This window comes from Oncorhynchus tshawytscha, unplaced genomic scaffold (genome assembly GCF_018296145.1).
Source record: "Oncorhynchus tshawytscha isolate Ot180627B unplaced genomic scaffold, Otsh_v2.0 Un_contig_2238_pilon_pilon, whole genome shotgun sequence".
Lineage (NCBI taxonomy): Eukaryota > Metazoa > Chordata > Actinopteri > Salmoniformes > Salmonidae > Oncorhynchus > Oncorhynchus tshawytscha.
This window is the reverse complement of record NW_024609462.1, coordinates 157-144,335: the sequence shown is the minus strand read 5'-3', so window position 1 is coordinate 144,335 and position 144,179 is coordinate 157. Positions and strand designations below refer to the sequence as shown.

The 144,179-nt window shown below is 44.7% G+C and overlaps 2 protein-coding genes across 2 annotated transcripts in view; one reads left to right on the top strand and one right to left on the bottom strand.

The window, feature by feature from the left end:
• Nucleotides 1-24,577, bottom strand: part of LOC112235825 (WASH complex subunit 5-like) — a 51,681-nt gene extending 27,104 nt beyond the window's left edge. The window contains 14 exon segments of the mRNA XM_042315432.1: nt 177-343; nt 2,243-2,355; nt 6,488-6,617; nt 6,868-6,995; nt 10,397-10,568; nt 10,965-11,078; nt 11,683-11,835; nt 12,777-12,969; nt 18,050-18,150; nt 19,380-19,464; nt 22,830-22,975; nt 23,930-24,054; nt 24,057-24,173; nt 24,445-24,577. Of these exon segments, the coding sequence (XP_042171366.1) occupies nt 177-343; nt 2,243-2,355; nt 6,488-6,617; nt 6,868-6,995; nt 10,397-10,568; nt 10,965-11,078; nt 11,683-11,835; nt 12,777-12,969; nt 18,050-18,150; nt 19,380-19,464; nt 22,830-22,975; nt 23,930-24,054; nt 24,057-24,114 (1,685 nt within the window). The 5' untranslated portion in view covers nt 24,115-24,173; nt 24,445-24,577.
• A 37,172-nt stretch (nt 24,578-61,749) lies between these two features.
• On the top strand, nt 61,750-142,634 carry LOC121844920 (exostosin-1a-like; the record flags this gene model as incomplete). The annotated part of the gene is given in 5 exon segments (XM_042315434.1): nt 61,750-63,516; nt 134,595-134,688; nt 141,313-141,420; nt 141,884-142,003; nt 142,502-142,634. Coding segments are annotated over 5 exon segments (1,405 nt in total), but the record flags the coding sequence as incomplete, so codon positions are not given.
• Between the last annotated feature and the right edge of the window lie 1,545 nt (nt 142,635-144,179).

Genomic DNA, 144,179 nt, shown 5'->3' with positions numbered 1-144,179 from the left:
GACCAGGTTAGTCTCACTGAGATCATATTTGCAAGAGAGACCTGACTATGTTATCATGAAACTGGTAATTTGTAGTTGGTCAGTGTGTACCTGTCTATGATCTGCCATGCGTAGGACAGGTCTCCTACTATCTGCATGGTGATCAGGACCATTCATAACCCATACATAACCCCTACCTGTCTATGATCTGCCATGCGTAAGACAGGTCTCCTACTATCTGCATGGTGATCAGAACCTCCTCCTTGATGTTGATAGTCCTGATCATCTGGTGAAGGAACTTCCTGGTGTCAGCCAGGAACTGACACACCTGCAGGTTGGACTCCAACTGGTGGAACTCTTGAACCTGAGCACAGGTAAGGAGAGGACAGGAAGTCAGGGTTTATTGGTAAGGACAGGAAGTCAGGGTTTATAGGTAAGGAGAGGACAGGAAGTCATGGTTTATAGGTAAGCAGAGGAAGTCAGGGTTTATTGGTAAGAAGAGGACAGTAAGTCAAGGTTTATAGGTAAGGAGAGGACAGGAAGTCAGGGTTTATAGGTAAGGAGAGGACAGGAAGTCAGGGTTTATAGGTAAGGAGAGGACAGGAAGTCAGGCTATATAGGTAAGGAGAGGACGGAAATCAGGGTTAATTGGTAAGGAGAGGACGGGAAGTCAGGGTTTATATAGTCTCCTGTTTCCACACTTCCAAGTCTCTTATCCACTCGGCTGGTAGAATGAACATGAGAAAAGTTGAGCTTTTCACTGAAAAGTTACAACAAATTTTTACAACATATTTTTGGACAAAGCAGCATCATTGTATATCAAATCGAAGGGATACAAATGTCGAAGAGTGTTCCAATGTAATCACTGATTACACTAAGAGTGTTACCATGTAATATAGTGATCATGTAATGGTCACTAAGAGTGTTACCATGTAACGGTCACTAAGAGTGTTACCATGTAACGGTCACTAAGAGTGTTACCATGTAATATAGTGACCATGTAACGGTCACTAAGAGTGTTACCATGTAACGGTCACTAAGAGTGTTACCATGTAACGGTCACTAAGAGTGTTACCATGTAACGGTCACTAAGAGTGTTACCATGTAATATAGTGACCATGTAACGGTCACTAAGAGTGTTACCATGTAACGGTCACTAAGAGTGTTACCATGTAACGGTCACTAAGAGGGTTACCATGTAACGGTCACTAAGAGTGTTACCATGTAACGGTCACTAAGAGTGTTACCATGTTATGGTCACTAAGAGTGTTACCATGTAACGGTCACTAAGAGTGTTACCATGTAATATAGTGATCATGTAACGGTCACTAAGAGTGTTACCATGTAACGGTCACTAAGAGTGTTACCATGTAACGGTCACTAAGAGTGTTACCATGTAACGGTCACTAAGAGTGTTACCATGTAACGGTCACTAAGAGTGTTACCATGTAACGGTCACTAAGAGTGTTACCATGTAACGGTCACTAAGAGTGTTACCGTGTAACGGTCACTAAGAGTGTTACCGTGTAACGGTCACTAAGAGGGTTACCATGTAACGGTCACTAAGAGTGTTACCGTGTAACGGTCACTAAGAGTGTTACCATGTAACAGTCACTAAGAGTGTTACCATGTAACGGTCACTAAGAGTGTTACCATGTAATATAGTGATCATGTAATGGTCACTAAGAGTGTTACCGTGTAACGGTCACTAAGAGTGTTACCATGTAACGGTCACTAAGAGTGTTACCATGTAATACAGTGATCATGTAATGGTCACTAAGAGTGTTACCATGTAATGGTCACTAAGAGTGTTACCATGTAATGGTCACTAAGAGTGTTACTATGTAACATAATGATCATGTAATGGTCACTAAGAGTGTTACCATGTAATATAGTGATCATATAACGGTCACTAAGAGTGTTACCATGTAATATAGTGATCATATAACGGTCACTAAGAGTGTAACCATGTAACGGTCACTAAGAGTGTTACCATGTAACGGTCACTAAGAGTGTTACCATGTAACGGTCACTAAGAGTGCTACCATGTAATATAGTGATCATGTAACGGTCACTAAGAGTGTTACCATGTAACGGTCACTAAGAGTGTTACCATGTAACGGTCACTAAGAGTGTTACCATGTAACGGTCACTAAGAGTGTTACCATGTAACGGTCACTAAGAGTGTAACCCAGAGATAAAATAACTGTACTCTTGTTCACGTTCTAGTCGTTGTTGTTTGTGGTGAATTTCCCAGCCTCACCTCTACGAGGGCCTGTATCAGCTGAACGGTCTTCCTGCCTGCAGCGGTGGAGTCCTCGTAGTTCAGAGACTCGATCTGCTTCGAGATCTCCCTGAACCATGCCTGCAGGTTCTCTGTCCAACACAACAACAACCACGTCAACAACACACAACATCTAACACATTTAGAATGGAAGTATGGTACAGTGAGCCTGCAACAGGAATAAGCATGGTACAGTGAGCCCGCAACAGGAATAAGTACGGTACAGTGAGCCTGCAACAGGAATAAGTACGGTACAGTGAGCCAGCAACAGGAATAAGTACGGTACAGTGAGCCATCAACAGGAATAAGTATGGTTCAGTGAGCCATCAACAGGAATAAGTATGGTTCAGTGAGCCATCAACAGGAATAAGTATGGCTCAGAGAGCCATCAACAGGAATAAGTATGGTACAGTGAGCCTGCAACAGGAATAAGTATGGTTCAGTGAGCCTGCAACAGGAATAAGTATGGTTCAGTGAGCCTGCAACAGGAATAAGCATGGTACAGTGAGCCTGCAACAGGAATAAGTACGGTACAGTGAGCCATCAACAGGAATAAGCATGGTACAGTGAGCCCGCAACAGGAATAAGTACGGTACAGTGAGCCTGCAACAGGAATAAGCATGGTACAGTGAGCCCGCAACAGGAATAAGTATGGTACAGTGAGCCTGCAACAGGAATAAGCATGGTACACTGAGCCCGCAACAGGAATAAGTACGGTACAGTGAGCCTGCAACAGGAATAAGTACGGTACAGTGAGCCAGCAACAGGAATAAGTACGGTACAGTGAGCCATCAACAGGAATAAGTATGGTTCAGTGAGCCATCAACAGGAATAAGTATGGTTCAGTGAGCCATCAACAGGAATAAGTATGGCTCAGAGAGCCATCAACAGGAATAAGTATGGTACAGTGAGCCTGCAACAGGAATAAGTATGGTTCAGTGAGCCTGCAACAGGAATAAGTATGGTTCATTGAGCCTGCAACAGGAATAAGCATGGTACAGTGAGCCTGCAACAGGAATAAGTACGGTACAGTGAGCCATCAACAGGAATAAGCATGGTACAGTGAGCCCGCAACAGGAATAAGTACGGTACAGTGAGCCTGCAACAGGAATAAGCATGGTACAGTGAGCCCGCAACAGGAATAAGTATGGTACAGTGAGCCTGCAACAGGAATAAGCATGGTACAGTGAGCCCGCAACAGGAATAAGTACGGTACAGTGAGCCTGCAACAGGAATAAGTACGGTACAGTGAGCCAGCAACAGGAATAAGTACGGTACAGTGAGCCATCAACAGGAATAAGTATGGTTCAGTGAGCCATCAACAGGAATAAGTATGGTTCAGTGAGCCATCAACAGGAATAAGTATGGTTCAGTGAGCCATCAACAGGAATAAGTATGGCTCAGAGAGCCATCAACAGGAATAAGTATGGTTCAGTGAGCCATCAACAGGAATAAGTATGGTTCAGTGAGCCATCAACAGGAATAAGTACGGTTCAGTGAGCCATCAACAGGAATAAGTACGGTTCAGTGAGCCATCAACAGGAATAAGTACGGTACAGTGAGCCTGCAACAGGAATAAGTATGGTACAGTGAGCCTGCAACAGGAATAAGTATGGTACAGTGAGCCTGCAACAGGAATAAGTACGGTACAGTGAGCCTGCAACAGGAATAAGTACGGTACAGTGAGCCAGCAACAGGAATAAGTACGGTACAGTGAGCCATCAACAGGAATAAGTATGGTTCAGAGAGCCATCAACAGGAATAAGTATGGTTCAGTGAGCCATCAACAGGAATAAGTATGGTTCAGTGAGCCATCAACAGGAATAAGTATGGTTCAGTGAGCCATCAACAGGAATAAGTACGGTTCAGTGAGCCATCAACAGGAATAAGTACGGTTCAGTGAGCCATCAACAGGAATAAGTACGGTACAGTGAGCCTGCAACAGGAATAAATATGGTACAGTGAGCCATCAACAGGAATAAGTATGGTACAGTGAGCCTGCAACAGGAATAAGTATGGTACAGTGAGCCACAAGCTTTTAAGAGCATGTACACTGACTACACAAAACATTAGGAACACCTTCCTAATATTGAGTTGCACCCCCTTTTCCCCTCAGAACAGCCTCAGTTTGCCGGGGCCGTGGACTCCACAAGGTGTCGAAGGCGTTCAAATGGGATGTTGGACCATGTTGACTCCAATGTTTCCCACAGATTGGGTGGTGGACCAGTCTTGATACACACGGGAAACTGTTGAGTGTGGAAAAACCCAGCAGCGTTGCAGTTCTTGACACAAACCGGGGGCGCCTGTCACCTACTACCATACCTCGTTCAAAGGCACTTAAATCTTCTGTCTTACCCATTCACCCTCTGCATGGTACACAATCCATGTCTCAATTGTCTCAAGGCTTAAACAAATAATTCTTTAACCTGTCTCCTCCCCTTCATTTACACTGATTGAAGTGGATTTAACAAGTGACATCAATAAGGGATCATATCTTTCACCTGGTGAGTCGATGTCATGGAAAGAGCAGGTGTTCCTAATGCTTTGTCCAGTCAGTGTACAGTATACCTCACACATATCAACAGTTTCAGTGATTGACTCCAACCAGAAGTCACAATAAGAGTACGGAGTCCAGATTGTGAACTACCAGCTGTGGTAATTATGTGTGTTTTAATGTCGAACTACCAGCTGTGGTAATTATGTGTGTTTTAATGTCGAACTACCAGCTGTGGTAATTATGTGTGTTTTAATGTCGAACTACCAGCTGTGGTAATTATGTGTGTTTTAATGTCGAACTACCAGCTGTGGTAATTATGTGTGTTTTAATGTCGAACTACCAGCTGTGGTAATTATGTGTGTTTTAATGTCGAACTACCAGCTGTGGTAATTATGTGTGTTTTAATGTCGAACTACCAGCTGTGGTAATTATGTGTGTTTTAATGTCGAACTACCAGCTGTGGTAATTATGTGTGTTTTAATGTCGAACTACCAGCTGTGGTAATTATGTGTTTTTAATGTCGAACTACCAGCTGTGGTAATTATGTGTGTTTTAATGTCGAACTACCAGCTGTGGTAATTATGTGTGTTTTAATGTCGAACTACCAGCTGTGGTAATTATAATGTACCAGCTGTGTTTATGTGTGTTTTAATGTCGAACTACCAGCTGTGGTAATTATGTGTGTTTTAATGTCGAACTACCAGCTGTGGTAATTATGTGTGTTTTAATGTCGAACTACCAGCTGTGGTAATTATGTGTGTTTTAATGTCGAACTACCAGCTGTGGTAATTATGTGTGTTTTAATGTCGAACTACCAGCTGTGGTAATTATGTGTTTTAATGTCGAACTACCAGCTGTGGTAATTATGTGTTTTAATGTCGAACTACCAGCTGTGGTAATTATGTGTTTTAATGTCGAACTACCAGCTGTGGTAATTATGTGTTTTAATGTCGAACTATCAGCTGTGGTAATTATGTGTGTTTTAATGTCGAACTACCAGCTGTGGTAATTATGTGTGTTTTAATGTCGAACTACCAGCTGTGGTAATTATGTGTGTTTTAATGTCGAACTACCAGCTGTGGTAATTATGTGTGTTTTAATGTCGAACTACCAGCTGTGGTAATTATGTGTTTTAATGTCAAACTATCAGCTGTGGTAATTATGTGTGTTTTAATGTCGAACTATCAGCTGTGGTAATTATGTGTTTTAATGTCGAACTACCAGCTGTGGTAATTATGTGTTTTAATGTCGAACTATCAGCTGTGGTAATTATGTGTTTTAATGTCGAACTACCAGCTGTGGTAATTATGTGTGTTTTAATGTCGAACTACCAGCTGTGGTAATTATGTGTGTTTTAATGTCGAACTACCAGCTGTGGTAATTATGTGTGTTTTAATGTCGAACTACCAGCTGTGGTAATTATGTGTGTTTTAATGTCGAACTACCAGCTGTGGTAATTATGTGTGTTTTAATGTCGAACTACCAGCTGTGGTAATTATGTGTGTTTTAATGTCGAACTACCAGCTGTGGTAATTATGTGTGTTTTAATGTCGAACTACCAGCTGTGGTAATTATGTGTTTTAATGTCGAACTACCAGCTGTGGTAATTATGTGTTTTAATGTCGAACTACCAGCTGTGGTAATTATGTGTTTTAATGTCGAACTACCAGCTGTGGTAATTATGTGTGTTTCGATGTCGTAGCTAGTTCCGCTATCATCCATCTCACCATTCTTCTCCACTCTGGTTAGAGGCTTGACCCCAGAGAAGACCTCAGCCAGCTCGGTCATCCTCTCAGATCCCTCAGTTCGATAACTCTCCCATTTCAGCTGCTTCTCTGACAGCATCTTCTTGAACATCTGAGAGGGAAAATCAACAGGGGGGGACAGATGGTGAATTCACCATAAATATTCAGAGACCCGACACGTCAGGGGGGGACACAGATGGTGTATTCACCATAAATATTCAGAGACCCGACACGTCAGGGGGGGGACACAGATGGTGTATTCACCATTTATATTCAGAGACCCGACACGTGTTTGTTTTTTAAAATTGTGTAATTACAACATGACTTGGCATCAAATCACATATGATACTGTTCAGACTCACCTCTTTGAGGGTGAACTCAAACTGGGCGGTGTCTAGGAGTACCTGGAACAGGATCTTGGGGTTGTACTTGGAGTCGTTGATCACCTGGTCTTTGATCTGGCGCAGACGCTTGTTGTTGGGATCATAGGCTGAAAGAAAAAAAGACAACACAGTTTAGGAATATAGTATCGCCTGGCGTGATATAGGAGCACCGCCTGGCGTGATATAGTATCACCTGGCGTGACACAGCGCCGCCTGGCGTGATATAGGAGCACCTGGCGTGATATAGTATCGCCTGGCGTGACACAGCGCCGCCTGGCGTGATATAGGAGCACCGCCTGGCGTGATATAGTATCACCTGGCGTGATATAGTATCGCCTGGCGTGATATAGGAGCGCCGCCTGGCGTGATATAGGAGCGCCGCCTGGCGTGATATAGTATCGCCTGGCGTGACACAGCGCCGCCTGGCATGATATAGGAGCACCTGGCGTGATATAGTATCGCCTGGCGTGATATAGTGTCGCCTGGCGTGATATAGTGTCGCCTGGCGTGATATAGTATCGCCTGGCGTGATATAGGAGCGCCGCCTGGCGTGATATAGTATCGCCTGGCGTGATATAGTATCGCCTGGCGTGATATAGGAGCGCCGCCTGGCGTGATATAGTATTGCCTGTCGTGACACAGCGCCGCCTGGCGTGATATAGTAGCGCCTGGTGTGATATAGGAGCGCCGCCTGGTGTGATATAGGAGCGCCGCCTGGCGTGATATAGTATCGCCTAGCGTGACAGCGCCGCCTGGCGTGATATAGTATCGCCTGGCGTGACACAGCGCAGCCTGGCGTGATATAGGAGCGCCGCCTGGCGTGATATAATATCGCCTGGCGTGACACAGCGCCGCCTGGCGTGATATAGGAGCACCTGGCGTGATATAGTATCGCCTGGTGTGATATAGGAGCGCCGCCTGGCGTGATATAGTAACGCCTGGCGTGACACAGCGCCGCCTGGCGTGATATAGGAGCACCTGGCGTGATATAGTATCGCCTGGCGTGATATAGGAGCGCCGCCTGGCGTGATATAGTATCGCCTGGCGTGATATAGGAGCGCCTGGCGTGATATAGTATCGCCTGGCGTGATATAGTGTCGCCTGGCGTGATATAGTGTCGTCTGGCGTGATATAGTGTCGCCTGGCGTGATATAGTGTCGCCTGGCGTGATATAGGAGCACCTGGCGTGATATAGTATCGCCTGGCGTGATATAGTGTCGCCTGGCGTGATATAGTGTCGCCTGGCGTGATATAGTGTCGCCTGGCGTGATATAGTGTCGCCTGGCGTGATATAGGAGCACCTGGCGTGATATAGTATCGCCTGGCGTGATATAGTGTCGCCTGGCGTGATATAGTGTCGCCTGGCGTGATATAGTATCGCCTGGCGTGATATAGGAGCGCCGCCTGGCGTGATATAGTATCGCCTGGCGTGATATAGTATCGCCTGGCGTGATATAGGAGCGCCGCCTGGCGTGATATAGTATTGCCTGTCGTGACACAGCGCCGCCTGGCGTGATATAGTAGCGCCTGGTGTGATATAGGAGCGCCGCCTGGTGTGATATAGGAGCGCCGCCTGGCGTGATATAGGAGCGCCGCCTGGCGTGATATAGTATCGCCTAGCGTGACAGCGCCGCCTGGCGTGATATAGTATCGCCTGGCGTGACACAGCGCCGCCTGGCGTGATATAGGAGCGCCGCCTGGCGTGATATAATATCGCCTGGCGTGACACAGCGCCGCCTGGCGTGATATAGGAGCACCTGGCGTGATATAGTATCGCCTGGTGTGATATAGGAGCGCCGCCTGGCGTGATATAGTAACGCCTGGCGTGACACAGCGCCGCCTGGCGTGATATAGGAGCACCTGGCGTGATATAGTATCGCCTGGCGTGATATAGGAGCGCCTGGCGTGATATAGGAGCGCCGCCTGGCGTGATATAGGAGCGCCGCCTGGCGTGATATAGTATCGCCGCCTGGCGTGATATAGTATCGCCTGGCGTGACACAGCGCCGCCTGGCGTGATATAGTATCGCCTGGCGTGATATAGTGTCGCCTGGCGTGATATAGTGTCGTCTGGCGTGATATAGTGTCGCCTGGCGTGATATAGTGTCGCCTGGCGTGATAGTGTCGCCTGGCGTGATATAGTATCGCCTGGCGTGATATAGTATCGCCTGGCGTGATATAGTATCGCCTGGCGTGACATAGTATCGCCTGGCGTGACACAGCATCACCTGGCGTAATATAGGAGCGCCTGGCGTGATATAGGAGCGCCTGGCGTGATATAGGAGCGCCTGGCGTGATATAGGAGCACCTGGCGTGATATAGGAGCGCCTAGCGTGATATAGGAGCGCCTGTGGCATGATATAGGAGCACCTGGCGTGATATAGTATCGCCTGGCATGATATAGGAGCACCTGGCGTGACACAGCGCCGCCTGGCGTGACACAGCGCCGCCTGACGTGACACAGCGCCGCCTGACGTGACACAGCGCCGCCTGACGTGACACAGCGCCGCCTGGCGTGACATAGGAGCGCCTGGCGTGACATAGGAGCGCCTGGCGTGATATAGGAGCGCCTGGCGTGATATAGGAGCACCTGGCATGATATAGTATCGCCTGGCGTGATATAGGAGCACCTGGCATGACACAGCGCCGCCTGACGTGACACAGCGCCGCCTGACGTGACACAGCGCCGCCTGAAGTGACACAGGAGCGCCTGGCGTGATATAGTATCGCCTGGCGTGATATAGTATCGCCTGGCGTGATATAGGAGCGCCTGGCGTGATATAGGAGCGCCTGGCGTGATATAGGAGCACCTGGCGTGATATAGGAGCACCTGGCGTGACACAGCGCCGCCTGGCGTGATATAGGAGCGCCTGGCGTGATATAGGAGCACCTGGCGTGATATAGTATCGCCTGGCGTGATATAGTATCGCCTGGCGTGACACAGCGTCACCTTTATAAGGCCTTTATGGATGCTTCCTGAACCCTTTATGGATGCTTCATGAACCCTTTATGGATGCTTCATGAACCCTTTATGGATGCTTCATGAACCCTTTATGGATGCTTCATGAACCCTTTATGGATGCTTCCTGAACCCTTTATGGATGCTTCCTGAACCCTTTATGGATGCTTCCTGAACCCTTTATGGATGCTTCCTGAACCCTTTATGGATGCTTCATGAACCCTTCATAAGGCCTTTATGGATGCTTCCTGAACCCTTCATGGATACTTCCTGAACCCTTTATGGATGCTTCCTGAAACCTTCATAAGGCCTTTATGGATACTTCCTGAACCCTTTATGGATGCTTCCTGAACCCTTTATGGATGCTTCATGAACCCTTTATGGATACTTCCTGAACCCTTCATAAGGCCTTTATGGATGCTTCCTGAACCCTCCATAAGGCCTTTATGGATACTTCCTGAACCCTTCATAAGGCCTTTATAGATGCTTCCATAAATCAGTTGTAAGCCCATTTGATGCATGGACCTAGACGTCAACAGAAAGGCCCTACCGGAGTCTGCAGTGTGTAGCATCAGCCAGCGTATGGAAACGTTACAGTCCCGGAGACAGTTGAGCAGCTTAGGGACGTTATCCAGGACGATCTCCTCTCTCAGGAACCCTTCCTTCAGCAGCTGCTGGATCTGTGGCCTCAGGCCCTCCATGCTGACTGAATAACGACTGGCCTAGAGGAGGGTTGACGTACGGTTAGTTATAGGGTGTTATAAAAGGTGTTATAACATGGCAGTCATAAGCATGGCATAAGCAGGCCCTCGAACCTTCCACATTTTACACAACAACTTGTGAAGGATATGATGGGAGAGTCACGTCTGTAACAAGGCCTGATGGGAAACCGAGTGAAAACCATTTCACGTTAGTAGATGTTTTGTCAGTAAGCCCGTTAGCCTCTGTACCTGCTCTCTGATATTGGCTGAGTCGTACCTGCTCTCTGATATTGGCTGAGTCGTACCTGCTCTCTGATATTGGCTGAGTCGTACCTGCTCTCTGATATTGGCTGAGTCGTACCTGCTCTCTGATATTGGCTGAGTCGTACCTGCTCTCTGATATTGGCTGAGTCGTACCTGCTCTCTGATATTGGCTGAGTCCAGGGTGTAGTTGAGGGCGATCTTGGCAGCTTTATACGGTTCCCAAGCCTCCACCAGATTCACAGTGATTCCCATGTAGACACTGATGACCTGCAACGGGAGACATTGTCAATACTTGAAACCAGCGTAACGGCTGGAGGCCTAGGGAAATATACCGCATCAAGATAAACAAGTACTCCTAATGTTTTTCCTAGTATTCAGGGAAGTAGAGTTTAGATGGCGTCTCTCACCCAGTTATCAGGGAAGTAGAGTCAGTCTCTCACCCAGTTATCAGGGAAGTAGAGTTTAGATACAGTCTCTCACCCCAGTTATCAGGGAAGTAGAGTTTAGATACAGTCTCTCACCCAGTTATCAGGGAAGTAGAGTTTAGATACAGTCTCCCACCCAGTTATCAGGGAAGTAGAGTCAGTCTCTCACCCAGTTATCAGGGAAGTAGAGTTTAGATGGCGTCTCTCACCCAGTTATCAGGGAAGTAGAGTCAGTCTCTCACCCAGTTATCAGGGAAGTAGTGTTTAGATACAGTCTCTCACCCCAGTTATCAGGGAAGTAGAGTTTAGATACAGTCTCTCACCCCAGTTATCAGGGAAGTAGAGTTTAGATACAGTCTCTCACCCCAGTTATCAGGGAAGTAGAGTTTAGATACAGTCTCTCACCCCAGTTATCAGGGAAGTAGAGTTTAGATACAGTCTCTCACCCAGTTATCAGGGAAGTACTTGTCCACTATCTCCCTCATCTTGGCCTGTTGAGTCTGAAGTATGGAGGGAATGAAGTAGAGACAGACATACAGCATGGCAGCCTGGTTAGCCAACGCTGTGCTGCGATGCTCAGGCAGAGGGTACGCAGACACCTGGGGGAGACACAGGACAGCTTTAGAGACACAGGACAGCTTTAGAGACACAGGACAGCTTTAGAGACACAGGACAGCTTTAGGAGACACAGGACAGCTTTAGAGACACAGGACAGCTTTAGAGACACAGGACAGCTTTAGAGACACAGGACAGCTTTAGAGACACAGGACAGCTTTAGAGACACAGGACAGCTTTAGGAGACACAGGACAGCTTTAGGAGACACAGGACAGCTTTAGAGACACAGGACAGCTTTAGGAGACACAGAACAGCTTTAGAGACACAGGACAGCTTTAGGAGACACAGAACAGCTTTAGAGACACAGGACAGCTTTAGAGACACAGGACAGCTTTAGGAGACACAGGACAGCTTTAGAGACACAGGACAGCTTTAGAGACACAGGACAGCTTTAGAGACACAGGACAGCTTTAGAGACACAGAACAGCTTTAGAGACACAGGACAGCTTTAGAGACACAGGACAGCTTTAGAGACACAGGACAGCTTTAGGAGACACAGGACAGCTTTAGGAGACACAGGACAGCTTTAGGAGACACAGGACAGCTTTAGGAGACACAGGACAGCTTTAGGAGACACAGGACAGCTTTAGGGGACACAGGACAGCTTTAGGAGACACAGGACAGCTTTAGAGACAGGACGAAACATGGATCTGAGAATCAGACGATTTCATGATCATAACATACAAATAGATTGAATAAAACATTCAAGACAACGTAATATTGTAGCATTAGTGAGTGTGTAAGAAATGTCATTCAGTTCTAGGTTACTAACCACCTAAAGGGAGCCAATGGAGTGTTTACATTACTAACTAGGAAAACAGTGGGTTAGTATGACGCGAGTAACTCCTTTTAAAAAGGTAAGAAAACGAATGGTTTAAATTAATATTATTATTATTTTTAAATCAAGGAATCTTTGAGTCTTACCTGGTTATAGATGTCATCAGAGCGCAGCCTCCCGATCACCATGCTGATGAAGGTAGAACTGATAGGTACTCTCTGGAAGTAGCTCTCGGGGTAGTTAGCTGGCCGCTTGGCCCCTGATTGGCTGGAGTAGCCAGTACTCCGCAGCAGCTTACAGATGTCATCCAGGTTAGAGTCCGCTGAGGAGCGGGCAGCACTGGACACACAAACAGGACATGGTATGGGCACTGGACACACAAACAGGACATGGTATGGGTACTGGACACACAAACAGGACACGGTATGGGTACTGGACACACAAACAGGACATGGTATGGGCACTGGACACACAAACAGGACATGGTATGGGCACTGGACACACAAACAGGACATGGTATGGGCACTGGACACACAAACAGGACATGGTATGGGCACTGGACACACAAACAGGACATGGTATGGGCACTGGACACACAAACAGGACATGGTATGGGCACTGGACACACAAACAGGACATGGTATGGGCACTGGACACACAAACAGGACATGGTATGGGCACTGGACACACAAACAGGACATGGTATGGGCACTGGACACACAAACAGGACATGGTATGGGCACTGGACACACAAACAGGACATGGTATGGGCACTGGACACACAAACAGGACATGGTATGGGCACTGGACACACAAACAGGACATGGTATGGGCACTGGACACACAAACAGGACATGGTATGGGCACTGGACACACAAACAGGACATGGTATGGGCACTGGACACACAAACAGGACATGGTATGGGCACTGGACACACAAACAGGACATGGTATGGGCACTGGACACACAAACAGGACATGGTATGGGCACTGGACACACAAACAGGACATGGTATGGGTAGTGGGCACACAAACAGGACATGGTATGGGTAGTGGACACACAAACAGGACATGGTATGGGTAGTGGACACACAAACAGGACATGGTATGGGTAGTGGACACACAAACAGGACATGGTATGGGTAGTGGACACACAAACAGGACATGGTATGGGTAGAGGACACACAAACAGGACATGGTATGGGTAGTGGACACACAAACAGGACATGGTATGGGTAGTAACACGGTATGGGTAGTAACACAGTTCGGGTAGTAACACGGTACGGGTAGTAACACGGTACGGGTAGTAACACGGTATGGGTAGTAACACGCTCCAATCAAATGTTTGTTTTTCTTTCAATCAAATGATAGACAATGATATAATACTATACTAATATAATACCATAGTATTATAGATAGTACTACAGTAATATAGATAGTATTATAGATAGCAGTATAGATAGTAGTATAGATAGTAGTATAGATAGTAGTATAGTATTATAGATAGTAGTATAGATAGTAGTATAGATAGTAGTATAGTAGTATAGATAGTAGTATAGATAGCAGTATAGTAGTATAGATAGAAGTATAGATAGTAGTATGGATAGTAGTATAGATAGGAGTATAGATAGTAGTATAGATAGTAGTGTAGTATTATAGATAGTAGTATAGATAGTAGTATAGTAGTATAGATAGTAGTATAGATAGTATTACAGTATTATAGATAGTACTACAGTAATATAGATAGTATTATAGATAGTAGTATAGTAGTATAGATAGTAGTATAGATAGTAGTATAGATAGTAGTATAGATAGTAGTACAGTATTATAGATAGTAGTATAGATAGTAGTATAGATAGTAGTATAGTATTATAGATAGTAGTATAGATAGTAGTATAGTAGTATAGATAGTAGTATAGATAGTAGTATAGATAGTAGTATAGTATTATAGATAGTAGTATAGATAGTAGTACAGTATTATAGATAGTAGTATAGATAGTAGTATAGATAGTAGTATAGTATTATAGATAGTAGTATAGATAGTAGTATAGATAGTAGTACAGTATTATAGATAGTAGTATAGATAGTAGTATAGATAGTCTTATAGATAGTAGTATAGATAGTACTACAGTAATATAGATAGTATTATAGATAGTAGTATAGATAGTAGTATAGTATTATAGATAGTAGTATAGATAGTAGTACAGTATTATAGATAGTAGTATAGATAGTAGTATGGATAGTAGTATAGATAGGAGTATAGATAGTAGTATAGTAGTATAGATAGTAGTATAGATAGTAGTATAGATAGTATTACAGTATTATAGATAGTACTACAGTAATATAGATAGTATTATAGATAGTAGTATAGATAGTAGTATAGTAGTATAGATAGTAGTATAGATAGTAGTATAGATAGTAGTATAGATAGTAGTACAGTATTATAGATAGTAGTATAGATAGTAGTATAGATAGTAGTATAGATAGTAGTATAGATAGTAGTACAGTATTATAGATAGCAGTATAGATAGTAGTATAGATAGTAGTATAGATAGTAGTATAGTATTATAGATAGTAGTATAGATAGTAGTATAGATAGTAGTATAGTAGTATAGATAGTAGTATAGATAGCAGTATAGTAGTATAGATAGAAGTATAGATAGTAGTATGGATAGTAGTATAGATAGGAGTATAGATAGTAGTATAGATAGTAGTGTAGTATTATAGATAGTAGTATAGATAGTAGTATAGTAGTATAGATAGTAGTATAGATAGTAGTATAGTAGTATAGATAGTAGTATAGATAGTATTGCAGTATTATAGATAGTACTACAGTAATATAGATAGTATTATAGATAGTAGTATAGTAGTATAGATAGTAGTATAGATAGTAGTATAGATAGTAGTATAGATAGTAGTACAGTATTATAGATAGTAGTATAGATAGTAGTATAGATAGTAGTATAGTATTATAGATAGTAGTATAGATAGTAGTATAGTAGTATAGATAGTAGTATAGATAGTAGTATAGATAGTAGTATAGTATTATAGATAGTAGTATAGATAGTAGTACAGTATTATAGATAGTAGTATAGATAGTAGTATAGATAGTAGTATAGTATTATAGATAGTAGTATAGATAGTAGTATAGATAGTAGTACAGTATTATAGATAGTAGTATAGATAGTAGTATAGATAGTCTTATAGATAGTAGTATAGATAGTACTACAGTAATATAGATAGTATTATAGATAGTAGTATAGATAGTAGTATAGTATTATAGATAGTAGTATAGATAGTAGTACAGTATTATAGATAGTAGTATAGATAGTAGTATGGATAGTAGTATAGATAGGAGTATAGATAGTAGTATAGTAGTATAGATAGTAGTATAGATAGTAGTATAGATAGTATTACAGTATTATAGATAGTACTACAGTAATATAGATAGTATTATAGATAGTAGTATAGATAGTAGTATAGTAGTATAGATAGTAGTATAGATAGTAGTATAGATAGTAGTATAGATAGTAGTACAGTATTATAGATAGTAGTATAGATAGTAGTATAGTATTATAGATAGTAGTATAGATAGTAGTATAGATAGTAGTATAGTATTATAGATAGTAGTATAGATAGTAGTACAGTATTATAGATAGTAGTATAGATAGTAGTATAGTATTATAGATAGTAGTATAGATAGTAGTATAGTATTATAGATAGTAGTATAGATAGTAGTATGGATAGTAGTATAGATAGGAGTATAGATAGTAGTATAGATAGTAGTGTAGTATTATAGATAGTAGTATAGATAGTAGTATAGATAGTATTACAGTATTATAGATAGTACTACAGTAATATAGATAGTATTATAGATAGTAGTATAGATAGTAGTATAGTAGTATAGATAGTAGTATAGATAGTAGTATAGATAGTAGTATAGACAGTAGTATAGATAGTAGTATAGATAGTAGTATAGTATTATAGATAGTAGTATAGATAGTAGTATAGTAGTATAGATAGTAGTATAGATAGTAGTATAGATAGTAGTATAGTATTATAGATAGTAGTATAGATAGTAGTACAGTATTATAGATAGTAGTATAGATAGTAGTATAGATAGTAGTATAGTATTATAGATAGTAGTATAGATAGTAGTATAGATAGTAGTACAGTATTATAGATAGTAGTATAGATAGTAGTATAGATAGTACTACAGTAATATAGATAGTATTATAGATAGTAGTATAGATAGTAGTATAGTATTATAGATAGTAGTATAGATAGTAGTACAGTATTATAGATAGTATTATAGATAGTAGTGTAGATAGTAGTATAGATAGTCTTATAGATAGTAGTATAGATAGTAGTATAGTATTATAGATAGTAGTATAGATGGTAGTATAGATAGTAGTATAGTATTATAGATAGTAGTATAGACAGTAGTATAGATAGTAGTATAGATAGTAGTATAGTATTATAGATAGTAGTATAGATAGTAGTACAGTATTATAGATAGTAGTATAGATAGTATTACAGTATTATAGATAGTAGTATAGATAGTCTTATAGATAGTAGTATAGATAGTAGTATAGATAGTAGTATTATAGATAGTAGTATAGATGGTAGTATAGATAGTAGTATAGTATTATATATAGTAGTATAGATGGTAGTATAGATAGCAGTATAGTATTATAGATAGTAGTATAGATAGTAGTATAGATAGTAGTATAGGTAGTAGTATAGATAGTAGTATAGATAGTAGTATAGACAGTAGTATAGTATTATAGATAGCAGTATAGATAGTAGTATAGCTAGTCTTATAGATAGTAGTATAGATAGTAGTATAGTATTATAGATAGTAGTATAGATAGTAGTATAGTAGTATAGATAGTAGTATAGATAGTAGTATAGATAGTAGTACAGTATTATAGATAGTAGTATAGATAGTCTTATAGATAGAAGTATAGATAGTAGTATGGATAGTAGTATAGATAGTAGTATAGATAGTAGTATAGTATTATAGATAGTAGTATAGATAGTAGTATGGATAGTAGTATAGGCAGTAGTATAGTATTATAGATAGCAGTATAGATAGTAGTATAGCTAGTCTTATAGATAGTAGTATAGATAGTAGTATAGATAGTAGTATAGTATTATAGATAGTAGTATAGATAGTAGTATAGTAGTATAGATAGTAGTATAGATAGTATTACAGTATTATAGATAGTATTACAGTATTACAGTAGTATAGATAGTATTACAGTATTATAGATAGTATTACAGTAGTATAGATAGTATTACTGGCAGCATTAAAGGGTCCCTGACAAAATAACAAGAGGATTGATTTTTAAAAGGGTTGAAATGTATAAAGGATGTAGAAGCCATTCCCCCCCAAAAACAGCAGCAAAGGTCTCACCTGTATCTATAGTAGGACACCAGCATCCTCTCTCTGACCTCCCCCTCCATCTTCTGGTCAATAACCAACAGCATGACTCCATAGAGATACAGCGCCTCACACTGGTTAACAAGGAGACAAACAGCACATCGTAGGACTCTCATATACCTTCAGGACATACAGCGCCTCACACTGGTTAACAAGGAGACAAACAACACATCGTAGGACTCTCACATACCTTCTGGACATCGCCAAACATACAGGGACGATTTTCCTAAATATATATAAGTTGATCTTAGAGCTACAAAGCTTCCAGGGAACACGCGCCCCCCCCGCCGGGGCCCTTCTACAAAATCTAAGTAATTACAAGAGATTGGGGCGGCAGGGTAGCCTAGTGGTTAGAGGGGGGAGGCAGGTGGTTGGACTAGTAACCGAAAGGTTGCAAGATCGAATCTCCCGAGCTGACAAGGTAAAAATCTGTCGTTCTGCCCCTGAACAAGACAGTTTAACCCCACTGTTCCCCTGAACAAGGCAGTTTAACCCCACTGTTCCCCTGAACAAGGCAGTTTAACCCCACTGTTCCCCTGAACAAGGCAGTTTAACCCCACTGTTCCCCTGAACAAGGCAGTTTAACCCCACTGTTCCCCTGAACAAGGCAGTTTAACCCCACTGTTCCCCTGAACAAGGCAGTTTAACCCCACTGTTCCCCTGAACAAGGCAGTTTAACCCCACTGTTCCCCTGAACAAGGCAGTTTAACCCCACTGTTCCCCTGAACAAGGCAGTTTAACCCCACTGTTCCCTGAACAAGGCAGTTTAACCCCACTGTTCCCCTGAACAAGGCAGTTTAACCCCACTGTTCCCTGAACAAGGCAGTTTAACCCCACTGTTCCCCTGAACAAGGCAGTTTAACCCCACTGTTCCCCTGAACAAGGCAGTTTAACCCCACTGTTCCCCTGAACAAGGCAGTTTAACCCACTGTTCCCCTGAACAAGGCAGTTTAACCCCACTGTTCCCCTGAACAAGGCAGTTTAACCCCACTGTTCCCTGAACAAGGCAGTTTAACCCCACTGTTCCCCTGAACAAGGCAGTTTAACCCCACTGTTCCCCTGAACAAGGCAGTTTAACCCCACTGTTCCCCTGAACAAGGCAGTTTAACCCCACTGTTCCCCTGAACAAGGCAGTTTAACCCCACTGTTCCCCTGAACAAGGCAGTTAACCCACTGTTCCCCTGAACAAGGCAGTTTAACCCACTGTTCCCCTGAACAAGGCAGTTCACCGTCATTGAAAATACCAATTTGTTCTTAACTGACTTGACGAGTAAAATAAAAATAAATGTTGTTGTTGTTTTACCAGGAGCTGTTTTCCATCCTCATTCAGCAGCACCGTCTCCAGGGTCTGTTGAATGTAAACTCCTTCATACAGATCATCCAGATACCTGTAGAGAAGAACAGCTGATTAGATAAAGCATGGTGAGGAGACAGAGACAGAACAGCTGATTAGATAAAGCATGGTGAGGAGACAGAGACAGAACAGCTGATTAGATAAAGCATGGTGAGGAGACAGAGACAGAACAGCTGATTAGATAAAGCATGGTGAGGAGACAGAGACAGAACAGCTGATTAGATAAAGCATGGTGAGGAGACAGAACAGCTGATTAGATAAAGCATGGTGAGGAGACAGAGACAGAACAGCTGATTAGATAAAGCATGGTGAGGAGACAGAGACAGAACAGCTGATTAGATAAAGCATGGTGAGGAGACAGAGACAGCTGATTAGATAAAGCATGGTGAGGAGACAGACAGAACAGCTGATTAGATAAAGCATGGTGAGGGGACAGAGACAGAACAGCTGATTAGATAAAGCATGGTGAGGAGACAGAGGCAGAACAGCTGATTAGATAAAGCATGGTGAGGAGACAGAGACAGAACAGCTGATTAGATAAAGCATGGTGAGGAGACAGAGACAGAACAGCTGATTAGATAAAGCATGGTGAGGAGACAGAGACAGAACAGCTGATTAGATAAAGCATGGTGAGGAGACAGAACAGCTGATTAGATAAAGCATGGTGAGGAGACAGAGACAGAACAGCTGATTAGATAAAGCATGGTGAGGAGACAGAGACAGCTGATTAGATAAAGCATGGTGAGGAGACAGAGACAGAACAGCTGATTAGATAAAGCATGGTGAGGAGACAGACAGAACAGCTGATTAGATAAAGCATGGTGAGGAGACAGACAGAACAGCTGATTAGATAAAGCATGGTGAGGGGACAGAGACAGAACAGCTGATTAGATAAAGCATGGTGAGGAGACAGAGACAGAACAGCTGATTAGATAAAGCATGGTGAGGAGACAGAACAGCTGATTAGATAAAGCATGGTGAGGGGACAGAGACAGAACAGCTGATTAGATAAAGCATGGTGAGGAGACAGAGACAGAACAGCTGATTAGATAAAGCATGGTGAGGAGACAGAGACAGAACAGCTGATTAGATAAAGCATGGTGAGGAGACAGAGACAGAACAGCTGATTAGATAAAGCATGGTGAGAGACAGAGACAGAACAGCTGATTAGATAAAGCATGGTGAGGAGACAGAACAGCTGATTAGATAAAGCATGGTGAGGAGACAGAGACAGAACAGCTGATTAGATAAAGCATGGTGAGGAGACAGAGACAGAACAGCTGATTAGATAAAGCATGGTGAGGAGACAGAGACAGAACAGCTGATTAGATAAAGCATGGTGAGGAGACAGAGACAGAACAGCTGATTAGATAAAGCATGGTGAGGAGACAGAGACAGAACAGCTGATTAGATAAAGCATGGTGAGGAGACAGAGACAGAACAGCTGATTAGATAAAGCATGGTGAGGAGACAGAGACAGAACAGCTGATTAGATAAAGCATGGTGAGGAGACAGAGACAGCTGATTAGATAAAGCATGGTGAGGAGACAGAGACAGCTGATTAGATAAAGCATGGTGAGGAGACAGAGACAGAACAGCTGATTAGATAAAGCATGGTGAGGAGACAGAGACAGCTGATTAGATAAAGCATGGTGAGGAGACAGAGACAGAACGGCTGATTAGATAAAGCATGGTGAGGAGACAGAAACAGCTGATTAGATAAAGCATGGTGAGGAGACAGAGACAGAACAGCTGATTAGATAAAGCATGGTGAGGAGACAGAGACAGAACAGCTGATTAGATAAAGCATGGTGAGGAGACAGAGACAGAACAGCTGATTAGATAAAGCATGGTGAGGAGACAGAGACAGAACAGCTGATTAGATAAAGCATGGTGAGGAGACAGAGACAGCTGATTAGATAAAGCATGGTGAGGAGACAGAGACAGCTGATTAGATAAAGCATGGTGAGGAGACAGAGACAGAACAGCTGATTAGATAAAGCATGGTGAGGAGACAGAGACAGCTGATTAGATAAAGCATGGTGAGGAGACAGAGACAGAACAGCTGATTAGATAAAGCATGGTGAGGAGACAGAAACAGCTGATTAGATAAAGCATGGTGAGGAGACAGAGACAGAACAGCTGATTAGATAAAGCATGGTGAGGAGACAGAGACAGAACAGCTGATTAGATAAAGCATGGTGAGGAGACAGAACAGCTGATTAGATAAAGCATGGTGAGGAGACAGAGACAGAACAGCTGATTAGATAAAGCATGGTGAGGAGACAGAGACAGAACAGCTGATTAGATAAAGCATGGTGAGGAGACAGAGACAGAACAGCTGATTAGATAAAGCATGGTGAGGAGACAGAGACAGAACAGCTGATTAGATAAAGCATGGTGAGGAGACAGAGACAGAACAGCTGATTAGATAAAGCATGGTGAGGAGACAGAGACAGAACAGCTGATTAGATAAAGCATGGTGAGGAGACAGAGACAGAACAGCTGATTAGATAAAGCATGGTGAGGAGACAGAGACAGAACAGCTGATTAGATAAAGCATGGTGAGGAGACAGAGACAGCTGATTAGATAAAGCATGGTGAGGAGACAGAGACAGCTGATTAGATAAAGCATGGTGAGGAGACAGAGACAGAACAGCTGATTAGATAAAGCATGGTGAGGAGACAGAGACAGCTGATTAGATAAAGCATGGTGAGGAGACAGAGACAGAACGGCTGATTAGATAAAGCATGGTGAGGAGACAGAAACAGCTGATTAGATAAAGCATGGTGAGGAGACAGAGACAGAACAGCTGATTAGATAAAGCATGGTGAGGAGACAGAGACAGAACAGCTGATTAGATAAAGCATGGTGAGGAGACAGAGACAGAACAGCTGATTAGATAAAGCATGGTGAGGAGACAGAGACAGAACAGCTGATTAGATAAAGCATGGTGAGGAGACAGAGACAGAACAGCTGATTAGGATAAAGCATGGTGAGGAGACAGAACAGCTGATTAGATAAAGCATGGTGAGGAGACAGAGACAGAACAGCTGATTAGGTAAAGCATGGTGAGGAGACAGAACAGCTGATTAGATAAAGCATGGTGAGGAGACAGAGACAGAACAGCTGATTAGATAAAGCATGGTGAGGAGACAGAGACAGAACAGCTGATTAGATAAAGCATGGTGAGGAGACAGAGACAGAACAGCTGATTAGATAAAGCATGGTGAGGAGACAGAGACAGCTGATTAGATAAAGCATGGTGAGGAGACAGAGACAGACTACTTGACACAACACACAGTAAAGACTTCAACTCAATGACTGAACAGACCAAAAATATGTAAATACAAAACAGACACCCTGGTCGATATCGTAAGGAGGTAATTCTGTATGACCTGATTAGATCAACGATGTACTTGTGGACACTTTCAAACGCCAGGTAGAATCGTGAGAGTATCTCCAGGTTATTCTCACGGAACTCATCGTCCAGATCCTGCAGATCTGGTTTGGCTTCTAGCTTACTGTCGTAGTACTCTGGACCCTGGAAGGCAACAGGAGAATATAAAGGGTTACTCATGGATCGATAACTGGAAAGACTTATCCCTGGACCCTGGAAGGCTTCATCATCATCATCATCATCATCATGATAACTGGAAAGACTGTCGTAGTACTCTGGACCCTGGAAGGCAACAGGAGAATATAAAGGGTTACTCATGGACGTAACATTATCCCTGTTCTTCCTCATCATCATCATCATCATCATGATAACTGGAAAGACTGTCGTAACTCTGGAAATATAAAGGGTTACTAATGGACATACTGTCGATAACTGGAAAGACTGTCGTAGTACTCTGGACCCTGGAAGGCAACAGGAGAATATAAAGGGTTACTAATGGACATAATATTATCCCTGTTCTTCATCATCATCATCATCATGATAACTGGAAAGACTGGACCCTGGAAGGCAACAGGAGAATATAAAGGGTAACTCTTCATGGACATCATCATCATGATAACATTATCCCTGTATAAAGGGTTCAATGGACATCATCGTCATCATCATCATGCCTATGCCGTTCTGTACCATCTCTCATTCATATATTTTTATGTACATATTCTTTATCCCTTTACACTTGTGTGTCTATAAGGTAGTAGTTGTGGGATTGTTAGTTAGATTACTCGTTGGTTATTACTGCATTGTCGGAACTAGAAGCACAAGCATTTCGCTACACTCGCATTAACATCTGCTAACCATGTGTATGTGACCAAATAACATTAGATTTGATTTGTACTTCATCATCATGCCATAACACATTCTAAACAATCTAGTTCATAGATGACATAACTTAACATAACTTCACATAACTTGAAAGACCTAACCATGACACTGGCGGTGTGTGTCCATTACCTAAGGAGGTGCACCCCAAACAATGTCCTTTCACTGTGATCTCATCTCACACTCATTCAACAAGACAACCCCCCTCTCCCATCTCACCTTGAAGTAGCTGAAGTCACAGATGATGTCTCCGTATTTCTGCTGGTCGCTCTTGTCTTTGAGTCTGAAGACAGCAGGGATGAACTCCGAGAGGCGGAGGAGCTCGGCTATGATCGCGTTTCCCGGGACACGATCCTCAGCACCGCCTGACCACACAGGTTGTTTTCCGCCAGGAAATCCACCATGGCGGCGGTCTCAGGTCGACAAGGCGCCTCTGCAATTCGGGCTCTGGCCCACTTCTACTCTAGTATTGTATAAACAAAAAGAGACACAGCTGCCACAGGTTAAACCAGGGACTAAAACTGCATCTCTAAATAGTATTCATTTGTATAATGTTAACGAGTTCAGATAGCTACATGAAACAATTGTATATGTAGTTATCACCAGCAGGCTAGTTTGAAGCTAGTGGCCGGAAATATATTTTTGCAACAAGCGGTGAATTCTACCGACCGGAGCGATGACTAGTTTTCAACTTTCTAAATATTTGACATGCATCATTTCACAACCGTACTCACCTTAAGGTAATACACCTATAGGATAAGTGTAGTTGCTCGTTTCAAGTTTTTCAATTCACTTCCTGTTTACCATCACATGACAAACCACATGATTCATCTTCCCTGCAGAGTGTTTGTGGACCACTAGGTGGCGACGAAGTCAAGACGAAGAGCAGGGGGCTTTTCTTCTTCGTGGGAATTTTCTGCCGCTTCTTCTTCTTCGTTGCTATTATGGCGGTCCGCAAACAAATATCATAGGTGCATGTCGCCACCTACTGTATTGGCTGTGTATCAGCCTACTATTCTGTGGTATGAATTCATTACCTTGTGAAAAAAATTGGCCTACTAACTAACCCTACACCCATTAAAACCTCACCAATATGCACTATCTAACCCTGTACCTATACACTATCTAACTTTGTACCTATACACTATCTAACCCTGTACCTATACACTATCTAACCCTGTACCTATACACTATCTACTATCTAACCCTGTACCTATACACTATCTAACCCTGTACCTATACACTATCTAACCCTGTATCTATACACTATCTACTATCTAACCCTGTACCTTTACACTATCTAACCCTGTACCTATACACTATCTACTATCTAACCCTGTACCTATACACTATCTACCATCTAACCCTGTACCTGTACACCCTCCCACTACTTCGTCCCTCAACATCAGCCTGGGAGGATGTAACCTCTCTTCTCTAAACTCCTTGCAGATCTTCTACACTAAAATCTCTCTGCTGCTGCAACTACCTCATCTATCTTCTGTGGTTTCTGTTCCATCATCGCAGTACAGTTGATCACCATGGCTACAAACGCAAGAAATCCAACCTTACTTCTGTCCTACTCAGTGGGGGGGGCTTCCAGTCAAATCACTCACCCTTGGGCTATTCGCTACTCTCTTCACTGCCTCAGCATAGGAAACGTTCTACCCCATGCAAACTCTGGCAATCTGAACCTGTCTCTCTCTCTGTCTCTCTCTCTCTGTCTCTCTCTCTCTGTCTCTGTCTCTCTCTCTGTCTCTCTGTCTCTCTCTCTCTCTCTCTTTCAGGGCACTTTGTATCCCCAGCTGCATTGGCAACCCCACAGTGCTTTCTCTATCCCAGCTTTACACTCCTATCCTGCACAGTTCTCACATCTTGGGATCTCCCTTCTTCACACTGCTGCAACACCTCTGAATCCTTGGCACCTAAAGCACCGTAACGGGTTTGGAACATACTGTAGGCCCTCACAGAATAGCAACTCTAACCTTACGTCACCTTATCCAACCTGGACTTAAGGGGTAAACGTAACATAGTAAATGTAACTACAGGACGTTCCAATTAGTGTGACATGTTTAAGTTTCGCATGGTATGTATTAACTTGTGGATGTACATTTTACATTTCGACTGATATGTTATGAATCACAATTCGTACGATATGTTACAAATTGCAATTCATATACTATGTTAAAAATTTGTAAAAAACATATTTAACGAATTCCTATTTTTTGTAACTAATGTTATATAGGTGGCTAAGTAGCTATCGTTAATGTTAGCTTGGTGGCTAAGGTTAGATAAGATATGGGATTAGGGGTTAAGGCTAGGGTTCATGTTAGGGTTACAGTTGTGGCTGCTTCACATGATGTATTGTTGTCTCTACCTTGCCTTTTGTGCTGTTGTCTGTGCCCAATAATGTTTGTACCATGTTTTGTGCTGCTACCATGTTGTGTTGCTACCATGTTGTTGTCATGTTGTATCGCTACCATGCTATGTTGTTGTCTTAGGTCTCTCTTTATGTAGTGTTGTGGTGTCTCTCTTGTCGTGATGTGTTTTGTCCTATTTTTTAAAAATGTATCCTTCGTTCCCGCAGGAGGCCTTTTGGTAAGAATTTGTTCTTAACTGACATGCCTAGTTAAATAAAATTAAAATTAAAACAAAGGGTTAAGGTTAGGAGTTAGTTTAAAAGGTTAAGGTTAGGAGTTAGTTTAAAAGGTTAAGGTTAGGAGTTAGTTTAAAAGGTTAAGGTTAGGAGTTAGTTTAAAGGGTTAAGGTTAGGAGTTAGTTTAAAAGGTTAAGGTTAGGAGTTAGTTTAAAAGGTTAAGGTTAGGAGTTTGTTTAAAGGGTTAAGGTTAGAGTTAGGGTTAGCTAACATGCAAAGAAGCTAAAAAGTAGTAAGTGGTTGCAAAGTTGCTAATTAGCTTAAATGCTAAAGTTGTCCGTGATGAGATTTGAACACCTAAACGTTCGCATTGTACGCCCACCCATCCACGCCGACCAACCAACCTACTTTAGTCTTTGCCTTAAGTCACTTTTCGTCTTACGTAACCACACCAAACATATAATGCACATTTTTGTATATCGGATTTTCATTTACTATGTTACGTCTAGTCTATGTGACCAGGCTGCCTTGTCAGTAGAAACTGTGTCGAAGCTCAACAAGACAGACGGGTTATTCTCAGACTCGCCATTGCCACTGGGTCTACGTCTCACCAAACGGTGGGCGTCACAAACGCCAAGAATATTATTTTTCATTTGATCCAACTCTATACTCAATACTTCCCCACTGATCACTCCTTTGTGCAGCGCCCTGATCCGAGTAGTGATGGGATTTCGGGGCGGCAGGGTAGTCTAGTCGTTAGAGCGTTGGACAAGTAACCGAAAGGTACAAATCTGTCGTTCCCTGAACAGGCAGTTACTGTCCCCAGGCCGTCATTGAAAATAATCATTTGTTCTGAACTAACTTGCCTGGTTAAATCAAATTGAAATAGTACGTCTCTTTTTACGGGTCTGAATGGGTCTGAATGAATAACTGCTATAGTCTACCACCATCGTCCGTTCTCTCTTCTCTCTAACTCTTTGTGAGTCCTATTAGCTGCTCTATTCAACATGCAGCAAACCAGAGCAATGCTCCTGTGTGTGTGTGTGTGTGTGTGTGTGTGTGTGTGTGTGTGTGTGTGTGTGTGTGTGTGTGGGGGTGTGTGGTAATCATTATATACTCCTATTAGCTGCTCTATTCAACATGCAGCAAACCAGAGCAATGCTCCTGTGTGTGTGTGTGGGTGGGGGGGGGTGTAGTAATCATTATATACTAGTGGCAGAGCCAAAAAGTCCTTGACCTCTTTGAACCCCTAACAGAACCACTGTCTCCTCTGACCCGGTCTGTCCCACTTCCCAGGGAACATGGGATTCATTACTAGTTTACCACGAGGCCATTCCAGGGTCACATGCTCTGTGTAACCAACATACACACACACACACACACAACCGCTCAGCCTGGAGGACTTCCGGGGTACGTCCCAAAAGCTACCCTATTCCCTATTTAGTGCACTACTTTTGACCAGAGCTCATAGGAAGTAATGCACTCTTTAGGGAATAGGGTGCCATTTGGGATGCAAACCTTGAGCATGAGTTATGAAATGGCAGGGAGAGAGAGAGAGAGGGAGAGAGGGGGAGAGAGGGAGAGATAGGGAGAGATAGAGAGGGAGAGAGAGAGGGAGAGATAGAGAGGGAGAGAGAGAGGGAGAGAAGGGGAGAGAGAGAGACAGAGAGAGAGACAGACAGACAGACAGACCATTCCTCTGTATCAAATCACAGATCACAGCTAAGCTAAAAGACGACCCCCAATGAATGTCTTTAATAATCACCTCTCCTGAACAGATCAGCGTGAGAGAGAGCTCCCACCATGGAAATAGATTTGTTATAGTTGAATCACCAACCCCAGGTGATGAGAGACAGCTCTCTGTCTCTTTGACAGACATTAAATAGAGATAATTTAACACAAAAGGGTGATACTGTGGAAGGGGAACATAGTATGTACACATTCAGTGTACATGCAGTCTACCCCCCCACCCAAGCCATAAGACTGTTAAATCGTTTGTAAAACAGTTAACCAATAGCAACCCAGACTATCTGCATTGACCCCTACCCCTTTTTCACTCAACTCTTTTGACTCATCACATATGATATGCTGCTGTTTAATGTCTATTATCTATCCAGTTGCTGTTTAATGTCTATTATCTATCTATTATCTATCCAGTTGCTGTTTAATGTCTATTATCTATCTATTATCTATCCAGTTGCTGTTTAATGTCTATTATCTATCCAGTTGCTGTTTAATGTCTATTATCTATCCAGTTGCTGTTTAACGTCTATGATCTATCTATTATCTATCCAGTTGCTGTTTAATGTCTATTATCTATCTATTATCTATCCAGTTGCTGTTTAATGTCTATTATCTATCTATTATCTATCCAGTTGCTGTTTAATGTCTATTATCTATCCAGTTGCTGTTTAACGTCTATTATCTATCTATTATCTATCCAGTTGCTGTTTAATGTCTATTATCTATCCAGTTGCTGTTTAATGTCTATTATCTATCTATTATCTATCCAGTTGCTGTTTAATGTCTATTATCTATCCAGTTGCTGTTTAACGTCTATTATCTATCTATTATCTATCCAGTTGCTGTTTAATGTCTATTATCTATCCAGTTGCTGTTTAACGTCTATTATCTATCTATTATCTATCCAGTTGCTGTTTAATGTCTATTATCTATCCAGTTGCTGTTTAATGTCTATTATCTATCTATTATCTATCCAGTTGCTGTTTAATGTCTATTATCTATCTATTATCTATCCAGTTGCTGTTTAATGTCTATTATCTATCTATTATCTATCCAGTTGCTGTTTAATGTCTATTATCTATCTATTATCTATCCAGTTGCTGTTTAATGTCTATTATCTATCTATTATCTATCCAGTTGCTGTTTAATGTCTATTATCTATCTATTATCTATCCAGTTGCTGTTTAATGTCTATTATCTATCTATTATCTATCCAGTTGCTGTTTAATGTCTATTATCTATCTATTATCTATCCAGTTGCTGTTTAATGTCTATTCTATCTAATCTATGATCAGTTGCTGTTTAATGTCTATTATCTATCTATTATCTATCCAGTTGCTGTTTAATGTCTATGATCTATCTATTATCTATCCAGTTGCTGTTTAATGTCTATTATCTATCTATTATCTATCCAGTTGCTGTTTAATGTCTATTATCTATCTATTATCTATCCAGTTGCTGTTTAATGTCTATTATCTATCCAGTTGCTGTTTAATGTCTATTATCTATCTATTATCTATCCAGTTGCTGTTTAATGTCTATTATCTATCTATTATCTATCCAGTTGCAGAGGCACTTTATTCCTTGTGTTATTATCCTGTACATGTTTTCTATTTTTTGATCTGTATAGTTGGGAAGGACCCGTCTGTAAGCACTTCACTGTTGTTTCTCTCTCCCTCTGTTTCACTGTTAGTCTACACCTGTTGTTTCTCTCTCTCTCTCTCTCTCTCTCTCTCTCTCTCTCTGCCATTTCACTGTTAGTCTCCACCTGTTGTTTCTCTCTCTCTCTCTCTCTCTCTCTCCCTGCCGTTCCACTGTTAGTGACGGGCGGCTCTGGCAGCTCCTGACTGACGGGCGGCTCTGGCAGCTCCTGACTGACAGGCGGCTCTGGCAGCTCCTGAATGACGGGCGGCTCTGGCAGCTCCTGACTGACGGGCGGCTCTGGCAGCTCCTGACTGACGGGCGGCTCTGGCAGCTCCTGACTGACGGGCGGCTCTGGCAGCTCCTGACTGACCGGCGGCTCTGGCAGCTCAGGACAGACGGGCGGCTCTGGCAGCTCAGGACAGACGGGCGGCTCTGGCAGCTCAGGACAGACGGGAGACTCTGGCAGCTCAGGACAGACGGGAGCACCTGTAGGGAGGAGACAGAGAGACAGCCCGGTGCGGGGGCTGCCACCGGAGGCCTGGTGCGTGGAGGAGGCACCGGATAGACCGGACCGTGGAGTCGCACTGGAGGTCTCGAGCACCAAGCCTGCACAACCCTACCTGGCTAGATGCTTCCCGTAGCCAGGCCAGTGCGGTGAGGTGGAATCGACCGCACTGGGCTGTGCTGGCGAACAGGGGACACCATGTGTAGGGCTGGTGCCATGTACCCCGGCCCGAGGAGACGCACTGGAGAGCAGATGCGCTGAGCCGTCTTCATGGCACCTGACTCGATGCCCACTCTAGCCTGGCCGATACGAGGCGCTGCTATGTACTGCACCGGGCTATGCCTGCGCACCGGGGACACAGTGCACCTCACGGCATAACACAGTGCCTGCCCGGTCCCCCTCTCTCCATGGTAAGCACGGGGAGTTGGCTCAGGTCTCCTACCTGACAGCCACACTCCCCGTGTGCCCCCCCCAATACATTTTTGGGGTTGCCTCTCGTCCCAGCCGCGCTGCTGTGCTGCCTCCTCATACCACCGCCTCTCAGCTTTTGCTGCCTCCAGCTTTGCCTTGGGGCGGCGATATTCTCCCGGCTGTACCCAGGGTCCCTTGCCATTCAAGATCTCCTCCCAAGTCCAGGAGTCTTGAACCCGCTGCTCCTATGTACCACACTGCTTGGTCCGGTATTCATTACCCTGTATTCATTACCCTGTATTCATTACCCTGTATTCATGACCCTGTATTCATGACCCTGTATTCATGACCCTGTATTCATTACTCTGTATTCATTACTCTGTATTCATTACCCTGTATTCATTACTCTGTATTCATGACCCTGTATTCATTACCCTGTATTCATTACTCTGTATTAGTGACTGTATTCATTACCCTGTATTCATTACCCTGTATTCATTACTCTGTATTAGTTACTGTATTCATTACCCTGTATTCATTACCCTGTATTCATTACTCTGTATTAGTTACTGTATTCATTACCCTGTATTCATTACCCTGTATTCATTACTCTGTATTCATTACCTTGTATTCATTACTCTGTATTCATTACTCTGTATTCATTACCCTGTATTCATTACCCTGTATTAGTTACTGTATTCATTACCCTGTATTCATTACTCTGTATTAGTTACTGTATTCATTACCCTGTATTCATTACTCTGTATTAGTTACTGTATTCATTACTCTGTATTAGTTACTGTATTCATTACCCTGTATTAGTTACTGTATTCATTACCCTGTATTCATTACCCTGTATTCATTACTCTGTATTCATTACCCTGTATTCATTACTCTGTATTCATTACTCTGTATTCATTACCCTGTATTCATTACTCTGTATTAGTGACTGTATTCATTACCCTGTATTCATTACCCTGTATTCATTACTCTGTATTAGTTACTGTATTCATTACCCTGTATTCATTACCCTGTATTCATTACCCTGTATTCATTACTCTGTATTAGTTACTGTATTCATTACTCTGTATTAGTTACTGTATTCATTACCCTGTATTCATTACCCTGTATTCATTACTCTGTATTCATTACCTTGTATTCATTACTCTGTATTCATTACCCTGTATTCATTACTCTGTATTCATTACCCTGTATTCATTACCCTGTATTCATTACCCTGTATTCATTACCCTGCATTCATTACCCTGTATTCATTACTCTGTATTAGTTACTGTATTCATGACCCTGTATTCATTACTCTGTATTAGTTACTGTATTCATTACCCTGTATTAGTTACTGTATTCATTACTCTGTATTCATTACTCTGTAATACTTATTCTGTATTCATTACCCTGTATTCATTACTCTGTAATACTTATTCTGTATTCATTACCCTGTATTCATTACCCTGTAACCATTACTCTGTATTAGTACTGTATTAATTACTGTGTAAAGTGGGGGTACGTCAGATTAAGGTTGAACCAAAAGATTACATGTAACAAATATGAAATGAAATACGAAATTATGATGTGAAATTAAATGAAACAATAATGTCTGTTGATGCTAACATGATGTACAATATTCCATGATGTTTCTATACGATAACAATATCGTAATATATTTAATATGTCTTAATAAATATGTATACTATTTATTAACAGTTTCACTCATTACATTTGATTGAACTTAATCGTTATGACACGCCCCCTCTCTATTGTCATTGGTTGCACTAATTACACTGTAACCTGGTTCAAGTCTTCATGACACACCCCCTCTCTATTGTCATTGGTGTCACTAATCACACTGTAACCTGGTTCAAGTCTTCATGACACACCCCCTCTCTATTGTCATTGGTTGCACTAATTACACTGTAACCTGGTTCAAGTCTTCATGACACACCCCCTCTCTATTGTCATTGGTTGCACTAATTACACTGTAACCTGGTTCAAGTCTTCATGACACACCCCCTCTCTATTTTCATTGGTTGCACTAATTACACTGTAACCTGGTTCAAGTCTTCATGACACACCCCCTCTCTATTGTCATTGGTTGCACTAATTACACTGTAACCTGGTTCAAGTCTTCATGACACACCCCTCTCTATTGTCATTGGTGGCACTAATCACACTGTAACCTGGTTCAAGTCTTCATGACACACCCCTCTCTATTGTCATTGGTTGCACTAATTACACTGTAACCTGGTTCAAGTCTTCATGACACACCCCCTCTCTATTGTCATTGGTTGCACTAATTACACTGTAACCTGGTTCAAGTCTTCATGACACACCCCCTCTCTATTGTCATTGGTTGCACTAATTACACTGTAACCTGGTTCAAGTCTTCATGACATCACCCTGAGGAAGGCACAGCGATGCCGAAGCACTGGTAAATACCCATTCAAATTAGTTTATACATGAAGAGTGGGACTTTCTTTATTTTGATAGTTTATAGTTGATATAATATAGGAAATATGATTTCATTATATAACATATTAAATATAATGACATTTCCTCCGTGGTTTGTATTCAAAGGAACAGCTCTGGCTATCAACAGCTTGTTATCTCAATGTGAGAATCAAAAATGTTGGAAAGAGAGAGAGAGAGATTGATAAAAACTAGTCCAAGTCATTGTTATTCCTCTCAGACCTGGGTTCAATGGAGAGTCTGAACTTTTGTACCGACCTGATGGAAACAGCTATCTGTGAGCATGTCTATAGATACCCTGTGATACAGAAGCCACAGAGAAGGGACAATGAATGCGAATCTCTCTTCTCAGAGTGGAAATGAGTTATTCTTTCTTACTGGCTTGGGCTTTTCACCTGTTTCACTGTGTCACTATTGACCCAAGGTGTGTTCCAAATAGCACCCTAATTCCCTCGGTCGTGCCCTACGTTTGACCAGAGTCCTATGAGCCCTGGTGAAAAGTAGTGCACTACATATGGAATATGGAGCCATTTGGGATACACAGTGTGCTCATGGCATAACATCTGTATTGGCCAGCAGACAGACACGTCGAAAGCCTCCGTTCTCTAAATGTCAGGAGAATAAGAAGCACACACACAGGTTGCGTCCCATAAGTGGTACCCTATTCCCTATGTAGTGTACCCTATTCCCTGTGTAGTGTACCCTATTCCCTATGTAGTGTACCTTATTCCCTATGTAGTATACCCTATTCCCTGTGTAGTGTACCTTATTCCCTATGTAGTGTACCTTATTCCTTATGTAGTGTACCCTATTCCCTATGTAGTGTACCTTATTCCCTATGTAGTGTACACTTTTCCCTATGTAGTGTACCTTATTCCCTATGTAGTGTACCTTATTCCCTATGTAGTGTATCCTATTCCCTATGTAGTGTATCCTATTCCCTATGTAGTGTACCCTATTCCCTATGTAGTGTACCCTATTCCCTATGTAGTGTATCCTATTCCCTATGTAGTGTACCTTATTCCCTATGTAGTGTATCCTATTCCCTATGTAGTGTACCCTATTCCCTATGTAGGGCACTATAGTCCCTATGTAGGGCACTATATTCCCAATGTAGGGCACTATAGTCCCTATGTAGGGCACTATATTCCCTATGTAGGGCACTATATTCCCTATGTATATTGCCTATGTAGGGCACTATAGTCCCTATGAAGGTCACTATATTCCCAATGTAGGGCACTATAGTCCCTATGTGGGCACTATATTCCCTATGTAGGGCACTATATTCCCTATGTAGGGCACTATATTTCCTATGTAGGCCACCATATTCCATATGTAGGGCACTATATTCCCTATGTAGGGCACTATATTCCCTATGTAGGGCACTATATTCCCTATGTAGGGCACTATGGTCCCTATGTAGGTCACTATATTCCCAATTTAGGGCACTATAGTCCCAATGTAGGGCACTATAGTCCCTATGTAGGGCACTATGGTCCCTATGTAGGGCACTATATTCCCTATGTAGGGCACTATATTCCCTATGTAGGTCACCATATTTCCTATGTAGGGAACTATATTCCCTAAAATCAAATCAAATCAAATTTTATTTGTCACATACACATGGTTAGCAGATGTTAATGCGAGTGTAGCGAAATGCTTGTGCTTCTAGTTCCGACAATGCAGTAATAAAAAGCAAGTAATCTAACTAACAATTCCAAAAAAAACTACTGTCTTATACACAGTGTAAGGGGATAAAGAATATGTACATAAGGATATATGAATGAGTGATGGTGTAGAGCAGCATAGGCAAGATAGAGTAGATGATATCGAGTACAGTATATACATATGAGATAAGTATGTAAACCAAGTGGCATAGTTAAAGTGGCTAGTGATACATGTATTACATATGTAGTGTACCCTATTCCTATTCCTATGTAGTGTACCCTATTCCCTATGTAGTGTACCCTATTCCCTATGTAGGTCACCATATTCCCTATTTAGGGCACCATATTCCCTATGTAGGGCACCATATTCCCTATGTAGGGCACCATATTCCCTATTTAGGGCACCATATTCCCTATTTAGGGCACCATATTCCCTATGTAGGGCACTATATTCAATCAATCAAATATATTTATAAAGCCCTTTTTACATCAGCTGATATCTCAAAGTGCTGTACAGAAACCCAGCCTAAAACCCCAAACAGCAAGCAATGCAGGTGTAGAAGCACGGTGGCTAGGAAAAACTCCCTAGAAAGACCAAAACCTAGGAAGAAACCTAGAGAGGAACCAGGCTCTGAGGGGTGGCCAGTCCTCTTCTGGCTGTGCCGGGTGGAGATTATAACAGAACATGGCCAAGATGTTCAAATGTTCATCAATGACCAGCAGGGTCAGATAATAATCATCACAGTGGTTGTCGAGGGTGCAACAGGTCAGCACCTCAGGAGTAAATGTCAGTTGGCTTTTCATAGCCGATCATTCGGAGTTAGAGACAACAGGTGCGGCAGAGAGAGAGAGAGAGTTGAAAACAGCAGGTCTGGGACAGGTAGCACGTCTGGTGAACAGGTCAGGGTTCCATAGCCGCAGGCATAACAGTTGAAACTGGAGCAGCAGCACGGCCAGGTGGACTGGAGACAGCAAGGAGTCATCATGTCAGGTAGTCCTGAGGCATGGTTCCAGGGCTCAGGTCCTCAGGGAGGGGAGGGAGAGAGAATTAGAGGGAGCTTAAATTCATACAGGACACCGGATAAGACAGGAAAATTACAACAGATATAACAGATTGACCCTAGCCCCACGACACATAAACTATTGTAGCATAGATACTGGAGGATGAGACAGGCGGGATCGGGAGACGCTGTGGCCCTGTCCGATATCCCCGGACAGGGCCAACCTGTGCCAAAGCACAGCCCCCACACTACAAGAGGAATATCTTCAACCACCAACTTACTACCCTGAGACAAGGCTGAGTAGTATAACCCACAAAGATCTTCCCCACGGCACAAACCCTGAAGATCACATCAGTGACTCAACCCACTCAAGTGACACACCCCTCCTAGGGAAGGCATGGAAGATCTACCGCTCCTGCTGTTTCTAGAGAGTTGAAAACAGCAGGTCTGGGACAGGTAGCACGTCCGGTGAACAGGTCAGGGTTCCATAGCAGAACAGTTGAAGAACGTCCGGTGAACAGGTCAGGGTTCCATAGCAGAACAGTTGAAGAACAGCGTTTCCGTTCGCCTTCACACCCCTGGGCCAGACTACACTCAATCATAGGACCGAGTGAAGACATGAGTCTTCAGTAAAGACTTGTATGTTCGTGACAGAGTCTGCGTCTCTCACATCAAATCAAAATCAAATCAAATGTATTTATAAAGCCCTTCGTACATCAGCTGATGTCTCAAAGTGCTGTACAGAAACCCAGCCTAAAACCCCAAATAGCAAGCAATGCAGGTGTGGAAGCACGGTGGCTAGGAAAAACTTCCTAAGAAAGGGCATGGATAGGCAGACCATTCCATAAAAATGGAGCTCTATGGGAGAAAGCCCTGCCTCCAGCTGTTTGCTTAGAAATTCTAGGGACAATAAGGAGGCCTGCGTCTTGTGACCGTAGCGTACGTGTAGGTATGTACGGCAGGACCAAATCGGAAGGATAGGTAGGAGCAAGCCCATGTAATGCTTTGTAGGTTAGCAGTAAAACCTTGAAATCAGCCCTTGCCTTAACAGGAAGCCAGTGTAGGGAGGCTAGCACTGGAGTAATATGATCACATGTTTGGGTTCTAGTCAAGATTCTAGCCACCGTATTTAGCACTAACTGAAGTTTATTTAGTGCTTTATCTGGGTATCCAGAAAGTAGAGCATTGCAGTAGTCTAATCTAGAAGTGACAAAAGCATGGATACATTTTTCTGCATCGTTTTTGGACAGAAAGTTTCTGATTTTTTGCAACGTTACGTAGATGGTAAAAAGCTGTCCTATCAAGATGAATTGTCAGATCCAACAGAAGATCTCTTTGTTTCTTGGGACCTTAGAACAAGCATCTCTGTTTTGTCCGAGTTTAAAAGTAGAAAGTTTGCAGCCATCCACTTCCTTATGTCTGAAACACAGGCTTCTAGCGAGAGCAATTTTGGGGCTTCACCATGTTTCATTGAAATGTACAGCTGTGTGTCATCTGCATAGCAGTGAAAGTTAACATTATGTTTCCGAATGACATCACCAATATATAGTGAAAACAATAGTGGTCCTAAAACGGAGCCTTGAGGAACACCGGAGTTTACAGTTGATTTGTCAGAAGACAAACCATCCACAGAGACAAACTGATATCTTTCCGACAGATAAGATCTAAACCAGGCCAGAACTTGTCCGTGTAGACCAATTTGGGTTTCCAATCTCTCCAAAAGAATGTGGTGATCGATGGTATCAAAAGCAGCACTAAGGTCTAGGAGCGCGAGGACAGATGCAGAGCCTCGGTCTGATGCCATTAAAAGGTAATTTACCACCTTCACAAGTGCAGTCTCAGTGCTATGATGGGGTCTAAAACCAGACTGAAGCATTTCGTATATATTGTTAGTCTTCAGGAAGGCAGTGAGTTGCTGGGCAACAGCTTGTCAAAATATTTTGAGAGGAATGGCAGATTCGATTTGGGCCGATAGTTTTTTATTCCCTGTGTAGGGCACTATATTCCCTATGTGTGCACTATATTCCCTATGTAGGGCACTATATTCCCTGTGTAGTGCACTATATTCCGCATGTAGGGCACTATATTCCCTATGTGTGCACTATATTCCCTATGTGTGCACTATATTCCCTATGTAGGGCACTATATTCCCTATGTGTGCACTATATTCCCTATGTAGGGCACTATATTCCCTATGTAGGGCACTATATTCCCTATGTGTGCACTATATTCCCTATGTGTGCACTATATTCCCTATGTAGGGCACTATATTCCCTGTGTAGTGCACTATATTCCGCATGTAGGGCACTATATTCCCTATGTAGGGCACTATATTTCCTATGTAGTGCACTATATTCCCTATGTAGGGCACTATATTCCCTATGTAGGGCACTATATTCCCTATGTAGTGCACTATATTCCCTATGTAGGCCACCATATTCCCTATGTAGTGTACCCTATTCTTCATGTAGGGCACTATATTCCCTATGTAGTGTACCCTATTCCCCATGTAGGGCACTATATTCCCTATGTAGGGCACTATATTTCCTATGTAGTGCACTATATTCCCTATGTAGTGTACCCTATTCCTCATGTAGTGCACTATATTCCCTATGTAGTGCACTATATTCCCTATGTAGGGCACTATATTCCCTATGTAGTGCACTCTATTCCCTATGTAGTGAACTATATTCCATATGTAGGGCACTATATTTGTCTGTGTAGGGCACTATAGTGTCTGTGTAGGGCACTATATTGTCTGTGTAGGGCACTATATTGTCTGTGTAGGGCACTATAGTGTCTGTGTAGGGCACTATATTGTCTGTGTAGGGCACTATATAAAGTGAAAAACAACAAAAATTAACAGTAAACATTACACATACAGACGTTTCAAAACAGTAAAGACATTACAAATGTCATATTATATATATATACAGTGTTCTAACAATGTACAAATGGCTAAAGGACACAAGATAAAATAAATAAGCATAAATATGGGTTGTATTTACAATGGTGTTTGTTCTTCACTGGTTGCCCTTTTCTCGTGGCAACAGGTCACAAATCTTGCTGCTGTGATGGCACACTGTGGAATTTCACCCAGTAGATATGGGAGTTTTTCAAAATTGGATTTGTTTTCAAATTCTTTGTGGATCTGTGTAATCTGAGGGAAATATGTCTCTCTAATATGGTCATACATTGGGCAGGAGGTTAGGAAGTGCAGCTCAGTTTCCACCTCATTTTGTGGGCAGTGAGCACATAGCCTGTCTTCTCTTGAGAGCCATGTCTGCCTACGGCGGCCTTTCTCAATAGCAAGGCTATGCTCACTGAGTCTGTACATAGTCAAGGCTTTCCTTAATTTTGGGTCAGTCACAGTGGTCAGGTATTCTGCCGCTGTGTACTCTCTGTGTAGGGCCAAATAGCATTCTAGTTTGCTCTGTTTTTTTGTTAATTCTTTCCAATGTGTTAAGTAGTTATCTTTTTGTTTTCTCATAATTTGGTTGGGTCTAATTGTGCTGCTGTCCTGGGGCTCTGTAGTGTGTGTTTGTGTTTGTGAACAGAGCCCCAGGACCAGCTTGCTTAGGGGACTCTTCTCCAGGTTCATCTCTCTGTAGGTGATGGCTTTGTTATGGAAGGTTTGTGAATCGCTTCCTTTTAGGTGGTTGTAGAATTTAACAGCTCTTTTCTGGATTTTGATAATTAGTGGGTATCGGCCTAATTCTGCTCTGCATGCATTATTTGGTGTTCTACGTTGTACACGGAGGATATTTTTGCAGAATTCTGCGTGCAGAGTCTCAATTTGGTGTTTGTCCCATTTTGTGAAGTCTTGGTTGGTGAGCGGACCCCAGACCTCACAACCATAAAGGGCAATGGGCTCTATGACTGATTCAAGTATTTTTAGCCAGATCCTAATTGGTATGTTGAAATTTATGTTTCTTTTGATGGCATAGAATGCCCTTCTTGCCTTGTCTCTCAGATCGTTCACAGCTTTGTGGAAGTTACCTGTGGTGCTGATGTTTAGGCCAAGGTATGTATAGTTTTTGTGTGCTCTAGGGCAACAGTGTCTAGATGGAATTTGTATTTGTGGTCCTGGTGACTGGACCTTTTTTGGAACACCATTATTTTGGTCTTACTGAGATTTACTGTCAGGGCCCAGGTCTGACAGAATCTGTGCATAAGATCTAGGTGCTGCTGTAGGCCCTCCTTGGTTGGTGACAGAAGCACCAGATCATCAGCAAACAGCAGACATTTGACTTCGGATTCTAGCAGGGGAGGCCGGGTGCTGCAGACTTTTCTAGTGCCCTCGCCAATTCGTTGATATATATGTTGAAGAGGGTGGGGCTTAAGCTGCATCCCTGTCTAACCCCACGACCCTGTGTGAAGAAATGTGTGTGTTTTTTGCCAATTTTAACCGCACACTTGTTGTTTGTGTACATGGATTTTATAATGTCGTATGTTTTACCCCCAACACCACTTTCCATCAGTTTGTATAGCAGACCCTCATGCCAGATTGAGTCGAAGGCTTTTTTGAAATCAACAAAGCATGAGAAGACTTTGCCTTTGTTTTGGTTTGTTTGATTGTCAATTAGGGTGTGCAGGGTGAATACATGGTCTGTTGTACGGTAATTTGGTAAAAAGCCAATTTGACATTTGCTCAGTACATTGTTTTCATTGAGGAAATGTACGAGTCTGCTGTTAATAATAATGCAGAGGATTTTCCCAAGGTTACTGTTGACACATATTCCACGGTAGTTATTGGGGTCAAATTTGTCTCCACTTTTGTGGATTGGGGTGATCAGTCCTTGGTTCCAAATATTGGGGAAGATGCCAGAGCTAAGTATGATGTTAAAGAGTTTTAGTATAGCCAATTGGAATTTGTTGTCTGTATATTTGATCATTTCATTGAGGATACCATCAACACCACAGGCCTTTTTGGGTTGGAGGGTTTTTATTTTGTCCTGTAACTCGTTCAAGGTAATTGGAGAATCCAGTGGGTTCTGGTAGTCTTTAATAGTTGATTCTAAGATCTGTATTTGATCATGTATATGTTTTTGCTCTTTATTCTTTGTTATAGAGCCAAAGAGATTGGAGAAGTGGTTTACCCATACATCTCCATTTTGGATAGATAATTCTTCGTGTTGTTGTTTGTTTAGTGTTTTCCAATTTTCCCAGAAGTGGTTAGAGTCTATGGATTCTTCAATTGCATTGAGCTGATTTCTGACATGCTGTTCCTTCTTTTTCCGTAGTGTATTTCTGTATTGTTTTAGTGATTCACCATAGTGAAGGCGTAGACTCAGGTTTTCCGGGTCTCTATGTTTTTGGTTGGACAGGTTTCTCAATTTCTTTCTTAGATTTTTGCATTCTTCATCAAACCATTTGTCATTATTGTTAATTTTCTTCGGTTTTCTATTTGAGATTTTTAGATTTGATAGGGAAGCTGAGAGGTCAAATATACTGTTAAGATTTTCTACTGCCAAGTTTACACCTTCACTATTACAGTGGAACGTTTTACCCAGGAAATTGTCTAAGAGGGATTGAATTTGTTGTTGCCTAATTGTTTTTTGGTAGGTTTCCAAACTGCATTCCTTCCATCTATAGCATTTCTTAATGTTACTCAGTTCCTTTGGCTTTGATGCCTCATGATTGAGTATTGCTCTGTTTAAGTAGACTGTGATTTTGCTGTGGTCTGATAGGGGTGTCAGTGGGCTGACTGTGAACGCTCTAAGAGACTCTGGGTTGAGGTCAGTGATAAAGTAGTCTACAGTACTACTGCCAAGAGATGAGCTATAGGTGTACCTACCATAGGAGTCCCCTCGAAGCCTACCGTTGACTATGTACATACCCAGCGTGCGACAGAGCTGCAGGAGTTGTGACCCGTTTTTGTTGGTTATGTTGTCATAGTTGTGCCTAGGGGGGCATATGGGGGAGGGAATGCTGTCACCTCCAGGCAGGTGTTTGTCCCCCTGTGTGCTGAGGGTGTCAGGTTCTTGTCCGGTTCTGGCATTTAGGTCACCACAGACTAGTACATGTCCCTGGGCCTGGAAATTATTGATTTCCCCCTCCAGGATGGAGAAGCTGTCTTCATTAAAATATGGGGATTCTAGTGGGGGATATAGGTAGCACACAGGAGGACATTTTTCTCTGTTAGGATAATTTCTTTTTGAATTTCTAGCCAAATGTAGAATGTTCCTGTTTTGATTAATTTAATGGAGTGAGTTAGGTCTGCTCTATACCAAATTAGCATACCCCCTGAGTCCCTTCCCTGTTTCACACCTGGTAGTTTGGTGGATGGGACTACCAGCTCTCTGTAACCTAGAGGGCAACCAGTGGGTCCATCTCCTCTATACCAGGTTTCTTGCAGGATGACAATGTCTGTATTACCGATTTCTTTGGTGAAGTCCGGGTTTCTGCTCTTTAGGCCAAAGGCAGATGACCTCAGGCCTTGGATATTCCAGGATAATATAGTGAAGGCTTTTTGTTCCATAGAGTGTCCAATGTTGTTGGTCGTGGTTTAGCCTCAGGCCAGTAAGTGTGAGCAGAGCCTGCTGAGCATCTGGTACATGCCATTGGCTTGGGCGAGTGTGAGAGTGGGGGTTGGGACTGTTTGCCCGCTCACTACCTGGGCGTATGTGTGGCTTCCATGTTGAGGCCCTCTTTGCGGGGGTGGGGTGCATGGGGTGGGCAGGAGTGGCATAGGTCTGATCTGAGGGGGCCTAAATGGAGTGTGGGCATGGTTGACGTGGGGGGGTGTTGATTGGTTGGGGTGGGGGTGTGGATGTGTCTGGGTGTACTGTGGTCTGGATGTAATTCCTCTTGGCGTGGGTCCTCTATGTGTAGGTCCAGGGGGAGGTCCTGCAGATCTGGGAGGGTGTCTCGCTGGTCTGGGTGGGGTGTCTATTGATCTGTTGCTCCTGTGTAGAGTGTTGGGGATACGTTTGAGAGCGATGTCCTTTAGAGTCCGGGCAAAGGTGGGCACTGCTGCCTTGTAGAGGTGGACCTGGTCATAGAGGCTGTTCAAGTCCAGGGTGGAGTGGTGGGCCAGGAAAACGTTTGGTTTTGAGGCACAGTCACGGGAAATACTTGCATTTACCCGCTGTATTGTGGCGGGGTGGAAGTCTTTTCGTGGTAGCAGGGTGGAGATAACCACTTGTGCGTTGGGGAAAGTAGAAGAAGCCTTTTCAATCACTCCCTTCAGTGCTGTGGCCACTCTTTCCTGCTGTGCTCTCAGGTCGTTTGTGCCTGTGTGTATTATTATGTGGCTGGGTGAGCCTAGTTTGGCCTCAGACAGAAGGTCTAGGGCGCGCTGGGTGTTTGGACACCAGAGTTTAGACACACTGTGTTTGGGAAAAAGTTTTTTTCTTCGATATATTTCCCATTTGAGTCCATAAGTAGTACAATCTGTGTCTTGTGTTTGTCCTCAGTGGGTGTGGGGGGTTGTCAGAAGGGCTATCAGGGTGGCTGACAGGGGGGGTGCTCAGAGGGGGTGAGAGCCTCTGGGCTTGGGGTTCTTCATTTGTCTGTTGTGCTGTGATGTCGACTCTATGGTCAGGGTCTGGTGTGGACTGTTCTGCTGTGGTGTCGAGACTTTTGTTGGGTGCTGAGGTGGGCTGTTCTGCTGGCTTCTCTGTGGGGGTGGCCACCTCTCTAGTGGGTTGTTCTCTGTCACACTCCGTCCCCCTCAACTTCTCCTCCATCCCCCTCACCCTCTCCTCCATCCCCCTCAACCTCTCCTCCACCAGCAGTCTGATACTCTCCTCTAGTGCTCTGTTCTGCTCCTCTTTCTCCTGTTGTATTTGTCTCACCACTGTCCAAAGTGCAGATATGTCTCTGTCCACCTCCAGCTCTCCGGGTCTGGTTAAGGGGCTGTTGTTGTGCTGGACTGTTGTCTGGGTCTGTGCTGACTGAAGTGTAATCACCTGCTGTTCCAGCTCCACCTGCCTTATCTCCAGCTGGGTGAATTTGTCCTTCATTTCAATGAGGGAGTGGTAATCTGTGCTGGGAGGTTGACCCTCCGCTGGGGGTTGCTCATCTGTGGGGTTACATAATGAAGAGGTCTGGTCTGATCCTCTCGGGGTGGGGGTATCTTTATCAAGGGAGAGTTTCTCCTGCTGAGCTAATTCTTTGATTAGGTGAAAGTCCAGCTGAAACTGTTTGTGGTTACCTTGTAACATTACTGTTCCGGACTTATAGATATTTATATTACTTAACTCAGAGTCCTCGTTGTCAAGTATTCTGAGTTTCCACCCCTCGTTAATCCCCCTCTCGTAACAGAGGGGTAGTGTGCTAATATAGCACTGTGCCATGCCAGGGGATGGTTTGTGTGGAAGATAAGGTTGCTGATGTTCCCATTTTTGTAATAGTCAGCAAAAAGTGTCTCTTGATTTTCCATAAGGAGCTTCATTTTGTACTCTTTTCTTGACTTATCATTCTTTACATACACAGGGTACTGTATTTTAATTACCTCTGAACAGCGGGAGGGAGCTTCTAAGGCCTCTCCATTTGGTTGGGGTAGACTGTGTGACTCTCCTGCCATTGTTGGGCTAATGAGCTTTGACACCTCTCACTTGACACGTCAGTGCTATTTGAAGCTGTATCAAGCTTGGCAGAATTATGTTAGAATTAGAGTTAGAAATCCTTATAAAGTAATGTTGTGTATTTTTCTTCTTGGCTTCTGGAAAAAATATATACAGTTTCAGACTAAGCATTACTCACTCAGTTCCAGGTTGGATGGTGTTTTCAGGTTTCTGTTGTTTTCCAGAGAATTTACTGTATAGAGAAACAAATCTTGGTAGTTGTGAACCTTCCAGGTGATTCCGTAATTCCGTCCAAAATCAGGTTGTAGGTTTTAAGTTTTGATTTGAAGTAGGGGTTATGTTGTAGAGGGTAGAATCCAGTATGTGTTCCTGACAAAAAATCTAAGTTTATCTAACTCCTAATCTATCTTTTTTAAAGAAAATGCTGAAAAATGCAGGAGCTCATCTGATTGTTACTTCACTCTCTCTATACAGAAATGGATAATCCATCACATAAATATGGAGAGGGTTTCTGGATACGGGGTCGGGAGTCTTCCTCTGTTGCCTTGTCACTTTAAGACACATTCAGACTATAATTCAACAGACATATTTAGACTGTATTTCAACAGACACATTTAGACTGTATTTCAACAGACACATTTAGACTGTATTTCAACAGACACATTCAGACTGTATTTCAACAGACACATTCAGACTGTATTTCAACAGACACATTCAGACTGTATTTCAACAGACACATTCAGACTGTATTTCAACAGACACATTCAGACTGTATTTCAACAGACACATTCAGACTGTAATTCAACAGACACAGACTGTAATTCAACAGACACATTCAGACTGTAATTCAACAGACACATTCAGACTGTATTTCAATGGTCTAATGTAGTGCACTACATAGGGAGTAGGGTTCTGGTCTAAAGTAGTGCACTACATAGGTAGTAGGGTTCTGGTCTAAAGTAGTGCACTACATAGGTAGTAGGGTTCTGGTCTAATGTAGTGTACTACATAGGGAGTAGGGTTCTGGTCTAATGTAGTGTACTATGTAGGGAGTAGGGTTCTGGTCTAATGTAGTGTACTACATAGGGAGTAGGGTTCTGGTCTCATGTAGTGTTCTACATAGGGAGTAGGGTTCTGGTCTAAAGTAGTGCACTATATAGTGAGTAGGGTTCTGGTCTAAAGTAGTGCACTACATAGGTAGTAGGGTTCTGGTCTAAAGTAGTGCACTACATAGGTAGTAGGGTTCTGGTCTAATGTAGTGTACTACATAGGGAGTAGGGTTCTGGTCTAATGTAGTGTACTATGTAGGGAGTAGGGTTCTGGTCTAATGTAGTGTACTACATAGGGAGTAGGGTTCTGGTCTCATGTAGTGTTCTACATAGGGAGTAGGGTTCTGGTCTAAAGTAGTGCACTATATAGTGAGTAGGGTTCTGGTCTAAAGTAGTGCACTATATAGTGAGTAGGGTTCTGGTCTAAAGTAGTGCACTATATAGGGAGTAGGGTTCTGGTCTAAAGTAGTGCACTATATAGGGAGTAGGGTTCTGGTCTAAAGTAGTGCACTATGTAGGGAATAGGGCCCTGGTCTAAAGTAGTGCACTATATAGTGAGTAGGGTTCTGGTCTAAAGTAGTGCACTATATAGTGAGTAGGGTTCTGATCTAAAGTAGTGCACTATATAGTGAGTAGGGTCCTGGTCTAAAGTAGTGCATTATATAGGAAATAGGGTTCTGGTCTAAAGTAGTGCACTATATAGGGAATAGGGCTCTGGTCTAAAGTAGTGCACTATATAGTGAGTAGGGTTCTGGTCTAAAGTAGTGCACTATATAGTGAGTAGGGTTCTGGTCTAAAGTAGTGCACTATATAGTGAGTAGGGTTCTGGTCTAAAGTAGTGCACTATATAGTGAATAGGGTTCTGGTCTAAAGTAGTGCACTATATAGTGAGTAGGGTTCTGGTCTAAAGTAGTGCACTATATAGTGAGTAGGGTTCTGGTCTAAAGTAGTGCACTATATAGTGAGTAGGGTTCTGGTCTAAAGTAGTGCACTATATAGTGAGTAGGGTTCTGGTCTAAAGTAGTGCACTATATAGTGAGTAGGGTTCTGGTCTAAAGTAGTGCACTATATAGTGAGTAGGGTTCTGGTCTAAAGTAGTGCACTATATAGTGAGTAGGGTTCTGGTCTAAAGTAGTGCACTATATAGTGAGTAGGGTTCTGGTCTAAAGTAGTGCACTATATAGTGAGTAGGGTTCTGGTCTAAAGTAGTGCACTATATTTCATGTATTTTAATGTATGAATGGCGAATTCTTATTTTCGATGACGGCTTAGGAACAGTGGAACAGTGGGTTAACTAGTCTAGGAACAGAGGGTTAACTAGTCTAGGAACAGTGGGTTAACTGGTCTAGGAACAGAGGGTTAACTAGTCTAGGAACAGAGGGTTAACTAGTCTAGGTACAGAGGGTTAACTGGTCTAGGAACAGAGGGTTAACTAGTCTAGGAACAGAGGGTTAACTAGTCTAGGTACAGAGGGTTAACTGGTCTAGGAACAGAGGGTTAACTGGTCTAGGAACAGTGGGTTAACTGGTCTAGGAACAGAGGGTTAACTGGTCTAGGAACAGAGGGTTAACTAGTCTAGGTACAGAGGGTTAACTGGTCTAGGAACAGAGGGTTAACTAGTCTAGGTACAGAGGGTTAACTGGTCTAGGAACAGAGGGTTAACTGGTCTAGGAACAGAGGGTTAACTAGTCTAGGTACAGAGGGTTAACTGGTCTAGGAACAGAGGGTTAACTGGTCTAGGAACAGAGGGTTAACTGGTCTAGGAACAGAGGGTTAATTGGTCTAGGAACAGTGGGTTAACTGGTCTAGGAACAGTGGGTTAACTGGTCTAGGAACAGTGGGTTAACTGGTCTAGGAACAGTGGGTTAACTGGTCTAGGAACAGTGGGTTAACTGGTCTAGGAACAGAGGGTTAACTGGTCTAGGAACAGAGGGTTAACTGGTCTAGGAACAGAGGGTTAACTGGTCTAGGAACAGAGGGTTAACTGGTCTAGGAACAGTGGGTTAACTGGTCTAGGAACAATGGGTTAACTGGTCTAGGAACAGTGGGTTAACTGGTCTAGGAACAGTGGGTTAACTGTATTTCAACAGACACATTCAGACTGTAATTCAACAGACACAGACTGTAATTCAACAGACACATTCAGACTGTAATTCAACAGACACATTCAGACTGTAATTCAACAGACACATTCAGACTGTATTTCAATGGTCTAATGTAGTGCACTACATAGGGAGTAGGGTTCTGGTCTAAAGTAGTGCACTACATAGGTAGTAGGGTTCTGGTCTAAAGTAGTGTACTACATAGGGAGTAGGGTTCTGGTCTAATGTAGTGTACTATGTAGGGAGTAGGGTTCTGGTCTAATGTAGTGTACTACATAGGGAGTAGGGTTCTGGTCTCATGTAGTGTACTACATAGGGAGTAGGGTTCTGGTCTCATGTAGTGCACTATATAGTGAGTAGGGTTCTGGTCTAAAGTAGTGCACTATATAGTGAGTAGGGTTCTGGTCTAAAGTAGTGCACTATGTAGGGAATAGGGCCCTGGTCTAAAGTAGTGCACTATATAGTGAGTAGGGTTCTGGTCTAAAGTAGTGCACTATATAGTGAGTAGGGTTCTGATCTAAAGTAGTGCACTATATAGTGTTTAGGGTTCTGGTCTAAAGTAGTGCACTATATAGTGAGTAGGGTTCTGGTCTAAAGTAGTGCACTATATAGTGAGTAGGGTTCTGGTCTAAAGTAGTGCACTATATAGTGAGTAGGGTTCTGGTCTAAAGTAGTGCACTATATAGTGAGTAGGGTTCTGGTCTAAAGTAGTGCACTATATAGTGAGTAGGGTTCTGGTCTAAAGTAGTGCACTATATTTCATGTATTTTAATGTATGAATGGCGAATTCTTATTTTCGATGACGGCTTAGGAACAGTGGAACAGTGGGTTAACTAGTCTAGGTACAGAGGGTTAACTGGTCTAGGAACAGAGGGTTAACTGGTCTAGGAACAGTGGGTTAACTGGTCTAGGAACAGAGGGTTAACTGGTCTAGGAACAGAGGGTTAACTGGTCTAGGAACAGTGGGTTAACTGGTCTAGGAACAGTGGGTTAACTGGTCTAGGAACAGTGGGTTAACTGGTCTAGGAACAGTGGGTTAACTGGTCTAGGAACAGTGGGTTAACTGGTCTAGGAACAGTGGGTTAACTGGTCTAGGAACAGTGGGTTAACTGGTCTAGGAACAGTGGGTTAACTGGTCTAGGAACAGTGGGTTAACTGGTCTAGGAACAGAGGGTTAACTGGTCTAGGAACAGTGGGTTAACTGGTCTAGGAACAGTGGGTTAACTGGTCTAGGAACAGAGGGTTAACTGGTCTAGGAACAGAGGGTTAACTGGTCTAGGAACAGTGGGTTAACTGCCTGTTCAGGGGCAGAACAACAGATTTGTACCTTGTCAGCTCAGGGGTTTGAACTTGCAACCTTCCGGTTACTAGTCCAACGCTCTAACCACTAGGCTACCTGCCTCCCCCCTCTAACCACTAGGCTACCCTGCCGCCAGGATGGACGGCGATGGCTGCTCCCCCTGACTGTCGTTCTCCGTCAACAACCTGCTTCATCGCAGCCAAGACCGTGTCGCAGCCAAGACCGTGTCGCAGACAAGACCGTGTTGCTGACAAGACCGTGCCGCAGACAAGACCGTGCCGCAGACAAGACCGTGTCGCAGACAAGACCGTGCCGCAGACAAGACCGTGTCGCAGACAAGACCGTGTCGCAGACAAGACCGTGCCGCAGACAAGACCGTGTTGCTGACAAGACCGTGCCGCTGACAAGACCGTGCCGCAGACAAGACCGTGTCGCAGACAAGACCGTGCCGCAGACAAGACCGTGTCGCTGACAAGACCGTGCCGCAGACAAGACCGTGCCGCAGACAAGACCGTGTCGCAGACAAGACCGTGCCGCAGACAAGACCGTGTCGCAGACAAGACCGTGCCGCAGACAAGACCGTGTTGCTGACAAGACCGTGCCGCAGACAAGACCGTGCCGCAGACAAGACCGTGTCGCAGACAAGACCGTGTCGCAGACAAGACCGTGCCGCTGCAATGGCAAGCCTCATGGTCTAACGGTCACAGGATGCAAATCAACGTCGCCTAGAAGATGGTTTTGAGACCCTCTTTGTCATCCTGATGTCTTTGGAGAGAGTAGCATGGGGTAGGTGTCATAGGCCTGCTGAGAATACATTTGGAATCCCCAACACACGTTCTGTATTCCATATATTTCTAAGCCTCGAACAACCATCCTGATCTCGTCAGCTTGCGCTCTGTTTCTCTGAGTGAAAGGATATGAGAGAGCAGCTGGTCAGGATGGTGGATCAGGCTGTATGTTTCCTGCCTTTTGGTGTGAACCATATCAGTTCACATAGCATACCTCATGGTGCGCTGCATCCCTGGTTTCTACACAAGCATGGCTGTGCTTGCTAATGCTAATCGTGATGCTAACGCGTCGATAGCGGTAAGCAGCTTGCTCTACCGGAGACCTCAGAAAATCTATTGTATTTCACAGCCTTTCAGGACACAATACTGTCCACTAATGTCACTGTCTCTTATCAGGACAACTTGGCCTCATCCCTAATGGCACCCTATTCCCTATGTAGTGCACTACTTCTGACCAGAGCCCTAAAGTAGTGCCCTATAAAGGGAATAGGGTGGAAAATGACCCATTTTGTAACCATCACATTCTGCATTGATTCTACATTCAAAACCCATTCATAATTGAGCCTGTTGCAATCAATATTACCTCCCCCTACATTTGGTTAAATGTCCCATCAGTACTAACACAACAACATGTACATTTCAAATGTGTGCAGAACTACAAATTACCCTCAATCCGACCCAGCAGCTGACAATTAAGCCCCATTTGGAAGCTCTGATAAGGGAAGGGTGGCGCTGACCCTGGCAGCTCTGATAAGGGAAGGGTGGCGTTGACCCTGGCAGCTCTGATAAGGGAAGGGTGACCCTGGCAGCTCTGATGAAGGGTGGCCCTGGCAGCTCTGATAAGGGAAGGGTGGCGTTGACCCTGGCAGCTCTGATAAGGGAAGGGTGGCGTTGAAGCTCTGGTAAGGGGAAGGGTGGCGTTGACCCTGGCAGCTCTGATAAGGGGAAGGGTGGCGGGTTGACCCTGGCAGCTCTGATAAGGGAAGGGTGGCGTTGACGCTGGCAGCTCTGATAAGGGAAGGGTGGCGTTGACCCTGGCAGCATCTGAATTACATTTTGGCTTCTGCATGTATTACCAGCCTGGTCTCATAGACTAGACGTAACATAGTAAATGTAAAACCAAGACACTCCAATTACTATGATATGTTACCTTTGGTGTGGTTATATAAGTGGAGGCAGGCAGCCTAGTGGTTAGATCGATGGGTCAGTAACCGAAAGGTTGCTGAATCGAATCCCCGAGCTGACATGGTAAAATTATGTTGTTCTGCCCCCAGAACAAGGCAGTTAACCCACTGTTCCCCAATAGGCCGTCATTGTAAATAAGAATTTGTTCTGAACTGACTTTCCTAGATAAATAAAGGTTACTTTTTCATTTATTTAAATAAGACACAAGGTCACTTATTTAAAAAGCACAAACAAAAGGAGGGTGGGTGGAGGGGTATGCATACATCTAGCAGCCAAAAGGTTAATTTGAATCTCATCACGGACAACATTAGTATTTCAGCTAATCAGCAACGACTTACTACTTTTTAGCTTCTTAGCATGTTAGCTAACCCTTACCCTAACCATAAAACATAACTCCCAACCATAACCCTACACCCTAGCCTAGCTAATGTTAGCCACCTAGCTAACATTAAATTGGAATTCGTAACATATTGTACGTTTTGTGCAAAATCATAAAATAATTCAATTGTAATTCGTAACATATCATACAAAATGGATGATGAACATCTACAAATGAATACATACCATACGAAACGAAACTTAACATATCATACTAAATGGATTATCTCGGGATTTATGCACAGAATAAAAGGAAATGCTCTGAGACCAGGTTGGCATGAATTAAACAGTGGGGAGACTAGCTATGACTTAGCATCCCCGCTGATCCAAATATAGAGATAACGGGCAACGAGACAGAAAATCATTGGCCATCTAACTGTTTCCTGTGCCACGTGTTTTCCCAGAAACCCATCCATTGTATTGGGTTGGATTCTACACCACTGCTTATTCTGTAAACATCATCTCTGAGAACGTTTAGTCGTTAAGGGGCTGGTTTCCTGGAGACGGATGAAGCCGAGTCCTGACTTGGACTGAAAACACATGGTCATTGGGAAAATGTTCATTGAATAGCTTTTCAGTCCAGTACGAACTCCCCTGTGTGTCAACAGAATTAGCTGAACTGGTGCCGTGGGTCAGCTGTTTGTTCACCTGCACCCAGCAATTGCTAATAACCCATCCGCAACCGCCTGACTATATATGATTAAGTGAAAATCTAAGGTCCACACCCGACCCCTAACCCGCTAATATAGAAAATACGCTGTAGGCTACAGTCAGCGACAGGTGTGTTGACAGGGGGTGGGATTTTATTTAGCCAGGTTTAGAGGTTTCTACTTATCCTCTCTTATAAAGACTATTAGTTAGTCAACTTGTCTATAGTTAGATACATGTAGCTTCTCTTCTGTCATTATACGTTGCCCTAGAAGACTAAAGAAACAATTGCTCACCGGAATAATGTAATAAGTTATTGAATGAATGCTTCAGTCTAGCTGACATCGGGTAAAGACGTTCAGGGACCGGGGAGAAAATGCATTACCTAAAAAATTAAGTGAAAGATTTTCAAATCAAATCAAATCAAATCAAATTTGATTTGTCACATACACATGGTTAGCAGATGTTAATGCGAGTGTAGCGAAATGCTTGTGCTTCTAGTTCCGACAATGCAGTAATAACGAACAAGTAATCTAACTAACAATTCCAAAAAAACTACTGTCTTATACACAGTGTAAGGGGATAAAGAATATGTACATAAGGATATATGAATGAGTGATGGTACAGAGCAGCATAGGCAAGATACAGTAGATGATATCGAGTACAGTATATACATATGAGATGAGTATGTAAACCAAGTGGCATAGTTAAGTGGCTAGTGATACATGTATTACATAAGGATGCAGTCGATGATATAGAGTACAGTATCTACGTATGCATATGAGATGAATAATGTAGGGTAAGTAACATTATATAAGGTAGCATTGTTTAAAGTGGCTAGTGATATATTTACATCATTTCCCATCAATTCCCATTATTAAAGTGGCTGGAGTAGAGTCAGTGTCATTGACAGTGTGTTGGCAGTAGCCACTCAATGTTAGTGGTGGCTGTTTAACAGTCTGATGGCCTTGAGATAGAAGCTGTTTTTCAGTCTCTCGGTCCCAGCTTTGATGCACCTGTACTGACCTCGCCTTCTGGATGACAGCGGGGTGAACAGGCAGTGGCTCGGGTGGTTGATGTCCTTGATGATCTTTATGGCCTTCCTGTAGCATCGGGTGGTGTAGGTGTCCTGGAGGGCAGGTAGTTTGCCCCGGTGATGCGTTGTGCAGACCTCACTACCCTCTGGAGAGCCTTACGGTTGAGGGCGGTGCAGTTGCCATACCAGGCGGTGATACAGCCCGCCAGGATGCTCTCGATTGTGCATCTGTAGAAGTTTGTGAGTGCTTTTGGTGACAAGCCAATTTCTTCAGCCTCCTGAGGTTGAAGAGGCGCTGCTGCGCCTTCCTCACGATGCTGTCTGTGTGAGTGGACCAATTCAGTTTGTCTGTGATGTGTATGCCGAGGAACTTAAAACTTGCTACCCTCTCCACTACTGTTCCATCGATGTGGATGGGGGTGTTCCCTCTGCTGTTTCCTGAAGTCCACAATCATCTCCTTAGTTTTGTTGACGTTGAGTGTGAGGTTATTTTCCTGACACCACACTCCGAGGGCCCTCACCTCCTCCCTGTAGGCCGTCTCGTCGTTGTTGGTAATCAAGCCTACCACTGTTGTGTCGTCCGCAAACTTGATGATTGAGTTGGAGGCGTGCATGGCCACGCAGTCGTGGGTGAACAGGGAGTACAGGAGAGGGCTCAGAACGCACCCTTGTGGGGCCCCAGTGTTGAGGATCAGCGGGGAGGAGATGTTGTTGCCTACCCTCACCACCTGGGGGCGGCCCGTCAGGAAGTCCAGAACCCAGTTGCACAGGGCGGGGTCGAGACCCAGGGTCTCGAGCTTGATGACGAGCTTGGAGGGTACTATGGTGTTGAATGCCGAGCTGTAGTCGATGAACAGCATTCTCACATAGGTATTCCTCTTGTCCAGATGGGTTAGGGCAGTGTGCAGTGTGGTTGAGATTGCATCGTCTGTGGACCTATTTGGGCGGTAAGCAAATTGGAGTGGGTCAAGGGTGTCAGGTAGGGTGGAGGTGATATGGTCCTTGACTAGTCTCTCAAAGCACTTCATGATGACAGATGTGAGTGCTACGGGCGGTAGTCGTTTAGCTCAGTTACCTTAGCTTTCTTGGGAACAGGAACAATGGTGGCCCTCTTGAAGCATGTGGGAACAGCAGACTGGTATAGGGATTGATTGAATATGTCCGTAAACACACCGGCCAGCTGGTCTGCGCATGCTCTGAGGGCGCGGCTGGGGATGCCGTCTGGGCCTGCAGCCTTGCGAGGGTTAACACGTTTAAATGTCTTACTCACTTCGGCTGCAGTGAAGTAGAGACCGCATGTTTTCGTTGCAGGCCGTGTCAGTGGCACTGTATTGTCCTCAAAGCGGGCAAAAAAGTTATTTAGTCTGCCTGGGAGCAAGACATCCTGGTCCGTGACTGGGCTGGGTTTCTTCCTGTAGTCCGTGATTGACTGTAGACCCTGCCACATGCCTCTTGTGTCTGAGCCGTTGAATTGAGATTCTACTTTGTCTCTGTACTGGCGCTTAGATTGTTTGATAGCCTTGCGGAGGGAATAGCTGCACTGTTTGTATTCAGTCATGTTACCAGACACCTTGCCCTGATTAAAAGCAGTGGTTCGTGCCTTCAGTTTCACACGAATGCTGCCATCAATCCAAGGTTTCTGGTTAGGGAATGTTTTAATCGTTGCTATGGGAACGACATCTTCAACGCACGTTCTAATGAACTCGCACACCGAATCAGCGTATTCGTCAATGTTGTTGTCTGACGCAATACGAAACATCTCCCAGTCCACGTGATGGAAGCAGTCTTGGAGTGTGGAGTCAGCTTGGTCGGACCAGCGTTGGACAGACCTCAGCGTGGGAGCTTCTTGTTTTAGTTTCTGTCTGTAGGCAGGGATCAACAAAATGGAGTCCTGGTCAGCTTTTCCGAAAGGGGGGCGGGGCAGGGCCTTATATGCGTCGCGGAAGTTAGAATAGCAGTGATCCAGGGTCTTTCCACCCCTGGTTGCGCAATCGATATGCTGATAAAATTTAGGGAGTCTTGTTTTCAGATTAGCCTTGTTAAAATCCCCAGCTACAATGAATGCAGCCTCCGGATAAATCATTTCCAGTTTGCAGAGAGTTAAATAAAGTTCGTTCAGAGCCATCGATGTGTCTGCTTGGGGGGGGATATATACGGCTGTGATTATAATCGAAGAGAATTCTCTTGGTAGATAAAGCGGTCTACATTTGATTGTGAGGAATTCTAAATCAGGTGAACAGAAGGATTTCAGTTCCTGTATGTTTCTGTCATCACACCATGTCACGTTGGCCATAAGGCATACGCCCCCGCCCCTCTTCTTACCAGAAAGATGTTTGTTTCTGTCCGCGTGATGCGTGGAGAAACCCGCTGGCTGCACCGCTTCGGATTGCGTCTCTCCAGTTAGCCATGTTTCCGTGAAGCAGAGAACGTTGCAGTCTCTGATGTCCCTCTGGAATGCTACCCTTGCTCGGATTTCATCAACCTTGTTGTCAAGAGACTGGACATTGGCAAGAAGAATGCTAGGGAGTGGTGCACGATGTGCCCGTCTCCGGAGTCTGACCAGAAGACCGCTTCGTTTCCCTCTTTTTCTGAGTCGTTTTTTTGGGTCGCTGCATGTAATCCACTCCGTTACACTGGTTGTAAAGCAGAACACAGGATCCGCATTGCGAAAAACATATTCTTGGTCGTACTGATGGTGAGTTGACGCTGATCTTATATTCAGTAGTTCTTCTCGGCTGTATGTAATGAAACCTAAGATGACCTGGGGTACTAGTGTAAGAAATAACACGTAAAAAAACAAAAAACTGCATAGTTTCCTAGGAACGCGAAGCGAGGCGGCCATCTCTGTCGGCGCCGGAAGGTGTTTTTTTTTCTGTGTAAAGTTTCCAAATTAAATCAGTTTGACCGGTGGTAAGGAAATAGAAAGCTGTGAAAACAACCAGCCAACATGTTCCTGATCAGGTTTCAGTTCTGCTTGGATGTATATATTATGTAGTTGAAATACTATCAGCTTTTATGATGCTGAATAAAGATGGCACCTTTACAGACGGTCCCTAACTGTGGTTGAAATACTATCAGCTTTTATGACGCTGAAAAAAGAATGCACCTTTACAGACGGTCCCTAACTGTGGTTGAAATACTATCAGCTTTTATGACGCTGAATAAAGATGGCACCTTTACAGACGGTCCCTAACTGTGGTTGAAATACTATCAGCTTTTATGACGCTGAATAAAGATGGCACCTGTGATGTCAATTAAAGCAGCGCCCCGCATCTGTCACGACTTCTACCTGTCACGGGGACCAGGTGTGTGAGGGAAAAATCAGGCGCAGAGAGCAGAGAGTTCCACAGGGAGAAGTACACTTTAATATGGCACCAAAAGCAATGCCCAAAACACAGGGCGCGAAAAATGTGGACCAACCCAAAAACACAGGGTACCAGGTCCGGAGCACAAACACACCTAACAACAAGGGCGGGTCTACTAGCTTTAAATAAGGAAGTCCATCCGGCAAACGCAAATAGACACAGGTGCAACTAATAAGACAAAACAAATAGAAAACGAAGAAGGGATCGGTGGCGGCTAGTAGGCCGGTGATGACGACTGCCGAGCACTGCCCGAACAGGAAGCGGAGCCAACTTTGGCGGAAGTCGTGACACAACCGAAGTTGGTTCCTCTCCTTGTTCGGGCGGTCGACGTCACCGGTCTTCTAGCCATTGCCAATCCATTTTTCATTTGTTCCATTTGTTTTGTCTTGTTTTCACACCTTGTTTCAATTCCCTAAATAACATGTTGTATATTTTCCCTCTGGTTTTCTCCCGTGTCCTTGTCGGGAATTGTTCGTTGTATGTATTGGTGCCAAGTGTGTTATGGTTTGTTCGTTGTATGTTTTGGTGCGACAGGTTTTTACCCACTTTCTTTATTTTATATATTGGTTTTCAGAGTTTGTAAGATAAGATAAGTTTATTAAATAACTTAAATAACTTAACTTTAAACCAATTTCGTTCTCCTGACCTCCCTCCTGTGCCTGACCTCCCTCCTGCGCCTGACTTCCCTCCTGCGCCTGACTACCCTCCTGCGCCTGACTACCCTCATGCGCCTGACTACCCTCCTGCACCTGACTTCCCTCCTGCGCCTCACATCCCTCCTGCGCCTGACCGCCCTCCTGCGCCTGACTACCCTCCTGCGCCTGACTGCCCTCCTGCGCCTGACTCCCTCCTGCGCCTGACTCCCCTCCTGCGCCTGACTACCCTCCTGCGCCTGACTGCCCTCCTGCGCCTGACTACCCTCCTGCGCCTGACTTCCCTGCCACCAACACGCACCCCATTACAGCACCTCTCTGATTCAGAGGGGTTAAATGAGGAAGACACATTTCAGTTGATTGCATTCAGTTGTACTACTGACTAGCTACCCCTCTTTCTCTTGAACTTTCCTCTACAGAAGTAGGCTATCTAACCTACACATTCACATTATCTCAAGATGCTGAAAGAAAGAAATCATATTTCTCCACTCCTGTTCCCAAGTCAAAATGTAGCCTACATTTGGTGGATCAATTTTACTGCAATAATTTTTTTATTCTGCAGGTGTTAATATGAAGGCTCTGTGAGAGGTTGTTCTACTACTCTACTGTTCTGTTCTGGAATCCAACAGAGGAGAATTCCACATTCTACATTCTACATTCTACAGTCAGTGTCCAGATGCCAGCCATTTATCCCATCTCAACATTTATCCCATCTCAACCCCGTCTTGTGACTGTAGGCTACAGGTCCCTGTGACGTTCCATAGGCCTGTCTGAAGTCCCCGTCTTGTGACTGTTGAATTTGTAAGGCTACAGGTCCCTGTGACGTTCCATAGGCCTGTTTGAAGTCCCGGTCTTGTGACTGTTGAATTTGTAAGGCTACAGGTCCCTGTGACGTTCCATAGGCCTGTCTGAAGTCCCCCGTCTTGTGAATGTTGAATTTGTAAGGCTACAGGTCCCTTTGACGTTCCATAGGCCTGTTTGAAGTCCCCCGTCTTGTGAATGTTGAATTTGTAAGGCTACAGGTCCCTTTGACGTTCCATAGGCCTGTTTGAAGTCCCCCGTCTTGTGAATGTTGAATTTGTAAGGCTACAGGTCCCTGTGACGTTCCATAGGCCTGTTTGAAGTCCTGGTCTTGTGACTGTTGAATTTGTAAGGCTACAGGTCCCTTTGACGTTCCATAGGCCTGTTTGAAGTCCCGGTCTTGTGACTGTTGAATTTGTAAGGCTACAGGTCCCTGTGACGTTCCATAGGCCTGTCTGAAGTCCCCGTCCTGTGACTGTTGAATTTGTAAGGCTACAGGTCCCTCCTTGTTTGAAGTCCCCGTCTTGTGACTGTTGAATTTGTAAGGCTACAGGTTCCTTTGAGGGCCTGTCTGAAGTCCCCGTCCTGTGACTGTTGAATTTGTAAGGCTACAGCGTCTCACAATCATCACATCATAACACAGCTGCTATGATCCTCTTCTTCTACTTCACCTAATCTAATCTAATGAAAGAGAGAGGAATGGAAGGAAGGGTGGGCCGAGGAGGAATGGGGAGGAAAGGAAGGAGGAGGAATGGGGAGGGGAGGAGGAATAGGGAGGAAAGGAAGGAGGAGGATTAGGGAGGGGAGGAGGAATAGGGAGGAAAGGAAGGAGGAGGAATAGGGAGGGGAGGAAGGAAGGTTGGGCCGAGGAGGAATGGGGAGGGGAGGAGGAATAGGGAGGAAAGGAAGGAGGAGGAATGGGGAGGGGAGGAGGAATAGGGAGGAAAGGAAGGAGGAGGAATAGGGAGGGGAGGAGGAATGGGAGGAAAGGAAGGAGGAGGAATAGGGAGGGAGGAAGGAAGGTTGGGCTGAGGAGGAATGGGGAGGGGAGAAGGAATAGGGAGGAAAGGAAGGAGGAGGAATGGGGAGGGGAGGAGGAATAGGGAGGAAAGGAAGGAGGAGGAATAGGGAGGGGAGGAGGAATAGGGAGGAAAGGAAGGAGGAGGAATAGGGAGGAAAGGAAGGAAGGTTGAGCCGAGGAGGAATAGGGAGGGGAGGAGGAATAGGGAGGACAGGAAGGAGGAGGAATGGGGAGGGGAGGAGGAATAGGGAGGAAAGGAAGGAGGAGAGGAAGACAGGAAGGAGAAGAGGAATAGGGAGGAGAGGAAGGATGAGAGGAGGAGGAGGACTTGTCTTTAATCAGTGGACCATAGGAGCAGCACCGGCTTTCCACCGAACACAGACCCTGCTCCACAGCTCCTGAAGAACGCAGGTCAAATTCCTCTTTCGCTCACTCCCTGGCTGTGTCCCAACTGACACCCTATTCCCTATATAGTGCACTACTTCGAACCAGAGCCCTATTCCCTATATAGTGCACTACTTTAGACCAGGGCCCTATTCCCTATATAGTGCACTACTTTGGACCAGAGCCCTATTCCCTATATAGTGCACTACTTTGGACCAGAGCCCTATTCCCTATATAGTGCACTACTTTGGACCAGAGCCCTATTCCCTATATAGTGCACTACTTTGGACCAGAACACTATTCCCTATATAGTGCACTACTTTGGACCAGAGCCCTATTCCCTATATAGTGCACTACTTTGGACCAGAGCCCTGGTCTAAAACCTTATGGGCTCTAGTCAAAAGTAGTGCACTATATAGGGAATAGGGTGCCATTTGGGACTCAAACACCTCCTGTCCCTCCCCTCTGCAGAAACACTTCTAGTCTTTCCGACCTCTTTCAGACGACGGCAGCTGTGAAAACAGATCAGGCCAGGGGACATGCCTCAAGACTACAAGCCCGAAAGATTTATAAGCAACATAACTAAAGCTGATATATGAAGTAGTCAGCCATCTCCTGAAAACAACACGAGTGTTGGTAATATCATCCTGCGGATGGACGTATATAACAGCATAAATATGCCATCACAGTGTGCTGGTGGGGGCTAGTGGTATCCTGCACCGTCCATTCACAGTGTGCTGGTGGGGGCTAGTGGTATCCTGCACCGTCCAATCACAGTGTGCTGGTGGGGGCTAGTGGTATCCTGCACCGTCCATTCACAGTGTGCTGGTGGGGGCTAGTGGTATCCTGCACCTTTGCAGAACGCTGCCAACCAATTCAGCCGTAGTGTCTGGTGCTCTGCTGTGACATGGCTCATCCTGTCTTCATGGCAGAGCTAGCTGAATGGCTCCGGTAGCTTGCTGAATGGCTCCGGTAGCTAGCTGAATGGCTCCGGTAGCTAGCTGAATGGCTCCGGTAGCTAGCTGAATGGCTCCGGTAGCTAGCTGAATGGCTCCGGTAGCTTGCTGAATGGCTCCGGTAGCTAGCTGAATGGCTTCGGTAGCTAGCTGAATGGCTCCGGTAGCTAGCTGAATGGTTCCGGTAGCTAGCTGAATGGCTCCGGTAGCTAGCTGAATGGCTCCGGTAGCTAGCTGAATGGTTCCGGTAGCTAGCTGAATGGCTCCGGTAGCTAGCTGAATGGCTCCGGTAGCTAGCTGAATGGCTCCGGTAGCTAGCTGAATGGTTCCGGTAGCTAGCTGAATGGTTCCGGTAGCTAGCTGGCTCCGGTATGGCTCCGGTAGCTAGCTGAATGGTTCCGGTAGCTAGCTGAATGGTTCCGGTAGCTAGCTGAATGGCTCCGGTAGCTAGCTGAATGGCTCCGGTAGCTAGCTGAATGGTTCCGGTAGCTAGCTGAATGGTTCCGGTAGCTAGCTGAATGGCTTCCGGTAGCTAGCTGAATGGCTCCGGTAGCTAGCTGAATGGCTCCGGTAGCTAGCTGAATGGTTCCGGTAGCTAGCTGAATGGCTCCGGTAGCTAATGCTGAATGGCTCCGGTAGCTTGCTGAATGGCTCCGGTAGCTAGCTGAATGGCTTCCGGTAGCTAGCTGAATGGCTAGCTGAATGGCTCCGGTAGCTAGCTGAATGGCTCCGCTGAATAGCTAGCTGAATGGTTCCGGTAGCTAGCTGAATGGTTCCGGTAGCTAGCTGAATGGTTCCGGTAGCTAGCTGAATGGCTCCTAGCTGAATGGCTCCGGTAGCTAGCTGAATGGTTCCGGTAGCTAGCTGAATGGCTCCTAGCTGAATGGTTCCGGTAGCTAGCTGAATGGCTCCGGTAGCTAGCTGAATGGCTCCGGTAGCTGAATGGCTCCGGTAGCTAGCTGAATGGCTCCGGTAGCTAGCTGAATGGCTCCGGTAGCTAGCTGAATGGCTCCGGTAGCTAGCTGAATGGCTCCGGTAGCTAGCTGAATGGCTCCGGTAGCTAGCTGAATGGCTCCGGTAGCTCTACACTCTAACCACTAGGCTACCCTGCCACCTCTACACTCTAACCACTAGGCTACCCTGCCGCCCCGTCCTAGACTATCATCAAGAGGATGAATGAAAATGAGTTATAAATGTGTGTTTGTTTTTATTTCACCTTTATTTAACCAGGTAGACTAGTTGAGAACAAGTTCTCATTTGCGACTGCGACCTGGCCAAGGTAAAGCAAAGCAATTCGACACAAACAATAACACAGAGTTACACATGGAATAAACAAAACATACAGTCAATAACACAGTAGAAAAAAAGAAAGTAAAAAGTTTATATACAGCGTGTGCAAATGAGGTAAGATAAGGGAGTTAAGGCAATAAATAGGCCATGGTGGCGAAGTAATTACAATATAGCAATTAAACATTGGAATGGTAGATGTGCAGAAGATACATGTGCAAGTAGAGATACTGGGGTGCAAAGGAGCAAGATGAATAAATAAATAACAGTTTATTATTTAACAGGAGAGGTCGAACCAAAATGTGCTGTTAAAATTAGATATATTTAAAATAAAAGCAATGCTATAGAGAAACCCTGCCATGCATCTCTAACCTCTAGGGTTAGGTTACTCTTGGCGGGTCTCCAGTTGTGAATGGGATGCGGAAGCCCCGCCTGTTTCGGGATATGACGCGAACCAATGAAAAAGCCCAGTGCGTTATGGAAGAACGTCATATCGTCATCAGACGCCGTAGGGTTGGAATGCCTCTGTGTGAGATCCAGAACAACTCACCAAACATTTTTACAATTGGGATATGTGACGGATATGTTTCTTTAAAATGTTCCAAAAATGTAAAAACAATAATTTCCCGACGCTTCAAGAGACTGAGTTGTCTTTCCTTGGACTAGGAGAGTAAAATCAGAGAGAAAGAGTGTTGTGAATGCTGCTAAGTCGAATTGCTTTCAACTTATTTATTGAATTGTAGAAATTCATATAGCGAGATAGCAGGCTTGGTGCATTATGTTATATCGTTCGTTTGGACCATGGAGTAGTCCAACACGGACCGTTATAATGTGAGTCCTGAATCTCTGGATGTTTGGGCAAGCTAGCCAAGTTGGCTACATTCTTGTCGCCCTGTGTAGCTGGCTAGAAAATTGTGATTGTGTGCTGCTGGAGCGTTAGGCTACAAAGCAAGAAAGTGTCAGTGAAAATACCTGCTTCTTTTACATACAGGCAGATGAAACACTGAAGATGAATCCGCTATTAACATAAATAAATGTAAGGTCCGGGTGCATTTTCAATCCCCAATTTACCAGGAAGGTAGTCTACTCTTAAGTGCTGGAAGATAGCCACTGTTTGCCATAACTATTAACAAGGGGAGAAGTAAATGATCATTATAAATCGCCCACATGCGCTGGATCAATCGTCGGCAATCGTTGAGCGCTAAACCCTTCCTGGCTGGAGGAAGATGGCGCAGCCGTTCAATTGGAAGTAGTGGCGAGAGGAGTGAAACTTCATCGGGGCTCGTTGGATTTACTAGACATCTCGACCCTGATCGAAGGACACATGCAGGCCAAAAAACGCTACTTAATTCTGTTCTCCGCCGGTGCGTGTCTCATTCTGTTGTTGTACTTTGGAGGGATGCAAACCGCGCTATCCAGAAGCAACAACCGGCGTGATGACCGCAGCCTCGATGGACACCACGGGAGTCCCCAGTGGCACCACTTCTCGGGGTCCCTCCAACCGTTCAGCCCCTGGGACCAAATGGAGACCGAGGAGTACAACGTTCACATATCGCCACGACAGAAGAGGGATGTCATTTCGGGAGTTTATAACGGGAAACGTTGCCGGATGGACTCCTGCTTTGATTTTTCCTTGTGCAAAACCAACGGATTTAAAGTTTACGTTTACCCGCAACAGAAAGGAGAGAAGATGTCCGAGAGTTATCAGAATATTTTATCTTCCATTGAGGCTTCCAGGTTCTATACGTCTGACCCGGGACAGGCTTGTCTATTTGTCCTGAGTTTGGACACTCTAGACAGGGACATTCTGTCTCCGCAGTATGTCCACAACCTCAGAACTAAAGTCCAGAACTTGCATCTGTGGAATAACGGAAAGAATCACCTCATCTTCAACCTCTATTCGGGAACTTGGCCCGACTACACGGAAGATCTGGGCTTCGACTTTGGACAGGCCATGCTAGCCAAGGCAAGCATCGGCACAGAGAACTTCAGACCCAATTTCGATGTCTCCATCCCTCTTTTTGGGAAAGACCACCGCAGCGCCGGAGAGGAGAGGGGTTATTTAAAACACAACTCTATCCCACCGTACAGGAAATACATGCTTGTGTTCAAAGGGAAACGATACCTCACTGGAATCGGATCAGACACGAGGAATGCATTATATCACGTCCATAACTCCGAGGACGTGGTGCTGCTCACCACATGTAAACACGGGAAAGACTGGCAGAAGCACAAGGATGCCCGCTGTGACCTCGACAACGCCGAATATGACAAGTAAGTACATGACTATTGTCATGGTCCTGTATAGAGAGAGGTCTGTCGATTGATATTTTTCAGGTACTTGTGAGGGTGGCAGTGTGACGTCACTCACCAGCCTTGATGTGTGGCTGGCGTGGGACACATCAATGGATCAGTGTTGTCTGAGTTTGTTCGCACCCAAGGGAATTCATTAACTCAGTCGATATTGAAACAAACCTCATTAATATAATGGAATAACAGTGATGCTGCACAGTGTGTTTATAGCAGTGGTACTGCCCAGTGTGTTTATAACAGTGGTACTGCCCAGTGTGTTTATAACAGTGGTACTGCCCAGTGTGTTTATAGCAGTGGTACTGCCCAGTGTGTTTATAACAGTGATACTGCCCAGTGTGTTTATAGCAGTGGTACTGCCCAGTGTGTTTATAACAGTGATACTGCCCAGTGTGTTTATAACAGTGATACTGCCCAGTGTGTTTATAACAGTGATACTGCCCAGTGTGTTTATAACAGTGGTACTGCCCAGTGTGTTTATAACAGTGGTACTGCCCAGTGTGTTTATAACAGTGATACTGCCCAGTGTGTTTATAACAGTGATACTGCCCAGTGTGTTTATAACAGTGATACTGCCCAGTGTGTTTATAACAGTGATACTGCCCAGTGTGTTTATAACAGTGGTACTGCCCAGTGTGTTTATAGCAGTGATACTGCCCAGTGTGTTTACAACAGTGATACTGCCCAGCGTGTTTATAACAGTGATACTGCCCAGCGTGTTTATAACAGTGATACTGCCCAGTGTGTTTATAACAGTGATACTGCCCAGCGTGTTTATAACAGTGGTACTGCCCAGTGTGTTTATAACAGTGTGTTTATAACAGTGGTACTGCCCAGTGTGTTTATAACAGTGTGTTTATAACAGTGGTACTGCCCAGTGTGTTTATAACAGTGTGTTTATAAGTGGTACTGCCCAGTGTGTTTATAACAGTGGTACTGCCCAGTGTGTTTATAGCAGTGATACTGCCCAGTGTGTTTATAACAGTGGTACTGCCCAGTGTGTTTATAACAGTGGTACTGCCCAGTGTGTTTATAACAGTGGTACTGCCCAGTGTGTTTATAACAGTGATACTGCCAAGTGTGTTTATAACAGTGGTACTGCCCAGTGTGTTTATAACAGTGGTACTGCCCAGTGTGTTTATAACAGTGGTACTGCCCAGTGTGTTTATAACGTGTCTATAACAGTGGTACTGCCCAGTGTGTTTATAACAGTGGTACTGCCCAGTGTGTTTATAGCAGTGGTACTGCCCAGTGTGTTTATAACAGTGATACTGCCCAGTGTGTTTATAACAGTGATACTGCCCAGCGTACTGATACTGCCCAGTGTGTTTATAACAGTGATACTGCCCAGTGTGTTTATACAGTGATACTGCCCAGTGTGTTTATAAGTGTGTTTATAACAGTGTGTTTATAACAGTGGTACTGCCCAGTGTGTTTATAACAGTGGTACTGCCCAGTGTGTTTATAACAGTGGTACTGCCCAGTGTGTTTATAACAGTGATACTGCCCAGTGTGTTTATAACAGTGGTACTGCCCAGTGTGTTTATAACAGTGGTACTGCCCAGTGTGTTTATAGCAGTGATACTGCCCAGTGTGTTTATAGCAGTGGTACTGCCCAGTGTGTTTATAGCAGTGGTACTGCCCAGTGTGTTTATAGTGGTACTGCCCAGCAGTGGTACTGCCCAGTGTGTTTATAGCAGTGGTACTGCCCAGTGTGTTTATAGCAGTGGTACTGCCCAGTGTGTTTATAGCAGTGGTACTGCCCAGTGTGTTTATAGCAGTGATACTGCCCAGTGTGTTTATAGCAGTGGTACTGCCCAGTGTGTTTATAACAGTGATACTGCCCAGCGTGTTTATAACAGTGATACTGCCCAGTGTGTTTATAACAGTGGTACTGCCCAGTGTGTTTATAGCAGTGGTACTGCCCAGTGTGTTTATAGCAGTGACACTGCCCAGTGTGTTTATAACAGTGATACTGCCCAGTGTGTTTATAGCAGTGGTACTGCCCAGTGTGTTTATAGCAGTGGTACTGCCCAGTGTGTTTATAGCAGTGGTACTGCCCAGTGTGTTTATAACAGTGGTACTGCCCAGTGTGTTTATAACAGTGTGTTTATAACAGTGGTACTGCCCAGTGTGTTTATAACAGTGTGTTTATAAGTGATACTGTCCAGTGTGTTTATAGCAGTGATACTGCCCAGTGTGTTTATAACTGTGGTACTGCCCAGTGTGTCAATAGCAGTGGTACTGCCCAGCGTTTCTATAACAGTGATACTGCCCAGTGTGTTTATAGCAGTGATACTGCCCAGTGTGTTTATAGCAGTGGTACTGCCCAGTGTGCTTATAGCAGTGATACTGCTCAGTGTGTTTATAGCAGTGACACTGCCCAGTGTGTTTATAACAGTGGTACTGCCCAGTGTGTTTATAACAGTGATACTGCCCAGTGTGTTTATAACAGGTACTGCCCAGCGTGTCTATAACAGTGATACTGCCCCGTGTGTTTATAGCAGTGATACTGCCCCGTGTGTTTATAGCAGTGATACTGCCCAGTGTGTTTATAACAGTGATACTGCCCAGTGTGTTTATAACAGTGTGTTTATAACAGTGATACTGCCCAGTGTGTTTATAACAGTGATACTGCCCAGTGTGTTTATATATAACAGTGTGTTTATAACAGTGACACTGCCCAGTGTTTATAACAGGTACTGCCCAGTGTGTTTATAACAGTGGTACTGCCCAGTGTGTTTATAACAGTGGTACTGCCTAGTGTGTTTATAACAGTGATACTGCCCAGTGTGTTTATAGCAGTGATACTGCCCAGTGTGTTTATAGCAGTGATACTGCCCAGTGTGTTTATAGCAGTGATACTGCCCAGTGTGTTTGTTTTATAGAGGTGAGACTCTCCCTGTTTGTTTCAGGTCGTATTGACAAGAACAATGTAGTGTTTGAAAGCCAGTTGAAGGCCCACCACTGTGAAACCATTGAAAGCCAGTTGAAGGCCCACCACTCGGAAACCATTGAAAGCCAGTTGAAGGCCCACCACTCTGAAACCAGGAGGCAAAGTATGTTGAATCTTTTCATCCAAGTTTGTCCTCCCTTTTTATTGAACCAGATGGGTCTAATCTCCAGTCAACGTCTAGAATTACCACTGCTGGTCTGATGGTGCTGCTAATATCAGTCACAGTCTACGATCAGTCACAGTCTACAATCAGTCACAGTCTACGATCAGGCAGCCAGTCACAGTCAGTCAGTCACAGTCTGTCAGCCAGACAGTCCAGTATCAGTAAGTCAGTCACAGACAGTCCAGTATCTATCAGTCTATCAGTCAGTCAGTCACAGAGCTACTGCAGTGTTGTTCCTGCTGCTCTGAGGTCAAACCCTTCTGAATGACCATGTTCAGGAAGCCCAGGTCCCTTCCCTGGCATTAAAACCGTGTGAATAAACTGACCCGGTCTCTGTTTAGTCAGTGGGCTCCCTGTCCTCCAGACCCTACAGTACTGTTGTTACTCTGACTGTGGCTCAGCTGGCACACGTTCATCAGGGCACAACGCTTCGAAACCTCTCCACTTTAAAACAAAACAAGCTCTTCTCATTGGACAATGTCCTCTTAGTCTGCAAAACAAGCTCTTCTCATTGGACAATGTCCTCTTAGTCCCCCCGGCCTGTTTTGAGTCTTGTTTTCATTGCGTTTTATGCCTAATAAACTCAACCCTGCGTGTGAAGTGTGTTGGACTGAGCTCATTGATGGGTTAGTGGGGTAGTCTGGGTACACTGCCCGGTGACAGCAGGAAAGCCTACCTCCCACTGTTGACTCAGTCTCTTCCCAGCAGCAGGACCCCACTTTTTGCATCCCAGATTGGCTCCCTATTCCCAGTTAGTGCACTAGTTTTGACCAGGGCTGATAGGTCTCTGGCCAAAAGTAGTGCACTATATAGGGAGCCATTTGGGATGCAGGCAATGGCCCCTGGAATGTGTCCTGTTTAAACTTCCTGACTCTGGGTCTTTAATCAGTAACTAAGGTACGGGCCAGGCCTGTTTTCTTTCATCAGTAACTAGGGGCCAGGCCTGTTTTCTTTCATCAGTAACTAGGGGCCTGTTTACTTTAATCAGTAACTAGGGACCTGTTTTCTTTCATCAGTAACTAGGGGCCTGGCCTGTTTTCTTTCATCAGTAACTAGGGGCCTGTTTTCTTTCATCAGTAACTAGGGGCCTGTTTTCTTTCATCAGTAACTAGGGGCCTGTTTTCTTTCATCAGTAACTAAGGGCCTGGCCTGTTTTCTTTCATCAGTAACTAGGGGCCTGGCCTGTTTTCTTCATCAGTAACTAGGGGCCTGGCCTGTTTTCTTTAATCAAACTAAACCTGGCCTGTTTTCTTTCATCAGTAACTGGGGCCTGTTTACTTTAATCAGTAACTAGGGACCTGTTTTCTTTCATCAGTAACTAGGGGCCTGGCCTGTTTTGAGTCTTTCATCAGTAACTAGGGGCCTGTTTTCTTTCATCAGTAACTAGGGGCCTGTTTTCTTTCATCAGTAACTCATTGCCTGGCCTGTTTTCTTTCATCAGTAACTAGGGGCCTGGCCTGTTTTCTTTCATCAGTAACTAGGGCCTGGCCTGTTTTCTTTCATCAGTAACTAGGGGCCTGGCCTGTTTTCTTTCATCAGTAACTAGGGGCCTGGCCTGTTTTCTTTCATCAGTAACTAGGGGCCTGGGCTGATAGCCTGTTTTCTTTCATCAGTAACTAGGGGCCTGGCCTGTTTTCTTTCATCAGTAACTAAGGGCCTGGCCTGTTTAAACTTTCATCAGTAACTAGGGGCCTGGCCTGTTTTCTTTCATCAGTAACTAGGGGCCTGGCCTGTTTACTTTCATCAGTAACTAGGGGCCTGTTTTTCTTTCATCAGTAACTAGGGGCCTGTTTTCTTTCATCAGTAACTAGGGCCAGGCCTGTTTCTTTCATCAGTAACTAGGGGCCAGGCCTGTTTTCTTTCATCAGTAACTAGGGGCCTGTTTTCTTTCATCAGTAACTAGGGGCCTGTTTTCTTTCATCAGTAACTAGGGGCCTGTTTTCTTTCATCAGTAACTAGGGGCCTGGCCTGTTTTCTTTCATCAGTAACTAGGGGCCTGTTTTTCTTTCATCAGTAACTAGGGGCCTGGCCTGTTTTCTTTCATCAGTAACTAGGGGCCTGGCCTGTTTTCTTTCATCAGTAACTAGGGGCCTGGCCTGTTTTCTTTCATCAGTAACTAGGGGCCGGGCCTGTTTTCTTTCATCAGTAACTAGGGGCCTGGCCTGTTTTCTTTCATCAGTAACTAGGGGGCCTGTTTTCTTTCATCAGTAACTAGGGGCCTGGCCTGTTTTCTTTCATCAGTAACTAGGGGCCTGGCCTGTTTTCTTTCATCAGTAACTAGGGGCCTGGCCTGTTTTCTTTCATCAGTAACTAGGGCCTGCCTGTTTTCTTTCATCAGTAACTAGGGGCCTGGCCTGTTTTCTTTCATCAGTAACTAGGGGCCTGTTTTTCTTTCATCAGTAACTAGGGGCCTGGCCTGTTTTCTTTCATCAGTAACTAGGGGCCTGGCTTGGGAACCCGAACATTTCTTTAAGCTGAGACATTTCTGGTCCCGTCATGCCGGACTGAGATCATAACGTGGTGTCAGAAGTCCTTCAACCTCGTCAAATATAAAACACCACAGATTTTTATTTCACACCAACTAATAATGTTCCTCGAGTTTTGTCAGAGTTTTTTTCATTGAGCAGAGCCGTTGCTATGGATACTCAGATGCGCCATGAGCAGAGTGCATGCAGAGCAGGCGCGCAGGAGCAGAGTCACAGACTGACAGAAGCAGCTCATGGATTTACTGACAGAAGGAACTTATTTCGGACAGGGCCGGGGGTTTAAATTTGGCAGAAGTAATCGGGCCTGGGTAGTGTAGGGCTTTGAACGTCGCGGGCATGGGTAGGATTCGGGCTTAAAATACATGCAGGGCTCTACTGTGGCTGTTTCTGTGTGGTGTGGGGCTGTGTGTGTGGTGTGGGGCTCTGTGTGTGGAGCTGTGTGTGTGGTGTGGGGCTGTGTGTGTGGTGTGGGGCTCTGTGTGTGGTGTGGGGCTGTGTGTGTGGTGTGGGGCTCTGTGTGTGGGGCTGTGTGTGTGGTGTGGGGCTCTGTGTGTGGTGTGGGGCTGTGTGTGTGGTGTGGGGCTGTGTGTGTGGTGGGGCTCTGTGTGTGGTGTGGGGCTGTGTGTGTGGTGTGGGGCTCTGTGTGTGGTGTGGGGCTGTGTGTGTATGGTGTGGGGCTGTGTGTGTGTGGTGTGGGGCTGTGTGTGTGGTGTGGGGCTCTGTGTGTGGGGCTGTGTGTGTGGTGTGGGGCTCTGTGTGTGGTGTGGGGCTGTGTGTGGGGCTGTGTGTGTGGTGTGGGGCTGTGTGTGTGGTGTGGGTCTGTGTGTGTATGGTGTGGGGCTGTGTGTGTGTGGTGGGGCTGTGTGTGTGTGTGTGTGGTGGGGCTGTGTGTGTGTGTGTGGTGTGGGGCTGTGTGTGTGTGTGTGTGTGTGGGGGGCTGTGTGTGTGTGGTATCAACCCTTCCTTCACAGGAAGGAACGTTGTCTGCCCTTTATGGATCAGCTGAGGACCTACTATGCCTTCTGTCCACACAGATGAGCCGACAACAAGAACACCTACCCTGTAGACACTGGCCCACGTACACTACCAGTCAAAAGTTTAGACAGACCTAATCAAGGGGTTTTCTACATGGTTTAATAATAGTGAAGCCATCAACACTATGAAATAACACATATGGAGTCATGTAGTAACCCAAAAAGTTTTGAGATTCTTTGAGGTAGCCACCCTTTGCCTTGACAGGTTTGCACACTCTTGGCATTCTCTCAACCAGCTTCATGAGGTAGTCACCTGGAATGTATCTCAATTAACAGGTGTGCCTGGTTCAAAGTTCATTTGTGTAATTTCTTTCCATCTTAATGAGTTTGAGCCAATCAGTTGTGTTGTGACTAGGTAGGGGTGGTATACAGAAGATAGCTCTATTTGGTAAAAGACCCAAGTCCATATTATGGAAAGATGCATCGACCTGTCAACTGTTTCCAGGGAAACTAAGATGATGAAGAGGAGTCAAACCCTAACAAAGGAACATCACTTATGACTAATGTCCTAGAGATATATTGATAAAAGTCACCTTGTCCTAGAGATATATTGATGAAAGTCACCTTGTCCTAGAGATATATTGATAAAAGTCACCTTGTCCTAGAGATATATTGATAAAAGTCACCTTGTCCTAGAGATATATTGATGAAAGTCACCTTGTCCTAGAGATATATTGATAAAAGTCACCTTGTCCTAGAGATATATTGATGAAAGTCACCTTGTCCTAGAGATATATTGATGAAAGTCACCTTGTCCTAGAGATATATTGATGAAAGTCACCTTGTCCTCGAGATATATTGATAAAAGTCACCTTGTCCTAGAGATATATTGATAAAAGTCACCTTGTCCTAGAGATATATTGATGAAAGTCACCTTGTCCTAGAGATATATTGATGAAAGTCACCTTGTCCAAGAGATATATTGATGAAAGTCACCTTGTCCAAGAGATATATTGATGAAAGTCACCTTGTCCTAGAGATATATTGATGAAAGTCACCTTGTCCAAGAGATATATTGATAAGTCACCTTGTCCTAGAGATATATTGATGAAAGTCACCTTGTCCTAGAGATATATTGATGAAAGTCACCTTGTCCTAGAGATATATTGATAAAAGTCACCTTGTCCTAGAGATATATTGATGAAAGTCACCTTGTCCTAGAGATATATTGATGAAAGTCACCTTGTCCTAGAGATATATTGATGAAAGTCACCTTGTCCTAGAGATATATTGATAAAAGTCACCTTGTCCTAGAGATATATTGATAAAAGTCACCTTGTCCTAGAGATATATTGATGAAAGTCACCTTGTCCTAGAGATATATTGATAAAAGTCACCTTGTCCTAGAGATATATTGATGAAAGTCACCTTGTCCTAGAGATATATTGATGAAAGTCACCTTGTCCTAGAGATATATTGATAAAAGTCACCTTGTCCTAGAGATATATTGATAAAAGTCACCTTGTCCTAGAGATATATTGATGATGAAAGTCACCTTGTCCTAGAGATATATTGATGAAAGTCACCTTGTCCTAGAGATATATTGATGAAAGTCACCTTGTCCTAGAGATATATTGATGAAAGTCACCTTGTCCTAGAGATATATTGATAAAAGTCACCTTGTCCTAGAGATATATTGATAAAAGTCACCTTGTCCTAGAGATATATTGATAAAAGTCACCTTGTCCAAGAGATATATTGATAAAAGTCACCTTGTCCTAGAGATATATTGATAAAAGTCACCTTGTCCTAGAGATATATTGATGAAAGTCACCTTGTCCTAGAGATATATTGATGAAAGTCACCTTGTCCTAGAGATATATTGATGAAAGTCACCTTGTCCTAGAGATATATTGATGAAAGTCACCTTGTCCTAGAGATATATTGATGAAAGTCACCTTGTCCTAGAGATATATTGATAAAAGTCACCTTGTCCAAGAGATATATTGATAAAAGTCACCTTGTCCAAGAGATATATTGATAAAAGTCACCTTGTCCTAGAGATATATTGATAAAAGTCACCTTGTCCTAGAGATATATTGATAAAAGTCACCTTGTCCTAGAGATATATTGATGAAAGTCACCTTGTCCTAGAGATATATTGATGAAAGTCACCTTGTCCTAGAGATATATTGATGAAAGTCACCTTGTCCTAGAGATATATTGATGAAAGTCACCTTGTCCTAGAGATATATTGATAAAAGTCACCTTGTCCTAGAGATATATTGATGAAAGTCACCTTGTCCTAGAGATATATTGATGAAAGTCACCTTGTCCTTGAGATATATTGATGAAAGTCACCTTGTCCTAGAGATATATTGATGAAAGTCACCTTGTCCTAGAGATATATTGATGAAAGTCACCTTGTCCTAGAGATATATTGATAAAAGTCACCTTGTCCTAGAGATATATTGATAAAAGTCACCTTGTCCTAGAGATATATTGATGAAAGTCACCTTGTCCTAGAGATATATTGATGAAAGTCACCTTGTCCTAGAGATATATTGATAAAAGTCACCTTGTCCTAGAGATATATTGATGAAAGTCACCTTGTCCTAGAGATATATTGATGAAACTCACCTTGTCCTAGAGATATATTGATGAAAGTCACCTTGTCCTAGAGAGATTTACATGGTTATTAAAACGTCACGCCGGGGTAAACTACACCAAACACAGCCCTTATTTTAACTGTTTCTAAAATCCCCTATAGGGGGGAAAAATGAATGGTGAGAGAAAGATTGGAACCATTTCCCTGTTTTTGACCCGCTAGGTTTTATGGGTATTATGACACCACCTCCACGGAGGGGCTCTATACCTCCACTACCCTGCTGAAGTGAAGTCCTCTCAGCCAGAGGCTCTCCATTGGGATAAATACAGAGCTGGTACAGATACTGCAGGACTCCATCTGAAAGTACTGCTAGCGTTCACGTTGAACCATTTTTTTAAACGTTTTTTGTTGTTGAATGTTACCCCTTTTTCATGGTGTCCAATTGTTTTTAGTAGCTACTATCTTGTCTCATTGCTACAACTCCCGTATGGGCTCGGGAGAGACGAAGGTTGAAAGTCATGCGTCCTCTGATACACAACCCAACCAAGATGCACTGCTTCTTAACACAGCGTGCATCCAACCCGGAAGCCAGCAGCACCAATGTGTCGGAGGAAACACCGTGCACCTGGCAACCTTGGTTAGCGGGCACTGCGCCCGGCCCGCCACAGGAGTCGCTGGTGCGCGATGAGACAAGGATATCCCTACCGGCCAAGCCCTCCCTAACCCGGACGACGCTAGGCCAATTGTGCGTCGCCCCCACGAACCTCCCGGTCGCGGTCGGTTACGACAGAGCCTGGGCGCGAACCCAGAGTCTCTGGTGGCACAGCTGGCGCTGCAGTACAGGGCCCTTAACCACTGCGCCGCCCGGGAGGCCCATTGAACAATTTTTTATTCCATTTCTCTTTATTTTCCACTCTGTAGTCTTTTATCTGATGCTTTCCACATGCTTATTTATAGCTTGTACCATTTCTGTATCCATACAAATCGGTAGAATGTTATTTTTTGGTTCTGGGAAGTTGTAATCCTATGTGATGCACCTGGGCTTTGGTTTATACACGCCTGGTCATATTACCTGTCTAATCACTTTAAAGTTCTCCCAATCCTCTGTAAGATGTTTTTCCAATGGGGAATCCTTAAAGCTGGCTGGGGTCAGCGTGTCCTATCTGAAGACCAAGCCGTTATCTCTGTGTGGACACAGACAGCAGACCTGGGAAGTGCTTTAATGGATGAAAGGTTTTTTTAATGTTTCCTCTGATACTTCCTCTTCACCAGGAGGGACTACTATTTAGTCTTCAGCTTATTGTAGGCTTACATGTGTTCAGTATAGCTAGGCCCAGAGCTGAGGCTAGGCCCAGAGCTGAGGCTATGTTCAGTATAGCTAGGCCCAGAGCTGTAGCTAGGCCCAGAGCTATGTTCAGTATAGCTAGGCCCAGAGCTGAGGCTATGTTCAGTATAGCTAGGCCCAGAACTGAGGCTATATTCAGTATAGGTAGGCCCAGAACTGAGGCTATATTCAGTATAGCTAGGCCCAGAACTGAGGCTATATTCAGTATAGGTAGGCCCAGAACTGAGGCTATATTCAGTATAGCTAGGCCCAGAGCTGAGGCTATGTTCAGTATAGCTAGGCCCAGAGCTGAGGCTATGTTCAGTATAGCTAGGCCCAGAGCTATGTTCAGTATAGCTAGGCCCAGAGCTATGTTCAGTATAGCTAGGCCCAGAGCTATGTTCAGTATAGCTAGGCCCAGAGCTATGTTCAGTATAGCTAGGCCCAGAGCTATGTTCAGTATAGCTGGGCCCAGAGCTATGTTCAGTATAGCTGGGCCCAGAGCTATGTTCAGTATAGCTGGGCCCAGAGCTATGTTCAGTATAGCTAGGCCCAGAGCTATGTTCAGTATAGCTAGGCCCAGAGCTATGTTCAGTATAGCTAGGCCCAGAGCTATGTTCAGTATAGCTAGGCCCAGAGCTATGTTCAGTATAGCTAGGCCCAGAGCTATGTTCAGTATAGCTAGGCCCAGAGCTATGTTCAGTATAGCTAGGCCCAGAGCTATGTTCAGTATAGCTAGGCCCAGAGCTATGTTCAGTATAGCTAGGCCCAGAGCTATGTTCAGTATAGCTAGGCCCAGAGCTATGTTCAGTATAGCTAGGCCCAGAGCTATGTTCAGTATAGCTAGGCCCAGAGCTATGTTCAGTATAGCTGGGCCCAGAGCTATGTTCAGTATAGCTAGGCCCAGAGCTGAACAACAGAATAATGGTTGGTCACCATGTTCACGCTGCGTTGAAGAGGCCATAACAGAGAAATGATTGGTCAGAAAATACTTCTATGACTAAATATACCAGCAGCCTACAACCTTGGAGCGACTAGCAGGAAATAACCTTAATGACAACGTACACCTGTTTATTATTCCCGTGTGGCCCATACAGCATCTATCAAATGCGTACTGAATGTCAACACAACACATATCCACAGGCTTCATAATACTGTGTGTTTAAAAACATTTTATATCAGACATTATTACAAAGAAACACAGATTCAGAGACCTAATGAGACGGCCCCCTATTCCCTATATAGGGGACTTATTGACCCTAGTCAAAAGTAGTGCACTAGAAAGGGGACTAGGATGCCATTCGGGACACAGGCGTGGTTTACTAGCTAGAGACTGGGTCAGATGGAGAGAGAGAGGGGCAGTCTGGTTTACTAGCTAGAGACTGGGTCAGATGGAGAGGGAGAGGACAGTCTGGTTTACTAGCTAGAGACTGGGTCAGATGGAGAGCGAGAGGACAGTCTGGTTTACTAGCTAGAGACTGGGTCAGATGGAGAGAGAGGGCAGTCTGGTTTACTATCTAGAGACTAGGTCAGATGGAGAGAGAGGGCAGTCTGGTTTACTTTCTAGAGACTAGGTCAGATGGAGAGAGAGGGCAGTCTGGTTTACTAGCTAGAGACTGGGTCAGATGGAGAGAGAGAGAGGGCAGTCTGGTTTACTAGCTAGAGACTGGGTCAGATGGAGAGAGAGAGAGGGCAGTCTGGTTTACTAGCTAGAGACTGGTCAGATGGAGAGAGAGGACAGTCTGGTTTACTAGCTAGAGACTGGGTCAGATGGAGAGAGAGAGGGGCAGTCTGGTTTACTAGCTAGAGACTGGGTCAGATGGAGAGAGAGAGGACAGTCTGGTTTACTAGCTAGAGACTGGGTCAGATGGAGAGAGAGAGACAGTCTGGTTTACTAGCTAGAGACTGGGTCAGATGGAGAGAGAGAGGACAGTCTGGTTTACGAGCTAGAGACTGGGTCAGATGGAGAGAGAGAGGGCAGTCTGGTTTACTAGCTAGAGACTGGGTCAGATGGAGAGAGAGGACAGTCTGGTTTACTAGCTAGAGACTGGTCAGATGGAGAGAGAGAGGGGCAGTCTGGTTTACTAGCTAGAGACTGGGTCAGATGGAGAGAGAGAGAGAGGGCAGTCTGGTTTACTAGCTAGAGACTGGTCAGATGGAGAGAGAGAGAGGGCAGTCTGGTTTACTAGCTAGAGACTGGGTCAGATGGAGAGAGAGGGCAGTCTGGTTTACTATCTAGAGACTGGGTCAGATGGAGAGAGAGAGAGGGCAGTCTGGTTTACTAGCTAGAGACTGGGTCAGATGGAGAGAGAGAGGGGCAGTCTGGTTTACTAGCTAGAGACTGGGTCAGATGGAGAGAGAGGCAGTCTGGTTTACTAGCTAGAGAGAGAGAGGGCAGTCTGGTTTAACCAGGCGGAAGCCATGTTGTTTCTCCCTCACAGTGGCCCATTGTGGGACATATCCTGCTTTCCTCTCTCTCTGTCTATAAGGAAGTTATTGCCATCCTGCAGGGGTTCATCCTCTGATATTAATACCATATTAGAACTTAGTAATAACCATTAAATAAGTTATTGTTATTTATTATTATTTATAATTATAATGATTTATAATTATTATTATGAGCATTATTATTACTGTAATTGTTATTTATTGTTATTTATTGTTATTATTTATAATTATTATAATTATTATGGTTATTATCATTGTAATTTATTATTATTATGGTTATTATTATTGTAATTTATTATTATTTATTGTTATTATTTATAATTATTATAATTATTATGGTTATTATTATTGTAATTTATTATTATTTATTGTTATTATTATTGTAATTTATAATTATTATGGTTATTATTATTGTAATTTATTATTATTATGGTTATTATTATTGTAATTTATTATTATTATGGTTATTATTATTGTTATTTATTATTATTATGGTTATTATTATTGTAATTAATTATTATTATGGTTATTATTATTGTAATTTATTATTTAATAATTATTGTAATTTATTATTATTATTATGGTTATTATTATTGTATTTTATTATTATTTATTGTAATTTATTATTTATTATTATTATTATTATTATGGTTATTATTATTGTAATTTATTATTATTTATTATTATTATGGTTATTATTATTGTAATTAATTATTATTATGGTTATTATTATTGTAATTTATTATTTAATAATTATTGTTGTAATTTATTATTATTATTATGGTTATTATTATTGTATTTTATTATTATTTATTGTAATTTATTATTTATTATTATTATTATTATTATGGTTATTATTATTGTAATTTATTATTATTTATTGTTATTATTTATTATTATTGTGGTTATTATTATTGTAATTTATTATTATTTATTGTTATTATTTATTATTATTATTATTATTATGGTTATTATTATTGTAATTTATTATTATTATGGTTATTATTATTGTAATTAATTATTATTATGGTTATTATTATTGTAATTTATTATTTAATAACTATTATTGTAATTTATTATTATTATTATTATTGTAATTTATTATTATTTATTGTTATTATTTATTATTATTGTTATTATGGTTATTATTATTGTAATTTATTATTATTTATTGTTATTATTTATTATTATTGTGGTTATTATTGTTTTTACTACTATTATTATTTGTTATTACTAGGCATACACTTGCCTTTTGGGAAATACTGAGAGGGATTCAGAAATGACTGTCTGCTTTAATACAAAAAACAACATCCTGAAGTAGAGAGACTTCATTCCCAGGAGGCTGTATGTGGTAATGAGAACCGTGGACTGACAGACTAGTGTAGCTGTCTAGAGGGCTATAGAGACTTCATTCCCAGGAGGCTGTATGTGGTAATGAGAACCGTGGACTGACAGACTAGTGTAGCTGTCTAGAGGGCTATAGAGACTTCATTCCCAGGAGGCTGTATGTGGTAATGAGAACCGTGGACTGACAGACTAGTGTAGCTGTCTAGAGGGCTATAGAGACTTCATTCCCAGGAGGCTGTATGTGGTAATGAGAACCGTGGACTGACAGACTAGTGTAGCTGTCTAGAGGGCTATAGAGACTTCATTCCCAGGAGGCTGTATGTGGTAATGAGAACCGTGGACTGACAGACTAGTGTAGCTGTCTAGAGGGCTATAGAGACTTCATTCCCAGGAGGCTGTATGTGGTAATGAGAACCGTGGACTGACAGACTAGTGTAGCTGTCTAGAGGGCTATAGAGACTTCATTCCCAGGAGGCTGTATGTGGTAATGAGAACCGTGGACTGACAGACTAGTGTAGCTGTCTACAGGGCTATAGAGACTTCATTCCCAGGAGGCTGTATGTGGTAATGAGAACCGTGGACTGACAGACTAGTGTAGCTGTCTACAGGGCTATAGAGACTTCATTCCCAGGAGGCTGTATGTGGTAATGAGAACCGTGGACTGACAGACTAGTGTAGCTGTCTAGAGGGCTATAGAGACTTCATTCCCAGGAGGCTGTATGTGGTAATGAGAACCGTGGACTGACAGACTAGTGTAGCTGTCTAGAGGGCTATAGAGACTTCATTCCCAGGAGGCTGTATGTGGTAATGAGAACCGTGGACTGACAGACTAGTGTAGCTGTCTAGAGGGCTATAGAGAATTCATTCCCAGGAGGCTGTATGTGGTAATGAGAACCGTGGACTGACAGACTAGTGTAGCTGTCTAGAGGGCTATAGAGACTTCATTCCCAGGAGGCTGTATGTGGTAATGAGAACCGTGGACTGACAGACTAGTGTAGCTGTCTAGAGGGCTATAGAGACTTCATTCCCAGGAGGCTGTATGTGGTAATGAGAACCGTGGACTGACAGACTAGTGTAGCTGTCTAGAGGGCTATAGAGACTTCATTCCCAGGAGGCTGTATGTGGTAATGAGAACCGTGGACTGACAGACTATTGTAGCTGTCTAGAGGGCTATAGAGACTTCATTCCCAGTAGGCTGTATGTGGTAATGAGAACCGTGGACTGACAGACTAGTGTAGCTGTCTAGAGGGCTATAGAGACTTCATTCCCAGGAGGCTGTATGTGGTAATGAGAACCGTGGACTGACAGACTAGTGTAGCTGTCTAGAGGGCTATAGAGACTTCATTCCCAGGAGGCTGTATGTGGTAATGAGAACTGTGGACTGACAGACTAGTGTAGCTGTCTAGAGGGCTATAGAGACTTCATTCCCAGGAGGCTGTATGTGGTAATGAGAACCGTGGACTGACAGACTAGTGTAGCTGTCTAGAGGGCTATAGAGACTTTATTCCCAGGAGGCTGTATGTGGTAATGAGAACCGTGGACTGACAGACTAGTGTAGCTGTCTAGAGGGCTATAGAGACTTCATTCCCAGGAGGCTGTATGTGGTAATGAGAACCGTGGACTGACAGACTAGTGTAGCTGTCTAGACAGCTATAGAGACTTCATTCCCAGGAGGCTGTATGTGGTAATGAGAACCGTGGACTGACAGACTAGTGTAGCTGTCTAGAGGGCTATAGAGACTTCATTCCCAGGAGGCTGTATGTGGTAATGAGAACCGTGGACTGACAGACTAGTGTAGCTGTCTAGAGGGCTATAGAGACTTCATTCCCAGGAGGCTGTATGTGGTAATGAGAACCGTGGACTGACAGACTAGTGTAGCTGTCTAGAGGGCTATAGAGACTTTATTCCCAGGAGGCTGTATGTGGTAATGAGAACCGTGGACTGACAGACTAGTGTAGCTGTCTAGAGGGCTATAGAGACTTCATTCCCAGGAGGCTGTATGTGGTAATGAGAACCGTGGACTGACAGACTAGTGTAGCTGTCTAGACAGCTATAGAGACTTCATTCCCAGGAGGCTGTATGTGGTAATGAGAACCGTGGACTGACAGACTAGTGTAGCTGTCTAGAGGGCTATAGAGACTTCATTCCCAGGAGGCTGTATGTGGTAATGAGAACCGTGGACTGACAGACTAGTGTAGCTGTCTAGAGGGCTATAGAGACTTCATTCCCAGGAGGCTGTATGTGGTAATGAGAACCGTGGACTGACAGACTAGTGTAGCTGTCTAGAGGGCTATAGAGACTTCATTCCCAGGAGGCTGTATGTGGTAATGAGAACCGTGGACTGACAGACTAGTGTAGCTGTCTAGAGGGCTATAGAGACTTCATTCCCAGGAGGCTGTATGTGGTAATGAGAACCGTGGACTGACAGACTAGTGTAGCTGTCTAGAGGGCTATAGAGACTTCATTCCCAGGAGGCTGTATGTGGTAATGAGAACCATGGACTGACAGACTAGTGTAGCTGTCTAGAGGGCTATAGAGACTTCATTCCCAGGAGGCTGTATGTGGTAATGAGAACCGTGGACTGACAGACTAGTGTAGCTGTCTAGAGGGCTATAGAGACTTCATTCCCAGGAGGCTGTATGTGGTAATGAGAACCGTGGACTGACAGACTAGTGTAGCTGTCTAGAGGGCTATAGAGACTTCATTCCCAGGAGGCTGTATGTGGTAATGAGAACCGTGGACTGACAGACTAGTGTAGCTGTCTAGAGGGCTATAGAGACTTCATTCCCAGGAGGCTGTATGTGGTAATGAGAACCGTGGACTGACAGACTATTGTAGCTGTCTAGAGGGCTATAGAGACTTCATTCCCAGTAGGCTGTATGTGGTAATGAGAACCGTGGACTGACAGACTAGTGTAGCTGTCTAGAGGGCTATAGAGACTTCATTCCCAGGAGGCTGTATGTGGTAATGAGAACCGTGGACTGACAGACTAGTGTAGCTGTCTAGAGGGCTATAGAGACTTCATTCCCAGGAGGCTGTATGTGGTAATGAGAACCGTGGACTGACAGACTAGTGTAGCTGTCTAGAGGGCTATAGAGACTTCATTCCCAGGAGGCTGTATGTGGTAATGAGAACCGTGGACTGACAGACTAGTGTAGCTGTCTACAGGGCTATAGAGACTTCATTCCCTAGGAGGCTGTATGTGGTAATGAGAACCGTGGACTGACAGACTAGTGTAGCTGTCTAGAGGGCTATAGAGACTTCATTCCCAGGAGGCTGTATGTGGTAATGAGAACCGTGGACTGACAGACTAGTGTAGCTGTCTACAGGGCTATAGAGACTTCATTCCCAGGAGGCTGTATGTGGTAATGAGAACCGTGGACTGACAGACTAGTGTAGCTGTCTACAGGGCTATAGAGACTTCATTCCCAGGAGGCTGTATGTGGTAATGAGAACCGTGGACTGACAGACTAGTGTAGCTGTCTACAGGGCTATAGAGACTTCATTCCCAGGAGGCTGTATGTGGTAATGAGAACCGTGGACTGACAGACTAGTGTAGCTGTCTAGAGGGCTATAGAGACTTCATTCCCAGGAGGCTGTATGTGGTAATGAGAACCGTGGACTGACAGACTAGTGTAGCTGTCTACAGGGCTATAGAGACACACACAACATTCCTCTGGGAGCATTGTATACACTATGCAGGGGATTGGTGGCTTTTGGGTTTCGAAAGTGCCCAGGATAAAACGCATCTCGTAGAGAGGACAGGGCTGTAGAGACTGTTCCTGGAACAGAACAGAGCACCTGTATCAGTCCTACAATAGAGGGGACAGGACTGTTCCTGGAACAGAACAGAGCACCTGTATCAGTCCTACAATAGAGAGGACAGGGCTGTAGAGACTGTTCCTGGAACAGAACAGAACACCTGTATCAGTCCTACAATAGAGAGGACAGGGCTGTAGAGACTGTTCCTGGAACAGAACAGAACACCTGTATCAGTCCTACAATAGAGAGGACAGGGCTGTAGAGACTGTTCCTGGAACAGAACAGAACACCTGTATCAATCCTACAATAGAGAGGACAGGGCTGTAGAGACTGTTCCTGGAACAGAACACCTGTATCAATCCTACAATAGAGGGGACAGGGCTGTAGAGACTGTTCCTGGAACAGAACACCTGTATCAATCACATTAGGATGGACATGAGCAGAAAATGAGTTCTCTGGGGACGTTTGTTGTCTACAATTAGAAAAGTATGTTTGATCTGAGCGCTCTCCTTTCATCCCTCTTGAACACAGTATCTCTCCTCATACAGAGACTGATGTTAGGAGACAGACAGGCAGACAGACAGGCCGACAGACAGACAGACAGGCAGGCAGAGAGACAGACACTATCTCTCCTCATACAGAGACTGATGTTAGGAGACAGGCCGACAGACAGACAGACAGACAGGCCGACAGGCAGGCAGACAGGCAGGCCGACAGGCAGGCCGACAGGCAGGCAGACAGGCAGACAGGCCGACAGACAGGCAGACAGACAGACAGACAGGCCGACAGACAGACAGGTTGACAGACAGGCCGACAGACAGACAGGCCGACAGACAGACATATTCTTATCCCCTTACACTGTGCATAAGACAGTAGTTTTGGAATTGTTAGTTAGATTACTTGTTGGTTATTACTGCATTGTCGGAACTAGAAGCACAAGCATTTCGCTACACTCGCATTAACATCTGCTAACCATGTGTATGTGACAAATAAATTTGATTTGATTTGATTTTGACAGAACGAGCCCTGACATTTCTGTGGTGAAGTGATGAGCATTGCATATATCCACCACATTTTGAGTTTCACATCTACGCTTCAAACAGCCTGCTGGTGGGCTGACTGAGGCTGGGGAGGGGGGATAAGCTAGGAAACGGTGGAAAATTTAGGTCAGATAAATGATCCTCTTTCTGACATTTATCTGATGCAGAAGATCCCAAAGAAGCTCTCTCATTTGAGTGAGAGGTGAGAGAGGATGATGAATAGGTTTGTGACATATTCTATGTTATTACTGAGCCTATGTGTCTATCTATGTTATTACTGAGCCTATATGTCTATGTTATTACTGAGCCTATATGTCTATGTTATTACTGAGCCTATATGTCTATCTATGTTATTACTGAGCCTATATGTCTATCTATGTTATTACTGAGCCTATGTGTCTATGTTATTACTGAGCCTATATGTCTATGTTATTACTGAGCCTATATGTCTATCTGTTATTACTGAGCCTATGTGTCTATGTTATTACTGAGCCTATATGTCTATCTATGTTATTACTGAGCCTATATGTCTATCTGTTATTACTGAGCCTATGTGTCTATGTTATTACTGAGCCTATATGTCTATCTATGTTATTACTGAGCCTATATGTCTATGTTATTACTGAGCCTATATGTCTATCTGTTATTACTGAGCCTATATGTCTGTTATTACTGAGCCTATATGTCGTCTATCTATGTTATTACTGAGCCTATATGTCTATGTTATTACTGAGCCTATATGTCTATCTGTTATTACTGAGCCTATATGTCTATGTTATTACTGAGCCTATATGTCTATCTGTTATTACTGAGCCTATATGTCTATCTGTTATTACTGAGCCTATATGTCTATCTGTTATTACTGAGCCTATATGTCTATCTGTTATTACTGAGCCTATATGTTTATCTGTTATTACTGAGCCTATATGTCTATCTATGTTATTACTGAGCCTATATGTCTATCTATGTTATTACTGAGCCTATGTGTCTATGTTATTACTGAGCCTATATGTCTATCTGTTATTACTGAGCCTATATGTCTATCTGTTATTACTGAGCCTATATGTCTATCTATGTTATTACTGAGCCTATATGTCTATCTATGTTATTACTGAGCCTATATGTCTGTTATTACTGAGCCTATATGTCTATGTTATTACTGAGCCTATATGTCTATGTTATTACTGAGCCTATATGTCTATGTTATTACTGAGCCTATATGTCTGTCTATGTTATTACTGAGCCTATATGTCTATCTATGTTATTACTGAGCCTATATGTCTATGTTATTACTGAGCCTATATGTCTATGTTATTACTGAGCCTATATGTCTGTCTATGTTATTACTGAGCCTATATGTCTATCTATGTTATTACTGAGCCTATATGTCTATCTATGTTATTACTGAGCCTATATGTCTATGTTATTACTGAGCCTATATGTCTATCTATGTTATTACTGAGCCTATATGTCTATGTTATTACTGAGCCTATATGTCTATCTATGTTATTACTGAGCCTATATGTCTATCTATGTTATTACTGAGCCTATATGTCTATGTTATTACTGAGCCTATATGTCTATCTGTTATTACTGAGCCTATGTGTCTATGTTATTACTGAGCCTATATGTCTATCTATGTTATTACTGAGCCTATATGTCTATCTGTTATTACTGAGCCTATGTGTCTATGTTATTACTGAGCCTATATGTCTATCTATGTTATTACTGAGCCTATATGTCTATGTTATTACTGAGCCTATATGTCTATCTGTTATTACTGAGCCTATATGTCTGTTATTACTGAGCCTATATGTCGTCTATCTATGTTATTACTGAGCCTATATGTCTATGTTATTACTGAGCCTATATGTCTATCTGTTATTACTGAGCCTATATGTCTATGTTATTACTGAGCCTATATGTCTATCTGTTATTACTGAGCCTATATGTCTATCTGTTATTACTGAGCCTATATGTCTATCTGTTATTACTGAGCCTATATGTCTATCTATGTTATTACTGAGCCTATATGTCTATCTATGTTATTACTGAGCCTATGTGTCTATGTTATTACTGAGCCTATATGTCTATCTGTTATTACTGAGCCTATATGTCTATCTGTTATTACTGAGCCTATATGTCTATCTATGTTATTACTGAGCCTATATGTCTATCTATGTTATTACTGAGCCTATATGTCTGTTATTACTGAGCCTATATGTCTATGTTATTACTGAGCCTATATGTCTATGTTATTACTGAGCCTATATGTCTATGTTATTACTGAGCCTATATGTCTGTCTATGTTATTACTGAGCCTATATGTCTATCTATGTTATTACTGAGCCTATATGTCTATGTTATTACTGAGCCTTTATGTCTATGTTATTACTGAGCCTATATGTCTGTCTATGTTATTACTGAGCCTATATGTCTATCTATGTTATTACTGAGCCTATATGTCTATCTATGTTATTACTGAGCCTATATGTCTATGTTATTACTGAGCCTATATGTCTATCTATGTTATTACTGAGCCTATATGTCTATGTTATTACTGAGCCTATATGTCTATCTATGTTATTACTGAGCCTATATGTCTATCTATGTTATTACTGAGCCTATATGTCTATCTGTTATTACTGAGCCTATATGTCTATCTATGTTATTACTGAGCCTATATGTCTATCTATGTTATTACTGAGCCTATATGTCTATCTATGTTATTACTGAGCCTATATGTCTATCTATGTTATTACTGAGCCTATATGTCTATCTATGTTATTACTGAGCCTATGTGTCTATCTGTTATTACTGAGCCTATATGTCTATCTGTTATTACTGAGCCTATATGTCTATCTATGTTATTACTGAGCCTATATGTCTATCTATGTTATTACTGAGCCTATATGTCTATGTTATTACTGAGCCTATATGTCTATCTATGTTATTACTGAGCCTATATGTCTATCTGTGTTATTACTGAGCCTATATGTCTATCTGTGTTATTACTGAGCCTATGTGTCTATTCGAATTTCAGTGGGTGCGTTTTAAGAGCCGCCAGCCAGTTCTGTTCATCACTGTGTTTAGTTAAGTATTGTGGCAGCAGTTTGCCCCTCTTCCCATCTCCTCTGACGATGGGTCCTAAACCTACTCCTAGCTGTTCATCCCTGTGTTTAGTTAAGTATTGCCATGTTTGCTGTGAGTGCCACAGATCGGCTGGATCCTCTCTGTATCATTCTGCATCTGACCAAGGCAACCCAGAGCTGTAAATAGGCTATATGGCTCTGTTCTGAGGCAACCTGTCTTTGCAAAGTATGCAGGTCTCTTTAATGCAAATTCTTTGTCTCTGGCTGGTCCAAGGCTCTTCCTAATGGTCTCTGGTTGGTCCACGGCTCTTCCGGAGGACTCTGGTTGGTCCACGGCCCTTCCTAAGGGTCTCTGGTTGGTCCACGGCCCTTCCTAAGGGTCTCTGGTTGGTCCACGGCCCTTCCTAAGGGTCTCTGGTTGGTCCACGGCTCTTCCGGAGGTCTCTGGTTGGTCCACGGCTCTTCCGGAGATCTCTTGTTGGTCCACGGCCCTTCCGGAGGTCTCTGGTTGGTCCACGGCTCTTCCGGATGTCTCTGGTTGGTCCACGGCTCTTCCGGAGATCTCGTTGGTCCACGGCCCTTCCGGGGTCTCTGGTTGGTCCACGGCTCTTCCGGATGTCTCTGGTTGGCCCACGGCTCTTCCGGAGATCTCTTGTTGGTCCACGGCTCTTCCGGAGGTCTCTGGTTGGTCCACGGCTCTTCCGGATGTCTCTGGTTGGTCCACGGCTCTTCCGGAGGTCTCTGGTTGGTCCACGGCCCTTCCTAAGGGTCTCTGGTTGGTCCACGGCTCTTCCGGATGTCTCTGGTTGGTCCACGGCTCTTCCGGAGATCTCTTGTTGGTCCACGGCTCTTCCGGAGGCCTGCCGAACACCTGCCCTCACCGTCATTAACAGAACTGTGGGAAAATGGTGCCCGACAGATGGGGGCGGAGGATACCATCTACCGGTGTCCTAGGTATCATTAGCTAGCTAGCTCCTGTTGTCCTAGCTAGCTGAGTACTGGAGTCCTAGCTAGCTAGCTCATGTTGTCCTAGCCAGCTAGCTCCTGTTGTCCGAGCCAGCTAGCTCATGTTGTCCTAGCTAGCTGAGTACTGGAGTCCTAGCTAGCTAGCTCATGTTGTCCTAGCCAGCTAACTCTTGTTGTCCTAGCCAGCTAGCTCATGTTGTCCTAGCTAGCTGAGTACTGGAGTCCTGGCTGAAAAATGGACCTATAGAAGTATAAAGAGACGTTCCTGTCGAATTGTGGGCCGCAAAACACAACCTTTTCCCTAGGGCAGGGAGGATTTCTGTCTGTCTGCCCGATTGCCTGTCTACCCGACTGCCCTTCCCCCGTCTGCCTGTCTCCCCGACTGCCTGTCTCCCGACTGCCTGTCTACCCGACTGCCTGTCTACCCGACTGCCTGTCTACCCGTCTCCCCGACTGCCTGTCTACCCGTCTGCCTGTCTCCCTGACTGCCTGTCTCACCGACTGCCCTTCCCCCGATTGCCTGTCTCCCGTCTGCCTGTCTACCCGTCTGCCTGTCTACCCGACTGCCCGTCTCCCCGACTGCCTGTCTCCCCGTCTGTCTCCCCGATTGCCTGTCTACCCGACTGCCCGTCTCTCCGGGTCTGCCCGTCTCCCCGTCTCTGGGTCTGCCCGTCTCCCTGTCTGCCTGTCTCCCCGTCTCCATGTCTGCCTGCTCCATTGCCCAGCTCTGTCCTGAGGGGGTTGGTTGGAGAGAACACGTTGGCCTGCAGCAGGACATCATCAGGGCTTAGTTTAGCCAATACCCAGGATTAAAACTTCTCTATAAATACAGAGACTAACGTCATTCAGTGGCATCTCTCTCTCTCTTCCTCTCTCTTCAGTCTCTCTCTCTCTCCTCTCTTCAGTCTCTCTCTCTTCCTCTCTCTTCAGTCTCTCTCTCTCTTCCTCTCTCTTCAGTCTCTCTCTCTCTCCTCTCTCCAGTCTCTCTCTCTCTCTCTCTCTCTCTCTCTCTCTCTCTCTCTCTCTCTCTCTCTCTCTCTCTCTCTCTCTCTCTCTCTCTTCTCTTCAGTCTCTCTCTCTCGTCTCTCTCTCTTCAGTCTCTCTCTCTCGTCCTCTCTCTTCAGTCTCTCTCTCTCGTCCTCTCTCTTCAGTCTCTCTCTCTCTCAGTCTCTCTCTCTCTCTCTCTCTCTCTCTCTCTTCAGTCTCTCTCTCTCTCTTCAGTCTCTCTCTCTTCCTCTCTCTTCAGTCTCTCTCTCTCCTCTCTCTTCAGTCTCTCTCTCTCCAGTCTCTCTCTCTCTCTCTTCTCTCTTCAGTCTCTCTCTCTCTCCTCTCTCTTCAGTCTCTCTCTCTCCAGTCTCTCTTCAGTCCTCTCTCTTCAGTCTCTCTCTCTCGTCCTCTCTCTTCAGTCTCTCTCTCTCTCTTCAGTCTCTCTCTCTTCCTCTCTTTCAGTCTCTCTCTTCCTCTCTCTTCAGTCTCTCTCTCTCAGTCTCTCTCTCTTCCTCTCTCTTCAGTCTCTCTCTCTCTCCTCTCTCTTCAGTCTCTCTCTCTCTTCCTCTCTCTTCAGTCTCTCTCTCTCTCTCTCAGTCTCTCTCTCTTCAGTCTCTCTCTTCTCTCTCTCTTCAGTCTCTCTCTCTTCAGTCTCTCTCTCTCAGTCTCTCTTCAGTCTCTCTCTTCCTCTCTCTTCAGTCTCTCTCTCTCTCCTCTCTCTTCAGTCTCTCTCTCTCTCCCTCTCTCTTCAGTCTCTCTCTCTTCAGTCTCTCTCTCTCTCTCTTCAGTCTCTCTCTCTCTCTCTCTCTTCAGTCTCTCTCTCTCTTCCTCTCTCTTCTCTCTCTCTCTCTTCCTCTCTCTTCAGTCTCTCTCTCTCTTCCTCTCTCTTCAGTCTCTCTCTCTCTTCCTCTCTCTTCAGTCTCTCTCTCTCTCTCTCTCTCTCTCTCTCTCTCTTCTTCAGTCTCTCTCTCTCTGTCCTCTCTCTTCAGTCTCTCTATCTCTTCCTCTCTCTTCAGTCTCTCTCTCTCTTCAGTCTCTCTCTCTCCAGTCTCTCTCTCTTCCTCTCTCTTCAGTCTCTCTCTCTCTTCAGTCTCTCTCTCTCTCCTCTCTCTTCAGTCTCTCTTCTCTTCAGTCTCTCTCTCTCTCTCTCTCTCTTCAGTCTCTCTCTCTCGTCTCTCTCTCTCTCTCTTCAGTCTCTCTCTCTCGTCCTCTCTCTTCAGTCTCTCTCTCTCTCTCTTCAGTCTCTCTCTCTCTCAGTCCTCTCTCTTCAGTCTCTCTCTCTCTCTCTCTCTCTTCAGTCTCTCTCTCTCGTCCTCTCTCTTCAGTCTCTCTCTCTTCAGTCTCTCTCTCTTCAGTCTCTCTCTCTCGTCCTCTCTCTTCAGTCTCTCTCTCTTCAGTCTCTCTCTCTTCCTCTCTCTTCAGTCTCTCTCTCTCTCTTCAGTCTCTCTCTCTCTCTTCAGTCTCTCTCTCTCCTCTCCTCTCTCTTCAGTCTCTCTCTCTCTTCCTCTCTCTTCAGTCTCTCTCTTCAGTCTCTCTCTCTTCCTCTCTCTTCAGTCTCTCTCTCTCTCCTCTCTCTTCAGTCTCTCTCTCTCGTCCTCTCTCTTCAGTCTCTCTCTCTCTCTTCAGTCTCTCTCTCTCTTCAGTCTCTCTCTCTCGTCCTCTCTCTTCAGTCTCTCTCTCTCTTCCTCTCTCTTCAGTCTCTCTCTCTCTCTTCAGTCTCTCTCTCTTCCTCTCTCTTCAGTCTCTCTCTCTCTTCCTCTCTCTTCAGTCTCTCTCTCTCTTCCTCTCTCTTCAGTCTCTCTCTCTCCTCTCTCTTCAGTCTCTCTCTCTCTCTCAGTCTCTCTCTCTCTCTTCAGTCTCTCTCTCAGTCTCTCTCTCTCTCTCAGTCAGTCTCTCTCTTCTCTTCAGTCTCTCTCTCTTCCTCTCTCTTCAGTCTCTCTCTCTCTCTTCAGTCTCTCTTCAGTCTCTCTCTCTTCCTCTCTCTCTCTCTCTCTCTCCTCCTCTCTTCAGTCTCTCTCTCTCTCGTTCGCTCGCGCTTGACACTGCCTCTTAATTGGAACCATGCTGGCAGCTTTCAGTTTCAGGTTAAACATTTGATATCCTCAGCCTCCTGGCGTGACTTTCCCTTTGTCAGGGCTCTCAATCTACAGTGTCCTACGTGGTAGTGGCTCGTGTCCTACGCGGTGGTGACTCGTGTCCTACGTGGTAGTGGCTCGTGTCCTACGTGGTAGTGGCTCGTGTCCTACGTGGTAGTGGCTCGTGTCCTACGCGGTGGTGACTCGTGTCCTACGTGGTAGTGGTCGTGTCCTACGCGGTGGTGACTCGTGTCCTACGTGGTAGTGGCTCGTGTCCTACGCGGTGTTGACTCGTGTCCTACGTGGTAGTGGCTCGTGTCCTACGCGGTGGTGACTCGTGTCCTACGTGGTAGTGGTCGTGTCCTACGCGGTGGTGACTCGTGTCCTACGTGGTAGTGGCTCGTGTCCTCTGCGCGGTGACTGGTGACTTGTTGGTGTGAGAGGATGGGCCATATTGTAGGTGTGAGAGGATGGGCCATATTGTAGCTGTGAGAGGATGGGCCATATTGTAGCTGTGAGAGGATGGGCCATATTGTAGCTGTGAGAGGATGGGCCATATTGTACAGTTGTGTATGTAAGGAGCAATAGAATGAAGAGACGGTACTCACTGAGTCTCTCTGGGGAGAATGAAGAGACGGTACTCACTGAGTCTCTCTGGGGAGAGAGTGAGAGTGACGAGAAGGTACTCACTGAGTCTCTCTGGGGAGAGTGACGAGACGGTACTCACTGAGTCTCTCTGGGGAGAGTGACGAGACGGTACTCACTGAGTCTCTCTGGGGAGAGTGACGAGACGGTACTCACTGAGTCTCTCTGGGGAGAGTGACGAGACGGTACTCACTGAGTCTCTCTGGGGAGAATGAAGAGACGGTACTCACTGAGTCTCTCTGGGGAGAATGAAGAGACGGTACTCACTGAGTCTCTGGGGAGAGTGACGAGAAGGTACTCACTGAGTCTCTCTGGGGAGAATGAAGAGACGGTACTCACTGAGTCTCTCTGGGGAGAATGAAGAGACGGTACTCACTGAGTCTCTCTGGGGAGAATGAAGAGACGGTACTCACTGAGTCTCTCTGGGGAGAATGAAGAGACGGTACTCACTGAGTCTCTCTGGGGAGAATGAAGAGACGGTACTCACTGAGTCTCTCTGGGGAGAGTGACGAGACGGTACTCACTGAGTCTCTCTGGGGAGAGTGACGAGAGGGTACTCACTGAGTCTCTCTGGGGAGAGTGACGAGACGGTACTCACTGAGTCTCTCTGGGGAGAGTGACGAGACGGTACTCACTGAGTCTCTCTGGGGAGAGTGAAGAGACGGTACTCACTGAGTCTCTCTGGGGAGAGTGAAGAGACGGTACTCACTGAGTCTCTCTGGGGAGAGTGACGAGACTGTACTCACTGAGTCTCTCTGGGGAGAGTGACGAGACTGTACTCACTGAGTCTCTCTGGGGAGAGTGACGAGACGGTACTCACTGAGTCTCTCTGGGGAGAGTGACGAGACGGTACTCACTGAGTCTCTCTGGGGAGAATGAAGAGACGGTACTCACTGAGTCTCTCTTGCTGTATTCTACATACTGCAGGGTACACAGTGGTAAAGTATTGACATGTAGATGAGGTAGAGTGAAGAGACGGTACTCACTGAGTCGTGACTCACTCCGCCAGCTGGTACAGACGACAGGGTGTCTCAAACTAATGACGATGGACAGCAGGAAGTCGAATGACAAAAAAAACAATTTAGCTTTCTCATTTAGTTAATCATCTCTGTAACTTTGCTTTGTGATGGTAAAGTGATTCTCTAGAGAGGCAGTCGCTACTAGCTAGCTACTAGTTTATCACCCTGTGGCGCTCTGGAGCATCCCGTCTTGTGAATATATCTCATGGGAAAACCCCCCATGTTGACCAACCATTCTAATCTGTCCAGAGGTTTTTATGTGATATTTGTTTAACATGTTTGATTTAGAGACCTGCCTCTTTCCCCAATAAAACGACATTTTAATGAGAGGGAAAATAAATCCCCCTCTGTTTCCTTCCCCGTCCAGAGGACTGGGCTTTCCCTGATGTGTTTATGATATATGTTTATTAGGCTTTGCAGGGTACTTTCTTTGAACAACATACAAAACTTGCAAGGATGATTTTGTGTATTTTTAATTTTATTTTAATGGTCTCATCAAAACAACTGTAATGCAGACCAAAGATTAGGTCTTATGTAACAGATAGCGTCTTTCTTGGCTCACTCTGGACAACAGTAATGAAAGGCGGATAGCAGATGTCCCCACGCACTGCAGTTTCACGTTAGAAGTACTGGTTGAATCTGTGGCGTGTAGCATATAGTTTAGGCCTAGACTTATTGAACACTTCCCATATAGCCTACTGTAGGCATATTGAACACTTCCCATATAGCCTGGACTTATTGAACACTTCCCATATAGCCTGGGCATATTGAACACTTTCCATGTAGCCTGGGCATATTGAACACTTACCATGTAGCCTACTGTAGGCATATTGAACACTTTCCATGTAGTCTACTGTAGGCATATTGAACACTTTCCATATAGCCTGGGCATATTGAACACTTCCCATGTGGCCTGGGCATATTGAACACTTCCCATGTAGCCTACTGTAGGCATATTGAACACTTACCATATAGCCTACTGTAGGCATATTGAACACTTCCCATGTAGCCTGGGCATATTGAACACTTCCCATGTAGCCTACTGTAGGCATATTGAACACTTACCATATAGCCTACTGTAGGCATATTGAACACTTCCCATATAGCCTGGACTTATTGAACACTTTCCATGTAGCCTACTGTAGACCTATGGATCACTTGCCTTGTAGCCTACTGTAGGCCTATGGATCACTTGCCTTGTAGCCTACTGTAGGCCTATGGATCACTTGCCTTGTAGCCTACTGTAGGCCTATGGATCACTTGCCTTGTAGCCTACTGTAGGCCTATGGATCACTTGCCTTGTAGCCTACTGTAGGCCTATGGATCACTTGCCTTGTAGCCTACTGTAGGCCTATGGATCACTTGCCTTGTAGCCTACTGTAGGCCTATGGATCACTTGCCTTGTAGCCTACTGTAGGCCTATGGATCACTTGCCTTGTAGCTTACTGTAGGCCTATGGATCACTTGCCTTGTAGCCTACTGTAGGCCTATGGATCACTTGCTGTGTAGCCCAGTTTAACCAAACATCTGTCATTACATCACTAGAGATGGACAGCGTCTCAAATGGCACCATATTCCCTACCCCATAGGGCTCTGGTCTAAAGTAGTGCCCTACCCCATAGGGCTCTGGTCTAAAGTAGTGCACTACCCCATAGGGCTCTGGTCTAAAGTAGTGCACTACCCCATAGGGCTCTGGTCTAAAGTAGTGCACTACCCCATAGGGCTCTGGTCTAAAGTAGTGCACTACCCCATAGGGCTCTGGTCTAAAGTAGTGCACTACCCCATAGGGCTCTGGTCTAAAGTAGTGCACTACCCCATAGGGCTCTGGTCTAAAGTAGTGCCCTATCCCATAGGGCTCTGGTCTAAAGTAGTGCACTACCCCATAGGGCTCTGGTCTAAAGTAGTGCACTACCCCATAGGGCTCTGGTCTAAAGTAGTGCACTACCCCATAGGGCTCTGGTCTAAAGTAGTGCACTACCCCATAGGGCTCTGGTCTAAAGTAGTGCACTACCCCATAGGGCTCTGGTCTAAAGTAGTGCACTACCCCATAGGGCTCTGGTCTAAAGTAGTGCACTACCCCATAGGGCTCTGGTCTAAAGTAGTGCACTACCCCATAGGGCTCTGGTTTAAAGTAGTGCACTACCCCATAGGGCTCTGGTCTAAAGTAGTGCCCTACCCCATAGGGCTCTGGTCTAAAGTAGTGCCCTACCCCATAGGGCTCTGGTCTAAAGTAGTGCCCTACCCCATAGGGCTCTGGTCTAAAGTAGTGCCCTACCCCATAGGGCTCTGGTCTAAAGTAGTGCCCTACCCCATAGGGCTCTGGTCTAAAGTAGTGCCCTACCCCATAGGGCTCTGGTCTAAAGTAGTGCCCTATCCAATAGGGCTCTGGTCTAAAGTAGTGCCTACCCCATAGGGCTCTGGTCAAAAGTAGTGCCCTATCCCATAGGGCTCTGGTCTAAAGTAGTGCCCTATGTAAGATTTGGGATGTAGTCATGTTGTTTGGTGTCAGGAAATACCCAGTCTCTTTTTAGAGAGATTTAACAGAGTGACATGTTGTCTTTAAACTACTGGACGTGTTGAGTCCCTGCTGGGAAGTGTTCAGGTCCTAGGTTGTATACCATATAGGTCCATTTAAGACTAGGTTGTATACCTTATAGGTCCATTTAGGTCCTAGGTTGTATACCTTATAGGTCCATTTAGGTCCTAGGTTGTATACCTTATAGGTCCATTTAAGACTAGGTTGTATACCATATAGGTCCATTTAGGTCCTAGGTTGTATACCTTATAGGTCCATTTAAGACTAGGTTGTATACCATATAGGTCCATTTAGGTCCTAGGTTGTATACCTTATAGGTCCATTTAAGACTAGGTTGTTTACCATATAGGTCCATTTAGGTCCTAGGTTGTATACCTTATAGGTCCATTTAAGACTAGGTTGTATACCATATAGGTCCATTTAGGTCCTAGGTTGTATACCTTATAGGTCCATTTAAGACTAGGTTGTATACCATATAGGTCCATTTAGGTCCTAGGTTGTATACCTTATAGGTCCATTTAAGACTAGGTTGTATACCTTATAGGTCCATTTAAGACTAGGTTGTATACCATGTAGGTCCATTTAGGTCCTAGGTTGTATACCATGTAGGTCCATTTAGGTCCTAGGTTGTATACCTTATAGGTCCATTTAGGTCCTAGGTTGTATACCTTATAGGTCCATTTAGGTCCTAGGTTGTATACCTTATAGGTCCATTTAAGACTAGGTTGTATACCATGTAGGTCCATTTAGGTCCTAGGTTGTATACCTTGTAGGTCCATTTAGGTCCTAGGTTGTATACCGTATAGGTCCATTTAGGTCCTAGGTTGTATACCATATAGGTCCATTTAGGTCCTAGGTTGTATACCGTATAGGTCCATTTAGATCCTAGGTTGTATACCATATAGGTCCATTTAGGTCCTAGGTTGTATACCATATAGGTCCATTTAAGACTAGGTTGTATACCATGTAGGTCCATTTAGGTCCTAGGTTGTATACCTTGTAGGTCCATTTAGGTCCTAGGTTGTATACCGTATAGGTCCATTTAGATCCTAGGTTGTATACCATATAGGTCCATTTAGGTCCTAGGTTGTATACCATATAGGTCCATTTAGGTCCTAGGTTGTATACCGTATAGGTCCATTTAGATCCTAGGTTGTATACCGTATAGGTCCATTTAGGTCCTAGGTTGTATACCATATAGGTCCATTTAGGTCCTAGGTTGTATACCGTATAGGTCCATTTAGATCCTAGGTTGTATACCGTATAGGTCCATTTAGGTCCTAGGTTGTATACCATATAGGTCCATTTAGGTCCTAGGTTGTATACCATATAGGTCCATTTAGGACTGGGTTGTATACCATATAGGTCCATTTAGGGGTCCATTTAGGTCCATTTAGGTTGTATACCATATAGGTCCATTTAGGACTGGGTTGTATACCATATAGGTCCATTTAGGACTGGGTTGTATACCATATAGGTCCATTTAGGACTGGGTTGTATACCATATAGGTCCATTTAGGTCCTAGGTTGTATACCTTATAGGTCCATTTAAGACTAGGTTGTATACCATATAGGTCCATTTAGACTAGGTTGTATACCATGTAGGTCCATTTAGGTCCATTTAGGTCCTAGGTTGTATACCGTATAGGTCCATTTAGATCCTAGGTTGTATACCATATAGGTCCATTTAGGTCCTAGGTTGTATACCATATAGGTCCATTTAGGTCCTAGGTTGTATACCATATAGGTCCATTTAGGACTGGGTTGTATACCATATAGGTCCATTTAGGACTGGGTTGTATACCATATAGGTCCATTTAGGACTGGGTTGTATACCATATAGGTCCATTTAGGACTGGGTTGTATACCATATAGGTCCATTTAGGACTGGGTTGTATACCATATAGGTCCATTTAGGACTGGGTGGTTTTACCTTCTGTAACGGTATTTGAGTGTTTGGTTTGTTCAATGGGATACGCAGTGTGTAAAGTCCATTTTTATAGTTTACTTGGCTCCTTGAGTCATCTCTCTCCATGCCCCGCCCCGCTCCGCCCTGCCCCGCCCCGCCATGCCCCGCCCTGCCCCGCCCTGCCCCGCCATGCCCCGCCCTGCCCCGCCCTGCCCCGCCCCGCCCTGCCCCGCCCGCCCCGCCCTGCCCCGCCCCTGCCCCGCCCCGCCCCGCCCGCCCTGCCCCGCTCCGCCCCGCCCCATCCCGCAGCACATGTAACCATGTTGATGACAACGATTCTGTTTTCACTTTGCATCTTAATATAAATCCACTAGTGTTCTGTAGTGACACTATTAGTTTGTGTTTCTTACACCTGCAAACATCTAGTTTGTCTTTTTCTTAACAAGTTGGGACCTAAATCATGTTAGCCGCTCTGGAGAAGAGCGACTGCTAAATAACTCAAATGTCAAAGTTGAATTGAACAGTATTTAACCAATCAGAATGGAGAAAGAACCATTGACATCAATTAGAATGTGTGTGTGTTGCCAACCTAGGATCACTCACTACTCATAAAGCACCCTAGGATCACTCACTACTCATAAAGCACCCTAGGATCACTCACTACTCATAAAGCACCCTAGGATCACTCACTACTCATAAAGCACCCTGGGATCACTCACTACTCATAAAGCACCCTGGGATCACTACTCACTACTCATAAAGCACCCTAGGATCACTCACTACTCATAAAGCACCCTGGGATCACTCACTACTCATAAAGCACCCTGGGATATACTCACTGCACATAAAGCACCCTGGGATCACTCACTACACATAAAGCACCCTGGGATCACTCACTACTCAAAGCACCCTGGGATCACTCACTACTCATAAAGCACCCTGGGATCACTCACTGCACATAAAGCACCCTGGGATCACTCACTGCACATAAAGCACCCTGGGATCACTAAAGCACCCTGGGATCACTCACTACTCAAAGCACCCTGGGATCACTCACTACTCATAAAGCACCCTGGGATCACTCACTACTCATAAAGCACCCTGGGATCACTCACTGCACATAAAGCACCCTGGGATCACTCACTACTCATAAAGCACCCTGGGATCACTCACTGCACATAAAGCACCCTGGGATCACTCACTACACATAAAGCACCCTGGGATCACTCACTACTCAAAGCACCCTGGGATCACTCACTACTCAAAGCACCCTGGGATCACTCACTACTCATAAAGCACCCTGGGATCACTCACTACTCATAAAGCACCCTGGGATCACTCACTACTCATAAAGCACCCTGGGATCACTCACTGCACATAAAGCACCCTGGGATCACTCACTACACATAAAGCACCCTGGGATCACTCACTACTCATAAAGCACCCTAGGATAACTCACTACTCATAAAGCACCCTGAGATCACTCACTACTCATAAAGCACCCTGGGATCACTCACTACTCATAAAGCACCCTGAGATCACTCACTCCTCCTAAAGCACCCTGGGATCACTCACTACTCATAAAGCACCCTGGGATCACTCACTACTTCTAAAGCACCCTGTGATCACTCACTACTCATAAACCACCCTGGGATCACTCACTACTCTTAAAGCACCCTGGGATCACTCACTACTCATAAACCACCCTGGGATCACTCACTACTCATAAACCACCCTGGGATCACTACTCACTACTCATAAACCACCCTGGGATCACTACTCTCACTACTCATAAACCACCCTGGGATCACTACTCACTACTCATAAACCACCCTGGGATCACTCACTACTCATAAAGCACCCTGGGATCACTACTCACTACTCATAAACCACCCTGGGATCACTCACTCACCCTGGGATCACTCACTACTCATAAAAGCACCCTGGGATCACTCACTACTCATAAAGCACCCTGGGATCACTACACTACTCATAGAGCACCCTGGGATCACTCACTACTCACTACTCATAAAGCACCCTGGGATCACTCACTACTCATAGAGCACCCTACTCACTACTTATAAACCACCCTGGGATCACTCACTACTCCTAAAGCACCCTGGGATCACTCACTACTCACTACTCATAAACCACCCTGGGATCACTCACTACTCCTAAAGCACCCTGGGATCACTCACTACTCCTAAAGCACCCTGGGATCACTCACTACTCATAAAGCAAATGCAGATCTTTTTATTATTCAAAAACACATCATACTGTGATACGATATATTTGGCCATATCGCCCAGCCCTACCTCCAGTCCCGTCTCCCTCCCACACTGTGACTGATATGTGTGTCTCTGACAGGAGTCTCCGGCTGACTCCGGCATCATGATTAACCAGGGAGTCGAGCCTGGGCATGTTCTCTAACAACCAGGACTAGAATTTAAGACCCAGGACACTGGAATGCTCTGAAAGTGAAGACTGGGTCAACCTCTAATGATCTCTATAGACTTCTTTAGGACACACGTGCACGTCTAGTTGTAGGTAACTGTTTAAAGTGGAGAGTACCTGGTTTGAGGCTCTCGACTACAGACACCAACCTGATTTCCCTGGTGATCATTTTCCATAGTTTGCTACATTATACTTAAAAATTAGTTTATAAAGATCTTTCTCAGGAAACCGAATGTGGGCCTCGACACGCCTGAGGAGGGAAAAGCTGAGCTTGTCGAATTCAGATCCATGCTGTGTGTTCAGGCTGTGTGTTCAGGCTGTGTGTTCAGGCTGTGTGTTCAGGCTGTGTGTTCAGGCTGTGTGTTCCTACCATCATCCATCACAATAATGCAATGTGTTCAACTCTCCTAACTACTGCAGTAGTACTTAATATATATGCAACTATTATCAACTACCCTAACTACTGCAGTAGTACTTAATATATATGCAACTATTATCAACTACCCTAACTACTGCAGTAGTACTTAATATATATGCAACTATTATCAACTACCCTAACTACTGCAGTAGTACTTAATATATATGCAACTATTATCAACTATCCTAACTACTGCAGTAGTACTTAATATATATGCAACTATTATCAACTATCCTAACTACTGCAGTAGTACTTAATATATATGCAACTATTATCAACTACCTATATCAGTAGTACTTAATATATATGCAACTATTATCAACTACCTAACTACTGCAGTAGTACTTAATATATATGCAACTATTATCAACTATCCTAACTACTGCAGTAGTACTTAATTTATACATAACTATCAGCCAACCAGCGCAGGTCCATCTTTCGGCCCAACCATCAGCCAACCAGCGCAGGTCCATCTTTTCAGCCAACCAGCCCATCGTTAGCCATCAGCCAACCAGCGCAGGTCCATCGTTAGGCCCAACCATCAGCCAACCAGCGCAGGTCCATCGTTAGGCCCAACCATCAGCCAACCAGCGCAGGTCCATCGTTAGGCCCAACCATCAGCCCAGCGCAGGTCCATCAGCCCAACCATCAGCCAGGTCCATCGTTAGGCCCAGCCATCGTTAGCCCAACCATCAGCCAACCAGCGCAGGTCCATCGTTAGGCCCAACCATCAGCCAACCAGCGCAGGTCCATCGTTAGGCCCAACCATCAGCCAACCAGCGCAGGTCCATCGTTAGGCCCAACCATCAGCCAACCAGCGCAGGTCCATCGTTAGGCCCAACCCATCAGCCAACCAGCGCAGGTCCATCGTTAGGCCCAACCATCAGCCAACCAGCGCAGGTCCATCGTTAGGCCCAACCATCAGCCAACCAGCGCAGGTCCATAGGCCCAACCATCAGCCAACCAGCGCAGGTCCATCAGGCCCAACCATCAGCCAACCAGCGCAGGTCCATCGTTAGGCCCAACCATCAGACAACCAGCGCAGGTCATCGCCCAACCATCAGCCAACCAGCGCAGGTCCATCGTTAGGCCCAACCATCAGCCAACCAGCGCAGGTCCATCGTTAGGCCCAACCATCAGCCAACCAGCGCAGGTCCATCGTTAGGCCCAACCATCAGCCAACCAGCGCAGGTCCATCGTTAGGCCCAACCATCAGCCAACCAGCGCAGGTCCATCGTTAGGCCCAACCATCAGCCAACCAGCGCAGGTCCATCGTTAGGCCCAACCATCAGCCAACCAGCGCAGGTCCATCGTTAGGCCCAACCATCAGCCAACCAGCGCAGGTCCATCGTTAGGCCCAACCAGCCAACCAGCGCAGGTCCATCGTTAGGCCCAACCATCAGCCAACCAGCGCAGGTCCATCGTTCAGCCAACCAGCGCAGGTCCATCGTTACCCAACCATCAGCCAACCAGCGCAGGTCCATCGTTAGGCCCAACCATCAGCCAACCAGCGCAGGTCCATCGTTAGGCCCAACCATCAGCCAACCAGCAGGTCCATCGTTAGGTCCATCGTTAGGCCCAACCCATCAGCCAACCAGCGCAGGTCCATCGTTAGGCCCAACCATCAGCCAACCAGCGCAGGTCCATCGTTAGGCCCAACCATCAGCCAACCAGCGCAGGTCCATCATTAGGCCCAACCATCAGCCAACCAGCGCAGGTCCATCGTTAGGCCCAACCATCAGCCAACCAGCGCAGGTCCATCATTAGGCCCAACCATCAGCCAACCAGCGCAGGTCCATCGTTAGGCCCAACCCATCTTCCTGTAGAGGAGCCAATGTTTTGAACAAATACAGGTTTCAGACGACCAACCATCTGAGTGGTTTCTGAGGATTCTGTGTTTGTGGTGTGTTTCTGATTGATTTCCTCCTGTGTCATTTGTCTTCGTTCTGACTCCACTTGCTTTTGACTCCCGAGCATGGATTTAACCGCAGCAAACGGACCAATAAACCGTAACATCCGTGAGTTATGGGCATAGACCCACGGAGAGGAGCCTGGGGAGAGTTTCACATCTTTATGAATGACCATCTTTCACCGAGACAGGAGAACAAAGCTGAACAAATTTATAGACGAGAACATCCTCATCTGTCACGTTTTAGTCTGGTTGGCTTCGAACATGTCTGTCTGTCAGTGCTTGTGGCTTTGTTAGGTTTGTTGGGAGCAATGGATGCTCTCGCGGACATACTACCAAAGAATGATTTTAGTTCTGGATTAACAGAGATTAGCTAAAATAATAGTTTTTTTTTTTACGATAGAATGTTGAATTGCTAACACCACCTTTTTTGTGGGACTTTTTTAAATTTAATTTTGTACCTTTATTTAAATAGGCAAGTCAGTTAAGAACAAATTCTTATTTTCAATGACGGCCTAGGAACAGTGGGTTAACTAGCCTTGTTCAGAGGCAGAACAACAGATTTGTACCTTGTCAGCTCGGGGATTCGATCTTGCAACTTTTTGGTTACTAGTCCAACGCTCTAACTACTAGGCTACGCTGCCATCCCAGACTTGCTAATACAAAGATGTATCTATGAGGAAGGATGTGTAGGATCAACTGGATGTGTTGGTGAACAGGGTTCTATACAGCACATGGATTATCAGGTGGTCATACTGCAGGGATTATAGAAAACTATAGCTGTTACCAGCTGGTCATACTGCAGGGATTATAGAGAACTATAGATGTTACCAGCTGGTCATACTGCAGGGATTATAGAGAACTATAGCTGTTACCAGCTGGTCATACTGCAGGGATTATAGAGAACTATAGCTGTTACCAGCTGGTCATACTGCAGGGATTATAGAAAACTATAGCTGTTATCAACTGGTCATACTGCAGGGATTATAGAAAACTATAGCTGTTATCAACTGGTCATACTGCAGGGATTATAGAAAACTATAGCTGTTACCAGCTGGTCATACTGCAGGGATTATAGAGAACTATAGCTGTTATCAGCTGGTCATACTGCAGGGATTATAGAGAACTATAGCTGTTACCAGCTGGTCATACTGCAGGGATTATAGAGAACTATAGATGTTACCAGCTGGTCATACTGCAGGGATTATAGAGAACTATAGCTGTTACCAGCTGGTCATACTGCAGGGATTATAGAAAACTATAGCTGTTATCAGCTGGTCATACTGCAGGGATTATAGAAAACTATAGCTGTAACCATCTGGTCATACTGCAGGGATTATAGAGAACTATAGCTGTTACCAGCTGGTCATACTGCAGGGATTATAGAGAACTATAGATGTTATCAGCTGGTCATACTGCAGGGATTATAGAAATCTATAGCTGTGGAATTATAGGGAATGAAGGATGAAAAGCGATCCAATCGGGATTTGTTATCCGAGAAGCAGTGTCATCTGTCCCAAGCCTCTCCTCTCCATCACTAGTTAACCCTTTTCATCGTGTCCCCCATGCTGACTGCTGGGATTGAATCAGCAGCTGTACCATTTATGGAGCTGTCGAAGGTATTGGGCCCCGTCTGTTTTATACTGACACAATGTCAATGGGTTGGACCTCGTCTGTTTTATACTGACACAATGTCAATGGGTTGGACCTCGTCTGTTTTATACTGACACAATGTCAATGGGTTGGACCTTGTCTGTTTTAAACTGACACAATGTCAATGGGTTGGACCTTGTCTGTTTTATACTGACACAATGTCAATGGGTTGGACCTTGTCTGTTTTAAACTGACACAATGTCAATGGGTTGGACCTTGTCTTTTTTAAACTGACACAATGGGTTGGACCTTGTCTGTTTTAAACTGACACAATGTCAATGTTTTCTGTTTTAAACTGACACAATGTCAATGGGTTGGACCTTGTCTGTTTTATACTGACACAATGTCAATGGGTTGGACCTTGTCTGTTTTAAACTGACACAATGTCAATGGGTTGGGCCTCGTCTGTTTTAAACTGACACAATGTCAATGGGTTGGACCTTGTCTGTTTTAAACTGACACAATGTCAATGGGTTGGACCTCGTCTGTTTTAGACTTTAGATGTCAGCAATGTCATAGGGTTGACCAATGATCTGTTTTAAACTGACACAATGTCAATGGGTTGGACCTGTGTCTGTTTTAAACTGACACAATGTCAATGGGTTGGAGCTCGTCTGTTTTATACTGACACAATGTCAATGGGTTGGACCTCGTCTGTTTTAAACTGACACAATGTCAATGGGTTGGACCTCCTCTGTTTTAAACTGACACAATGTCAATGGGTTGGAAATCCAATCCACTGTTTTGACCAGACACAATGTCAGGGTTGGAACCTGTCTGTTTTAGGTCACTGACACAATGTCAATGGGTTGGACTTCCCTGTTTTATACTGACACAATGTCAATGGGTTGGGCCCTGCTGTTTTAAACTGGAGACAATGTCAATGGGTTGCCTTTGTTTACCTTTCCCTGTGTTTTAAGATGATGTACACAATGTCAGCTCCATGGGTTGGACCTGGAATGTCTGTTTTAAACCAGCCAGCACAATGTCAAGCCAGGCCAGTTGGACCAGCCAGCCAACTGACACAATGTCAATGCCAGCCAGACGCGTCTGTTTTAAACTGACACAATGCCAAGGGTTGGACCAGCCAGCTGTTTTAAACTGACACAATGTCAATGGGTTGGACCAGCCAGTCTGTTTTAAACTGACACAATGTCAATGGGCAGACCAGCCACCAGTCCAGCCAGTCCATAAACCAGCCAGTCTGTTTTAAACTGACACAATGTCAATGGGTTGGACAGCCAGTCTGTTTTAAACTGACAGCCATGCCAATGGGTTGGACCAGCCAGCCTTTAAACTTAGCCAGCCAGATGGGTTGGACCAGCCAGCCAGTTTTAAACTGACACAATGGGTTGAACCTTGTCTGTTTTTGAAGTTTTAGATGTCCAGCCAGACTTCATAGATCAAATCAAATGCCATTTATAAAGCCCTTCGTACATCAGCTGATATCTCAAAGTGCTGTCACAGAAAGCCAGCCAGCCTAAAACCCCAAACCAGCCAGCCAGACAATGACAGGTCACATAACCAGCCAGCCAGCACGGTCTATGAAAAACCAGCTCCTCTGAACCAGGCCAGAACCAGGAACCAGGCTCCAGCAGCCAGCCAGTCCTCTTATGGAATCAGCCAACCAGGAATTATAACAGAACAGAGCCAAGATGTTCAAATGTTCATAAATGACCAGCAGGGTCAAATAATCATAGAGCCACCAATGATGTGCTACTTCAAGCACATTTGAGGCAGGGACAGCTACAGAGCCAACCAGGAATATAGCACAGCCAGGCAGCTGGTGGTCATGTTTGGCATCCAGAAATGGGCTCATTATGATTCATGTGACCCCTTTTATCCATTGGCCAGATGTCTGCCAGGAATTTATCCTCAGCCAGTCAGCAATGGGCCAACCAGGAATATACCAGCCAGAATGACCAGAGGAATCTGCCACAGCCTCCTTTCTCAGGCCATTTAAATAGGACAGCCAGACAGCTCCAGGGAGAACCAGAGAAATCCAAGCCAGACAGCTTTTGACCAGCCAGTTTATAGGGCCAGAACTCAATGATTCTGTTTGCTGGGCCAGACAGCTACAGAGCAGAGCCAACCAGGAATATTTTCTTCCCAGTTTCCAGTCACTGAGTAGCGGTATAACACAGCCCTGCTGGAAGGGAGGAGGTGGAGAGACAGGTAGAGGAGCATTGCCATTGTTTATAGCTTTCAGCCAGTGTTCTGACAAGATGATGTATCAGTGGACCTTGGCAGCTCCATGTGCAGGTGATGTATTTGACAGGAATGCTCTGAGCCAGATATTATGCTCATAACCAGCCAGCCAGCCAGAGACAGCTACAGAGCCAACCAGGAATATAGCCAGCCAGCCAGTCACAGAGCCAGCCAGCCAGAATATAGCACAGCCAGGCAGCTACAGACCAGCCAGCCAGGAATATAGCACAGCCAGTCACATAACCAGCCAGCCAATCAGCCTGCCTGTGCGTGACCTGGATGCACCATTCCCCTCCCCCTTCCTTCAAAGCCAATTGATAACCTGCTTCCTCAGTATGACAAGGCTTTAGTAATTATCCCCCTGTGTACAATGGAATCTGTTCTGAGAGCCGAATGGAGAATGAAGTGCATGTAGCCAGTAAAACCACAGGCAGGTCAAATCCTATGGGTTGTAATCCTGCTGTACTGCAGAGGAGAGACCTTCTGGGTCTCTGACTCTTTACCATCAGGGCCTGATTTTAGTTTTTTTTGGGGGGGGTGGGGTAAAAAAGAGGATTATGTGCCATATTAATCAGCCTTAGTAATGTCCGTAGATTTGCAGTGCAAACCAAGGGGGAAGCTGGTGGAGAGAATGCCAAGAGTGTGCAAAGCTGTCATCAAGGCAAAGGGTGGCTACTTTGAAGAATCTCTCATCTGAAATAGATTTTTATTTTATTTAACTATAGTTATATAACTTTATTTATCTTTAGTTGCGTGGCTGGACTACATGTCTTGTCAGCAGTATGTTGTGTGGCTGGACTACATGTCTTGTCAGCAGTATGTTGTGTGGCTGGACTACATGTCTTTCCACCAGCAGTATATTGTGTGGCTGGGCTACATGTCTTTCCTCAGTAGTATGTTGTGTGGCTGGGCTCCATGTCTTTCACCAGTAGTATATTGTGTGGCTGGGCTACATGTCTTTCCACCAGCAGTATGTTGTGTGGCTGGGCTTCCATGTCTTGTCAGCAGTATATTGTGTGGCTGGGCTCCATGTCTTGTCAGCAGTATATTGTGTGGCTGGGCTACATGTCTTGTCAGCAGTATGTTGTGTGGCTGGGCTCCATGTCTTGTCAGCAGTATGTTGTGTGGCTGGGCTCCCATGTCTTGTCAGCAGTATGTTGTGTGGCTGGGCTCCATGTCTTGTCAGCAGTATGTTGTGTGGCTGGGCTACATGTCTTGTCAGCAGCATGTTGTGTGGCTGGGCTACATGTCTTGTCAGCAGTTTGTTGTGTGGCTGGGCTACATGTCTTGTCAGCAGTTTGTTGTGTGGCTGGGCTACATGTCTTGTCAGCAGCATGTTGTGTGGCTGAGCTACATGTCATTCCATCACCAGCAGTATATTGTGTGGCTGGGCTACATGTCTTGTCAGCAGCATGTTGTGTGGCTGGGCTACATGTCTTGTCAGCAGTTTGTTGTGTGGCTGGGCTACATGTCTTGTCAACAGTATGTTGTGTGGCTGGGCTACATGTCTTGTCACCAGTAGTATTTGTGTGGCTGGGCTCCATGTCTTGTCAGCAGTATGTTGTGTGGCTGGGCTTCCATGTCTTGTCAGCAGCATGTTGTGTGGCTGGGCTACATGTCTTTCCATCACCAGCAGTATATTGTGTGGCTGGGCTCCATGTCTTGTCAGCAGTATGTTGTGTGGCTGGGCTCCATGTCTTGTCAGCAGTATGTTGTGTGGCTGGGCTCCATGTCTTTCCATCACCAGCAGTATGTTGTCTGGCTGGGCTAGATGTCTTGTCAGCAGTATGTTGTGTGGCTGGGCTACATGTCTTGTCAGCAGTATGTTGTGTGGCTGGGCTCCATGTCTTGTCAGCAGCATGTTGTGTGGCTGAGCTACATGTCTTTCCATCACCAGCAGTATATTGTGTGGCTGGGCTCCATGTCTTTCCATCACCAGCAGTATATTGTGTGGCTGGGCTCCATGTCTTTCCATCACCAGTAGTATATTGTGTGGCTGGGCTCCATGTCTTGTCAGCAGTATGTTGTGTGGCTGGGCTTCATGTCTTGTCAGCAGTATGTTGTGTGGCTGGGCTCCATGTCTTGTCAGCAGTATGTTGTGTGGCTGGGCTCCATGTCTTTCCATCAGCAGTATGTTGTGTGGCTGGGCTCCCGTGTCTTTCCATCAGCAGTATGTTGTGTGGCTGGGCTCCATGTCTTGTCACCAGCATGTTGTGTGGCTGAGCTACATGTCTTTCCATCACCAGCAGTATATTGTGTGGCTGGGCTCCATGTCTTTCCACCAGCAGCAGTATATTGCGTGGCTGGGCTCCATGTCTTTCCACCAGCAGCAGTATATTGCGTGGCTGGGCTCCATGTCTTTCCACCAGCAGCAGTATATTGCGTGGCTGGGCTCCATGTCTTTCCATCAGCAGCAGTATATTGTGTGGCTGGGCTAGCCAGTACTGATTTCAGGATAACACCACTCCCTTACACCTAAATGCTATCTCCTCCAGCCCGGAGTCGCCACTTCTTCACTGGTGATAAGGGCTGAGGTCTGATACCAACACTGACTGTCTGAGGGCCAAGTGGGGCCGTTACCATCTTTACAACACACAGAGGCTGCTGGTAGAAGGGTGCAATTCCCTCCCATTCCTCTAGGGGGTTGGCTCGATCAGTGTCTGTTCATTTATCCTTTGTCACACACTCTTCCAAGCTCTCCTCATCTTCAACACACGGTACACTCGTGACTCAACACGAGGTCATTGCTTTTTTTTAATCTTTACGGAAACAAAAAAAAGAAGCTTCTGGTCTGAAATGGCGTGCAACATCAGACTTCATCCAAGATGTTCTGATTCTTTTTTTTAGATAACCTGCTTGGCTCCTACCTCCCATACTGTGTCCCGATTATGGTCTCTTCTGCTTGAGGGAACTTGTACAGTCCCTTGGCCTCTGTCCACTGCCTTGTTGGGAACACTGGGGGGGGGGGGGGGGGGTACATCACAAATGGCGCCCTATGTCCCAAATGGCGCGCTATGGGCCCTGTTCAAAAGTAGTGCGCTGTATATGAAATAGGGTGCCATTTTGGGACACATCCCTGGTGATTGTATGGTGAGATCAGGTTGCACCACCACCACCACCACCACCATTCCTGGCTAAGTGGATGGGATGATTTTGGCTCCTAGCCCACTGCTTCTCCTCCTGCTGCTCCTCCAAACCTGTCTAAACAACACCAGACTATTCAAACAGAGCCGTGGGAAGACCCCCCCCTCCTTAAAGGTTAGGCAGGCAGGCTACTCCTCCTCCTGCGTTCTTTGTCTCAATGGCGACCTTTTTTAAACGACAACAGCTGTTTTGCAAATTACTGATGTTCCTCTAAAGCAATCTTTAAAAAAATATATATATATATTGTTTTTATTAGTTGACATTTTACTAGTTTACTAGTTGACATTTTACTGTTGTGTTTTTTTTGGTTGACCATCGATGGGACGACTTCGAACTGTCGTAGCCTCTTCTGAGGTAGATCTGCCGTTGTTTAGTCTGAAGACTGGTTTCCATAGCACCTGCTTTCACAGCAGGCTATCCTTTTGACAGGCTCTATCTCTCTTTCTGCTAAACTGTCCTCGAGCTCCAGAAACCTTCTGTCTTCCATCCTGCCACCTCAGTGGAACCTCTGACTTCCTGGTGTGAGGTCATAACTAAGGAGGGTAGTGCTCTTTTAATCCCTCCCTCCTGGAGAGTTAACAACCCTCAGTGGAACCTCTGACTTCCTGGTGTGAGGTCATAACTAAGGAGGGTAGTGCTCTTTTTAATCCCTCCCTCCTGGAGAGTTAACAACCCTCAGTGGAACCTCTGACTTCCTGGTGTGAGGTCATAACTAAGGAGGGTAGTGCTCTTTTAATCACTCCCTCCTGGAGAGTTAACAACCCTCAGTGGAACCTCTGACTTCCTGGTGTGAGGTCATAACTAAGGAGGGTAGTGCTCTTTTAATCCCTCCCTCCTGGAGAGTTAACAACCCTCAGTGGAACCTCTGACTTCCTGGTGTGAGGTCATAACTAAGGAGGGTAGTGCTCTTTTGCTAATTAACCCTCCCTCCTGGAGAGTTAACAACCCTCAGCTCGACTCGGTTGTCTGCCCTGGACTTCATTAACACGGGGTTTATCGGTGGTGATTTGTCTGTCAGTTTTACTGCTAGCTAGACCTTCCTTTTAACCTTTCGGGTCCAACTGAGGTTAATAAGATATTCATGACTGCATCAAAGACGGGAAAACGACATTTCGAAGCTGTTAAATTAACATGTTTTATTGGGAGGTGTATTGTCCTGTTTGCTATTATGCTGCCTTGTTATTCTGTTGTAGACCATCTTCTAAGGTGGTCTGCTCTGCATATAGTCTAACAGCCACTGAGGAGTTGACGTGTAGTCTGAGGAGTTGACGTGTAGTCTGAGGAGTTGACGTGTAGTCTGACGTGTAGTCTGAGGAGTTGACGTGTAGTCTGAGGAGTTGACGTGTAGTCTGAGGAGTTGACGTGTAGTCTGAGGAGCTGACGTGTAGTCTGAGGAGCTGACGTGTAGTCTGAGGAGCTGACGTGTAGTCTGAGGAGTTGACGTGTAGTCTGAGGAGCTGACGTGTAGTCTGAGGAGTTGACGTGTAGTCTGAGGAGTTGACGTGTCTGAGTCTGTCTGAGGAGTTGACGTGTAGTCTGAGGAGTGACGTCTGTCTGAGGAGTTGACGTGTAGTCTGAGGAGCTGACGTGTAGTCTGAGGAGTTGACGTGTAGTCTGAGGAGCTGACGTGTAGTCTGAGGAGCTGACGTGTAGTCTGAGGAGTTGACGTGTAGTCTGAGGAGTGACGTGTAGTCTGAGGAGTTGACGTGTAGTCTGAGGAGTTGACGTGTAGTCTGAGGAGTTGACGTGTAGTCTGAGGAGCTGACGTGTAGTCTGAGGAGCTGACGTGTAGTCTGAGGAGCTGACGTGTAGTCTGAGGAGTTGACGTGTAGTCTGAGGAGCTGACGTGTAGTCTGAGGAGCTGACGTGTAGTCTGAGGAGCTGACGTGTAGTCTGAGGAGCTGACGTGTAGTCTGAGGAGCTGACGTGTAGTCTGAGGAGCTGACGTGTAGTCTGAGGAGCTGACGTGTAGTCTGAGGAGCTGACGTGTAGTCTGAGGAGCTGAGCGTGTAGTCTGAGGAGCTGACGTGTAGTCTGAGGAGCTGACGTGTAGTCTGAGGAGTTGTAGTCTGTGACGTGTAGTCTGAGGAGCTGACGTGTAGTCTGAGGAGCTGACGTGTAGTCTGAGGAGCTGACGTGTAGTCTGAGGAGCTGACGTGTAGTCTGAGGAGTTGACGTGTAGTCTGAGGAGCTGACGTGTAGTCTGAGGAGCTGACGTGTAGTCTGACCTTCTATCTTCTTTCAGGGTTTAGATGTTGACAGTTATTGCCACTAAGTACAATTACATTGATCTGTTTTTTTTCTTCATGAGATCCAATTTGAAAGAGAAAGGTTGTTTGGAAGAAATAGGCTTGTTGTTGACATGATACTCTGTGTGATCTCCTCTAATGGAGATATCCAGTTCCTGTCGGGTCACGATGACGGTTTCCTGTCGGGTCACGATGACTGTTTCCTGTCGGGTCACGATGACTGTTTCCTGTCGGGTCACGATGACTGTTTCCTGTCGGGTCACGATGACTGTTTCCTGTCCTGTCTGTCACGATGACTGTTTCCTGTCGGGTCACAATGACTGTTTCCTGTCGGGTCACGATGACTGTTTCCTGTCGGGTCACGATGACTGTTTCCTGTCGGGTCACGATGACTGTTTCCTGTCGGGTCACGATGACTGTTTCCTGTCGGGTCACAATGACTGTTTCCTGTCGGGTCACATGACTGTTTCCTGTCGGGGTCACGATGACTGTTTCCTGTCGGGGTCACGATGACTGTTTCCTGTCGGGGTCACGATGACTGTTTCCTGTCGGGTCACGATGACTGTTTCCTGTCGGGTCACGATGACTGTTTCCTGTCGGGGTCACGATGACTGTTTCCTGTCGGGTCACGATGACTGTTTCCTGTCGGGTCACGATGACTGTTTCCTGTCGGGTCACAATGACTGTTTCCTGTCGGGTCACGATGACTGTTCCCTGTCGGGTCACGATGACTGTTCCTGTCGGGGTCACGATGACTGTTTCCTGTCGGGTCACGATGACTGTTCCATGTCGGGTCACGATGACTGTTCCTGTCGGGTCACGATGACTGTTCCTGTTTGGTCACTGGTGTGGGCTGTTTCCTGTCGGGTCACGATGACTGTTCCTGTCGGGGTCACGATGACTGTTCCTGTCGGGTCACTGGTGTGGGCTGTTTCCTGTCGGGTCACGATGACTGTTCCTGTCGGGGTCACGATGACTGTTTCCTGTCGGGTCACGATGACTGTTCCTGTCGGGTCACGATGACTGTTCCTGTTTGGTCACTGGTGTGGGCTGTTTCCTGTCGGGTCACGATGACTGTTCCTGTCGGGTCACTGGTGCGGACTGTTCCTGTCGGGTCACTGGTGACTGTTCCTGTCGGGTCACTGGTGACTGTTCCTGTCGGGTCACTGGTGCGGACTGTTCCTGTCGGGTCACGGACTGTTCCTGTCGGGTCACTGGTGCGACTGTTCCCTGTCTCACGATGACTGTTCCTGTCGGGTCACTGGTGCGGACTGTTCCCTGTCGGGTCACTGGTGCGGACTGTTCCCTGTCGGGTCACTGGTGCGGACTGTTCCCTGTCTGTCGGGTCACTGGTGCGGACTGTTCCCTGTCTGTCGGGTCACTGGTGCGGACTGTTCCCTGTCTGTCGGGTCACTGGTGTGGACTGTAGTCAAGGGATTCATTTCCTCAGCCTTCTGCTTTACAACTAACCCAGTTGTGTCAAGTGCTTCAACATGTGTTCTGCTGTAATTCTGTCTACTTAAGAGCCTGAATGCCAATGTTCACTCTCTTCCCCCATCCACACCCCATAATCTGTCAAACTCCGTGACAAAGCCTGACTGACTCTAGGCTTCGTCTGTGGTTTTGTAATGTTGGGACTGAAGGTGTATCTACACACATTCTGGCAGTTCACTGAAATCCTGGTTTAGAGCCTGAATGCCAGATGTTCCTGTTTAACACTACAGATGTGAAGGGACTGAAGGTCCTGGTTTCGTATGGTTTATCTACACACATTCTGGCAGTTCACTGAAAAGTCCTGGTTTAGTCTCCACACCGCAGATGAAGTCCTGGTTTAGTCTCCACACTACAGATGCTGTTCCCACTCAGATGTCCTGGTTTCGTCTCCACACTGGATGAAATCCTGGTTTGTTCCCTGTCTGTCCACACTACAGATGAAGTCCTGGTTTAGTCTCCACACTACAGGTGAAGTCCTGGTTTAGTCTCCACACCGCAGATGAAGTCCTGGTTTAGTCTCCACACCGCAGATGAAGTCCTGGTTTCGTCTCCACACTACAGATGAAGTCCTGGTTTAGTCTCCACACTGCAGGTGAAATCCTGGTTTCGTCTCCACACTACAGATGAAGTCCTGGTTTAGTCTCCACACTACAGGTGAAGTCCTGGTTTAGTTCTGCAGGTGAAATCTGTCTCTCACACTACAGATGAAGTCCTGGTTGAACTACAGATGAAGTCCTGGTTTCGTCTCCCACTACAGATGAAGTCCTGGTTTAGTCTCCACACATAATCTGCAGATGAAGTCCTGGTTTAGCAGGTGAAATCCTCCACACTGCAGGTGAAATCCTTTTAGTCTCCACACTGCAGGTGAAGTCCTGGTTTAGTCTCCACACTGATGAAATCCTGGTTTAGTCTCCACACTGAATGAAATCCTGGTTTAGTCTCCACACTACAGATGAAATCCTGGTTTAGTCTCCACACTGCAGGTGAAATCCTGGTTTAGTCTCCACACTACAGATGAAGTCCTGGTTTAGTCTCCACACTACAGATGAAGTCCTGGTTTAGTCTCCACACTACAGATGAAGTCCTGGTTTAGTCTCCACACTACAGATGAAATCCTGGTTTAGTCTCCACACTACAGATGAAGTCCTGGTTTAGTCTCCACACTACAGATGAAATCCTGGTTTCGTCTCCACACTACAGATGAAATCCTGGTTTCGTCTCCACACAGCAGGTGAAGTCCTGGTTTAGTCTCCACACAGCAGGTGAAATCCTGGTTTCGTCTCCACACTACAGATGAAGTCCTGGTTTAGTCTCCACACTGCAGGTGAAATCCTGGTTTCGTCTCCACACTACAGATGAAGTCCTGGTTTAGTCTCCACACTGCAGGTGAAATCCTGGTTTAGTCTCCACACTGCAGGTGAAATCCTGGTTTAGTCTCCACACTGCAGGTGAAATCCTGGTTTAGTCTCCACACTGCAGGTGAAATCCTGGTTTAGTCTCCACACTACAGATGAAATCCTGGTTTAGTCTCCACACTACAGATGAAATCCTGGTTTAGTCTCCACACTGCAGGTGAAATCCTGGTTTAGTCTCCACACTGCAGGTGAAATCCTGGTTTAGTCTCCACACTACAGATGAAGTCCTGGTTTAGTCTCCACACTGCAGATGAAATCCTGGTTTAGTCTCCACACTGCAGATTGAATGGGGTACTGTGGATCGCTCTAACATGCTGGAGATGACTCTGGCACTCTGAGTTAAAATGGGACCAGAATAACAGGTTGTTGATGGTGACAGGGAAATTAACTCATTGTTAAAATCACACTGAGCAGTCTTTACCCTAGAGATGACCTCTGTGATGTCATCATCCTGACCCAACCCAGCTGCCTTGACCGTGTGTTTGTTTATACTATCATTATCCTAGTGAGGACCAGACCACTGCCCTGACCGTGTGTGTGTTTATACTGTCATTATCCTAGTGAGGCCCTGACAGTGTGTGTGTTTACACTGTCATTATCCTAGTGAGGACCAGACCACTGCCCCTGCAGCTCTGCTAGATTACATATCTATCTGCTCTGCCACTTGGGATATTGGATCTGATCTGACTGACTCTGTGTTCCAAATGGAATCCCATGTCCTATATAGTGTCCCTATAGGGCCCTGGGTAAGGTAGTGTCCCTATAGGGCCCTGGTGAAGGTAGTGTCCTATATAGTATCCCTATAGGGCCCTGGTGAAGGTAGTGTCCCTATAGGGCCCTGGTGAAGGTAGTGTCCTATATAGTGTCCCTATAGGGCCCTGGGTAAGGTAGTGTCCTATAGGGCCCCTGTGAAGGTAGTGTCCTATAGGGCCCCTGTGAAGGTAGTGTCCTATAGGGCCCCTGTGAAGGTAGTGTCCTATAGGGCCCCTGTGAAGGTAGTGTCCTATTGGGCCCTGGTGAAGGTAGTGTCCTATATAGTGTCCCTATATGGCCCTGGGTAAGGTAGTGTCCTATAGGGCCCTGGTGAAGGTAGTGTCCTATAGAGAACTGGTGAAGGTAGTGTCCTATATAGTGTCCCTATGTGGCTCTGGGTAAGGTAGTGTCCCTATAGGGCCCTGGTGAAGGTAGTGTCCCTATAGGGCCCTGGTGAAGGTAAGTGTCCTATAGGGCCCTGGTGAAGGTAGTGTCCTATAGGGCCCCTGTGAAGGTAGTGTCCTATTGGGCCCTGGTGAAGGTAGTGTCTTATATAGTGTCCCTATGTGGCTCTGGGTAAGGTAGTGTCCCTATAGTGCCCTGGTGAAGGTAGTGTCCTATAGGGCCCTGGTGAAGGTAGTCTCCTATAGGGCCCTGGTGAAGGTAGTGTCTCCCTATAGGGCCCTGGTGAAGGTAGTGTCCTATAGGGCCCTGGTGAAGGTAGTGTCCTATAGGGCCCTGGTGAAGGTAGTGTCCTATAGGGCCCTGGTGAAGGTAGTGTCCTATAGGGCCCTGGTGAAGGTAGTGTCCTATAGGGCCCTGGTGAAGGTTGTGTCCTATAGGTGCCCTGGTGAAGGTAGTGTCCTCTATAGTGCCCTGGTGAAGGTTGTGTCCTATGGGGGCCTGGTGAAGGTAGTGTCCTATATAGTGCCTTATAGGGCTCTGGTGAAGGTAGTGTCCTATAGAGCCCTGGTGAAGGTAGTGTCCTATAGTGTCCCTATATGGCTCTGGGTAAGGTAGTGTCCCTATAGGGCCCTGGTGAAGGTAGTGTCCTATAGGGCCCTGGTGAAGGTAGTGTCCTATAGGGCCCTGGTGAAGGTAGTGTCCTATATAGTGTGTCCTATAGGGCCCTGGTGAAGGTAGTGTCCTATAGGGCCCTGGTGAAGGTAAGGTTGTGTCCTATAGGGCCAATGGGGCTGGTGAAGGTAGTGTCCTATAGTGCCCTGGTGAAGGTAGTGTCTCTTGGGCCCTGGTGAAGGTTGTGTCCTATATAGTGTCCAATGGCTCTGGGTAGGGCCCTGGTGAAGGTAGTGTCCTATAGGGCCCTGGTGAAGGTAGTGTCCTATAGGGCCCTGGTGAAGGTAGTGTCCTATATAGTGTCCTATAGGGCTCTGGTGAAGGTAGTGTCCTATAGGGCCCTGGTGAAGGTTGTGTCCTCTTGGGCCCTGGTGAAGGTTGTGTCCTATAGGGCCCTGGTGAAGGTAGTGTTATAGGGCCCTGGTGAAGGTTGTGTCCTATAGGGCCCTGGTGAAGGTAGTGTCCTATGTCCAATGGGGCACTGGTGAAGGTAGTGTCCTATAGGTGCCTTATAGGGCTCTGGTGAAGGTAGTGTCCTATAGGGCCCTGGTGAAGGTTGTGTCCTCTTGGGCCCTGGTGAAGGTTGTGTCCTATAGGGCCCTGGTGAAGGTAGTGTTATAGGGCCCTGGTGAAGGTTGCCCTATAGGGCCCTGGTGAAGGTAGTGTCCAATCGGGCCCTGGTGAAGGTAGTGTTCTATAGGGCCCTGGTGAAGGTAGTGTCCTATAGGGCCCTGGTGAAGGTTGCCATATAGGGCCCTGGTGAAGGTCGTGTCCTATAGGGCCCTGGTGAAGGTAGTGTCCTCTTGGGCCCTGGTGAAGGTAGTGTCCTATAGGGCCCTGGTGAAGGTAGTGCCCTATAGAGGGTTGTATTTGGGACATGCCCTCAGTCTGCTCCTGTCTGATGGTATGATGGTGAATCCATAATCAGATGACATTTAGGATGTAACCTACTGTCTCTTGTTGTCTAGGGTGTCATGGTTACGTTGACATTTAAAGGCAATATCTGCTGTGTGGTTTTCTAAATCAAAGGTGTGTTTGATAAAGGATTAGGATTAGTTTTGTTTTGTTTGTCGACTGCTTAAGAACGTGAGGGGAATTCTGAAAGGGTTGTTGTGAATCGCTCGGCTCTGGGGCTGATGGTTGCTGGTTGAAGGGTTTTAACCTCCGTTGTCCTCAGATCAAGTCTGTCTGTCTGTCTGTCTGTATGTCTGTCTGTCTGTCTGTGTCTGTCTCTCTGCCTGTCTCTCTGTCTCTCTCTCTCTGTCTCTCTGTGTCTCTGTGTCTCTCTGTCTCTCTCTCTGTCTCTCTCTGTCTCTCTCTGTCTCTGTCTCTGTCTCTCTCTCTCTCTCTCTCTCTGTCTCTCTCTGTGTCTCTCTGTGTCTCTCTCTCCCTCTCTGTCTCTCTCTCTCTGTCTCTCTCTCTCTATCTGTCTCTCTCTCTCTCTCTCTCTGTCTCTCTCCATCCCCCTCTGACATGTCTGGCCCAGGAACAATCACATTCCTTCTCTCTGATTAACTCTCCAGTAGAACAGATCTCTTTTTTCCCGGAAGCAGAAACAACAACACTCCTCTCCTCGTTGTCATGTCTGAATCAGTCTCTCAGCTGAGGGACTCCTGACTAATCTCCTCAAGGGTTGTATCCCAAATGACAGCCTATTCCCTATAGAGCCCTGGTCTAAAGTAGTGCACTATGTAGGGAATAGGGTTCCATTGGGTCCTGGTCTATAGTAGTGCACTATATAGGGAATAGGATGCCATTGTCCCCCTCCCCCTCATTTTCCTATTGGCCTAGAGACAGAGAGAGGCCTATTGGGTTGATATCTTGATGGATTGACTGAAGATAAGAAACCTTTAACCTCTGTCATGACTGTCCACCAGAATCCAAATAGGTCAGATCAGCTTTGCAATGAATAACTTCAATCAGACGCCCCCCCACGTGGGAACGTGGGTAAATCATGTGGAGATGGTCATAAATGTCACCAAAGGAAATGTCCTTTTTGATCTTATAGAACACGACATGGGAACTGCAGCTGCACGGCTGCACTGTTTTAATATGGTTGGAACTGTTGAATTTCAACACGAGGTGGAGGCGATAAAACTCACCTCCCGGACAATCACTGGTACGGCTGATTTTAAAACTGTCCTAAGTTAAGTATCTTAGAAAAGAGAATTTCAGTAGGACCATTCTGTTACTCTGCTCAAACCATCGTATATCACTGCTCTCATCATCACCCCACTGGGGAACCATCGACACGGCTGGCTAGCCTATCTTCAAAGAAGCATCTTCAAGAGCGAATGGAAGGGAAATGAACTTTGTTCTGTTCAGGACTACGTGACATGTCACCGGAAACCGGACTCGACTACAGACGAGAACAACCTGTTTGAACCCTTTTGAACAATCAGAGCCTTACAAACGTGCCGCGAAAAGTCCCAACTCCCTGTCCACCGCGAGAGATCCACGAGGAACCCAGGCATTTCACGTAAATGCGTTCATGATTTGTTACTCAAAGCGGGCGGCGGTTCGTGTGCGAAGTTATATGGTTACTGTAGGTGAGAGTAGTTTCTGTCTCTCGCCCTCTCCATCGCCCTCTCCATCTCTTTTGTAACAAGCAGCCATAATGTTGTCAGTCCGCTAGGGACCTGTTTTTAACGTATTGAGTGTGTATGTTTATCCTGTTACCGTTTCGTTAGCTAGTAAATAAATCATTAAACCAATTTGTATAGTACTGAATCATAAGTAAGGCTTGGGTTTTTGCAGATGCAAGGTTACGACTGTTCAGAATGGTGATATAACACAAGGTTATGATTAATAAATTGACTGTTTTATAGATGTGATAGGTAAAGACCTTTTTTAGATTTTCATTTGGAAGATGGTCACTCTTTAAAGAACTGCTCTCATGGTGCCCCAGATCCTAATGAGTTAATTGTTACATGATTAATTTCATCAGGTAAAAATGTAACATAGTTATTCGTTGACTAGATAATTAACCTCTTTATGTTGCCTCACATTACGAGTCCCTGACAATCGAACGTTAATGGTCGTACCGTTAACACACATTTTAATTAACTCTTTATCGGTTAGGTCACTCACCCTAGTTTATGGAGAGAACTTTGTAGGTTTTCCTGGTAACCGATACTATGGGTGGAGAATGTACAGGTAACTACCAACATAAAGGAAAACCCATCATAATAAGGCGTTGGGCCACCACGAGCTGACAGAATGTACAGGTAACTGCCAAAATAAAGGAAACCCCATCATAATAGGGCGTTGGGACACCACAAGCTGCTAGAATAAAGGAAACCCCAACATAATATCGTTTTGGTGGGGGAGAGAGGTGGGGGGAGAGAGAGCGAGATGAGAGATGGTTTGGCTTGTTCTTTGTGTTGTAATTAGATCATTTAACCCAGGGTCTTTTCATGTAGAGTTGTGATGATGAAGCTGTGGAGACTCCTCTCATCTCTGTGGGGCTCTAAATGTTTTATGAAGTCTGCTTTGATCCCCTCCATCACACCAGAAGCCCGGGATTGAAGCCCGGGACTGAAGCCCGGGACTGAAGCCCGGGACTGAAGCCCGGGACTGAAGCCCGGGACTGAAGCCCGGGACTGACACTAGTGTCAAGGGAATCTTTTTGATAGAAGTGATTTGGAATTACATTTGACGGAACCAGGAATACATTCTAGGCAGAGTTGCAAAGAAAAAGTCATTTCTCAGACTGGCCAATAAAAAGAAAAGATTAAGATGGACAAAAGAACACAGACACTGGACAGAGCAACTCTGCCTCGAAGGCCAGCATCCCGGAGTCGCCTCTTCACTGTTGACGTTGAGACTGGACAGAGGAACTCTGCCTCGAAGGCCAGCATCCCGGAGTCGCCTCTTCACTGTTGACGTTGAGACTGGACAGAGGAACTCTGCCTAGAAGGCCAGCTTCCCGGAGTCGCCTCTTCACTGTTGACGTTGAGACTGGACAGAGGAACTCTGCCTAGAAGGCCAGCTTCCCGGAGTCGCCTCTTCACTGTTGACGTTGAGACTGGTGTTTTTGCGGATACTATTTAATGAAGCTGCCAGGACTTGTGAGGCGTCTATTTTTAAATGTTTTTAAACTATAAAATCATAGAACCTTTTCCTGTAAATCATAAATGAAATGGTTTCTACTTTTTGGTTTTTAGGTCAGTGGTAGTTTTAAAACGAATATAATTTGTCTTTACATCTGTGTAACCTCACCACATTAGATGGTTTTAGTTCTGCTGTGGCAACCTGTCACTGAGCAGGATCAGGTGACCACAGGGCAATATTCATTTTGGGGAATCTGCAGTCAAGCATATTGAGTACAGTATCGAATTAAAGCAAGCAGTACCAGTAGCATGGTCATACCAGATGACCCATACAGGCACTATAAACCAGTAGTATAGTCATACCAGATGACCCATACAGGCACTATAAACCAGCAGTATAGTCATACCAAATTACCCATACAGGCACTATAAACCAGTAGTATACCAGATTACCCATAAAGGCACTATAAACCAGTAGTATAGTCATACCAGATTACCCATACAGGCACTATAAACCAGTAGTATAGTCATACCAGATTACCCATACAGGCACTATAAACCAGCAGTATAGTCATACCAGATTACCCATACAGGCACTATAAACCAGCAGTATAGTCATACTAGATTACCCATACAGGCACTATAAACCAGTAGTATACTAGATTACCCATACAGGCACTATAAACCAGCAGTATAGTCATACTAGATTACCCATACAGGCACTATAAACCAGTAGTATAGTCATACTAGATTACCCATACAGGCACTATAAACCAGTAGTATACCAGATTACCCATAAAGGCACTATAAACCAGCAGTATAGTCATACTAGATTACCCATACAGGCACTATAAACCAGTAGTATAGTCATACCAGATTACCCATACAGGCACTATGAACCAGTAGTATACCAGATTACCCATAAAGGCACTATAAACCAGCAGTATAGTCATACTAGATTACCCATACAGGCACTATAAACCAGTAGTATAGTCATACCAGATTACCCATACAGGCACTATGAACCAGTAGTATACCAGATTACCCATAAAGGCACTATAAACCAGTAGTATAGTCATACCAGATTACCCATACAGGCACTATAAACCAGCAGTATAGTCATACTAGATTACCCATACAGGCACTATAAACCAGCAGTATAGTCATACCAGATTACCCATACAGGCACTATGAACCAGTAGTATACCAGATTACCCATACAGGCACTATAAACCAGTAGTATAGTCATACCAGATTACCCATACAGGCACTATGAACCAGCAGTATAGTCATACCAGATTACCCATACAGGCACTATAAACCAGTAGTATACCAGATTACCCATAAAGGCACTATAAACCAGTAGTATAGTCATACCAGATTACCCATACAGGCACTATAAACCAGCAGTATAGTCATACTAGATTACCCATACAGGCACTATAAACCAGTAGTATACCAGATTACCCATAAAGGCACTATAAACCAGTAGTATAGTCATACCAGATTACCCATACAGGCACTATAAACCAGTAGTATAGTCATCCAGATTACCCATACAGGCACTATGAACCAGCAGTATAGTCATACCAGATTACCCATACAGGCACTTGAACCAGTAGTATACCAGATTACCCATACAGGCACTATAAACCAGTAGTATAGTCATACCAGATTACCCATACAGGCACTATGAACCAGCAGTATAGTCATACCAGATTACCCATACAGGCACTATAAACCAGTAGTATACCAGATTACCCATAAAGGCACTATAAACCAGTAGTATAGTCATACCAGATTACCCATACAGGCACTATAAACCAGCAGTATAGTCATACTAGATTACCCATACAGGCACTATAAACCAGTAGTATACCAGATTACCCATACAGGCACTATAAACCAGTAGTATAGTTATACCAGATTACCCAGCGTTTGATGTCTGTGTTGACTTCAGTCTCCTCCACCCCCTCCTCTCTCACAGCGTTTGATGTCTGTGTTGACTTCAGTCTCCTCCACCCCCTCCTCTCCCACAGCATTTGATCTCTGTGTTGACTTCAGTCTCCTCCACCCCCTCCTCTCCCACAGCGTTTGATGTCTGTGTTGACTTCAGTCTCCTCCACCCCCTCCTCTCTCACAGCGTTTGATGTCTGTGTTGACTTCAGTCTCCTCCACCCCCTCCTCTCCCACAGCGTTTGGAGAAAAGGAGCTTCACTCTGTAATTGTTAACCAGAAGTGTCTGAACATTCGTTGTTCTGTTAACATACGCTTGACTCCCACTCACTGGTCCTGGTAGACAGAAGGGCTACTTCCTGACTGGTCCTGGTAGACAGAAGGGCTACTTCCTCACTGGTCCTGGTAGACAGAAGGGCTACTTCCTGACTGGTCCTGGTAGACAGAAGGGCTACTTCCTGACTGGTCCTGGTAGACAGAAGGGCTACTTCCTGACTGGTCCTGGTAGACAGAAGGGCTACTTCCTCACTGGTCCTGATAGACAGAAGGGCTACTTCCTGACTGGTCCTGATAGACAGAAGGGCTACTTCCTCACTGGTCCTGGTAGACAGAAGGGCTACTTCCTGACTGGTCCTGGTAGACAGAAGGGCTACTTCCTGACTGGTCCTGATAGACAGAAGGGCTACTTCCTCACTGGTCCTGGTAGACAGAAGGGCTACTTCCTGACTGGTCCTGCTAGACAGAAGGGCTACTTCCTGACTGGTCCTGGTAGACAGAAGGGCTACTTCCTGACTGGTCCTGATAGACAGAAGGGCTACTTCCTGACTGGTCCTGATAGACAGAAGAGCTACTTCCTGACTGGTCCTGGTAGACAGAAGGGCTACTTCCTGACTGGTCCTAATAGACAGAAGGGCTACTTCCTGACTGGTCCTGATAGACAGAAGGGCTACTTCCTCACTGGTCCTGGTAGACAGAAGGGCTACTTCCTCACTGGTCCTGGTAGACAGAAGGGCTACTTCCTGACTGGTCCTGATAGACAGAAGGGCTACTTCCTGACTGGTCCTGATAGACAGAAGGGCTACTTCCTGACTGGTCCTGGTAGACAGAAGGGCTACTTCCTGACTGGTCCTGATAGACAGAAGGGCTACTTCCTCACTGGTCCTGATAGACAGAAGGGCTACTTCCTGACTGGTCCTGATAGACAGAAGGGCTACTTCCTGACTGGTCCTGGTAGACAGAAGGGCTACTTCCTGACTGGTCCTGGTAGACAGAAGGGCTACTTCCTGACTGGTCCTGGTAGACAGAAGGGCTACTTCCTGACTGGTCCTGATAGACAGAAGGGCTACTTCCTGACTGGTCCTGGTAGACAGAAGGGCTACTTCCTGACTGGTCCTGATAGACAGAAGAGCTACTTCCTGACTGGTCCTGATAGACAGAAGGGCTACATCCTGACTGGTCCTGATAGACAGAAGGGCTACTTCCTGACTGGTCCTGATAGACAGAAGGGCTACTTCCTGACTGGTCCTGATAGACAGAAGGGCTACTTCCTGACTGGTCCTGGTAGACAGAAGGGCTACTTCCTGACTGGTCCTGATAGACAGAAGGGCTACTTCCTGACTGGTCCTGATAGACAGAAGGGCTACTTCCTGACTGGTCCTGATAGACAGAAGGGCTACTTCCTGACTGGTCCTGATAGACAGAAGGGCTACTTCCTGACTGGTCCTGATAGACAGAAGGGCTACTTCCTGACTGGTCCTGATAGACAGAAGGGCTACTTCCTGACTGGTCCTGATAGACAGAAGAGCTACTTCCTGACTGGTCCTGATAGACAGAAGGGCTACTTCCTCACTGGTCCTGATAGACAGAAGGGCTACTTCCTGACTGGTCCTGATAGACAGAAGGGCTACTTCCTGACTGGTCCTGATAGACAGAAGAGCTACTTCCTGACTGGTCCTGATAGACAGAAGGGCTACTTCCTGACTGGTCCTGATAGACAGAAGGGCTACTGGTCTTGAAAGACAGAAGGGCTACTTCCTGACTGGTCCTGATAGACAGAAGGGCTACTTCCTGACTGGTCCTGATAGACAGAAGGGCTACTTCCTGACTGGTCCTGATAGACAGAAGGGCTACTTCCTGACTGGTCCTGATAGACAGAAGGGCTACTGGTCTTGAAAGACAGAAGGGCTACTTCCTGACTGGTCCTGATAGACAGAAGGGCTACTTCCTGACTGGTCCTGATAGACAGAAGGGCTACTTCCTGACTGGTCCTGATAGACAGAAGGGCTACTTCCTGACTGGTCCTGATAGACAGAAGGGCTACTTCCTGACTGGTCCTGATAGACAGAAGGGCTACTTCCTGACTGGTCTTGAAAGACAGAAGGGCTACTTCCTGACTGGTCCTGATAGACAGAAGGGCTACTGGTCTTGAAAGACAGAAGGGCTACTTCCTGACTGGTCCTGATAGACAGAAGGGCTACTTCCTGACTGGTCCTGATAGACAGAAGGGCTACTTCCTGACTGGTCCTGATAGACAGAAGGGCTACTGGTCTTGAAAGACAGAAGGGCTACTTCCTGACTGGTCCTGATAGACAGAAGGGCTACTTCCTGACTGGTCCTGATAGACAGAAGGTCTACTTCCTGACTGGTCCTGATAGACAGAAGGGCTACTTCCTGACTGGTCCTGATAGACAGAAGGGCTACTTCCTGACTGGTCCTGATAGACAGAAGGGCTACTTCCTGAGGGGTGCTGAGATGAGACTGTCTGCTGTGACTTGGAGTCGGGTTTGGTGTTTATATTTCCCTCCCAAGTGATTCTGCATCACTCATCCTGAGACTTTTATTTTCTCTCTCCAGAGAGATTTAAAAAATGAGTTTAGAAACAAAGTAAAAACAAAATGAATGACTCTCTGAACTCTTGAGGTGGCGACGGGCTCGTTGGTGCTTTTATAAGTCCAGATTTAGCTTTAGTCAAATGTATTTTTAAATCCATACTCCTTTACCTTTTCTATCCCAGGTGGGCGTTTCACTCTTGTGTTTACCCAGGAAGAGATTTAACCTGGATTACTTCCAGTACTGATCTGTAACACTGGAATCACAATGTTTTATCTACTCTTCCTGTGTTATCTTGGGACTTCCTGGATCAGTGTTATCTCTCTTCTGTTCGCTGAGTCGTGCTTGCTGAGTCGTGCTTGCTGAGTCATGCTTGCTGAGTCGTGCTTGCTGACTCGTGCTTGCTGACTCGTGTTTGCTGACTCGTGTTTGCTGTCCAATCCCTGACAGATTGTGGAATAAATGTCAAGTACACAACACGGTTTATGGCCTGAACATTTACCTTGCTGTGAAGTCCGCTGGAAGAGGGCGTGTGGATGACAGCACTTCTTTACACACTGACTGGTGGTCAGGAAAAACCAACCATTGTGGCCATTTTGATTGCAACATTTGGTTGGGTTTAAACCGCTTGTGAACATTGCAGTGTAAACCACAATCACTCAAAAACCACCCTGTCATTAGGAGAATAGAGACTCTATAACCACCCTGTCATAAGGAGAATAGAGACTCTATAACCACCCTGTCATTAGGAGAATAGAGACTCTATAACCACCCTGTCATTAGGAGAATAGAGACTCTATAACCACCCTGTCATTAGGAGAATAGAGACTCTATAACCACCCTGTCATTAGGAGAATAGAGACTCTATAACCACCCTGTCATTAGGAGAACAGAGACTCTATAACCACCCTGTCATTAGGAGAATAGAGACTCTATAACCACCCTGTCATTAGGAGAATAGAGACTCTATAACCACCCTGTCATTAGGAGAATAGAGACTCTATAACCACCCTGTCATTAGGAGAATAGAGACTCTATAACCACCCTGTCATTAGGAGAATAGAGACTCTATAACCACCCTGTCATTAGGAGAATAGAGACTCTATAACCACCCTGTCATTAGGAGAATAGAGACTCTATAACCACCCTGTCATTAGGAGAATAGAGACTCTATAACCACCCTGTCATTAGGAGAACAGAGACTCTATAACCACCCTGTCATTAGGAGAATAGAGACTCTATAACCACCCTGTCATTAGGAGAACAGAAACTCTATAACCACCCTGTCATTAGGAGAACAGAGACTCTATAACCACCCTGTCATTGGGAGAACAGAGACTCTATAACCACCCTGTCATTAGGAGAACAGAGACTCTATAACCACCCTGTCATTAGGAGAACAGAGACTCTATAACCACCCTGTCATTAGGAGAACAGAGACTCTATAACCACCCTGTCATTAGGAGAACAGAGACTCTATAACCACCCTGTCATTAGTAGGAGAACAGAGACTCTATAACCACCCTGTCATTAGGAGAACAGTGACTCTATAACCACCCTGCCATTAGGAGAACAGAGACTCTATAACCACCCTGTCATTAGGAGAATAGAGACTCTATAACCACCCTGTCATTAGGAGAATAGAGACTCTATAACCACCCTGTCATTAGGAGAATAGAGACTCTATAACCACCCTGTCATTAGGAGAACAGAGACTCTATAACCACCCTGTCATTAGGAGAACAGAGACTCTATAACCACCCTGTCATTAGGAGAATAGAGACTCTATAACCACCCTGTCATTAGGAGAATATAGACTCTATAACCACCCTGTCATTAGGAGAATAGAGACTCTATAACCACCCTGTCATTAGGAGAATAGAGACTCTATAACCACCCTGTCATTAGGAGAATAGAGACTCTATAACCACCCTGTCATTAGGAGAATAGAGACTCTATAACCACCCTGTCATTAGGAGAACAGAGACTCTATAACTACCCTGTCATTAGGAGAATAGAGACTCTATAACCACCCTGTCATTAGAACAGAGACTCTATAACCACCCTGTCATTAGAACAGAGACTCTATAACCACCCTGTCATTAGGAGAACAGAGACTCTATAACCACCCTGTCATTAGAACAGAGACTCTATAACCACCCTGTCATTAGAACAGAGACTCTATAACCACCCTGTCATTAGAACAGAGACTCTATAACCACCCTGTCATTAGGAGAACAGAGACTCTATAACCACCCTGTCATTAGGAGAACAGAGACTCTATAACCACCCTGTCATTAGGAGAACAGAGACTCTATAACCACCCTGTCATTAGGAGAAGAGACTCTATAACCACCCTGTCATTAGGAGACAGAGACTCTATAACCACCCTGTCATTAGAACAGAGACTCTATAACCACCCTGTCATTAGGAGAACAGAGACTCTATAACCACCCTGTCATTAGAACAGAGACTCTATAACCACCCTGTCATTAGGAGAACAGAGACTCTATAACCACCCTGTCATTAGGAGAACAGAGACTCTATAACCACCCTGTCATTAGGAGAACAGAGACTCTATAACCACCCTGTCATTAGGAGAACAGAGACTCTATAACCACCCTGTCATTAGAACAGAGACTCTATAACCACCCTGTCATTAGGAGAACAGAGACTCTATAACCACCCTGTCATTAGGAGAACAGAGACTCTATAACCACCCTGTCATTAGGAGAATAGAGACTCTATAACCACCCTGTCATTAGGAGAACAGAGACTCTATAACCACCCTGTCATTAGGAGAACAGAGACTCTATAACCACCCTGTCATTAGGAGAATAGAGACTCTATAACCACCCTGTCATTAGGAGAACAGAGACTCTATAACCATCCTGTCATTAGAACAGCACCCCATATCCTTCCCCTGGAGACTAGGCCTAACTCCTTCAGAGACAATGTGATGTGTTATCAGTCTTGTATGATAAATTAGTATTTTCAGAGACGACTCTATGATTTTTTTGGGGGGGGTGACTGGTTGACATCCTGCTGACAGTCTATTGCCAGTTTCTCTGCATGGAAGAAGATCTTTTACCATTTGATGAACAGAACATGTCATTTGATGTGACTCTGGGGATTCTGTCTGTGAATTTATTCAGATGGAAAAAAACAAAAAATCAATGTTGTGCATCAGAGGTGGCAGCTGGTGGGTTGTTCGTTTCCATCTTTACAGGAAAAACATGTCAGGTGGTGAACGCATGTGCTTCAATGTCCATGTTTAAGGACATTCACTCGATTCGCACTGGTTATAATGCCTTCTAATGAAAGCTTTTCTTTTCCTATTCCTATTCCTGGACGCAGTTGTACTTTACTGCAACTCAAAACATGTTTAGGTATCTGTGAGTTGGCCTAAGTGTTGCCAGAGCTATAGGACTGATTTATACATTACGTTTGACATTTGAGTCATTTAGCAGAGGCTCTTATCCAGAGTGACTTCCTGATAGTCCCATTCATCTCCAGAGAGCTAGGTCAGACTACCACATAGTGACTTCCTGTTAGTCCATTCATCTCCAGATAGCTAGGTCAGACTACCACATAGTGACTTCCTGTTAGTCCATTCATCTCCAGATAGCTAGGTCAGACTACCACATAGTGACTTCCTGTTAGTCCATTCATCTCCAGATAGCTAGGTCAGACTACCACATAGTGACTTCCTGTTAGTCCATTCATCTCCAGATAGCTAGGTCAGACTACCACATAGTGACTTCCTGTTAGTCCATTCATCTCCAGATAGCTAGGTCAGACTACCACATAGTGACTTCCTGTTAGTCCATGCATCTCCAGATAGCTAGGTCAGACTACCACATAGTGACTTCCTGTTAGTCCATTTATCTCCAGAAAGCTAGGTGAGACTACCACATAGTGACTTCCTGTTATAGGTCCAGACACTGAGCTATAGGTCCAGACACTGAGCTATAGATCCAGACACTGAGCTATAGATCCAGACACTGAGCTATAGATCCAGACACTGAGCTGTAGGTTCAGACACTGATGACGTATGCATTACCGTTCTCATGAGGATGTGTATATGGCCTCGTCTATACATTACCGTTCTCATGAGGATGTGTATATGGCCTCATCTATACATTACCGTTCTCATGAGGATGTGTATATGACCTCATCTATACATTACCATTCTCATGAGGATGTGTATATGACCTCATCTATACATTACCGTTCTCATGAGGATGTGTATATGGCCTCGTCTATACATTACCGTTCTCATGAGGATGTGTATATGGCCTCATCTATACATTACCGTTCTCATGAGGATGTGTATATGACCTCATCTATACATTACCGTTCTCATGAGGATGTGTATATGACCTCATCTATACATTACCGTTCTCATGAGGATGTGTATATGGCCTCATCTATACATTACCGTTCTCATGAGGATATGTGTATAGGATGGCCTCCTCATCTATACATTACCGTTCTCATGAGGATGTGTATATGACCTCATCTATACCTTACCGTTCTCTTGATGACATACGTATGGCCTCATCTATACATTACCCTGCGTCAGACCAGATGTCACCATGTGTCTATGGAACAGGATAGGTGGGGACGTACAGTGCATGTAGTCCTCATGTTGATGGTAGACATCTGATCTGTTAGAGCCACAGAGAAGGACAACACGCAGCTGGTTCTAGAACCATCTATCCCTGACAGCTCAGTTAGCAGTGATGGTTCGTACGGACGCCGTCATGTTCTGCCTTTTAAGCTATGAGTGCGATGTGATAAACAGCATGGGATTCTCCCTGCCAGGGGCCAGGAATGACTTCCTGTTTCATGTATCTGCTCTGTACGTAGGTCTGGCTCTCTCTTGGCTTGACTAGAGATCTCCGGGCTAGGTACGGCTTCATCAGGGTCCAATTACACAATAATTATCACTGTACAGGTTGTTCCACATCTGTCAAACGTCACTCTCATGCTTCCCGTAGTTTCTACTCATCTGATTTATGGGGAAGATGATTCAACTCAGACTCATCGTGTGAACAAACTAACAGGATGTTTCTAAGGCAACTAGTAAACACAACAGGCTTGCAAGATAAACAGCACGTTGTTGGGCTGTGTGAACATAACTGTGGTGTTACTACACGGCTGGGAAGATATCTCTGTACTAGTCTTATCTATCAGCTTACTGGGTTCCAAGACTAGAACTCATCAATCTATCAGTTTACTGGGTTCCAAGACTAGAACTCATCAATCTATCAGTTTACTGGGTTCCAAGATGAGAACTCATCAATCTATCAGTTTACTGGGTTCCAAGACGAGAACTCATCAATCTATCAGCTTACTGGGTTCCAAGACGAGAACTCATCAATCTATCAGCTTACTGGGTTCCAAGACTAGAACTCATCAATCTATCAGCTTACTGGGTTCCAAGACTAGAACTCATCAATCTATCAGCTTACTGGGTTCCAAGACTAGAACTCATCAATCTATCAGCTTACTGGGTTCCAAGACTAGAACTCATCAATCTATCAGCTTACTGGGTTCCAAGACTAGAACTCATCAATCTATCAGCTTACTGGGTTCCAAAACAAGAACTCATCAATCTATCAGATTACTGGGTTCCAAGATGAGAACTCATCAATCTATCTCCTATCTGTCAGTTTACTGGGTTCCAAGACTAGAACTCATCAATCTATCAGCTTACTCGGTTCCAAGAGTGGAACTCATCAATCTATCTATCTATCAGCTTACTGGGTTCCAAGACTGGAACTCATCAATCTATCTATCTATCTAATCAGCTTACTGGGTTCCAAGACGAGAACTCATCAATCTATCAGCTTACTGGGTTCCAAGACTAGAACTCATCAATCTATCAGTTTACTGGGTTCCAAGACTGAGAACTCATCAATCTATCAGCTTACTGGGTTCCAAGACTAGAACTCATCAATCTATCAGCTTACTGGGTTCCAAGACTAGAACTCATCAATCTATCAGCTTACTGGGTTCCAAGACTAGAACTCATCAATCTATCAGCTTACTGGGTTCCAAGACTGGAACTCATCAATCTATCAGCTTACTGGGTTCCAAGACTAGAACTCATCAATCTATCAGCTTACTGGGTTCCAAGACTAGAACTCATCAATCTATCAGTTTACTGGGTTCCAAGACTGGAACTCATCAATCTATCAGCTTACTGGGTTCCAAGACTAGAACTCATCAATCTATCAGCTTACTGGGTTCCAAGACTAGAACTCATCAATCTATCAGCTTACTGGGTTCCAAGACTAGAACTCATCAATCTATCAGCTTATTCGGTTCCAAGACAAGAACTCATCAATCTATCAGCTTACTGGGTTCCAAGATGAGAACTCATCAATCTATCTCCTATCTGTCAGTTTACTGGGTTCCAAGACTAGAACTCATCAATCTATCAGCTTACTCGGTTCCAAGACTGGAACTCATCAATCAATCTATCTATCGGCTTACTGGGTTCCAATACTAGAACTCATCAATCTATCAGCTTACTGGGTTCCAAGACTAGAACTCATCAATCTATCAGTTTACTGGGTTCCAAGACGAGAACTCATCAATCTATCAGCTTACTGGGTTCCAAGACTAGAACTCATCAATCTATCAGCTTACTGGGTTCCAAGACTAGAACTCATCAATCTATCAGCTTACTGGGTTCCAAGACTAGAACTCATCAATCTATCAGCTTACTGGGTTCCAAGACGAGAACTCATCAATCTATCAGCTTACTGGGTTCCAAGACTAGAACTCATCAATCTATCAGTTTACTGGGTTCCAAGACTGAACTCATCAATCTATCAGCTTACTGGGTTCCAAGACTGGAACTCATCAATCTATCAGCTTACTGGGTTCCAAGACTAGAACTCATCAATCTATCAGCTTACTGGGTTCCAAGACTAGAACTCATCAGTCTATCAGTTTACTGGGTTCCAAGACTAGAACTCATCAATCTATCAGCTTACTGGCTTCCAAGACGAGAACTCATCAATCTATCAGCTTACTGGGTTCCAAGACTGAACTCATCAATCTATCAGCTTATTCGGTTCCAAGACAAGAACTCATCAATCATCAGGCACTGCTGTGAGAACTCATCAATCTTCTCCTATTGTCAGTTTACTGGGTTCCAGGACGAGAACTCATGGGTATCTCATCTGTCAGTTTACTGTGGTTCCAAGACGTCATCAATCTATCAGTTTACTGGGTTTGTGAACTCATCAATCTATCAGCTTACTGGGTTCCAAGATGAGAACTCATCAATCTATTGGGTTCCAAAACAAGAACTCATATTTTACTGGGTTCCAAGATGAGAACTCATCAATCTATCTCCTATCTGTCAGTTTACTGGGTTCCAAGACTAGAACTCATCAATCTATCAGCTTACTCGGTTCCAAGACTGGAACTCATCAATCTATCTATCTATCAGCTTACTGTTCCAAGACGAGAACTCACAATCTAGCTTTGGTTCCAAGACTAGAACTCATCTTTATTTACTGGGTTGCCAAGACGAACTGATCAGCCTATCAGTTAACTGGGTTCTGACTAGAACTCACAATGTGTAATCAGCTCTTATGGGTTCCAAGACTGGAACTCAACAATCTAAGCTTACTGGGTTCGAGATAGACTAGACTCATAAACTATCAGTTTACTGTTCCAAGCCTGGATGCTAGGAGACTGGGTCCCCAAGACTAGAACTCTGTCTATCAGCTTACTGTTCCAAGACTCTCATCAATCTATCAGCTTACTGGGTTCCAAGACTAGAACTCATCAATCTATCAGCTTACTGGGTTCCAAGACTAGAACTCATCAATCTATCAGCTTACTGGGTTCCAAGATGAGAACTCATCAATCTATCAGCTTACTGGGTTCCAAAACAAGAACTCATCAATCTATCAGATTACTGGGTTCCAAGATGAGAACTCATCAATCTATCTCCTATCTGTCAGTTTACTGGGTTCCAAGACTAGAACTCACAATCTATCAGCTTACTCGTTCCAAGACTGGAACTCATCAATCTATCTATCTAAGCTTACTGGGTTCCAAGACACTCATCAATCTATCAGTCACTGTTCCAAGACTAAACTCACAATCTATCAGTTTACTGTTCCAAGACGAGAACTCATCACTATCAGCTTACTGGGTTCAAGACTAGAACTCATCAATCTACAGTTACTGGGTTCCAAGTCATCAATCTATCAGATTACTGGGTTCCAAGATGAGAACTCATCAATCTATCAGCTCACTGGGTTCCAAAGTCAAGAACTCATCAATCTATCAGATTACTGGGTTCCAAGATGAGAACTCATCAATCTACTCCTATCTGTCAGTTTACTGGGTTCCAAGACTAGAACTCATCAATCTATCAGCTTACTGGTTCCAAGACTGGAACTCATCAATCTATCTATCTAGTCAGCTTACTGGGTTCCAAGACAGAACTCATCAATCTATCAGCTTACTGGGTTCCAAGACTAGAACTCACAATCTATCAGTTTACTGGGTTCCAAGACGAGAACTCATCAATCTATCAGCTTACTGGGTTCCAAGACTGAACTCATCAATCTACAGCTTACTGGGTTCCAAGACAGAACTCATCAATCTATCAGCTTACTGGGTTCCAAGACTAGAACTCATCAATCTATCAGCTTACTGGGTTCCAAGACAGAACTCATCAATCTATCAGCTTACTGGGTTCCAAGACTAGAACTCATCAATCTATCAGTTTACTGGGTTCCAAGACTGGAACTCATCAATCTATCAGTCACTGTTCCAAGACTGGAACTCATCAATCTATCAGTTACTGGGTTCCAAGACTAGAACTCATCAATCTATCAGCTTACTGGGTTCCAAGACTAGAACTCATCAGTCTATCAGTTTACTGGGTTCCAAGACTAAGAACTCATCAATCTATCAGCTCTGGCTTCCAAGACGAGAACTCATCAATCTACAGCTGGGTTCCAAGACTAGAACTCATCAATCTATCAGCTTATTCGGTTCCAAGACTAGAACTCATCAATCTATCAGCTTACTGGGTTCCAAGATGAGAACTCATCAATCTATCTCCTATACTGTCAGTTTACTGGGTTCCAAGACTAGAACTCATCAATCTATCAGCTTACTGGGTTCCAAGACTAGAACTCATCAATCTATCAGCTTACTGCCAGGTTCTATTATTCCAAGACGAGAACTCATCAATCTGTGGATCAGCTTACTGGGTTCCAAGACGAGAACTCATTAACTGGGTTCCAAGACGAGAACTCATCAATCTATCAGCTTACTGGGTTCCAAGACGAGAACTCATCAATCTATCAGCTTACTGTCACGTTCTGACCTTAGTTCCTTTGGTCAGGACGTGAGTTGGGTGGGCAGTCTGTTTGTTTTTCTATGTTGGTTTTGAGTTCGGCCTAGTATGGTTCTCAATCAGAGGCAGCTGTCAATTGTTTTCCTGATTGAGAATCATACTTAGGTAGCCTGGGTTTCAGTTTTGGGTTGTGGGTGTTTGTCTTCCGTGTCAGTGTTTGTGATGCTGCACACTGGCTACTGCATCTCAAAATGGACAAACAGTACTATTGGCAGTTATTTTTTCTAGTTTTTCAAGAATGTCTTTTCAGGGAGTATGGGAGCACACTAGTTTGGTTCGCCTAGACGACTTTATTCTGGATGCCAGCCGAACTGAAGCCTTTAGTAACCTCTGGGTCATTCACTGTGTAATCAGCTCTTATCCTGTCGTAGCTCAACGCTAACCCAGATAGAGACATGTAAACCCTCCCTGTCCAGCCCTGGATGCTAGGAGATCTCCCCAGCTATAACCCTGTCTACGTCTGTCTGTTCCTCCATTCTTCTGTGGTCCTTTGTGGCTCAGTTTGTAAGAGCTTGGTGTTAACAACGCCAAAGTCTTGGTTTCAGTTCCTGCTGGGGCCAATGTATGCACTCACTGTTGTGAAGTCACTGTCGTGAAGCCACTGTCGTGTAGCCACTGTCGTGAAGTCACTGTCGATAAGTCACTGTCGATAAGTCACTGTCGATAAGTCACTGTCGATAAGTCACTGTCGATAAGTCACTGTCAATAAGTCACTGTGGATAAGTCACTGTAGTTAAGTCACTGTCGTTAAGCCACTGTAGTTAAGTCACTGTCGTTAAGCCACTGTTGTTAAGTCACTGATAGGTCACTGTCGTGAAGTCACTGTTGTGAAGTCACTGTCACTGTGAAGCCACTGTCGTGAAGCCACTGTCGTGAAGCCACTGTCGTGAAGTCACTGTAGTTAAGTCACTGTCGTTAAGCCACTGTAGTTAAGTCACTGTCGTTAAGCCACTGTTGTTAAGTCACTGTTGTGAAGTCACTGTAGTTAAGTCACTGTTGTGAAGTCACTGTAGTTAAGTCACTGTTGTGAAGTCACGTTAAGTCACTGTTGATAAGTTACTGTCGTGAAGTCACTGTTGATAAGTCACTGTAGTTAAGTCACTGTTGATAGGTCACTGTCGTGAAGTCACTGTTGTGAAGTCACGTTAAGTCACTGTTGATAAGTTACTGTTGTGAAGCCACTGTTGATAAGTCACTGTCGTTAAGTCACTGTCGATAACTCACTGTGGATAAGTCACTGTGGATAAGTCACTGTGGATAAGTCACTGTCGATAAGTCACTGTCGATAAGTCACTGTTTATAAGTCACTGTTTATAAGTCACTGTTTATAAGTCACTGACGTGAAGTCACTGTTGATAAGTCACTGTCATGAAGTCACTGTCGATAAGTCTCTGTAGATAAGTCTCTGTTGATAAATCTCTGTTGATAAGTCTCTGTTGATAAGTCACTGTAGTTAAGTCACTGTTGATACGTGTCTACTGAATGCCAGGTCATATTAACGTGTAAAGTCGCTGTGGATACGTGTCTACTGAATGCCAGGTCATATTAACGTGTTAAGTCACTGTGGATAAGTCACTGTGGATACGTCACTGTGGATACGTCACTGTGGATACGTCACTGTGCATACGTCACTGTTGATGCGTGTCTACTGAATGCCAGGTCATATTAACGTGTGTCTGTTCTGTCTTCAGACATGATTACAGAGAGATGCTTCACAACTCTACCTTCTGTCTGGTTCCCAGAGGACGACGCCTGGGATCCTTCCGCTTCCTGGAAGCACTGCAGGTACACACACACACCATGTACACACACACACCATGTACACACACACACACGTACACACACACACACACGTACACACACACACCATGTACACACACACACACACACAAGTACACACACACCACGTACACACACACACCACGTACACACACACACACACACACACACACACACACACACACACACACACACACACACACACACACACACACACACAATGTACACACACACACACACACACACACCACGTACACACACACACACACGTACACACACACACACACACACACGTACACACACACACACACATGTACACACACACCATGTACACACACACACACACACACACACACACACATGTACACACACACCATGTACACACACACACACACACACACATGTACACACACACACCCACCATGTACACACACACATGTACACACACACACCACGTACACACACACACGTACACACACACACACACATGTACACACACACCATGAACACACACACACAATGTACACACACACACACACACACACACACACACCACACACACACACACAATGTACACACACACACACTGTCCCCAGATCACCATCTACTGTCCCCATATAGATCACCATCTACTGTCCCCATATAGATCACCATCTACTGTCCCCATATAGATCACCATCTACTGTCCCCACCATAGATCACCATCTACTGTCCCCATATACTACTGTCTCCATATAGATCACCATCTACTGTCCCCATATAGATCACCATCTACTGTCCCCATATAGATCACCATCTACTGTCCCATCTACTGTCTCCATAGATCACCATCTACTGTCCCCATATAGATCACCATCTACTGTCTACTGTCCCATATAGATCACCATCTACTGTCCCCATATAGATCACCATCTACTGTCCCCATGTAGATCACCATCTACTGTCCCCATGTAGATCACCATCTACTGTCCCCATATAGATCACCATCTACTGTCCCCATCACCATACTGTCCCCACCATCTACTGTCCCCATATAGATCACCATCTACTGTCCCCATCTACTAGATCACCATCTACTGTCCCCATATAGATCACCATCTACTGTCCCCATATAGATCACCATCTACTGTCCCCATATAGATCACCATCTACTGTCCCCATATAGATCACCATCTACTGTCTCCATATAGATCACCATCTACTGTCTCCATATAGATCACCATCTACTGTCCCCATATAGATCACCATCTACTGTCCCCATATAGATCACCATCTACTGTCTCCATATAGATCACCATCTACTGTCCCCATATAGATCACCATCTACTGTCCCCATATAGATCACCATCTACTGTCTCCATATAGATCACCATCTACTGTCTCCATATAGATCACCATCTACTGTCCCCATATAGATCACCATCTACTGTCCCATATAGATCACCATCTACTGTCCCCATATAGATCTCCATATAGATCCATCTACTGTCCCCATATAGATCACCATCTACTGTCCCCATGTAGATCACCATCTACTGTCCCCATATAGATCACCATCTACTGTCCCCATATAGATCACCATCTACTGTCCCCATGTAGATCACCATCTACTGTCCCCATATAGATCACCATCTACTGTCCCCATATAGATCACCATCTACTGTCTCCATATAGATCACCATCTACTGTCCCCATATAGTTCACCATCTACTGTCCCCATATAGATCACCATGTACTGTCCCCATATAGATCACCATCTACTGTCTCCATATAGATCACCATCTACTGTCCCCATATAGATCACCATCTACTGTCCCCATATAGATCACCATCTACTGTCCCCATATAGATCACCATCTACTGTCCCCATATAGATCACCATCTACTGTCCCCATGTAGATCACCATCTACTGTCCCCATGTAGATCACCATCTACTGTCCCCATATACAGTACCAGTCAAATGTTTGGACACACCTACTCATTCAAGGGCTTCACTGTTTTCTACATTGTAGAATAATAGTGAAGACATCAAAACTATGAAATAACACATATGGAATCATGTAGTAACCAAAAAGTGTTAAACAAATTTGATTTGCCTTGATGACAGCTTTGCACACTCTTGGCATTCTCTCAACCAGCTTCATGAGGTAGTCACCTGGAATGCATTTCAATTAACAGGTGTGCCTTGTTCAAAGTTCATTTGTAGAATTTCTTTCCTTCTTAAAGTGTTTGAGCCAATCAGTTGTGTTGTGACTAGGTAAGGGTGGTATACAGAAGATATCCCTATTTGGTAACAGACCAAGTCCATATTATGGCAAGAACAGCTTCAATAAGCAAAGAGAAATGACAGTCCATCGTTACTTAAGACACACATGTCAGTCTATCCGGAGAATTTCAAGATCTTTGAAAGTTTCTTCAAGTGTAGTCGCAAAAAAACATCAAGCGCTCTGATGAAACTGGTTCTCACGAGGACCGCCTCAGGAAATGAAGAACCAGACCAAGAAGGAGAGTGATGGAGTGCTGCATCAGATGACCTGGCCTCCACAATCATGGAGCCTCTATTTGGACACAGAGACAGTGGAGCACAGAGAGTGACACACACACACACACACACACACACGCATGCAAACAAATACATTTGCATACACATTTACACATTCTAATAGTCTCAAATGAAACGTTTACCATTTTACTTTCGTCACAATTACAACAACAATTTGAGCAATTTGAGTCGTTGGCAGTGGAATGAATTAGGCTATTTTAATGACTAGAGTTCACAGGTAATGTCTTGCTGTTTGGTGCGTGGATAAAATGGTCTATCTGCTATTACAGCTGAAAGGAAGTAGAAAGATCTGCTGAAGAAACAGACGTCCAGATGGCGCAGCGTGTTTTAAAGCCCCAAACCACTGATCACATGACCACTGATCACATGACCACTGATCACATGACCGGGATGATTTCTTTGTTGTTTTGCTGACGATAATTTGCATTATTAGATGGTTCAGCAGGCAGGCAGGGACTGCATTAGTGTCATTAGCATTATTAGATGGTTCGGCAGGGAGGCAGGGACTGTATTAGTGTCATTAGCATTATTAGATGGTTCGGCAGGGAGGGACTGTATTAGTGTCATTAGCATTATTAGATGGTTCAGCAGGCAGGGACTGTATTAGTGTCATTAGCATTATTAGATGGTTCGGCAGGGAGGGACTGTATTAGTGTCATTAGCATTATTAGATGGTTCGGCAGGCAGGGACTGTATTAGTGTCATTAGCATTATTAGATGGTTCAGCAGGCAGGGACTGTATTAGTGTCATTAGCATTATTAGATGGTTCAGCAGGCAGGGAGGGACTGCATTAGTGTCATTAGCATTATTAGATGGTTCAGCAGGCAGGGAGGGACTGCATTAGTGTCATTAGCATTATTAGATGGTTCGGCAGGCAGGCAGGGACTGTATTAGTGTCATTAGCATTATTAGATGGTTCGGCAGGCAGGCAGGGACTGTATTAGTGTCATTAGCATTATTAGATGGTTCGGCAGGCAGGGAGGGACTGCATTAGTGTCATTAGCATTATTAGATGGTTCGGCAGGCAGGCAGGGACTGCATTAGTGTCATTAGCATTATTAGATGGTTCAGCAGGCAGGCAGGGACTGCATTAGTGTCATTAGCATTATTAGATGGTTCAGCAGGCAGGGACTGCATTAGTGTCATTAGCATTATTAGATGGTTCGGCAGGCAGGCAGGGGGACTGCATTAGTGTCATTAGCATTATTAGATGGTTCGGCAGGCAGGCAGGGACTGCATTAGTGTCATTAGCATTATTAGATGGTTCAGCAGGCAGGCAGGGACTGCATTAGTGTCATTAGCATTATTAGATGGTTCAGGCAGGCAGGGACTGTATTAGTGTCATTAGCATTATTAGATGGTTCGGCAGGCAGGGACTGCATTAGTGTCATTAGCATTATTAGATGGTTCAGCAGGCAGGGACTGTATTAGTGTCATTAGCATTATTAGATGGTTCGGCAGGCAGGGACTGCATTAGTGTCATTAGCATTATTAGATGGTTCAGGCAGGCAGGGACTGCATTAGTGTCATTAGCATTATTAGATGGTTCAGCAGGCAGGGACTGCATTAGTGTCATTAGCATTATTAGATGGTTCAGCAGGCAGGGACTGTATTAGTGTCATTAGCATTATTAGATGGTTCGGCAGGCAGGGACTGCATTAGTGTCATTAGCATTATTAGATGGTTCAGCAGGCAGGGACTGTATTAGTGTCATTAGCATTATTAGATGGTTCAGCAGGCAGGGACTGCATTAGTGTCATTAGCATTATTAGATGGTTCGGCAGGCAGGGACTGCATTAGTGTCATTAGCATTATTAGATGGTTCGGCAGACAGGCAGGGACTGTATTAGTGTCATTAGCATTATTAGATGGTTCGGCAGGCGGGCAGGGACTGTATTAGTGTCATTAGCATTATTAGATGGTTCAGCAGGCAGGCAGGGACTGCATTAGTGTCATTAGCATTATTAGATGGTTCAGCAGGCAGGGACTGCATTAGTGTCATTAGCATTATTAGATGGTTCAGCAGGCAGGGACTGCATTAGTGTCATTAGCATTATTAGATGGTTCAGCAGGCAGGGACTGTATTAGTGTCATTAGCATTATTAGATGGTTCAGCAGGCAGGGACTGCATTAGTGTCATTAGCATTATTAGATGGTTCAGCAGGCAGGGACTGCATTAGTGTCATTAGCATTATTAGATGGTTCAGCAGGCAGGGACTGCATTAGTGTCATTAGCATTATTAGATGGTTCAGCAGGCAGGGAGGGACTGCATTAGTGTCATTAGCATTATTAGATGGTTCAGCAGGCAGGCAGGGACTGCATTAGTGTCATTAGTACTGACATCAGGGACAGGGACACGCTGCTTTGACTTCCACTTGTCCTCATGGAACTAGCCACAATACTAGTGGTGTCCTGTCCTCATGGAACCAGACACAATACTAGTGGTGTCCTGTCCAAATGGAACCAGACACAATACGAGTGATGTCCTGTCCTCATGGAACTAGACACAATACTAGTGATGTCCTGTCCTCATGGAACCAGACACAATACTAGTGATGTCCTGTCCTCATGGAACCAGACACAATACTGGTGATGTCCTGTCCTCATGGAACCAGACACAATACTAGTGATGTCCTGTCCTCATGGAGTCAGACACAATACTGGTGATGTCCTGTCCTCATGGAACCAGACACAATACTAGTGATGTCCTGTCCTCATGGAACCAGACACAATACTAGTGATGTCCTGTCCTGTCCTCATGGAACCAGACACAATACTAGTGATGTCCTGTCCTCATGGAACCAGACACAATACTAGTGATGTCCTGTCCTCATGGAACCAGACACAATACTAGTGATGTCCTGTCCTCATGGAACCAGACACAATACTGGTGATGTCCTGTCCTCATGGAACCAGACACAATACTAGTGATGTCCTGTCCTCATGGAACCAGACACAATACTAGTGTTGTCCTGTCCTGTCCTCATGGAACCAGACACAATACTAGTGATGTCCTGTCCTCATGGAACCAGACACAATACCAGTGATGTCCTGTCCTGTCCTCATGGAACCAGACACAATACTAGTGATGTCCTGTCCTCATGGAACCAGACACAATACTAGTGGTGTCCTGTCCTCATGGAACCAGACACAATACTAGTGATGTCCTGTCCTCATGGAACCAGACACAATACTAGTGGTGTCCTGTCCTGTCCTCATGGAACCAGACACAATACTAGTGGTGTCCTGTCCTCATGGAACCAGACACAATACTAACCAGACACAATGGACCAGACACAATACTGGTGATGTCCTGTCCTCATGGAACCAGACACAATACTAGTGATGTCCTGTCCTCATGGAACTAGACACAATACTAGTGGTGTCCTGTCCTCATGGAACTAGACACAATACTAGTGGTGTCCTGTCCTCATGGAACCAGACACAATACTAGTGGTGTCCTGTCCTCATGGAACCAGACACAATACTAGTGGTGTCCTGTCCTGTCCTCATGGAACCAGACACAATACTAGTGATGTCCTGTCCTCATGGAACTAGACACAATACTAGTGATGTCCTGTCCTCACGGAACCAGACACAATACTAGTGATGTCCTGTCCTGTCCTTATGGAACCAGACACAATACTCAGTTGTGTCCTGTCCTCATGGAACCAGACACAATACTAGTGATGTCCTGTCCTCATGGAACTAGACACAATACTAGTGATGTCCTGTCCTCACGGAACCAGACACAATACTAGTGATGTCCTGTCCTGTCCTCATGGAACCAGACACAATACTAGTGATGTCCTGTCCTCATGGAACCAGACACAATACTAGTGATGTCCTGTCCTCATGGAACCAGACTTAATACTAGTGAAGTACTGACCTCATTGTGTTAGAGAATAGTGTTGACACACGCACCATAATACACTATTAGACCCACCGTAGCCATCGGTAGTATGTGGCTCTGTCATAACAGTGACATGTTACCAAGGACAGTAACTCCTCCAGTCCCAGTCACTGTATCGTCACTACTGTGTTACCTGTGTGTTGGCCTGCAGGCTGCCTGTGTACCTGTGATACTCAGTAACGGCTGGGAGATGCCCTTCTCAGAGATCATCCACTGGAACACAGCAGCTGTGATCGGGGACGAACGACTGCTACTTCAGGTGACGTAGATATTTTAACCCTGTGTTCACCAGGTAACGCTGAGTCGGCTGAGAGACAACACATTCTTTTTAAAATATTTTTTTATATATTTGTGATCTGTTCCACCAGTCTGTTAGAATGGTCTATTTGACTGAATGGCCTATTTGACTGAATGGTCTATTTGACTGAATGGTCTATTTGACTGAATGGTCTATTTGACTGAATGGTCTATTTGACTGAATGGTCTATTTGACTGAATGGTCTATTTGACTGAATGGTCTATTTGACTGAATGGTCTATTTGACTGAATGGTCTATTTGACTGAATGGTCTGTTTGACTGAATGGTATATTTGACTGAATGGTCTATTTGACTGAATGGTCTATTTGACTGAATGGTCTATTTGACATGTCCGGTGTCTCTGACTGTTTGATTGACAGATCACGTCACTGTATTCGTTCTGACTGTAGTTCTGTTGTTCCAGATTCCGTCTACGGTGCGTTCCATTCACCAGGACAACATCTTGTCTCTCAGACAGCAGACCCAGTTCCTGTGGGAGGCCTACTTCTCTTCTGTAGAGAGGATAGTACTCACAACACTAGAGGTAAGAGGACCGTATACTGCTGCTACTACTACTACTACTGCTACTACTGCTACTACTACTACTACTGCTACTACTACTTCTACTACTACTACTATTACTACTACTGCTACTACTACTGATACTACTACTGCTACTACTACTGCTACTACTGCTGATACTACTACTGCTACTACTACTACTACTACTACTACTACTACTGCTACTACTACTACTACTACTACTGATACTACAACTACTGCTACTGCTACTACTGCTACTGATACTACTGATACTTCTACTTCTGCTACTACTACCACTACTAGTACTACCACTACTAGTACTACTACTACTAGTTGTAGTAACAGGTGTTTGTCAGAGAGCTACTCAGAAGCCTTCTTGGACGTAGCTCTGCTTGGGTGCCTCTTGAGGGTTCAGGTAATCCTCGACCAGTGAATTGTCTTGTTAGCAGCTTTGATTATTACTATTGTTGATTTGACTCTGTTTCTCTCCCTGCACCAGATCATCCATGACCGGGTGCTCCAGCATGCAGCCCGTAGTAACCTGATGTGGAACAGTCTTCCCGGAGGTCTCTACTCCCTGCCTCAGTACTCCTCATACCTGGGAGACTTCCCTTTCCACTATGCCAAGCTAGGTGAGTCCTGCCACGATCTTCAGATAGATCTCAAATGTGCATCAAAGTTCATCCATGTGGATGGTCATGAATTTGGTTCTCCGGGCATTACGACAGGGGTGTACCGCAAGGTTCTATTTTAGGCCCTGTTCAGTTCACTATTTAAACCTCCTATCTGGTAGACTTCCCCATTCGCCAAAGCTAGGTGAGTCCTACTATAACAGAACGTGTGGTGTTGTACCACGAGCATCTACATGCTCCCACTTGTATTGCTCAGATCTTCCACTACGCCAAGATACATGTCGGTGAGTCTTGTAACCATCTGTTAAAGAGAACCCAGAACATTAACGCGGATGGTTGTAAATCTGGTTTCCAGGACATTACAAAAGAGTGTACCACAAGGTTCTATTTTAGGCCCAGTCCTTTTACCATTTCTATAAATGACATTGGTAAAACGGGGGAGAGAAATGTAGATTCATCTGTATTTTATTTATTTATTTTATTTCACCTTTATGTAACCAGGTAGGCAAGTTGAGAACAAGTTCTCATTTACAACTGCGACCTGGCCAAGAAAGCAAAGCAGTGCGACACAAACAACAACACAGAGTTAAACATGGAGTAAACAAGCGTACAGTCAATTACACTGATTGTTGATGACACTGTTCTACATTCATGTGCTCCCTTATATAGATGCATATCACATCCGTTAGCAATATTATGTGTTCATTGTGTATAGTGGGAAGACACATATCAGCCTACTACCATACACTTGTGGAATAATCTCCAAAGGTCTCTCAAAAGTGGATGATTTGGTGTCCGAGGGTAATTCAGATGGCTGGATGAGGACCTTCAAAGTGGATGATTTGGTGTCCGAGGGTAATTCAGATGGCTGGATGAGGATCTTCAAAGTGGATGATTTGGTGTCCAGGGTAATTCAGACGGCTGGATGAGGACCTTCAAAGTGGATGATTTGGTGTCTGAGGGTATTTCAGACGGCTGGATGAGGTCCTTCAAAGTGGATGATTTGGTGTCCGAGGGTAATTCAGACGGCTGGATGAGGACCTTCAAAGTGGATGATTTGGTGTCTGAGGGTAATTCAGACGGCTGGATGAGGACCTTCAAAGTGGATGATTTGGTGTCTGAGGGTAATTCAGACGGCTGGATGAGGACCTTCAAAGTGGATGATTTGGTGTCTGAGGGTAATTCAGACGGCTGGATGAGGTCCTTCAAAGTGGATGATTTGGTGTCTGAGGGTAATTCAGACGGCTGGATGAGGGATGATTTGGTGTCCTTCAAAGTGGATGATTTGTTTTGTATCTCTGTTTTTGTTTTCTGAGGGTAATTCAGACACACACACACACACGCTGGATGAGGACCTTCAAAGTGGATGATTTGGTGTCTGAGGGTAATTCAGATGGCTGGATGAGGACCTTCTGACTGAAGAATGTGTTTGTTTTCTATGATTGTGTTTTGTATCTCTGTTTTTGCTTTTCCAATTGTATTGATAACACACACACACACACACACACACACACACACACACACACCCAACCACACACGCATAAA